General features: G+C 45.4%; 2 protein-coding genes, 1 long non-coding RNA gene and 1 pseudogene across 5 annotated transcripts; 2 read left to right on the plus strand and 2 right to left on the minus strand.

Moving 5' to 3' along the window:
* On the minus strand, nt 6,967-7,871 carry Olr1648-ps (olfactory receptor pseudogene 1648; annotated as a pseudogene).
* Cyp4f18 (cytochrome P450, family 4, subfamily f, polypeptide 18) lies at nt 48,137-75,887 on the plus strand (the record flags this gene model as incomplete). 2 transcript variants are annotated; one of them, NM_001393771.2, is given in 13 exon segments in its annotated part: nt 48,137-48,184; nt 48,478-48,676; nt 53,306-53,450; nt 54,393-54,446; nt 54,533-54,660; nt 57,391-57,512; nt 59,479-59,749; nt 61,902-61,968; nt 62,143-62,272; nt 73,184-73,317; nt 73,399-73,463; nt 74,156-74,238; nt 74,557-75,887. In NM_001393771.2, coding segments are annotated over 12 exon segments (1,575 nt in total). In that variant the 3' UTR covers nt 74,735-75,887.
* Nucleotides 75,888-87,427: 11,540 nt separating this feature from the next.
* On the minus strand, nt 87,428-107,272 carry Zfp617 (zinc finger protein 617). Its single transcript, NM_001408734.1, is given in 4 exon segments — nt 87,428-89,832; nt 91,494-91,554; nt 91,738-91,864; nt 107,181-107,272. Coding segments are annotated over 4 exon segments (1,272 nt in total). The 5' UTR covers nt 107,184-107,272; the 3' UTR covers nt 87,428-88,751.
* Nucleotides 107,273-107,424: 152 nt separating this feature from the next.
* LOC102548752 (uncharacterized) lies at nt 107,425-120,954 on the plus strand. 2 transcript variants are annotated; one of them, XR_015640257.1, is made up of 4 exons: nt 107,425-107,478; nt 107,818-108,903; nt 109,444-109,534; nt 119,538-120,954. It is a non-coding gene; the product is annotated as an uncharacterized LOC102548752 (long non-coding RNA). The 2 variants fall into 2 exon arrangements; XR_015640256.1 differs by lacking the exon at nt 107,818-108,903.
* Nucleotides 120,955-124,812: the final 3,858 nt, after the last annotated feature.

A 124,812-nucleotide genomic window follows, 5' to 3' on the forward strand; every position in this document is an offset into this window, starting at 1 on the left:
CCTGAAATTCCACCTCATACCAGTCAGATTGGCTAGGCTCAAAAACTCAGTTGACAGCAGATGCTGGTGAGGATGTGGAGAAAGAGGAACACTCCTCCATTGTTGGTGGGATTGCAAACTGGTACAACCATTCTGGAAATCAGTCTGGAGGTTCCTCAGAAAATTGGACATTGAACTGCCTGAGGATCCAGCTATACCTCTCTTGGGCATATACCCAAAAGATGTCCCAACATATAACAAAGACACGTGCTCCACTATGTTCATAGCAGCCTTATTTATAATAGCCAGAAGCTGGAAAGAACCCAGATGCCCTTCAACAGAGGAATGGATACAGAAAATGTGGTACATCTACACAATGGAATATTACTCGGCTATCAAAAACAATGACTACATGAAATTCATAGGCAAATGGATGGAACCAGAAAATATCACCCTGAGTGAGGTAATGCAGTCACAAAAGAACACATGATGGTATGCACTCACTGATAAGTGGATATTAGCCTAAAAGCTCAGAATTCCCAAGATACAATTTACAGATCGTATGAAGCTCAAGAAGAAAAAATTCTCAAATGTGGATGTTTCAGTCCTTTTTAGAAGGCAGAACAAAATACTCATGGGAGGAAGTACGGGGACAAAGAGTGGAGTAGGGGTTGGGGATTTAGCTCAGTGGTAGAGTGCTTGCCTAGGAAGCGCAAGGCCCTGGGTTCGGTCCCCAGCTCCAAAAAAAAGAACCAAAAAAAAAAAAAAAAAAAAAAAAAAAAAAAGACTTCCGGACCCCTTGAGGCAAAGGGTCAAAAGGTAGGAGAACAGTTTCCCCAGGCTTTGGGGAGAGTAGAACCTGGCAACCATGTGAGATCTCAAAATGGAGTGGTCATAGAGGCCGCTCTTACAGGTGGGTGGTCAGGGGAATTTAGCAATTGTGTCAAGAAGGCAAGTTGAAAAGGAAAAAAAAAAAAAAAAAAGAGTGGAGTAGACACTGAAGGAAATGCCATCCAGAGACTGCCCCCCTGTGGATCCATTCCATATGCAGCTACCAAACCCAGTCACTTTTGCAGATGCCAAGAAGTGCTTGCTGACAGGAGCCTGATATGGGTGTCTCCTGAGAGGCTCTGCCAGAGCCTTAGTGACACAGATGAGGATGCTTGGAGCTAAGCATCCGACTGAGCACAGGGACCCCAGTGGAAGAGTTAGAGAGAGAATGGAGGAGCTGGGGGGGTTAACAATTTCATAGGAGGAACAACAATTACCAACCAAGCAGACCCCCGAGCTCCCAGGGGCTAAACCACCAACAAAAGAGGACACACAGAGGGACCCATGGCTCCAGTCCTATATGTAGCAGAGGATGGCATTGTCTGGCATCAATAGTAGGAGAAGTCAGGGTTGGGGATTTAGCTCAGTGGTAGAGCGCTTGCCTAGCAAGTGCAAGGCCCTGGGTTCAGTTCCCAGCTCCGGAAAAAAGAAAAAAAATAGGAGAAGTCTTCCGTCCTTTGAGGGCTCGTTTCTCCAGTGTAGGGGAATGCCATGGTGGTTCTCAGCTCTTCTGTGGCACCCCAGTGAGGACCTGAGAACCAGACAGCCCCTGCCTCCTTGCAGGCCCAGGGACCCCTAGCCAGCTCTGGTCTGCGTCTTGCTTCCAGACTGCACTTCCCCACCCTGGATCGGTGTCCCGCCCCCCACTTAACTTACAAATGAGGTTTCTGATAGAGCAGTGAGTGTTCTTAATTGCTCAGACACCACTCTAACCTCACTTATCCAATTCCTTTAAAACACTTATTTCTACTAAAAAAAATTACATGTATGGGTTGGGGATTTAGCTCAGCGGTAGAGCGCTTGCCTAGCGAGCGCAAGGCCCTGGGTTCGGTCCCCAGCTCCGAAAAAAAGAAAAGAAAAAAAATTACATGTATGTGGGGTACCCATCAGGTAAGACCACTCAGACACCAGTTCAAGCCTGTAGAAAGTTTTTTTTTTTTTTTTTTTTTTTTTTTTGGTTCTTTTTTTCGGAGCTGGGGACCGAACCCAGGGCCTTGCGCTTCCTAGGTAAGCGCTCTACCACTGAGCTAAATCCCCAGCCCCATGTAGAAAGTTTTTATTCGCTGCCCGGCAACTACACTATATGCTCAGAATCCCGGGGCAACCCTGAGCCTTTCTTAGAGTGAGCTTCTAAGCACTGAAACCATATCCTGGGTTAACTTGCTTCAGTTAACCAGAAGCAGAACAACAGAAGCCAGAAAGCCAGGTTAGCACATTTAGAGACTGTCCCAGAACTGTGGACTTTGATGGATTAGTCCTTCGTTTTCATTCTGGAAGGTGGTGCTGTCTGTGCACTGAGTTTTACAGCCTCCATCACAGAGTAAGCTGGGCTAAGGTCTGGAGACCTGCGGTTCACGTCTGGATGGACATATGTACAGGCGCGGGTGTTTGAGGAGACCGAAAGGGATGTTGGGTCCCCTGGAGCTGGAGTTACAGGTGGTTGTGAGCCATGCAAGTCGGTGCTGGGAACTGAACCTGGCCACTCTGCAAGAACAGCCAGTGCTCGCACCCGCTGATCTGTCGCTCCGGGTTACTTGTCCAGTTCTTGACCTTCATTACTTTCATCCGTCTTTTGTTGCTATAACAAATTACCTGAGACCGGGCAAGTACTAAGAGAAGGTGGCTTACTCCAGTCAGGAAGTTCAAGATTATGCTAGTCAGCTCTCTATAACAAAACACTCAGGTAATGACTTTAGAAGGAAAATATTTTGATTCACACATTTTTTTTTTGGTGGGGGCACCGTGAACAGTAGCGCTTATGTATCACCCTGATTTGTCTGTTTCATGTGGAGCCAAGCCAAGGACATTTCTATGCTGGAAGTTGTTTGTTTGCCTGAGAACCGTGTGTGGGCTGAAGGGATATGAGCAAGGACCATCATCAATGTGTGCTAGAGTCTTAACTGTGGCTGAAGAAACTCATGTATTTGAACTTTTTCTTTGAATGTGTTAATTACTTTCCCATTACTCTTTAATGAGGAGCTTCCCCCACTTGGCTTACCGTTTGAGAGATACAGTCCACACATCATGGAAGGCATGTCTTGGTCTGGGGCGGTCTGAGCTTGTTATTACCTGTAGGCAGGTTAGGAAGTAGAGAGCTTAGGTCAGTCGTGGGCATTGACTGTTAAGGCCAATGCTAGTGACCACTTCCTCATAACCCATATTGCCCTATCCCAGGGTTCAGCATTACCTCTGAGAGCACACGTACACACACACACACACACACACACACACACACACACACACACACACACACGTAATAAAGATAAATCTTAATTAATTCATCTTATTTCTTTAGGGGTATTGTACACCACAGCACTCACATGAAGGTCACGGACAACTTTGTGAATAGCTTCACTTCTCCCGCATGATTCTGAGGATCCAGCTCAGCTAGTCAGGCTTGGTCCTGGTGCCTTTTCCGCTGAGTCGTGTTGCCAGCCATGTTGGTCTTGTGGAGACTTGGGAGGACAATGCAATGGTCAACTCAGGCTCAGGGCTGCAGAGCCAAGCCCACTTGGCTCTACCTGTGTGGGCAGAATGTCTTGGTGCAAGCCGGGCGGTGGTGGCACACACCTTTAATCCCAGCACTGGAGAGGCAGAGACAGGTGAGTTCCAGGCCAGCTTGGTCTACAGAGTGAGTTCCAGGACAGCTAGGGCTACACAGAGAGACCCTGTCTTGACAAAACCAACACCAACACCAACACCAAACCCAAAGGACAATATGGTGCATTTCTTGTTTAGATGACAGGGTCTTGGCATCAAGAGAGCAGCTTCCAGGTCGTATCTGGAAGTATTCTGCAGATCCTCTCTCTCTCCCCCGAGTCTTTTTTTTTTTTTAATTTATTTTATATAAGCACACTGTAGCTCTCTTCAGACACAGCAGAAGAGGGCATCAGATCTCATTACAGATGGTTGTGAGCCACCATGTGGTTGCTGGGATTTGAACTCAGGACCTCTGGGAGAGCAGTCAGTGCTTTTAACCACTGAGCCATCTCTCTAGTCCTCTCCTGAGTCTTAGGGTCAGGCTGTGTAATGAATTCACATTTGGGATCGTGTGCCCCATGACCACTTGTCCACATTTGACCAGTTGAGCCGGGTAACAGGCTCTATCTGCTGCAGAAAGAAGCCCTTGTCGTGACAAGGGAGGCCTGTATTTACCAAGAGCTTGCAAATACCCCTTAGCCATCTCCTAGTCCAATCAATCTGACAGTTAACCAGGACACATCTGTGGTAAAATTAATTAATGGGAGAGGAGAGAGGCTCGGTGGTTACTCAGTGGTTAAGAGTGACTACTGCTCTAACAGAGGTTCAGAGTTCAGATCCCAGAACGCACATCTGGCATTCATAACCACCTATAACCCCAGCTCCAAAGGACCTGTGACATCTGTGGATATAATACACACACACACACACACACACACACACACACACACACAGAGAGAGAGAGAGAGACAGAGACAGAGACAGAGACAGAGAGACAGAGAGAATAATTGATCTGGTAAGATGGCTCAGTGGGTAGAGAGGCTTGCTGCCAAGCTTGATGACCTGACTTTGGAGGAGAGGTTCAATACCCACAAGTTATCCTCTGATCTCTACACAGGTGTCATGACACAGGTGCACTTCCATACATCCACACATATGCTAAATACATACATATAAGAAATGTTAGAGTTTAATTTATAAATTAGGCACAACAGTACCCTAATAATACAATAACTACTAACAAAGTTATGGGAACATAGTCTTCTCCCCCCTCCCCCGCCCCTCTCCCAACCTTTCTCCTTCTACCCAGTCTCTCCAAGGTCTCACTCTGTAGCCCAGGCTAGCCTTAAACTCCACATAAGTGCACAAGAACGTCAGCTTGAAACTGAGATGATTAAGTCTCATGACCACACTGCATAGACTGATGCTCCCATCCTGGGAGGGTGGAGGTGCACAGCCTAAGATATCATCATATGGGTAGAATGCTGCACGGTTGGGAACTTGGGTGCTGGAGAGACGGCTCCATGCTTAAGAACACTGGCTGCTCTTGCAGAAGACCCAGGTTCAGTTCCCAGAACCTACGTGGAAGCTCACAACCATATGTAACTCCAGAGACGGGGATACACTGCCCTCTTCTGGCCACCATGGGTACTACACCCACGTGGTAGCCAGGCACAGATGTAGGCAAATGCTCATATACACAAAAAATAAAATAAAAATAAAAAACACAGGGTTTCTTTGTTTCTCAAACTTTCTCTTATCTCTTAATGAGTTTATCTTGTGTGCAAGATTTCGGTGACAGGCCTGTGGAGTCAGAGTCCAGTCTGTGAGAGTCAGTTTGCTTCTTCACCATGCAGGTCCCAGGGATCAAAGTAAGGTCGTCAAGCATGCTGGGCAAAGTGTCTGGAATTTTCCACTTGACATTGTTTTGGGCCATGGCTGCTTGTGAATGTCGGAGACTTCAAGCTGCAAGATTGTAGAGGGAGGGCCACAGACCAGAGGGTAGTACCTTTGCAGTTTGTAATATGAACTGAGCAAGGCCTAGCACACAGACAGGGAGAAGACAGGATTGGTGGAAATACAAGACAGGAGGAAGTTGGAACCCCCAATGCACCCCCAAAGAGCTGTGGCCAATGAGTGGTGGTCAGGTCATAAGACTAGAATGGGGAATTGAGTCTGCCCTGGAGGCGGAGAGGTGGCTCAGTGGTTAGGGAGAGAGTGTTTACTGCTCCTACGGAAGACCCGAGATAGGATTCCCGCATCGGTACCAAACAGTTCACAACTGCCTGTAACTCCAGCTCCAGGGCATCTGATGTCCCCTTCTGGCCCTCTAGGGCACGGCACTCACATGTACACCCCAAAATACTCAGGCAGAAAATAAATCTTAAGACTCAGCAGTAAAGAGCGCTGGCTGAGTTCAGTTCCTAAATCCACATGGTGGCTCACAGCCATCTACGGTGGTGTCTGTGGTCCCTTTCTGGTATTAAGACATGCATTCGGATACAGCACTCATATACATTAAATAAATACATTTTTTTAAAAAAATTAATTCTCCCATGTAAGTATTAACTTTGTTCATCCCGCTTAGATTCCAAGACCACACAAGATGGGGGTGTGTCCAGGATGGTACGACCAAGGAGAAATGATGAACCCTACCTAGACTTAAAGGAGTGACCCCATCCCTGTGAAAGGGCGGTCGGTATAAGGGAGCTAGCCTGTGGAGCTGTCTCTTCCTCCTTCTGGCCTCTGCCTCTCCTCCCTTTGCTCTTCCCTTCCACCATGGAGTGAGGGTGTTCGCCGAGAGCGCTTACTGCTCTTCCAGAGGCCTCCAACGCTGTTTCCAGCACCATTTCAGGTGACTCACAGTCACCTATAACTCCCATCCTAAGGAGCTAATGCCTTGTTCTGGCCTCCATGTGCACACATGTGCACACACACACACACATACTCACACACACAAAACATACACTCATGTACACATACAAGCACACACACTCACACACACAAAACATACACTCATGTACACATACAAACACACACACACACTCACACACATGAAACATACACTCACGTACACATACAAACACACATACATATATGCACACAATCAAACACACACACTCACACACAAACATGCATACTCTTTCCTACAATACATACACTCAAGTACATACATACACACGTGCAAACACACACACACGCACACTCTCACACCCACAAACAACACACATATACACACTCACACAGAGACATACACAGAAATGCACACATACAAGCACACACACTAACACACAAACACGATCTCTCTCACACACACACACTCACACTCACACTCACACCAAATCTAAAGCAAACAACTCTTCTATAGACAACTTTGGAAGAATAAAGTAATTGATGAATTGAAGCCATGTGAATGTCTGACCATAACTTCTGCCCTTCTGCACTCCCAGTCCTGTGGCTACCTAACAAGGACTGCCGCCCTTGGGTAAGGGTCCCTGGGGCACCTTTTATGTCCCTGTTCCTCAGGGTATAGATGAAGGGGTCTGGCATGGGGGTGATCACAGCATACATCGCCGCAGCTGCTGTGTCCTTCTGGGCTGTATGGAAGGATATGGGGCTGAAGTACACCCCAATCAGTGTCCCATAGAACAGGGCACTGCTGAGGGATGGGAGCTATAGGTGGAGAGGGCTTTCCATCCACTCCTGTAGATGGGATCCTCAGCACTGCTGTGAAGATGCCCACAAAGGGGTGATGTTGGGCAATGTGCCCACAGTGCCCACCATGGCGTCATTGAGAGGTATCTGAACAGGCCAGCTCCAGAAGTGGGCTGAGGTCACAGAAGAAGTCGGGAACACAGAAGGAGAGGCAAGTCAGAGAACTGTGTGTGAGAGGGCATTTGTGAGACCCAGGCAGGGTGCAGTGACCAAGAACTCAACAGAGCAGAGTTGTCATTGACGTTGTATAATGTAGAGGGTGACAGACAGCCACCAAGTGGTCGGTCATAGGCCATGGCAGTCAGCAGGAAGCTGTCGATGCTGGCAAACCAGATGAAGAATATCTGTGGGAGGCAACCAGAGTAAGAGTTGCCTTTGTGTCCTGACACATGGTTGGCCAGAATCTTGGGACTGGTGGCGGAGGTGAAGCAGACATACACCAAGGCCAGGTTGGCCAGGAAGAAGTGCATGGGGGTGGGGGTGCAGCCTGGGATCAGCAGCAATGGCCAGGATGATGGGCAGGCTCCCAGGCCTGTGAGTAAGTACACGCTCAGGAAGGCAGACAGGAGCAGCCACTGCTGTCTGGGGTCCTGTGACAAGCCTAGCAACAGGGCATCCCACTGAGGTCGGCTCCTCCCATAGTTGTCCTAGAATAACAGGAATAACAGAAGAACTTGTGTTTGATGATAACTGAGTTCTGTCCTTCAGTCGGGGTGTGTGTGTGTGTGTGTGTGTGTGTGTGTGTGTGTGTGTGTATGCATTTGTGTGTGTGTGCATATGTCTGTCTAAGGGTTCCATCGCTGTAAAGAGACACCGTGACCAAGGCCACTCTTATAAAGGACAATGCTTAATTAGCTGGCTTACAGACTCGGAGGTTCAGTTCATGGCAGGAAGCATGGCAACATCCAGGCAAGGATGGCGCTGGAGTTGCTGAGAGTTCTACATCTTGTTGGGAAGGCAAAGAGAAGACTGGCTCCCACATGGCTAGGAGGAGGGACTCAAAGCCCATCCCTACAGTGACACACTTCCGCCAACAAGGCCACACCTACTCCAACAAGGCAATAAGACCTCCTAATAGTGCCACTTCCTGGGCCAAGCATATTCAAACCACCACAGTGTGTGTGTGTGCGTGTGCGTGTGCGTGCGTGCGTGCGTGCGTGCGTGCGTGCGTGCGTGCGTGCGTGTGTGTGTGTGTGTGTGTGTGTGTGTGTGTGTGTGTGTATTGTATTCCCTTCCTTTGGTATCCGGCAGGTCTTGTTTCTTTCTCTTGAAGTAGGACTCTCCTCCCTGAGCCCATCACTGGGGGATTCTAGGCAAGGGGTCAAGATCCCTGAGCCTCACCCCAACCCCTCCTTGGAGAATTCTAGGCAGGGTCTTCACCCCTGCATTAGATCCTCTGCTTAGAATCCCATAGTAATAGTCGGGGCCTGACTCAGTGGCAGACCCACTTAGCATGCATAAGGCTCCTGAAAGAGGGAAAGGTAAGCCTCACGCTGTGTGGGAGCGGGAATATTTGTCTAGGAGAGCATGTTATCAGATTTCCAATACTGTCACGCAACACTTGAGCCTCGAATGTATGCACGGTAGGAAAGGCTTATCTTAGCTCACAGTTTCAGAGGCATCAGTGCCCTGGCCTGCGGGGGTTCAGCAGGAACCTGAGAAGGGGGTAAAAGAATGGGAGACAGGAGACACAGAGAAGGAGAGCAAGTCGTAGTCTGATCAAGCTCTCAAACTTTATTTCAGGGCAGTGGCTTATAAAGACAAACAAGTGGGAAGGCCACACAGGGCTTAAGGCCAACTCATTATCGTCACCGCCCTCCTGAAGTTCTTTTGGTTCCTGGAACCTGATACTGCAAATGGCGGGTGTATTTCTTTTATTGTGACTGGCTAGGTTTCCCAGAAACAGGGGGTGTATAAGTGGGCTTGGCTCCCGGCACATCAATCCCTGCCTTGTGCCTGGGGCAGAGGAAGAGATAGAAGGAGGAGCCAACATCCACTGCAATGATTCTTCCCACTAGATACTGTCTCCTACACATGCTACTATTTCCCAATAGCAACACAGACTGATGACCCTGTCTTTTATCTTTTTGAGACACATGGTCTCACTATGCGGTCCAGATTGGCCTTGAACTCATAGTGTTTGGGATTATAGGCCCGCATCACCATGCCCTTCTCCAGTTTCTTCATTAATAACTGTGTGTGTGTGCATGTGAGTGCAGAGCTTAAGGAGGCCAGAAGAGGGCATGGGCACCCTGCATCTGGAGCTGCATACAGGTGACTATGAGTCACCTAACCTGGGTGCTGGGGACCAAACAGGCCTTATGTAGGAGCAACATAAATGCCTATCTGCTGAGCCATTCTCTAGCCCAAGGACCAGCCTCTAACACATGGGCCTTTGCAGGGAGTTCTAGATCCAGGGTATAATGGACAATGATGTCATATCATTTTTTTGCTGTCTTTTTTCTCCCTTCTTTCCTTCCTTCCTTTCTTCCTTCCTTCCTTCCTTCCTTCCTTTCTTTCCTTTCTTTCTTTCTCTCTCTTTCTTTCCTCCTCCTCCTCCTCCTCCTCCTCCTCCTCCTCCTCTCCTCCTCCTCCTCCTCCTCCTCCTCCTCCTCCTCTTCTTCTTCTTCTTCTTCTTCTTCTTCTTCTTCTTCTTCTTCTTCTTCTTCTTCTTCTTCTTCTTCTTCTTCTTCTTCTTCTTCTTCTTCTTCTTCTTCTTCTTCTTCTCCTGTCTTTTTGAGACTCCTGTAGCCCAGATGAGACTTGCACTTGATATGTAGTGATGCTGACCTTGAACTCCTGATTCTCCTGCCTCCACCTCCCAGTGCTTGGATGGTAGGTGTTCATTTATATGCCCTGCTCACCATTCCCTGGATATGTGACCAGAAGTAGGTCTACTTAAGAAGGAAATCCAGGCTGGCAAGATGATGTGAGGTCCGAATTGAATTTCTTCCAGGACGTTTTGAATGAGACTCATGGAGACAGTGATAGATGCAAAAGTAAGAGGAGTTTAATCATTCCATATGTCGGGGTCGTCCCACTTCAAGGGGAGACGACCCTGAGCAGACTCTGACAGAGAGTTTATACCTTGCAAACAATTGGGGCAGAATTTGCACAATGGTAACTAGGCAGGGTACTATGAGCATTTGGTGGAGCGAAACAACTTTCAGATGGACTCAGTGTACCGTTCAGGACTTTCTCAAGGGGAGAGGCTTAGTTGGAAGCCACAGGTAGCTTCCTGTGACAGTTTGGCTTGTAGCTGTTTCAGGAACTAAACCAACCTTTTTCTTCCTGGAAGGGAGGGGTCCTTGTGCTCAGAGGTTTGTGGTGGGAATCTTTCCACTGGCCCCAGATTTGCCCCAGCTCTGGTTCTTTCAACAGCTCAGTGGGTAAGAAAGCCTGCTGCCAAGTCTGACAACCTGAGTTCAACCCCCAGGTCCCACATGGTGGAGGGAGAGAACAGAATCCTACAAGTTTTCCTCTGACCTCCATACAGTCACACAGATACACACAGATACACAGACATGCACACAGATGCACACACAGACACACACACACAAACACACACACACACACACAGAGACAGAAAGAGACACAGATGATCACACAGACACATTGACACACAGAGACACTGAGAAGGACAGATACAAAGTGTGGGGGAAGGGACACTCTGTGGATGGATGTGGGCAGGAGCACAGCACACAAAACCAGCTTTCCCTTGACTCTCTTGTCCTTAGTTTAGATAATGCATACAATTTGTCATCCAGCCACTTCTGTTTTGTTTATTATTTTAAGACAAGGTCTCTATGTAACTCTGACATTCCTGGAACTTGCTATGTAGACCAGGCCAGCCTTGAACTCACAGAGACGTGCTTTCCCTTGCCTCCGGGGAGCTGGGATTAAAGTTGTGTGTCACTACTAACCCTGGCCAAGCTCGAGCTATCCATGCTTTTTGGATGGCTGAAACTCAAACTCTCTCTCTCTCTCTCTCTCTCTCTCTCTCTCTCTCTCTCTCTCTCACACACACACACACACACATACACACACACACACACACACACGTTCTCTCTCACACACAATTCTTTCATTAACATTCTCCCCTCTCCCACACACACAAACAATTCCCACTCTTAAGCTCTGCCCGAGTTGGTTAGTAAATTTCAGACCCTAACACCATTTTCTGCTCAAGGCCACTGCTCCTGTAACCCGAGGGCCCTTAACTCCTCTTAGGTGTCCTGACTCTTGCTGGGCTTGCTCAGGTCCCTACAGATGTCATGAAGCCTATGTCTATGTGGCCTGATTCTGGCTCAGCCTCCACCTCACTGAAGTGACATCTGCCCAGGCAGGGTGCTGGGTAGACAGTGGCAGACCATAGCTGCCTACGTGTTCTGACCATCCTGTCTGTCGCTTGTCGCTTATCTTGTTCTTCTCACTCTTTCTTCCTCTTCTTCCTCTTTCTTCCCTTCTTCCTCCTTCTTCACTTTAAAAATAACATCATCATCATTATTATTATCATCATCATCATCATCATCATCATCATCATCATTATTATTATCATCATCATCGTCATCATTAGTGCTGGATACAAGACTCTTGCTTGTGCTTTTCTACTCTGCCACACCCTTTGCTTCTGGGGACAGAGTCTCACTCTGTAGCCCAGTCTGGTCTGAAATTCAGCATCCTGTATATTGGGATGGGTCTCCTCCTGTTGCCTCTCCGTTTGTCCCCACTGGCTCTCAGCTTGTCCCCACTGACTCTCAGTTTGTCCCCACTGGCTCTCAGCTTGTCCCCACTGGCTCTCAGCTTGTCCCCACTGGCTCTCAGCTTGTCCCCACTGGCTCTCAGCTTGTCCCCACTGGCTCTCAGCTTGTCCCCACTGGCTCTTTTCCCTCCCTGAGGGGTGCACTCCAACTTCATGTGGGGTCAGGTTCCCACTGACCTCACTAGTTCTGTCTATACTCACTCCCCGTCTCCCTTTCCCTTCTAAACCAGGCTTTCTGAGGCCCCAGTCTTCTGACTGGAGTCCCTCCATTTCTCCCGCAAGCTTACCGAGCTCTCTGTGTTCATCCCAAGTCCCTTCTCCAGGACCCATTCCCTGCACCACTTTCCACCCTGGGGTCTTGGCCCTGGGCTCTCTGTAAACCTGACCTGTGGGTGTTTGCTGCGGCTCCTTGTTCTCACTCCTGCAGTTTCTCAAGCACAGTCTTGAGGCTGAGCTTTCTCTGCTGTCCCAGCACTACGCATCAGGGACTGGGGGGTTTAGAGCTGGCAGGAGAGGGGCTGTTGCTGGAGGGGACAGGCCAGCTTTTGGAACTGCTCTCATGTCCTCCTAGTGGACCACAGGAGCTTTTGTGCACATTGTGTGTCCTGCTCAAAATCACAGTAGAACTTCACCCCATATGAACTGGTAGGAGAGCAGCAAGAACGCCTAGTAAATGCCAAGGCCTGGCTTCCAGCTCCAGAGTCAGAGAGGAGAGGGGGAGAGGCTGGGAGAGGGAGGAGGGAGGGAGAGATTGGAGAGATAGCTCAGTGAGTAAGAATTTTCTGCTCTTGGGGTTGGGGATTTAGCTCAGTGGTAGAGCGCTTGCCTAGGAAGCGCAAGGCCCTGGGTTCGGTCCCCAGCTCCGAAAAAAAGAACAAAAAAAAAAAAAAAAAGAATTTTCTGCTCTTGCAGAGGATCTGAATTCAGTTCCCAGCTCTCACGTCTGGTGGTTCACAACCGCTTGTAAACCCTTGTTCCTGCTCTGGCCTTGGAGAGCATTGCATACACATGCACACCCCCCTCCCCCAGACAAACACACAGGCACATATGTGAAAATAAAACAACTCTGTGTTTTGTTTTTTGAGGCAGAATTTTCTGTGTAGTTGTGAATCTGCCTGCCTCTGCCTCCTGATTGCAGCATAACAACTCTTTTTTTAGAAAGAAAGAAAGAAAGGAAGGAAGGAAGGAAGGAAGGAAGGAAGGAAGGAAGGAAGGAAGGAAGGAAGACATTAGAGCTGCTAGACGTGGTGGCTCACATGAGATCTGGAGGCCTGCTTGCCCCCACTGCGTGGAGACACCAACAGTTGAACAGCCTTTAAAGAGGGCCTGACCTTTCAGCACTCTCATGAATTTTAATTTTGTTGCATGCTTTGATGTTGTGAAACACCAAATTGCTTGGTTTTAAACTTTCCTTCTGGGTATCCAGAGCTTTGGACCTTCAGGCCGTGGTGTTTAGCTGCGCGCGGCTTGGAGGAGGCGCAGCGCTCCCTAGCGGCCTCAATGAGAAGCACAGCACCGAGCATTGCTGCTTCAACCTCGCAAGGTTCCCTCCTACGGGCTCCCTCTTCTTTCTCGGCTTCCCTCCTCTCTCCTCCATCCATTTTCCCTTCTTCCCTCTTACGTCTCCTTATCTCTCTCTTCTCTTTCTTTTCCCTCCCTCCCCTTTTCCTGTGCAGTGGATGAACACCAAGACGCCTAACATGCCAGGCAGACACTCTTCCACAGAACACACACACACACGCCTAGCTACAATCGTTTCAAAATTAGTCAAGATTTTATGGAGTCATGGTTCAAGGCAGATGTCAGTGCGTTCATGTCATATTATAGACGTGCCCTCTACCTGCTACTCTGTGAGACAGGATATCACTATGCAGCTTGGGCTGGTCTGGCCTGACTACTATCCTGCCTCAACCTCTTCGGTTGTGGAATGGCAGCCGCGCCATCTTGGCAGGGTTGCTTGGTTATGTTTTGCTGTAGTCAGGTTCTGGGTATGTAGCTCGGGTTGTCTTCTTAGAACACATCCCTGCCTCAAGCCACTTCCGGGCTTGGAAGACTGGTGTGGGCATTCACCTCTGGCTTCAATGGCCACAGTCAACGTTTCTTTTTCTGCTTGGTCCATCTATTTGTTAGTTTGCTCTCTAATGCTGTGATTAGAACACCAGACCTAAAGGAACTTGGGGAGAAAAGGAATCATTCATTTTTCATATTCTGAATCACACTTAAAAGGAAAAACTGGGAGGCAGGAGGTCATGGAGAGGCCATGCAGGGAGGTTGCTTACTAGCTCCCCGTGATTTTCTCAGCCTGCTTTCTTTTTACAGCACCCAGGATCACCAGTCCAGGATTGGTACAGTCCTTCCTCATTAATCATCAATTAAGACCCCCCTCCCCACACGCTTGTTCATCATGTAGCTGTGTTTCCTCAACTGTGGTTCCCTCCTCTCAGATGACCCTAGCTTGTGTCAAGTTGACAGAAACTAGCCAGGACCATGTGCCTTGTGTCTTTGCACCCAAGGAACTCCACCTTCCTCGAGCTTTCATGACACTGAGTATTCGAGAACACTAGACAAAGGTGTTTGCCATGAAGGCAGACTTGATTTTGATCCCTGGGATCAACATGGTGGGAAGAAAGAACTGACTACTTCAAGTCGTCCTCTGGCCACAGACTCAATAACTAACAAGTAATTTTTTTTTTTTTGGTTCTTTTTTTTTTTCGGAGCTGGGAACCGAACCCAGGGCCTTGTGCTTCCTAGGCAAGCGCTCTACCACTGAGCTAAATCCCCAACCCCAACAAGTAATTTTAAAACAAATCTATTTAGATTCTTGCCAAGGACCAGCCTCCGCTTGGAAAGGGGTTCTGAGGGAGAGTTTCTGAAAGTGGCAAAACAAGTGACTCAAAGTCAAATTGTGGGTCCACGATGGAGGGCTATCAAGACAGCTCTCCAGCCTGCTTTCTCTGGAGTCTCCAGACAGCTCTCTTTCTCTCCCATGCAGGGAGAGGCAACCCTGAACCCAAAAAGCACACAACTTTTATTCGTTACAGAGGGCAGACTTCAGCAACAGGATTAGCTGGCCTTTTCTCATTGGTGGTACACACAGGACAAAGGACCTGGTCCGGTATTGGCAGGCCTGCTCAAGGGGCTGTTCTTGGCTCAGTTGGTCACTTTCCTCATCCAGTCCTACACCTGACCCGGGAAGGGGCTAAGTTGGCACATCCCTTGGGGGAGGGGTGAACTGAGTGGTGGGGCAGGGTCAGGATGGCATCTTGTGGTTGTTCTCGGAATTTACTACAGGGAAGGGTAGGGGGTCTTTCCAAGAACAGTTGTTATTGTTTTGTCTTAATTAGCTTAGTCAGAATCTTGATCACCAAAACTTTATTATATCACTGGGCATCTGAGGTCAGATGTATCTCTCACAAGTTGGTCATAGGCATCCTGACCACCAGATGTATTTCTCAAAATCTTGTTTTTATAACTTTGTTTCTCATATCTATGAAACTTTATTTCTTCATTACTCCAGGTTTCCTTTTGATTATCCTACGAATCAGCATCCCAAGACCCCAATCCCTTAATTCTTAGGAGACAGCAAGCACACATTTTCTTTTAACATTGTAAAAGAATTCAGAGATCTGCCTGCCTCTGTTAAGCACAGACAATAAGCTAGCTGAGTGGGACCCTGGCCTGAAGTTGCCATTTCTACCACACCTGGGCCTAATCTTGCTTTGTCCCAGACCCACCTTGGACTCAGGAATCTGTCTGCCTTTGTAAGCACAAACAAAAAACCTAGCTGGGTGTGATGTTCTGTGATCACCGCTCCCTAAATCTCTTTATTTCCTTCCTTAGCATCTTTCTGACAAGTTGGCTCATAGTGCAGCTGCCTCTGTTCCTTTAGATCTGTGATGCCCCTTATATAATTCATATTACATCCATATATTTTTGCATAGTTGAGAAACTATGTATTTTTGAACTCATGCTTTTATAGCTATTTTCCAAAGCCTTAACAGCTGTTCTGAAGGTCCCAGCATTTACCATTTTGCTGAGACATTAGCCACACCTTTGCCTCCCGGACTCCTATTGTCTCTGATCATCATGGAGACAAACAAATAAAGGTTTGTTTACTCCTGACGGGCACTGTCCACAGAACAAAGAAATTACTCCACTAAGTTTGGCTTAGTTCATTGGGGTGACTCAAAGGGAGCCTCAAAAGCTCATCCTAGGATGGGTGACAACTCACAAAAGCAGCACAACTTGCAGACAGCTCCACTTCAGAGCCTCCACCCAGGAGTTTCTTACTGGTTTATGCCCTTGAGAGAGGGACCTTGTAAACCCTGTAAATTTAAGGAGTTTTCTGAGACTTGTATGTTTTATTTATTTTCTGAGCGATAGGGGCCTTCCATACTTCCTTTAGAAAGGGATGTTCCAGTTTGGAGGAAATCACCAGATAATAGTCCCTTCCACGCTGTGCAAAATGTTCAGTCATGGAGCAAAAGCAGGTTGGTCGTAGGTAGCTGCTTCTGTTTACTTTCTGTTCCTATAATAATGCTATAGACCTATAAGTTAGAAGGAAAAGAGGTTTATTTTGGTACGTGGTTATGTGACTACAAGACTAAAGAGCTTCATCTGTTGATGGTTTTTTTTTTTTTTAAAGAAATAATCTCATGTAGTCTAGGTCGGCTTCAACTCAATAAGTCCCTGAGAATGACCTTGAATTACCTTTTTTGGTTTGGTTTTGTTCTTTTGAGATAGGGTTTCTTTGTGTAACCCTGGTTGTCCTGGTACTCCCTCTGGAAACCAGGGTGGCCTAGAACTCACAGAACCTGACTCTGTCTCTCAAGTGCTGGGATTCACCTTGTAGGCCTCCTTGAATTGTTTTTAAATTTATTTTTATCATTTTTTTCTATTTTTCATGTGCGTATGCATTTTTTTGCATGTGTGGGTACATGGCGTAAAACTCATGTCCCCCCACCTTTGTTTCTCGTGTTGCTAACTCACATTCATGGCAGGAACCCAGAATCTTAGCCCTGTCTATAACTTCTCTCCATGTCCTCCAAACAGGAAATCCCCATGCTTGATTCATTATCTGAATATTCTAGAATCTCCTCTTAGAATTTCTATACTCGTCTGATGCTAGCTGTCTCTAATATGTAAGTATGTGTGTGTGTCTGTGTGTGTTTATGTGTATGTGCCCCCCTCTGTGAGTGTGTGTGATGTATTGTGTGTGTGTGAGTGTGTGTGTGCATATGTGTGTGTGCATATGTGTGTGCATATGTGTGTGTGCATATGTGTGTGTGCATATGTGTGTGCATATGTGTGTGCATGTGTGTGCATATGTGTGTGTGTGTCTGTGTGTGTTTATGTGCCCCCCTCTGTTTGTGAGTGTGTGTGTGGTGTGTGTGTGATGTATTGTGTGTGTGTGTGTGGTGTGTGTGTGGTGTGTGTGTGTGGTGTGTGTGTGATGTATTGTGTGTGTGTGGTGTGTGTGTGTGGTGTGTGTGTGTGTGGTATGTGTGATGTATTGTGTGTGTGTGTGGTATGTGAGTGTGTGTGTGGTGTGTGTGGTGTGTGTGTGATGTGTGTGTGGTGTGTGAGTGTGTGTGTGGTGTGTGTGTGATGTGTATGTGGTGTGTGTGTGGTGTGTGTGTGTGTGTGTGTGTGTGTGTGTGTGTGTGTGTGTGTGTAGGCCAGATATCAATCTTCGGTGTTGTTTCTCAGGTGCACTACTGTCCATCTTAGATTTTGAGAGATGTCCCTCCCTGGCTTGGAGAGCATGCAAGGAAGGCTAGGCTGGGTGCTAAGCAAGCCAAGGGTCTGGCCAGCCCCAGCCTCTGCAGAGCTGGGATTACAAGTGTCTGTCAGTATGGGTGTTTTCTCTTCCTCTCTCTGCTGTGTGCCCATGCACATGACAACATGAAAGAGTCTTTCTCTGTTCCACAAGGATTGAAGACAGGTCCTCATGTGTGCATGTCAAACACTTTTGACAGAGCCATCTCCCAGCCTGCAGCTAGCCCAGAGCAGGCAGTGTTATGTTGAATGTGTATGGATGTATAGCCATCTGTCCCTCAGCCTCCCCTCCCCTTGAGCTCAGAGCATCTTGCAGTAGTGTTCATGATTCTCACTTCTAGTGCTGAGCACATCTGTGTGGAAGATGCAGATACTGTAGTTGCCTGGGACACACCTAGACGCAGAGACAGGCTGGCGTTTGGAGCACAGGACAGACACGTGCTCTGGCATACGTCCATACGATTTGGGAAACTTTGGACATCAGGGTCTGTGCCTGGACGTCATCGGGCACTTAGGTCCCCATGCCTGTTACTATGGATACTGTCCAGACTCTCTGACTTGCTTTTCTCTAACACAGGGTTGCTGGGCTTCATCAGAAACACTTGGTTCAGGGCTGGAGGGAAGGCTCAGTAAGGATATGTACTTTGGACCTGAGTTTGGTTCCCAGAACCCACTCAAGTGGGTCACAATTACCCTTATCTTTAGCTTCAGGGAATCAGACACCTCTGGCCTTTGCAAGTTTGGCCTCTGAAAGCATTTACACTCACACACACACACACACTCACTCACACACACACACACACTCACACACACACACACTCACACACATGACTTAAAATAAATATATCATCATCATCATCACCATCATCATCACCACCATCATCACCATCACCATCATCATCACCATCATCATCACCACCACCACCACCATCATCATCACCACCATCACCATCACCACCACCATCACCATCACCACCACCATCATCATCACCGCCACCATCATCATCACCACCACCACCATCATCACCACCATCATCACCATCATCATCATCACCACCATCATCATCATCACCATCATCCCAGAGCAATTCCGGGCATTGGTCTGCCATCTCCATCTTACTCATGTCCTGAGCCCTACATTCTTTCAGTTGCAGTAAAATCACCTGGCCTGTGTGAGCCCCACAAAGGTTGAGATAAGACTGCTGCCTTATAAATAGCCTTGAGACTGTACCACCACACTACTATCTGCTGTACTCTGGGCTTGAGAACTAACCCTCAACTTACTATCCCCTGCATCTCCCCTGAATATCTCCTTTTATGCTTTAAAAGGAGACTGGTTGAGCCCTTCCAAGGTCATTGGGTCGGCTCTAACTGGTTAGAAGCATTTTCCTGTGGTGAATACAATTGCTTTTGTTTTATTTCTGGCTTTGGTGGTTCCTCACTACTAGTGCTCTATGACCCCCAACAACTTGAGATCAAGCCCTGAGAACAACATAGCGGCAGGAGAGAACCAGGTCCTGCAAGTTGTCTTCTGACCTGTGCACACTTGTCCCAACATGTCTACCAGCCCCCACAAAGGGTGAGCCCTCTACTCAGCTGCCTTCCTCTCTCTACTTCTGTCTTATTTGTCTTGTTTCTTTTGAAGCTCATCTTTGTAACTTCTAACCATTGAAGGTGAAGGGGCCTATTCATTCCATTTTGTCTCTCCTCGGAAACTAGGTCATAAGCCATCTGCTCCAGCAGCAGACCGCAAAGTCCAGGAACAAGACAATAAAATCCCCTGCCTGAGGAATAGCCTGAAGATAGCCACATGAATGGGAGATATCTGATCTCAGGTTGGGCCATCTGTGCTGGGCAGCCCTGTGGTTAGTCATTCACGATGCAGGAACACAGCCCATCTGGGGCATCCCAACACCCACTAATGAGGTTTTAGATTACCCGACCCTAATAATGTCATACTAAAAGGTTTACCTATTTTAAGTCTAAGTCACTTTGCTTCAGTAGCTGACCTGCCTGTCAGTTGTTCTGAGGCCAGAGGCTGCAGCCTTTGGCACAGGAAAAAGGGGGAGGGAAGCCTGTCTCCAGTCTTTGTCCTCAGCACTTGTATGACTTTCAGAGTGCATGATCGATCACAGGGTAAAAATTGCACCACAAGTTTGCACATAAATTCAGGTCATAAATTAAATAGGAAGTTTACAACAGAGAATGTTTACATGTGTACCCATTAACAGTAATTATCTGGCTAACCATTCATCTCCTGTCACTAGTTCTACAGGCTCATGGAGAGTTAAAGACCAGAACTAAGTTATCCTTGAAGTTTTGTATAGATAAACCCAGTCAAGATTTTATCTTCTGTCTTTGCACCTATAGTAAATCCTTAGTTTCCTTTTTATGATCTTTGATTAATGGTTTTATGACCTCTTGGAATGTGCTCTAATAAGTCATGGATGTCTGGTTGCTGTCTCAGAGGCAATTAACTCATGATACTTGAAGACTGGCAGAGTTCTCATTGCAGTTTTAACATCAGAAGGGCCTTAATAGCAGTCCTATTATAAAAGAGGCCTGAGTGCCTTTGTCTGGGCTGCCATTTTGAAGTGGGGGTGACCCCTGCATGCTGGTTGTTTCTGCAGAATAAACACTCTGTTCTTGCATACTGTGTGAGTCTAGGGTCTCCTTCAGCTCCCTCCTGAGCCCTAACAAAGGCATTGGCTCCTTATCACCTCCTCCCAATCATCCTTTCCCAATCCATTTTTGTCATGCAGCATTTCTTCCTGTTGAAACTTCCAAGGCCCAGGAAATGCAACCAAGATGGACAAGACTCCTCTGCTAGGTCACAGAATCAGTGGAGTGTTTCAGGGGACACAATTCTAGAGATGCAGCTTTGTTAAATTGTTACCCACTTTGTCGAGGCTGTCTGGAAGTGCTTGAGTCCCCTGTGTTTATGTAAATCACCCCAAGAAATGTTAGGTTTTAACAAGACCCGGGCAAAGGCTAACCGAGGTGTCTGCCTCCCCCTTCTCTCATTGCCCTGTTCAGTTTGAACTTTTTCAGGTGCCTCTGGCTAGGCTTACTCTCATATGTACAACAAACCCTCACCTCAAGCATACCGTGGGGCTGTCATGCCCTCATTTTTGTTTTCATTCATCTGGTACCTAAAACATGGGCAAGGCAGGTATGAATTGACTTCCATGGGACTTGGCCTCTCTGAACCAAGCTGCTGGTGGCCTTTCCTAAGGGAGGCATGGATCATTTGTTTCTGCTATCCACCAAAACCAACTTCAAATTCTAGAGTTGGCCTCTGCAGCAGCTTTTTTTCCCCAACCTTTTTTTTTTTTTTTTTTCCCAGAGCTGGGGACCGAACCCAGGGCCTTGCGCTTGCTAGGCAAGTGCTCTACCACTGAGCTAAATCCCCAAACCCTTTCCCCAACCTTCTCTAACCACAGGCTTCTCCTCATCTACTTGGTAAATGTCCTTTCTGTCTCCTGGAGCTTTCTATGCCTTCTGGGGCAGCCATCATGTGGGCAAGACTTACATCTTTACTTGTTTCATTGGTTCTTAACCTGTGGGTTCCAACCCCTTTGGCAAACCTCTATCTTCAAACACATTTACATTACGATTCATAACAGTAGCAAAAGTTACAGTTACAAAGTAACCACAAAAATAATTTTGTGATTGGAGGTTACCACAACATCAGGAACAGTGTTAAAGAGTGGCAGTGTATGGGAGGTTGAGAACCATTGCTCTGTTGCAACCCTACCATTTCCCCAAAGGTCCCCAATCCAGCTCTTCAGTTGTTTTTGCCCCTTTTCATGGCTCTCAGCTCTTTCCTGGAGCTTCCTTGCCTCTCCGGAGGAACTCCAGTCCTTCAGTTTCTCAATACAGTTGCGGCCTCTACAACAGTATTGGAATCCTTTCTATTTGTAACCCTTGTCCCTCATGGCTACATTGTTCTCCGTCTCTCAGCTCCCTCCTGGAGCTTAGCGGAGCTCTGAGGAGTTCACTTGTGACCTTTTCTCCTGAAATTCATGGATTTCATTAAAACCTCACTGTCTTTCTGCAAACAGCTCTGCCTCAGTACAGTTCAGTCAATGGCCAAAAAGTAGTACACTCCATTTTCAAATTCTCCCGAATCGTACTACCACACAAACAAATGATGCCCAAATTTGTGGTATCTAAATACTTTCTTCTCTATAATCCCAAAAGTCTCTACTTTTTACTTCTGAGAATCCTTTGTCTTTATGATTTCTCTGTACTCTGCTCTCAAGAAATCTTCTAAGACTATTTTGTGTAAATGCTCTCACCTCAGGTATTCTGAGTTTATTGGGGTGGTTAAAAATCTGTAACAAAAATTTAGCTTAAAACTGATATAAAAAGGTTGAATCTTAATTCGCTGTATGTGGTTCAACTCTTGTTTAGGAAACGAGATGTTTTTAATCAGCAGCCACCTAAGACTTGCCTTCACCTTGGCTGATGATCTCATCAGGATGGAAGCAACCATGTGTCTGGCAGCCATCTTACTGAGGTTAAAAAACAGGTACACGCTATATGACTTCACCAGCATCTTGAATAAGATGACCACGTGGTATAAAGCAACTAAGGCAGTACCTATAAAACCTGTCTCCTTTTTAGACCAAGGAGTTGTCAGCAGGCCTCCAAAAATATTTTTTTAAAGATTTATTTATTTATTATATATAAGTACACTGTAGCTGTCTTCAGACACACCAGAAGAGGGCATCGGATCTCTTTATAGATGGTTGTGAGCCACCATGTGGTTGCTGGGAATTGAACTCAGGACCTCTGGAAGAGCAGTCAGTGCTCTTAACCACTGAGCCATCTCTCCAGCCCTCCAAAAATATTTTTGATTAGAATGGATTTCTTTTTTAAATTTTATTTTTCTTGGATATTTTATGTATTTATATTTCAAATGTTACTACTCCCTCTTTCCCTTGCTTCTATGAGGATGCTCCCACTATCACCCACCCACTCCAACCTCAACACCCTGGCATTACCCTACATTGGGGAAATGAGCCTTCACAGGACCAAGGGCTTTTCCTCCTATTGATGCTGGACAATACCATCCTCTGCTACATATGTGGCTGGAGTCATGGATCCCTCCATGTTTAGTCATTGGTTGGTGGTTTAGTCCCTGGGAGCTCTTGTAGGGTCTGGTTGGCTCTTCCCATGGGATTGCAAACCCCTTCAGCTCCTTCAGTCTTTTATCTAACTTCTCCATTGGGGTCCCCTTGTTCAGTCCAACAGTTAGCTGTAAGCATCCTCATCTGTATCAGTAGGGCTTATGCAGAGTGTCTCAGTAGACACCCATATCTGGCTCCTGTCAGCAAGCACTTCTTGGCATCAGCAATAGTGACTGGGTTTGGTGGCTGCATATGGGATGGATCCCCAGGTGGGGCAGTCTCTGGATGACCTTTTCTTCAGTCCCTGCTCCACTCTTTATCCCTGTATTTCCTCCCATGAGTATTTTGTTCTCTCTTCTAAGAAGGAATGAGTCATCCACATTTTGGTCTTCCTTTTTCTTGAGCTTCATATGATCTGTGAATTTTTTCTTAGGTATTCCAAGCTTTTGGGCTAATATCCACTTATCAGTGAGTGCATACCATGTGTGTTCTTTTGTGACTTGGTTACCTCACTCAGGATGATATTTTCTAGTTCCATCCATTTGCCTAAGAATTTCATGCAGGCATTGTTTTTTTAATAGTTGATTTAATAGCTCCATTGTTTAAATGTACCACGTTTTCTGTATCCATTCCTCTGTTGAAGGACATCTGGGTTCTTTCCAGTTCTGGCTGTAGGCTGATGTCATTATGCAGGTGAAGGTGCACAAGATAAAATGAGGCCTGTCTTTGGACAAGAAAGAAGGGAGGTGGGAACAGAGGTTTTAGAAGGAGATGGAGAAGCAAGAGAGAGGGAGCTAGGAGAGTCAAGATGGAAATGGAGAAGGATGACCCAGATCTGGGGTCTTAAATTGCCAAGGTAGTTGGGATGGATTTCTGTAGGTAAATTTATCTTATCTAGATGGGCAGTATATATCCTTATCAATTGGTTGTGAGTTTATTGTGTGGATGTTTTGTGGACTGAGAATTTTCCATATCAATCTGACTGCTGGGTTGCAGTTTGTGGAGTCTTGATTTCACTGGGTTATTGGGTGTGTGAGCAGAGTCCATACAAATTCAGACTTTCTTTGATATGTATTTCTTATCATTTTAAAATTAATTAAAATTGTTACTCTCATATAGGCATTGTGCCTATACAACACATTTAAGTGTACGAGGCTTCTATCCAGCTCTTTCCTGCTATTAGAAAACTAATCTGAGATGAGCCACTTTTTAAAACCACAACAGGTGGTGAACCAATGTGCTAGGCAAGAATTCACTAAAAATTGAAGTTTTTCAGCCTTAGATAGTTTTATTTTCTAAATGAGAAGGGGGCAACGCCATGTTGAATCACATGATGTCGCCAGCACTGGAACCTTAAACAAAAGAAACAGAGGCCATCTGTTAGCAGGCTCAGGTCCCCTGCTATAAAAAGTGCAGGCTGCTCCTAGTCACAGAGAGTTGGAAATTAGAAACTGCCTGCTTCTTTAGCAAAGGCTGTTTGGAAAATGATTTAATTTAGGTTAGGTTTATGTGTTTTAAAGGTGGTATAAAGATATAAGGCTTTATTAAGTCTTCCAGGATACCCATATGCTCTTAACATGGGCTCCACGGGAATTTTGAGTTAAAATCCTGGTTAGACAAGCTACTTGCTTCCTCCTCCTCCTCCTCTTCCTCCTCTTCCTCTTCTTCTTCCTCCTCCTCCTCCTCCTTCCCCCTCCTCATCCTTCCCCCTCCTCCTCCCCCTCTTCTTCTTCCTCCTCTTCTTCTTAATTTTTTTATTGTATATTTTTAAATTTACATTTCAAATGTTATTCCCTTTCCTGGTTTTCTGTCCCCATAAGCCCCATCCCATCCCCCTCCCCCTATGCTGCCTGCTTCTTAATGACAGTATTAATGGAAATGTGATTAAGTCACTTTTTATAGTGCGAAGGAGAGAGTACAGCGTTTATTTGAATCACATGGGGATTTTCATTTGCAGTTTGGAACTAGGATAGGGAAGATTAGTCACTGACTCCAACTAGAGAGTGGTGATATTTGCCTGTTATCAAGTCATTAAAAAATAGAAGTCACCAGGCAGAGTGAATACGGACACATATTGTACAAGTTATTAGTAAGTAAAAGTCTGGCACTCCAGGTGGAGAGCTTAACAGATGTATTTTGGGCTAAAAATCTTAGTTTGGCAATTTGCTTACTTCTTAATGGTATTGGTATTAATAAAAATGTGGTTAAATTGTTTTATGAATTACTCTACTAATGCCATATCGCCTGATGATGTCAGCTAGCGTGGGTTTGCAGTTATTCTTAAAATTACCACAGAGGAGGCTCATATTCTCTTAACATGGGCTCCAGGGGAATTTGGGGTTAATTTCCTGGCATGGCAGATTAGAGAAGCCTAAACAGGCTCATACACCGTTGTTTAACATAATTAACATTTTAAAACATTTTAAAAAATTGTTTTAATTTTTCACAATGGGTGTGATTTTGGGTCTCATGGTTATATTATTTCTCTGGGAGAGAGTGAAAGATACAAGCTTTCCTGGTTACAGACTAAAGAACATGCTATTTTGGGAGACAGGTTTTTCTCTGCGTTTTTAAAAAGGGTGATTAGGCTTTGGACACCTTCCAGAGTTATATTGATTAGACTTGATAAAGGTAGGCCTCCCGAAAAACTAATTTAAGAGAATCAAACAAAAAGATACCTGGATACTAAAATTTTGTTTTGAGGTTTATTTATTACAGAACATACAGCTCAAAGCACTATACACCATAATGGTGGGAGACCTCAACACCCCACTCTCATCAATGGACAGATCATAGAAAAAGAAACTAAACAGAGACACAGTGAAGCTAACAGACGTTATACCAAACGGATTTAACAGACATCTATAAAACATCCTAAAATAAAAGAATATACCTTCTTCTCAGCACCTCATGCTATCTTCTCAAAAATTGACCGTATAATAGGTCACAAAAGAGGCCTCAATAGATATAAAGAGATTTAAATAACCCCATGCATCCTATCAAGTCACCATGGGCTAAGGCTAGTCTTCGATAACACCAAAAACAACAGAAAGCCTACATACACATGGACACTGAAAAAAAACGCTCCACTCAATGACAACTTAGTCAAGCGAGTGTGGAATGTGGGAACCAAGCAGACAAAAGCTATCTTAGAAAACGTCAGGTGTCTAGGACTTCCCACTGGGAACAAGAATCAAGCAGAAAAAATCTATCAAAAAAAAAAAAAAATCAGGTGTCTGGAACTTCCTGCCAGGGAGCTCCACAAGAATTTGCTGAGTAAACACCCCATTCTAGGAAGGTCCTGGGGCTTCCTGATGTAACTAAACTGTCCACCTATATGTGGCAGAAAATAAGGCCATAGCCAAAGGGGTTCTGATTCAAAAACTGGGACCATAGAAGAGGCCAGTGGCGTACCTCTCAAAGAAATTAGACCCTGTGGCCTCTGGGTGGCCTGCCTGTCTGAGGATCGTGGCCAAAGTCGCAGTATTGGTTAAGGATGCTGATACGCTGACTTTGGGACAAGACCTGGTAATATCAGCCTCACACGCCCTGGAGAGTGTAGTCTGCCAGCCTCCTGATCAATGGCTCACAAATGCCCGAATGACCCATTATCAGACTTTACTGCTCAACTCTGACGGGATCATGTTCGCACCAACCCCCCTTTACCCCCCAGGTCTAAATCCAGCCACCCTTCTCCTGGACCCCAACCTTGAGCCTCCCATCCACAAATGTCAGCAAGTGCTCGCTGAGGCACATGGTTGGCGCAAGGACCTGTCTGACCAGCCCTTGGCTGACGCGGAAGAAACTTGGTTCACAGATGGGCGCAGTTACCTAGAAGAAGGGCAGGGGAGAGCAGGTGCGGCTGTGGTGGATGGGCAGCAGGTTGTATGGGCACAAACTTTGCCAGAGGGAACCTCTGCTCAGAAAGCTGAGCTCATTGCTCTCACAAAAGCTCTTGAGCTAGGAGAAGGCAGAAAGATCTACACAGATAGGACGCATGCCTTCGCCACAGTCCATGGCCATGGCGCCATCTACCGGCAGCGGAGGCTACTGACTTCAGGAGGAAAAGAAATCAAGAACAAGTCTGAGATTCTGGCGTTACTAGAGGCCTTGTACAAACCAACAAAAGTGAGTATTATCCACTGTCCGGGCCACTAAAAAGGCGATTCCTTTATAGCTCGAGGAAATAATTTGGCAGATCAAGAAGCTAAGGCAGCAGCCTCCAGAGCAACTCCAGTGATGCTGATCAAAGAACCCAAATGGCCTGAACCTAGATTTCTGTACTCCACTGAGGATCTGGCAGTCATCTCAAGGGACCCTGAAAATCGTTTCGATCAGAAGAAGAGGGTCTGGGTGGCCCATCAGGTAAGAGAATGCTGCCACAAGAGCAGATAAGGCAGATGTGTCAGTGGACTCATCTAGGGGTAAGCAAGTAAGCAAGTAAGCAAACAGCCTTGAGGTCTAAGTATCATATTCTAGGGCTGAAACATCTGGTAGAACAAATGGTTCACAATTGCGTACCCTGTCAGAAGGTCAACGCTTGCAGAAACAGAACTGACCCCGGTAAAAGATACCAAGGGGACTGGCCAGGAGTCCACTGGGAGGTAGACTTCACAGATATCAAACCAGGAGAGTACGGCTACAAATCGCTTCTAGTTTTCATAGACACCTTCTCAGGATGGGTAGAAACTTTCTCTACCAAGCAAGAGATTGCAACAGTGGCGGTCAAGAAGATACTAGAAGAAAATTTCCCCCCGATTTGGAATGCCCAAGGTAATCGGGTCCCGTAATGGCCTTGCCTTCGTTGCCAAGGTAAGTCAGGGAGTGGCCAAGTATTTGGAGGTCGATTGGAAACTTCATTGCATTTATAGACCTCAGAGTTCAGGACAGGTAGAGAGGATGAATAGAACTCTAAAAGAGACCTTAACTAAATTGACCATAGAGACTGGCGCAGACTGGGTGGTGCTCCTTCCCCTGGTCTTGCTCAGGGTCAGAAATACCCCTTCCCGCTTCAGTTTGACTCCTTTTGAGATCCTGTACGGGACCCCAGGACCCCTGATCCTGCTAGGGGATGTTATTGAGCCAACCTGTCACAGTAGTAATGATCTATATGCCAGGTTAAAAGGGCTGCAGGGGGTACAGAAGGAGGTGCAGCCGCCTACGAGCCAGGGACCCCTGAGACATCCCATCGGTTCCAAGTCAGAGACTCAGGCTACGTGCAGTGACACCGAGCGCAGACACTTGAACCTCGCTGGAAAGGACCATACCTAGTGTTGCTGACCACCCCAACAGCGGTCAAGGTAGACGGGATAGCTGCCTGCATCCACGCATCCCACGTGAAGCCTGCTACTTTGGCAGCAGAGGAAAGGAAAGCTCGACTCAGCTGGAGGGTCCAGATCACTGAAGACCCTTTAAAATTAAAAGTCACCAGGAGAATGGAGGATGAGGCATCTCCTCCCGACAATGGTACTGAGTCTTAGCCCCTTTCCCTTGGGCCCAACTAATGCCAGCCCTCACCAACCACGTAACTTAACCTGAATGGTGATAAATGACTCGGGAGACATAGTATGCAGCACGTCTGAGGTCACCACGCCCAACCAGTTCCCTGACATCTGCAAACTGGCTGTCGGGGCCACTGGCTGGGACCTAGAGGGACAGTCAGATCTTCAGAAGGTCCCCCTTACCTGTCCTTCAGAATGGCAGGACAGAGGTTTACTTTGAACCCGAGACTTTTATGTTTGCCCCAGGTTCCATTGGGATAGATCCCTTAATCCTAAGTGTGGGGGTAAACTCGATTTTTATTGTAAAAGTTGGGGGTGTGAGACAACGGGACAGGCATATTGGAATCCTACCTCAAGTTGGGACTACACCAGAGTAGCCACTAACTATTCCCTCGGGAATTATGGGGGAGGGAATTCCTATATAGAAGAGTGTAAACAGAATTGGTGTCATCCTCTCTGGGTCACTTTCACTGAAAAGGGAAAAAAGGCTACAGATTGCTTAAAAGGATATACATGGGGCCTCATCTGTTATGGAGGACCTGATGGAGGGTTAATATTCACCATTAAATTATGGGCTCTTTATGCCTCCCTTGGTCCCAACTCAGTTATAAGACCTCAGAAATCCCCCACTCCTTCAAGGCCATCAGGAAAGATCACACCCACCATGGACGTGTCGCCCACGGCTCCCACCATTGAACCCCTGGGAGAAGGCTGCCATCTCCTTAACTTAGTTAAAGAGGCTTTAAAAACTCTTAATGCTACCAATCCCAAAGCTACAGAATCATGCTGGCTATGTTATGATGTGCCCCCCCCCATTATGAAGGCATAGCATTTATAGGGACTGTCTATCAAACAAAGGAGGTCAACCAGTGTAGGTGGCAACAGCGAAAAAATGTCAAACTTACTCTACCTGCAGTCACTGGGTCGGGATTATGTGTGGGAAAAATTCCCCCCTCACAGAAATTCCTCTGTAACCAATCTTTGTCTATCTCCCTCGGTGGGGGATTTCTCCTCCCACCTACGAAAGGATGGTGGGCCTTTTCCTCCAGACTCAGCCCTTTTGTCCACCTGCAAATCTTGAGAGATACCCAAGACTTCTGTGTCCTGGTACAGCTAATCCCCAGACTTATTTACCACCCTTATGGAGATGGCAGCCTGCCAAGGGCCAAGAGAGAACCCCTAGGCATTACGCTCTCTGTCTTATTGGGTCTGGGGCTAGGGGCAGCAGGCGCTGCCACGGGAGCCTCCACCTTGGTCATACAAGATCAAAACTTTAAAGGCTTGCAGGCTGCCATAGATGCAGATATACAAGAATTGGAAAATTCCATCTCAAAACTTCAAGAATCCTTAACCTCCTTGTCAGAGGTAGTACTCCAGAATAGGAGGGGCCTTGATCTCCTGTTTCTCCAACAAGGGAGTCTTTGTGCTGCGCTTAGGGAAGAATGCTGGTTTTTTTATAGACCCTTCAGAAGTGATAAAAGATTCTATGGCAAGGGATGGAGAAGGATTGGCAAAAAGAAAGAGAGAAAGAGAGCAGAACCAGGGGTGGTTTGAATCATGGTTCAACTCCTCCCCCTGGCTCACTACTTTGATTTCCGCCATTACGGGGCCTTTAGTGGTTTTAGTACTTATGCTGACTTTTGGACCTTGCATTTTAAATCTCTTGCTCACGTTCATTAGGGAACGTATTAGTATAGTACAGATTATGATGCTGAGACAGCCATATCTAGAGTTAAATCGAGATGAGGTATAGCAGGATAACAAATGATCTCAGGATTGAGATATTCCCAAGGAAAAGGGAGGAATGTGGAATGAGGGGACCAAGCAGACAAAAGCTATCTTAGAAAACGTCAGTGCATAGGACTCCCCCTGTCCCTGGAACCAAGAATCAAGCAGACAAAATCTATCTTAAAAAACATCAAGTGTTGGGAACTTCCCACAGGGGAACTCCACAAGAATTTTCTGAGTAGACACCCCATTCTAGAAGTGTCACAACTGCAATAGGGGCGGGATCCCCCACTACCCCCTCTACAGATATCTCCCTGCTGGAGCTTGAATGTATGTCATACTTACTAGCCAATAGATTTAAAGGTCAATATGCTTAGCCAATAAGTTTAAACAGTAACCTTGCTGATGTAATTTGTACCCCTAAATGGTATAAAAAATATGTGCCTTTGTTCCCCGGGGGTCGCCTCTGCCTCGATTGCAGAATGACCCCAGTGCACTGGACTAGTAAACCTCTTGTTTATTACATCGATCTCCGTCTCTGTGTCTCTGTGAGAGGGACAACCCGGACGCAGGACTTGGTGGGCTTCTCTCGAGTCTTACACAAGAAATAAAGAAAGTAATCAAAGACTTTTTAGAATGTAATGAAAATGAAGATATAACATACCCAAACTTATGGAACACAATGAAAGCAGTGTTAAGAGGAAAACTCATAGCTCTGAGTGCCTCCAAAAAGAAACTAGAAAAAGCATACACTATCAGCTTGATGGCACACCTGAAAGCTCTAGAAAAAAAAAGAAGCAAATTCACCCAAGAGGAGTAGAAGGCAGGAAATAGTCAAACTCAGAGTAGAAATCAACCAAGTAGAAACAAAAAGAACTATATAAAGAATCAACAAAACTAAAGACTGGTTCTTTGAGAAAATCAACAAGATAGATAATGCCAGACTAACCAAAAGGCACAAACACAGTATCTAAATTAACAAAATCAGAAATGAGCAGGGCGACATAACAACAGAAACTGAAATAGTAGTAGAAATAAATAGTCATTGGTCATTAATACTTCTCAACATCAATTCACTCAATTCTCCAATAAAAAATGTGGGCTAACAGAATGGATACAAAAACATGATCTATCATTCTGTTGGATATAAGAAACACACCTCAATAAAGATAGATATTATATCAGAGTAAAGAGCTGGAAAAGATTTTCAAAGCAAGCTGGTGTAACTATTCTAGTATTTAATAAAAGAGACCTTCGTATTAGTCAGGGTTTTCTAGAGTCACAGAATTTATAGAATGAATCTCTCTCCTGCTCCTCTCTCTATATATGTTGTAAAGAAATTCCATATATCATAGTATACATACACACACATATAAATTCCACATACATGTGTATATACATATACACACTGTGGTGGTTTGAATAGGCTTGGCCCCCATAAACTTATGTGTCTGAATGCTTGGCCATCAGGGAGTGACACTTTTAGGAGGTGTGTCCTTGTTGGAATAGGTATGACTTTGGTGGAGGAAGTGTGTCTCTGTAGGGGTGGATTTTGTTCTACACAGTGAAGAAGAGACCTGCCTGCTGGTTGTTTGTGGAATAGTCTCTCCTTGTTGCCTTCAGATCAAGACTCTTGGCTCTTTCTCCAGCACCATGGCTACCTGGATGTTATTATGCTTCCTGCCCTGATGACAATGAACTGAAACTGTAAGCCAGCCCCAATTAAATGTTGTTCTTTGTAAGTGTTGCCTTGGTCATGGTATCTCTTCACAGCAATGGAAACACACGCGTGCGCGCAAACACACACACACACACACGTACAAGTACATGTATGTACATATACATATTGAGAATTTATTGAAATGACTTACAGGCCTCAGTTCAACAAATCCAACAATAGCTAATCGTGAATGGAAAGTCCAAGAATCTAAATAGTTGCTCAGTGGTCTTCTGTGTAAGCTAGAATCTCAAAGAAGTAAATGTTAATGCATGTGGTGGCAAGCAAGTGGAGAGCAAACAAACCCCCCTTTCTTCCATTGTCCTTATATAGGAAACCAGCATGAGGAAGGCATGGCCCGGATTAAAGGTGTGCCTCAAGATCTGGATCAAAAGCCTGTGTTTTCCTGCCTTAAGATCAGACCACAGGTGTACCCTCCATTTCTCGATTGTTGTTCATTCCAGATATAGTCAAGTTGACAACTGAGAATATTCGTCACAACCTTCAACCAAAATTAATCAAAAGAGATGGGAAAGGACACTTCATACTCATCAAAGAAAATCCAACAAGATGACCTCTCAATTTTGAACATCTATGCCCCAAATGCAAGGGGACCCTCACTTGTAAAAGAACCATTATTAAAGCTTAAATCACACACTAAAACACATCCATTAATAGTGAGACTTCAACACCCCATTCTTACCAATGGGCAGGTTAGCCAGACAGAACCAAACAGATGAAATACTGGAATTAACAGATGCAATGACTCAAATGGACCTAACAGATATCTACAGAACATTCCATCCAAACACAAAAGAATGTTCCTTCTTCTCAGCACCCCATGGAATCATCTCCAAAATTGTTCACGTACTCTGTCACCAAGAAACTTCAACAGATACAAGAAGATTGTACCTTATCAGGCCACCATTAACTAAGGGTGGATTTCAATAACAATGGAAACAACAGAAAGCTTACACGCTCATGGAAACTGAACAACTTTCTACTCAATGATCTCTGGGTCAGAGAAGAAATAGAGAAAGACATGAAAGACTTTCTAGAATTCAATGAAAACGAAGACACAGCGTACCCCAACTTACGGGACACAATGAAAGCAGTGCTAAGAGGAAACTCCATAGCATTAAGCACCTTCATAAAGAAATTACTGAGATCACATACTAGTGACAGAGCAGCACATTTGAAAGCTCTGGAACAAAAAGAAGCAAACGCATCCAAGAGGAGAAGATGGCAGGAAATAAACTCAGGGCTGAAGTCACTGAAGAAATCCAAGAATCATTAAGTCTTACTTCAAAAACTTATACTCCACAAATTTGGAAATTCTTTAAAAAGTATTTTTATTTTTATTTATTTATTTACTTTTTCCGGAGCTGGGGACCGAACCCAGGGCCTTGTGCTTGCTAGGCAAGCGCTCTACCACTGAGCTAAATCCCCAACCCCAAAAAGTATTTTTAAAAATATTTATTTAATGTATATGAGTACACTGTAGCTGTCTTCAGACACACCAGAAGAGGGCATCCGATCCTGTTACAGATGGTTGTGAGCCGCCATGTGGTTGCTGGGAGTTGAACTCAGGACCTCTGGAGGAGCTCTTGGTTGGTGACTTTCTTTTTTTCTCTCTTTTTTTTTTCGGAGCTGGGGACCGAACCCAGGGCCTTGCACTTGCTAGGCAAGCGCTCTACCACTGAGCTAAATCCCCAACCCCGGTTGGTGACTTTCTTGACAGATCCCACTTACCAAAGTTAAATCAAGATCAGGTAAACAACGTAAAGAGTTCCATAACCAATAAAGAAATAGAAGCAGTCATTGAAAGTCTCCCAACCAAAAAAAGCCCAAGACGATGGTTTTAGCTCAGAATTCTACCAGACTTTCAAAGAAGAGCTAATACCAACACTTCTCAAACTATTCCACAAAACAGAAACTGAAGGAACATTGCCAAATTAATTTTATAAGACCATAGTCACCCTGGAAAAATCGACCGTATACTCAGACACAAAATAAACTTCAACAGATACACGAACATTGAATTAATCACATGTATTCTATTGGACCACTATGGACTAAGGCTGGTCTTCAATAACAACAAAAGCAACAGAAAGTCCATATGCACATGGAAGCCGAACAGTGCTCTACTCACTGACAGCTTGGCCAGAGAAGAAGTAAAGAAATCAAAGAAGTTTTAGAATTTAATGAAAAGGAAGGCACAACATATTCAAACCTTTGGGACACAATGAAAGCAGTGCTAACAGGCCCTGTGTGCCTCCATAAAGAAACTGGAGGGTTGGGGATTTAGCTCAGTGGTGGAGCGCTTGCCTAGCAAGTGCAAGGCCCTGGGTTCGGTCCCCAGCTCTGGAAAAAAAAGAAAAGAAAAGAAAAGAAAAAAAAAGAAATTGGAGAGACCATACACTAGCAGCTTTATAGCACATCTGAAAGTTCTAGAACAAAAAGAAGTAAATTCACCCAAGAGGAGTAGATGGCAGGAAATAATCAAACTCAGTGCTGAAATGAATGAAGTAGGAACAAAGAGAACTATTCAAAGAATCAATAAAACTAGGAGCTGGTTCTTTGAGAAAATCAACAAGATAGATAGACCCTTAGCCAAACTAACTAGAGGGCACAGAGACAGTATCCAAATTAACAAAATCAGAAAAGAAAAGGGAAACATAACAACCAAAACTGAGGAAATTAAAAAAACAATCAGATCATACTACAAACGTCTATATTCAACACAACTGGAAAATCTAGATGAAATGGATGACTTTCTAGACAGATACCAGGTACCAAAGTTAAATCAGTATTAGATAAACCATCTAAACAGTCCCATAACCCCCAAAGAAATAGAAGCAATCATTAGAAGTCTCACAACCAAAAATAGCCCAGGACAAGATAGTGCAGAATTCTATCTGACCTTCAATGAAGACCTAATATCAATACTTCCCAAACTGTTCCACAAAATAGAAACAGAAAGAACACTACCGGATTCTTTTTATGAAGTCACAGCTACAATGATACCTAAACCACAAAAAGACCCAACAAAGAAACAGAACTTCAGACCAATTTCCCTTATGAATATCAATGCAAAATTACCCAATAAAATTCTTGCAAACTGAATCTAAAGAACTCATCAAAATAATCATTCTTCATGATCAAGTAGGCTGCATCCCAGGAATTCAGGGATGGTTCAATATATGGAAATCCATCAAAGTAATCCACTGTATAAACACACTCAAAGAACAAAACATACACAATCATCTCATTAGATCTTGAAAAAGCCTTTGAAAAAAATACAACACCCCTTCATGTTAAAAGTATTGGGAAGAATAGGAATTCAAGGTCCAGACCTAAATATAATAAAAGCAATATACAGAAAACCAATAGCTAACATCAAACATCAAAAAAATGTTCAACATCCTTAGGCATCAGGGAAATGCAAATCAAAACAACCCTGAGATTCCACCTCACACCAGTCAGAGTGGCTAAGATAAAAAACTCAGGTGACAGCAGATGCTGGCAAGGATGTGGAGAAAGAGGAACATTCCTGCCTTTTTGGTGGGATTGCAGACTGGTACAACCGTTCTGGAAATCAGTCTGGAGGTTCCTCAGAAAATTGGACATAGTACTACCTGAGGACCCAGCTATACCACTCCTGGGCAGATACCCAAAAAATGCTCCAACATATAACAGGACACATGCTTCACTACATGTAATTAATATAAACTGGTAAAATACATTTTCAAAAACTAAATCAAGGAGCTGGAGAGATGAACTAGTGGTTAAGAGCACTTGCTAATCTTGCAAAGGATCTGGGTTTTGTTTCTAGCACCCACATGGCAGTTCACAACCATCTGTAACTGCAATTCCAGGGGATCCAGTGCCTATTCTGAACACACACACACACACACACACACACACACACACACACACACACACACACACACACACACGAAAACTAAAGATTATTTTAAGTATTACTCCTTTCCCCAATAAGTTAATTCAACAATGAGTCCATCTGATCCCAGAATTCCCATTTTATAGGGATGTTTTTAGTAGCAGGCTCAATATAGTTCCTAGATCTGTGATCATTCTTCTTTTTCATTAGATATTTTCATTATCTACACTTCAAATACTATCCCCCTTCCCGGTTTCCTACACTAGGGAAATGAACCTTCACAGGACCAAGGTCCTCTCCTTCCACTGATGCCCGACAAGGCCATCCTCTGCTACACATGCAGCTTAAGACATGGGTCCCTCCATGTGTACTCTTTGGTTGGTGGTTTAGTCCCTGGGAGCTATGGGGAATCTGGTTGGTTGATATTGTTGTTCTTCCTATAAGGTTGCAAACCCCCTCAGCTACCTCAGTCTTTTTTCTATCTCCTCCATTGGGGACCCTGTTCTCAGTCCAATGGTTGGGTGTGAGCATCTCCTCTGTCTTTGTCAGGCTCTGGCAGAGCCTCTCAGGAGACAGCTATATCAGGCTCCTATCAGCATGCACTTCTTGGCATCCCCAATAGTGACTGGGTTTGGTGACTGCATGTGGGATGGATCCCCAGATGGGGCAGTCTCTGGATGGCCTTTCCTTCAGTCTTTGCTCCACACTTTGTCTCCATATTTTCTCCTGTGAGCATTTTCACCCCTTCTAAGAAGGACTGAAACATTCACACTTTGGTCTTCTTTCTTCTTGGGCTTCATATGATCTGTGAATTATATTGTGGGTGCTAGGAGCTTTTGGGCTAATATCCACTTATCAGTGAGTGCATACCATGTGTGTTCTTTTGTGACTGGGTTACCTCACTCAGGATGATATTTTCTAGTTCCATCCATTTGCCTAAGAATTTCATGAAGTCATTGTTTTTAATGGCTGAGTAGTACTCCATTATGTAAATGTACCACACTTTTCTGTATCCATTCCTCAGGCTGTGAAGTGTGGTACCATTATCAGCAGAATCATCTCACTGACCCTGTCACTCTCCTTTGGCTCCTCCCACTTCCAATGGTCTCTTTCCTTCCTCTTTCCAGCTAGCTCTACTTTCTACTGTCATCTCACTTTTTGACTTTTGTTTTCTTTTTGAGACAGGATTTCTCTGTGCAGCCCTGGCTGTCCTGGAACTCACTCTGTAGAACAGGCTGGCCTTGAATTCAGAGATCTGCCTGCCTCTGCCTCCTATCTGCTGAGATTAAAGGTGTCTGTCACCAGCACTGCCTGGCCCTTTTTGACCTTTGAAAAGCCAGTGAGTTGTATCTGGGTTGGTTTTGAAAAGAAAATTATACAAATTCTAGGTTTAGAAATATAAAAATTAAAAGAATAAACCCCAAAAGGCCACAGACCCAGGGCTAAGCCCTGCAGCCAGGACTAGCAGGCCATAAAGATAAAGGAGCACAAGAAACACTGTCCAGGCAGGACTGACAAGCCATAAAGAAAAGGAATGCAGGAACCAGCCTGAGTTAATGGGACTGATTCATGGGACGTCTGGCAGAAAGACATCTCCCCCCAGCTCACTCAGAGCCATCCTCCAGACCCTGATAAGCCCCTGACTTCTAACACGTACTCTTTCTGCTTTGTTCTCACTGCTATGTTTGAATGAGCCAATTGTATGTAACCCAAAGAAGGCCAAAACCTCCTAGCCTTCTCTATATAACCCTCTGACTTTTGAGTTTCGGGGCCGACACCTCTGTCTCCTGCTCAGGATACGTGTCGGCCCGGAGATCTCTGTAATAGGTCTCCGTAATAAACCTCGCCTTTGCTTATTACATCCAAAATGGTCTCTCTGTGTCTGGGGTCCGCGATTTCCCAAGACTTGAGTAAGGGTCTCTCTGTGTGGGATTTTTCAGTTTCAGAAGAAAGGGCACGCACAAAACTGCTGAAGAAAATATCCATCCCTTTCCTCCTCCCCTGTTAACTGCCGAGAGCTCCTCATGTAGAGAATGAGGGACACATTAAAACTCTTTCAGAGGGGTTGGGAATTTAGCTCAGTGGTAGAGCACTTGTCTAGCAAGCGCAAGGCCCTGGGTTCAGCCCCCAGCTCTGAAAAAAAGAAAAAAAAAACTCTTTCAGAATGGAGAAAAAGGTGGAAGGCTTCCTCATTCATTCCAGGGGGTCTGCAACAGCTTTGGCACCAAGATGAATGTCACGATAAATTACAGAATCTTCATTACGGTCAGAACAGAGACTGCCAGGTGTAGCCATGAACTGTCATGCTGGAAGTTGTGAGGCTGAGATTCAGGAGTTCAAGGCTGTGTGGGTGTCACGAGACCCTATATCAAGAACAGTAACCCGAACAGACATTTTTATCAATTGGAAAGCTACCAATCTGGACTGGTGGGATAGCTCAGCAGTGAAAGGTGCTTGCCCTTGAGCCCGACAACCTGAGTTCGATCCCTGGGATCCACGGTGAGGGGAGATTTGTGCTCTCTCGCTTATCTTGTGCAAGTGCCACATGATAAGCCATAAGGAAGTACAATAAAAATTAAAAAAAGAAACCCACAAATGTAATTTATAATGTTAACAGAGCAAAGGAGGAAATAAAAATATAACCCATCAGGTAAAAACAAATGAAGGGGACCATAGATTATTTCCAGTGCCAGCCTTGGCCAGAGAAGTCACTGTCTTCTGCGGTCAGCACGTAACCCAGAGACTCATCACTGGCAAAGCGCTGCCAGTGACTGACTGCCCAGCCGTAGCCGGGGTATCTACACAACCCCGCCAAGGCCCAGGGAACTCGGGGGCAGGAAGGGTGTAAGATCTTGAGGTTGCCGAGGAGAGCTGTGAAATCCTCTTCTGAACATGGCATGGCATTCTAACTCATGTCCTCACAGCCTACGTGGCCACCTGTGCAGGATCAAGCCAATGAGGCAAGCTGGCAGTCCAGCTCGCCACACCCACTTGTCTACACACAAAATAAATAAATAATGCATTCATTTAAAAAACTGAAAAAAATATGTGTGCTTAAAGAAGCTTATGGGCTCTAAAAGAAAGCTTTTTAGAGAAATGACTGGAAGCACACGTTAATGGAGGCCATGCTCATTGCACATGGGGTGTACGCATCACATGTGGAGGTCAGAGAACAACGTGTGGGAGACAGGTCTCTCCTCATCGCATGGGTATCAGGGACTGAACACGGGCTGCTAGGTTTGGTGGCAATCACCCTTATCCACTGAGCAATCTTGTCAGCCCCAAACAATGACTATGCGATTTATGGGGGAAAAGGAACAAAGAGACTGATGAGGCCGTTCATATTCCCCTGGCATCCCTGCCATGTGTGCTGTGGGTGCTTCCCGAAGCAGGTCTAGCCCTGATTGGCCTCTGGGCTGGCAGATCGTTCTCAGCTTCACTGCAGGGTTGGAGGGAATGCAGGAGGCACTCTGGCCTTACCTCAGGATGCTGCAGTGTGGTTTGCTGCTTGGTTGCTTCTCCTTCCCTGACCCCTTCCCCTACCCTGGGAAGGCACATTACTTATGCTTATTACTTAAGTAATGGTTGCACATTACTTATCTCAGCTCTTCAGGGGAAGTGTGCAGAAGGCACATAGATATGATAAACCTGCTTTGCCTGCTTATGCAACACCAAGTCGGCTGCAGCCTTACACAGTGTGTACCTCTGTGTCACTCCGGTTCCGCTCTGAGGTCACTGCTTGTGCCTCACCCCATCCCTGTGTCCTGCATTGCCCTTCATTCTAGCAGGTCTTTGCTAACTCCTTCCAGAGCCTCCACCATCTGACTGTGCTATTACCAGTTGGCTTCCCCCATCAGACATAAGCACCATGATGACAGGGACCTTGTATGTCAGATTCTGTGTTCTGAGTCCAAAGCTGCAGGCCAGAGACATTGTAGGAGCTCAAGTGGCTCAGTGAAGCAGGTATGACCCCACCTCTCCATTTTAAGGAGAGTCTCATAGAGAGTAGCTACTTGCTTGCATTTGCATAGCCAGCTTGGACTCAGTTCCAGTGAATTTGAAAGTCATCTCTTTCTGATCTCAGAGAAGAGAGAGGTAAAGTTCTAGAGGCAGATAGCATGAATGCTAGTCTAAAGAGACCCCAGGAGCCAGGCGTGATGGCACACATGACTGAAATTGCAATACTCAGGAGACCAAGGTAGGAGGATTGCCACAGACACCACTGTGATAAGTTTGTGTGCACATGTATGCCGCGCCCAACCTCGACCAGCAAGGAAGACACGACCCCAGGAGATCTTCTTCAAGCAGTTTTACTCAGGAACCTTGATACAACCTTCTGACTCTCTCTTCTGGCTCTCTCTCCTCTGACTCTCTCTCTTCTGACTCTCTCTCTCCGGGGAACGCCCTGAACCACACTTAAATAGCTAGCACTGGCCAGTCCTAGCAAGCCACTAGGCTGTCACTATGCGGAAGCTAGCAGGCCAAGCAGACATAGCCAAATAAGGACTTGTTTACTGCAAGGAGTGCTCACCGTTGGGAGGGTGGAAGGCGGAAACCAGCGCCATCTTTGAGGTGCGGCACGTCGCAGCTCTCTACACATGTATATGAATATGTATGTGTGTACAGGTGCATGTGCATGCGTGTGCATATGTGTGGATGTCAATCATTAGGAGCTGATTGTCTTGTGCTTTGAATCAGGATCTTTCACTGAGCTGGAGTTCTTCAGATAGTGTAAGCTGGCTGGCCAGAGAGCCTCAAGGATCCGTCTGCCTTTATGTCCCAATGCTGGGTTATGGGCTCAGGCGGCCATGCCAGTTTTTGTTTTTAAATTAAAAATTAGTGTGTGTGTTATGAACATGTGAAGATCATGTTCTCATCCTCCAGCTTCAGGCTTGAGGGCAAGTGGCTTTACCTACTCAACCATCTTCATGGCTCATGCCCAGTCTTTTCCAGGGGTGCCAGGGGTTCAGGGGTTCAGGTAGAAGGTTCAGGAGTCCCAGGGGTTCATGCATGCTGAGCAAGCGCTCTCACCACTGAACCATTTGTTTCTGTTGCTTTAAAAATATTTGATTGTTTTAAACGTTGTATGAATTGAACTCAGCTCTTCCTGCTTGCAAGGCAAACACTTAACCTATTGAGCTGGGCCCCAATCCTGTGCCTCGATTTGTCTGGCAGAATTCTTGAAAAGCCCTGGGGAATCTTTCTGAGACCTGTGTTTCAGCTATGAAGACAGGTTTAGGGCCAATGGGCCAGAGGCTGGTCTCTTGGGACAGACTGCAGCTGTTGATGTCTGTCCGCTGGGTGAGAGGAGCGGCAAGAAGCTCCAACGCTCTCTGCTCCACCTCCTGGTTTTCTCTGGGATGTTTCATAAGCTTGGCTTGTGCCATTTGCCTGTGGGTGAGGAGCCACACGGCCCTTAAGGCAGAAACTCCCATAAGGACAAGCCCAGCTTCCGACTTCCTTGTTCCCTTCTGCCACTGGGCCCTGGAATTTGCAGCCACAGTTGATGAATGCTACCTAATGGGGGTCCTCGGTCACAGCCACAGCCTCTCAAGGCTTCAGTGTGGAACCAGGCCTAGCTTTCCATCCCGGTCTTCCTGATCCTGCACATTGGTGAGCTTAGCATGTGCCAGAGACACAGGATGAAGTGGCTTTCGTGCTGCTTGGTGCCACGCCACAGACCTGGAGTCAGAGGCTTCCTCTGTTGAAAAGTCTCTTCCTAGGATGGCCTTGTTGGGCATCGATGGGAAAGGAAGCCCTTGGTTCTGCCAAGGCTCGATGTCCCAGTGTAGGGGAATGTCAGGGTGGGGAGGCAGGAATGGGTGGGTAAGTAGGTGGAGGAACACCCTCATAGAAGTAGGGGGAGGGGGATGTGATGATGGGTTTATGGACGGGAAACCGAGAAAGGAGATAACATTTGAAATTTAAATTAAAAAAATCCAAATAAAAAAATAAAGAAGAAAAAGAAAGAAAGAAAAGTCTCTTCCTGGCCTGGAGAGATGGCTCCATGGTTAAGTGCTAACAGCTTTTGCAGAGGACCAGAGTTCAGTTCCCAGCACCTACTCCAGGTGTCTCACAATTGCCTGAAACTGATTTCCTCTAGGAAGTTTGCTCTGACTCCTGGCCTAAGCCAGAACCTCTCCTGCAGACCAGGTCTCCCCCCACAACCCCTCACACCCTCCCGTGTGTGTGTGTGTGTGTGTGTGTGTGTGTGTGTGTGTGTGTGTGTGTGTGTGCATTGCCCTCCACCTTTTGTTTCAGACACAGTCTCTGGAATTTCCACATGTAGGTCATATGGAAGCTTCCATCCGTAGCTGCCTGGCCACGGCTGGGATTCCACAGGCCTGCTGCCATGCATGGCTTTTTGTGTTTGTTCTGGGGTTCTAAACTCAACTCTTATGATTGCCAGACAGCTACTGACTGATCTATCTCCCCAGCCAGACTTATAAATTTATTTTGTTGTTTTTTTTCCTGGTTGTTGTTGCTTTTAAAATATTTATTTACTTATTTATTGTGTTTGAGACAGAGTCTCACTTTATAGCCTTGGCTGACCTGAAACTCACTATGTAGATCAAGCTAGATTTGAACTCACAAAAATCTGCCTGCTTCTGCCTCCAGAGTGTTGGGATTAAAGTCCTGGGCTGTGGTGGTTTGAATGAGAATGGCCCTCTATTTAGGGACCTCTAGAGTCACAGAACTTATGGAAAGTCTCTCTATATTAAGGGAATTTACTAGAATGACTTACAGTCTGCAGTCCAATTGAAAGACCAAGTCTTTTGGGTTCAGACGCCATCTTAGAGAACCTGACCTAAGGCTGAACTCAAGTTAACTAACACACTAGTACCTGGCACCAGTTTCCAGGTTACCCCCCAACAAACCTCCACCTCCACTCACAGCCTGCCCTTCACACTGCATATTCTCACAACCACCAGTCAGGAGGAAAACAAACGTTAAGTTTATGGTTTGGCTCCCAAAGCCAGCCAATTGTGTTACAAGTCATAATGGCCCCCAATCAGATGTGTACTGGGTTAGATGCCCCCTTTTTGCTTCTATAAATGCTTGCCTGAAAGGCTCTCCTCTCCTCCTGCATCTGAGACAGTGTTGTGGCCCAAGCTTGAGCTTAAGTAAAGAGACCCTAAAGTGATTGCATCCTTGGTGGTCTTTTTGGGGTTCATGAACGTTTCTTGGCACGACATTTTGGTGCATTGACTAGGAACTCCAAGGCCTCCAGGACCTGACCTGGAGGGTCTCAATATCGGCCATTTCTGTCTGAGTCTGTGATTCTGTCCGTGTATTTATGTACAGTAATTCTTGTTTGTGTCTTTGTCTGTTCGTAAACTCTGAGTGGTGCCAGTCTGCAATTCTGTTCTGAATAAATTCTTAAATCTGAATCTGTGGCTAAAGGTGGTCAAAGGAAACATCCTGGGGGACATTCTGAGTCCTGGTCTGGGGTGGGTGTGGACTCAAAGAGCCAAGGGCACCCACATATCTGGTTATTTTTGTTCCTTCCCGACAGAGAGGAAAGGACACATTTGTTTTCTTTGTACGTGAGTGCTACCTTCTGGTTGTTTCTCATTCCTGCCTGATAGAGAACAGGACAAATTTTTCTTGTGTCTTGTCTTTGTTGTCTATGTTATGGGGCGACTTTCTGACAGATGTTTAACATGGGACAGATGCCTTCAGCTCCACTATGTTAAAGCTAGGGGACAAGATCTTTCTGTCACCATTAGGGAAACTTTTTCTTCCCAGACAATAGGTAGCCCCACCTTATTCAATCCCTCAAGCAGAATGGGAGCTTGGTCACAGGCAGCCCCACCACAGGCAAGGGTCGGGGGAGGGTGAGAGGAGACCTGCTGCAGGGAGACAAGCCACCAGGGGCTGCCTCCTGAGCCTGAGTCTGTTTCCTGCCCTGTGTGCAGCAGGGCTGGTCAATGATCCAGGAAACCAACCCCATCACTACTGGCCCTTTGCCACTAGTGACCTGTATAACCAGAGAAGTCAGAATTCCCTCTTTTCAGTAATTACTCTCTTAGAGACCATCTTAACCCAGCAGCACACTTGGGACGACTGTCTTCATTAGAGAGAGAGAGAGAGAGAGAGAGAGAGAGAGAGAGAGAGAGAGAGAGAGAATCCAGACAGAGGCCAGGAACCAGTTTCCTGGTCCCATGGGGGAACCTACTGGGGACTTCAACATCACTAAAGGATAACTTTTCAAGCCCCAGCTGCCCCAAGCCTGAAGACCTCGACAGGCCACTGCATGATTTCTCAGTCATTTTGGTCCACAGCCAAGTAACCAGACGAGGTCTTCAGGATGGATGCAGAGATAACATGGTTGACCAATGGCAACAGCTTCATTCAGGACAGACAGAGGTTTGCTAGGTCATTGTGGTCTCACACCAAGATCATACGAGTGGAGCCACTCCTGACAGGAATAATGGTCTGAGCTGAGCTGGTATCTCTAACCAGGGCATTAGAACTGAGAAAAGATAAAATCCCTTTACTACCACTCACGTTCATGGGCCTATTTATAGGGAGAGAGGCCTTCTGATGGGAGAAGGAAAAACTATCAAAAATAAAGAGAAAATCCTCTCCCTACTAAAGGCTCTAGGGGGCCTAAAAAGCTGGCCATCATTCACTGCTCAGGACATCAGAGTGGGAAGGCCTGGGTTTCAGAGGGCAATAATCTCTCTTGCCCTTGACTTTCCTACATCCGGGGATCCTATGCTCCCTGACCATGCCAAGTATTCAAAAGATGACATAACCTGGACTAGAAATCTTCCCATGTCCAAATATTATGATGGATGGTAGAGGACAGCAGATTGCTAACTCACTGTACCAGAAGAAATGGGACTGCACATACTTTCTCCTCCCACATGGGCATCCGGAGAACACAGGATCTGATATGACGTGCTAATATCAGGATTAGAGATGCCAACTGAAAGACAGCTAAGATTGTCATAAACTATAAAGCCTGCCAGCTAAAAAGAACCCTGTAAATAGGTTCAGAGACACTGCTGAGAGGCAGACTTCACAGAGCTAAACCAGAAAATTCAGATATGAATATTTACTGATGTTTATAGACACCCTTTTAGGTTGGACTTGCGCTCTCCCCACCAAGTGTAAAACTACATCCATGGTGACAAAGAAGCTCTTAGAGGACATACCGCCAAGGTGTGGGCTTCCTCAGGTGACAGAGTCAGACAATGGATCTGCTTTTGTGTCCCAGGTAAATCAGGACTAGCCAATATTCTGGGGATTAATTGGAAACTTTATGGTACCTCAGAGTTCAGGACAGGCAGAGAGAATGAACAGAACCCTGAAAGAGACCTTAGCTAAGTTGACCTAAGAGACTGACAATGACTGAGTTACTCCTGGGTATAGAACTCCCCTTCCGAGATGGGCTTCACCCCTTTTAAAATCGTGTTTGGGATACTCTGCTCCTCCCCCATTATTCTTAACATACGGCGGGAGTCATTACTGAGTTTGAGGACCACCAACTGCTAGACGATCCCAAGGATGTCTGATGGGCTCATAGACATGTTTGGCCTAAACTTCGTGTTCTCTATAAAACAGGTCCCCCACCCACCCTGCCCCTTCCCCCATCACCCATAGGTTGTGGGATTGCAGTCTGAAATCACAGACCCATTTGCAGGTGAAGATGACCCTGACTAGCAGGAGGAAATTCAGCCTCAGGGGGTCTCCTGCCTCCCACTGATGGGGCCCCTACCCAAGCCCCAGAGATCCCAGGAGGGCTGAGTGGTGACAACTCTGACCCCCTCTATAATATAATAATAACTTCAGGAAGCCCCATGATTGGGCCTTCTAGTTCCTAGAGAAAGGAGGTAATGAGAGACCAAGTCTTCTGGGTTTAGACTCCATCTTAAAGAACCTGACCTAAGGCTGAACTCAAGTTAACTAACACCAGTTGGCACCAGTTTCTAGGTTGTCTCCAACAAATCTACACTTTCGGATTATAGCTGGAGGCTCATTTCACTTCCCAACAACCACTAATCAGGAGGAAAACAAAAGTTAAGTTCATGGTTTGGCTCCCAACACCAGCCAATTATGTCAAAGGCTATAATGGTCCCCCAATCCCTCTTGTCCCTATAAATGCTTGCCTGAAGCTGGGCTCGAGGCCTCCCTCCCATTCTCCTGCATTAGAGAGGGTAGTGTGGCCCAAGCTGGAGCTTAAATAAAGAGGCCCTAATGCAATTGCATCGGCTCCTTGGTGGCCTTTTTGGGGTTCATGAGCATTTCCTGGCACAACACAACAATCCCACAATGGCGACTGTGAATGGGAATCCAGGAGTCTGGTTGCTCAGACCCACAAGGATAGGTGTTGTAGCTGCTCTTCTGTCTAAGCTGGAATCCTGAATAAGTAGGTCCCAACAGAAGTGCTGCAAGCAAGTGCAGGCAGGCAAAGAAAATGGAACTCTGACTTTTTCATTGTCCTCATGTAGGCCTCCAGCGGAGGTATGGACCAGATTAAAGGTGTGTACCACATGCCTAGACCTAAGCTGTTCTTTCCTTGGAACTTGCTCTGTCCCAGGCTGGCCTTGAACTCAGAGATCTGCTTGATTCTGTCTCCTGGGTGTAAAGGCATATGCCACCTTGCCTGGGCTTTTTCATGGCCACTGTGTCTCAAGATTTGGATCCTAGATGTGTCCTCCATTTCTGGATTGTAGTTCATTCCAGATATGGTCAAGTTGACAACTGGGAATTCCGTTACAGACCCCCCAGGAGCTCATAGATCTGAATGCTCAGTCATCAGGGACTGGAACTGTTTGAAAGTATTGTAATCATTAGGGAGTGTGTCCTTGTTGGAGGAAGTGTGTCACTAAGGCTTTGAGGTTCCCAAAGCCCATGCTAGGTCCAGTCTCTCTCTGCTTGCCTGTCTGTGGGCCAGGATGTAAAGCCCTCAGCCACTGTTCCCCTGCCGTGGGCGTTGCCGTGTTCCTCACCATGATGATGATGGTCTAAATCTCTGACATTGTAAGCCAGCCCCAATTAAATGCTTTCGTTTCTAAGAATTGTCTTGGCCATGGCGTCTCTTCACAGCAATGGAACAGTGACTAAGATATAAACCACCATGATTTCATTTTAAATTGTGTATATGTGTGTTTGTGTCTTTGTGTGGCTATGTGCATGTGAGTCCCCAAGGAGGCCACGCAAGAGTTGGAATGATGGTGTAGGCTTTCACAGAGTTGGAATGATGGTGTAGGCTTTCACAGAGTTGGAATGATGGTGGAGGCTTTCACAGAGTTGGAATGATGGTGGAGGCTTTCACAGAGTTGGAATGATGGTGGAGGCTTTCATAGAGTTGGAATGATGGTGGAGGCTTCCACAGAGTTGGAATGATGGTGGAGGCTTTCACAGAGTTGGAATGATGATGGAGGCTTTCACTGGAGCCAAAGTGGGTCTTGAACTACATTCCTTTCTCAGCCTCTCAAGTGTTTGGCTGATAAGCACAGGGCACTGTGACTCTTTTGAGGGCTCTAGCCACCTGACATCATGGCTGACTGGGCTGCAGGAGGTACTGAGGATATAGAGCGAGTTATCTCCCATTTACCTTCTTTCTCAGCAGCTGCGTTTGGAGCCAACTCTTCAAGCCCTGCAGGGCAATCTTAGGAAGCCAGGAAGGGAACAGGCAGTCTGCTGGGCAGAGCATAATGGGTATGGGAGGAGCAACAGGAGGCCATTAAAAAGGTTTCAGGGTGCTTCTGGTATGGAACCATCTCGTGCCTTGAGATTCTAGCACTATCAATGCCTCTGTGTCGACAGGGCACTGTTCTCAGTAAGGAAGCAACATTTCGGAGAAAAAAAGCTCTGGGTTTTAGGCTCTGACAAACCCAAGATTGTTTTGAGCTGTGCAACTTGGGTTAGGTGCTTGCCTTCTCTGAGATTCAGTTTGTTCTTGTGTTGACACCCAGGATTCCGGTCCAGACTGCTTACAGTGTGGAGGGAAACACCAGGTTGTGAGAGGATCCTGGGCACCTGAAGAAAGCAGACAGCTTATGTAGACGAGCCGGGGCTCAAGAGGCATGACTTAGGGAGAGGATACTTTCCTCATACTCTTCTCAAGAGCAGACTTAGTCCACAAGCCGCACAGTGGTGACTAGCCGGTTTCCTCACACCCTCTTTTGGGGACTTTATCTTCACAGAACCATCCACCGCTTCCTTCAGAGTCCTTACACAAGAGGTGTGAAGTCCTGAGGACGTGGCACGCGTGCTTTGTGACCCTGACTGTGCAGTCTTGAATTGGTTCCCCTCTGCTTCAGCTTGGCCCCGCCCCCAAATGTTGGCCACTTAGGCAGGAAGAGGCAGCCGGGCTTGCAAGGGATTGGCTAGTCCAGCCCAATTTTTTCTAGGTGCTCCTGGTCAGGAGCCAGAGAAGGGGAGAGACAGACCTGAGAAACACAGTGTTCCTGAGAGAAGGTACCAGTGGGGTTGAGAGGTCCCAGGCTGGGGCAGTACAAGAAGTCAGCAGCAGACGTTAATTTCTGGCTAATAGTCCATGGCTCAGACTCTAATCAATATCTTTCCTCCTTCTCCTTCTCTTCCTCTTCTCCCCTTTTTGCCTGCCCCCATATATTGCCCTGGGTCTCCCTACTTCCTCAGGCCTTATCTCCAACTCTTTGGTTCCCTGCTCCTGTGCACTGTCCAGACCCCCCCACCCCCCGCCCTCTTCCATGCCCCAGGATCTCATCCTGTGTGCATTTACTCTGCAGGATGCCACTGCTGAGCCTGTCCTGGCTGGGCCTGGGGCACACAGCAGCCTCTCCATGGCTGTTGCTGCTGCTGGTTGGGGCCTCCTGTCTTCTGGCTTACATCCTGCCTCAGGTTTATGCTGTCTTTGAGAACTCTCGTCGCCTCCGCCGTTTTCCGCAGCCCCCCACACGAAACTGGCTCTTTGGACACCTAGGCCTGGTGAGTGTGGCAGTGAGGTGGGCCTGGGGTGTCAGGGTGGAAAGAATTGTGAGAGGCCTGGAACAAGGCCCAGGGAGCTGGACACAGGGCCGTGCTGGGGCCTAGGAGAGCAGAATGCCATCATTCACAGATGCTCTGTCCTGAGCCTTTCCCACACTGTGTCTTCTGTGAGTCCTTCTCCAGCCTGTCTTCCCTGCAGATGTGGGCATGTCACCAGCGAGGTTCCACAGAGTAAAGACCCTGGTGTCCCCAGGTTCTAGTGTGCTGGATGTGAGGCCTCCTGAGGGAGACCAGGCCAGTCTCCACTACACCATTTTTTTTTTCAGCTCATCTCTGGCTTCCCACTGGTCACAGAAATGAGTTGCAGTCCCTACCCAGGCACACCCAGGGTTGTAACTGGTCCAGGGGAGCTCTGAGAGCTGATTTCCTAACCCCCCATTCTTCAGCGTCTTCCTCTTATGGCTAGCTTCTCCACTGAGATGTACCAACGAGCCCTGTTGCTCAATCTTGATATGAACCAGCCACTTGCTTCCCCTTTTGGAAGCCTTCTCAGAACCCACCCTCCACAGCACAACTTGGGCATCGACTTCCACCTGGTTTTCCCTCTGTGTGATTTGGAGACATTTGCTTTCCTTGTAAGTGGCACAGTGCCAGGTGTACAGAGATTCAGCAGGGCCACACACAGGCTGCCAGAGCCTGGTGTCTACAGAGGACAGGTGAGAGTGGCCATCCTGATGGAGACTTAGAGGTCACCTCTGCTCCCTTGGGGTCTACCAAGACTACAGTTCCCCAGATGCGTCTTGCTAACTTTCTCGGGGAGACGTGAACAAGTCTGTCTGTATTTGTCCCAGGTGGGCACCAACATAACACGTCCGTCCGTGTCCAGCTTGGTGAGAACTATGGGCTTCTTAGGAGTTTTTTACAGAGAACAGATGACATTATGGGATCATGGGTGACCCAAAATGGCTGTATCTTTTTTTTTTTTTTTCGGAGCTGGGGACCGAACCCAGGGCCTTGTGCTTGCTAGGCAAGCACTCTACCACTGAGCTAAATCCCCAACCCCTGGCTGTATCTTTTTAAGGTCCCACCCATCATGGGTGACAACCTTATGGAAGCTGCACCACAGAGTCCTGATTTAAAATCCCTTTTTCTTATATGCTGTAGTATATCCCAAGATCACCTTCTGCTGGGGGAAGAGAGTCCCACTGACCTTCCCTCAGGAGTTCTGACAGCTCTTTCACCATCCCCTCTGACCTGGCTACTACTCTAGTGTGCTGCTATAGTTGCCATGACTACCAGAAGTTGAAAATGACAGCCCTTTAGGCCTGGAGGGACAAGTGCCATATCAAAATAGGCCATGTAGAGAAATATGAGATATCTTGGGCATCCTGATACAACACTACTACCCACTATCCCCCCAATATTACTTTCCTCTTGTGGTGGCCCCTGATGCTGAGACTGCTCCCCAGGATGAGAAAATCCACGTTCCAAAGCCAAGCTACACATCCAGTGTTGAGGGACCTTTCTTGGGGAGACATGAACTCTCTTCTATTCCTCTGGGACAAAGAACCCAGGAAAGGGTCAGGAAACAACTTCACTCGATCTTTCTTGATTGGCTATGGAGTTTGTTGGGTTTCCATATAAGAGGTGACTCAGGCAGCTGCACCACTAAAAGTCAATCCCAGCATGGGTGATGACTCATGAAACTGTATATCCCTATAGCTCCCTGCTCAACATGCCGGCAGCTCCACCAAAGAGTGTTCCCCTCCCCCAACCCTGCAATCGTTTAGTATTATACCCCTTAGGGCATGTGCTACTTAGTCTTCTTAATTTAGTAGGCTTTCTGAGTTTTAAGTTTCACCAGCTTACTGAGTCTTTGTGACCTTCCCTTCTGCAAGAGAGAGTGTTCCAAGCTGAAGGAAACATGTCCACAGCGTATGGCCTGAGTATCATTGTACAAGACTTTTCCCAGGGAGACACCACACAGGTCTGCTAAGCCCAGATGAGGAGACTAGGTGAGACCTAAGTGATCATTTTTACTAATGTTCGCCTTGGGGAATTGGAGACTTTATTGGAGTTACTGAAAGAGAGGTGGATGAGGGTTATGGAAGCAGGGAGGACCCAAAAGCAGGATGGTGACTCAGGAGCTCCATGAATGACTTGTGAGCAGCTCACAGGTTGGAGAACGTCCTCCAGGTCCCAGGCTGGCCAGTATCCACCACAGCAGTTGTTTCCTACTTCTGTAACCTGGAGAGGACTTTAGAAGTCTTGTCCTTCTTCACCTTCTCAGACTCCTCTACCTCAGCTTCCCAGAGGGAATGTTTCAATTTAGAGAAAATTATTGCTCGTCAATTCAACAACAAGTTCATATACCAAACCTGCCTGTGGAGAGTGCCCTGCTGGTGACACTATTTTGGAGGTTCTGGAAACTTCAGGAGGTGGGGTGTAGTTGGGAGGCATAGGCCATTAGGGACAGATCATTGGGGGTATCTTGTCCTCTGTTCTTTTTTATCTCTTTTTGCTTCTGTCCATGTGAGGTAAAGAACCCTCTACCATAGGCTCTTGTCACCATGATGTAAAATATCAGGTGGATATGAATGAGCCTTCGTGGACTAAATGCTCTGAATCTGTGAGCAAAATAAGTCTTTCTTCCTTTCAGTTTCTCTCTCAGGTACTCTGCTCATAAGTTCATAAAAATAACCAACAAAGAACTTAATGGGTAATTATGGAGGAAGTCAAAGGTCAAGAATCTGATGAGATAGTGACTATCTATCACTAGTGAGGTAATGTCTGTGCCCATGAGGTAATTAATGTCTGTGCTCATGAGGTAATGACTATACCATGAGGTAATGACTGTGTCCATGAGGTAATGTCTATATTCATGAGGTAATGACTGTGCCCATGGGGTAATAACTGTGTCTATGAGTTTATGAGGTAATGGTTGTGTTCATGGCATAATGCCTGTGCTCATGTAGTAATGTCTGTGCCCATGAGGTAGTGACTGTGTTTATGACATAATGGCTGTACTCATGTGGCAATGTCTGTGTCTATGAGGTAATCACTGTATCTATGACACAATGACTTTGCTTATGAGGTAATGATTGTGCTCATGAGGTAATGACTATATCCATGAGGTAATGTCTGTGCTCATGAGTCGTAGATGGAAAAAAAAAAACAACACTGTGCTGTTAATTGGAGTACAGGACACTTGCTTTGTGGCATTTTCCTCCAAATTGCAACATTCCTTCCAAATTGAAAAATGTTTGCTCCAGAAAGGGGGGCTCAAAAGTCTTAGGAGGTAAACAAAAGGTCACACAATCAGAAAGAATAGAAACTTGGAAGATTCTTGAGGGCCTAAACAGAACTGTACAAAGGGGGTAAACATGTGTTGGGTGGAAATTCTGACCAGCCAAACTGTGCAAAGAAAGGTATTTGGAATGTGGACTTGTCTGCAAGCTTCAGAGAGATTTTAGGGTGGCACTTGTTCAGGAACGTCAGAGTGGGGGCATCATCTGTGGTGGGGTGGGCTTTCTGGAGATGCAGCTCCTTTTGAGTCACACCTGTTTCTTGTAAGTAAGCACTATCCCATAGCCCTGTTAGTGACCCCAGGAAAACTCATTGGTTGGCTAAATCGGACATTGGTGCAGTGGTTACTCTTGGTCTGTGGTGGGCTCCCTTTCTCTGGTGAGTAGGGGTGTGTGATCCCAGGAAAACTCTCATAGTCACCTCCTGAGTAGCACCCTGCACAGAGCTTATGGACATTTTGTTCCTGATTGAAACTTTGTGGGAGGCTGAGTTTAAGGATTTATTTTATTTGTTATCTGTGCATGTGTGCCTGAGGAGAGGCCAGAAGAGGGTGCTGCATCTTCTGGAACTGGAATTGCAGGCAGTTGTGATTTGCCTCATGTGAGTGGGGTGCTGGGATTCAAACTAGGATCTTCTGCAAGAGCAGCAAATGTTCTTAACTACTGAGCAATCTCTCCAGCCTCAAGACTGTGTTTAAAAAATGGCAAACTTGTTTATTTGATAGAAGAAATGTCAAGGTGGTAGGTTTTTCAGGCTGTTGCATGGTATTGATGTCTGCCTTTTGATATGAGAACTAGGAACAAAAAAAGCAGGGCAGAATAATACAGAAAGTGTTGTAGTTCCAAAGAAATGGCATGACTGTTCTTGCAGAGGACCTGATTCCTTTCCTAGCATCTACATGGGCGGCTCACAACCGCCTATAACTTCAGCTCCAGGATCCAACACCCTTTGCTTGGCTTTCACACACAGACACACACAGACACACACACAGACACACACAGACACACACACACACAGAGAGAGAGAGAGAGAGAGAGAGAGAGAGAGAGAGAGAGAGAGAGAGAGAGAGAGAGAAATAAGATAATTAGATGAAATGAAATAAAATATAGTGTTTAGGAGCCGAAGTGAGGATGTGTCTTCTGTCTTAGTACTGAGATGTGTGTGGGTGGGGGTGAAGGTGGAGGGCTGGGAGAGTTAGGGGGGAGCATGGCTCAGCATTGCGGATGAAGTCCTGAATGGAATGCCTGGGACTCCCTGTGGTGGTCTACCCTACTTGTTCTCTCTGGCAGCTCAGAGAGGCAAACACCGGGTCCTCTTCTACAGATCCAGAGCTCAGAGGAAGGGCTCCTGTACATCCAGAGCCTGTCGAGAACCTTCAGGGATGTTTGCTGCTGGTGGGTGGGGCCGTGGCACCCCGTTATCCGCATATTCCACCCTGCCTTCATCAAGCCCGTGATCTTGGCTCCAGGTAGATACCATGCTGGTTCCAGCTTGCATGCCCTTGACCCTCAAGTGCAGTCTACCACAGGAAATGTGCCTGCTGTGCTGCATCTAGACTCATCTGACTCCTCTGTGGCCATGAGTCTCCTGTCTGGAGCATGCCCTGTGATGTCTTTAATCTTTCTGTTGTGTGCTGTTATCTGGATGGACCTGGTTCTCACTTGGGCTCTTACAACAATGGTTCTCTGTGGGGCCATAAACAATTGGGATATGTTGGGTTCTGACTGGCTTTAATCTGAGGTGTTAGAAATAGTCTTTTCCTCCTGGTTGTGTTTGGAGTGTCCGAAGGGTGGGACAACATTTTCTCCTCTAAAACTATATTTTCCCAAACACTATGTTTTATCTTCACTGTGTAGTTCTGCCTAGCCTGGAATATTATGCAGACCAGGCTGGCCTAAAGCTCACAGAAATCCACCTGCCTCTCTTTTCAGAGTACTGAGATTCAAGGCGTGTTCCACGCCTGGCCCAGAAATCACATCTGAGACCTGTCCATGGGGTGTGTTTAGCCATCCGTGTCAGTTGGGTCAGGTCACGGGTGTTTTGGTCATGTCAGTCTATGTGTGTCGTGTCATATGACTGGGTCAGGAGATGTCAGCACATGCTGGGGTAGACAGGAACACTGAGTCTCTGGAAAGGTCTGCAGAGTGTGATACTGCGCTTGGCAGGGTGAACAGGTTAGACCATGTGGTAGCCACGTGAAGGTGTGCTGCAGTGTGTACGCCGTGTCAGGCTGAGCCTTCTCTTTCTAGTGCTGATGTCTGTCTGTCCCTCTTGTCTCCCTCTGTCCCTGCCCCCAAACCTACCATGTGGACTTGGAGGGAGGGGAGTGTGAAGATACTAGGCTGAGGGCCCTTAGCTCTCCCGTGCCCTCCCTGCTGCCATGGCTCCTGATGGTCCTTGTTCAAACCAGCTTCAGTTGCCCCCAAGGACAGAGTCTTCTACCGTTTCCTGAGGCCGTGGCTGGGTGAGTACCTACAGGTGAGGGGCTGGGAACACCCTCTGGGTGCGGGGAAGATGCTGTCCTTGCCTACTGCCTTGCTGCTCCATCAGGGGATGGCCTCCTATTGAGTACTGGTGACAAGTGGAGCCGCCACCGTCGCATGCTGACACCTGCCTTCCATTTCAACATCCTGAAGCCCTATGTGAAGATTTTTAACGACAGCACCAACATCATGCACGTGAGTCCCTGGGACCCAAGTCCCCAGCTGGAGACTGGGGGTTGAAGGGGCTGTAACAGATCTGGTCTCCAGCCCTCGCTCAGATGGAGGCTGTGATAAAATACCTTGAGAGAGGCAACTTCAGGGAGGAGGGGTTTAGTTCCTCACAGTTTAAGGCCACAATCCATCCATTTGGGGAGTCACAGTGGCTGAAGCAAAGAGGGATGAATGCAGTTGCTCTGCTTACTTTCTCCTTTTCCTTCAACCCAGGAGCTCAGCCCAGGGATGAGGCATCCTTTGCAATTAGTTAACCCAACTAAGTTTAGTCCTGGTTTCATGTTTGTTGCCGTGATAAAAGCAGCTTAGGGGAGGATGGGTTTGTTTGGCTCAAGTCTGTCATTTCAAGGAAGTCAAAGTGGGAACTGAATGTGTCAAGAGCAGAGTGAACAAACACATGGATCCATGCCCACTCTGCCTAGGGGATGGTGTCACCCACAGTGGGCTGGGCTTTCTTGCATCAATTAACAGTTAAGACAACTCCCCATCTGCATGCCCACAGGCCAACCTGATCTAGAAAACTCATGGAAAGACTCTCTTTCCAGGTGACTCTAACTTGGGGCTAGTTCACAGTCAAAACTAGCCATTACATACATTTATTTATTTATTTATTTATTTATTTATTTATTTATTTATTTATTTATTGGTTCTTTTTTTTTTCGGAGCTGGGGACTGAACCCAGGGCCTTGCGCTTCCTAGGCAAGCGCTCTACCACTGAGCTAAATCCCCAACCCCTAGCCATTACATTTAGATAACCCTTCACAGGCATGACCAGAGGGTAGCCTAATACAGAGTTGCATGGAAATATGTCTCACAGTTATGCCTGGAAGCTTGTCTCCTAGGTAATTCCGTGTTCTGTGAGGTTGGTAATCAGCATTAATCATCACGGATCATTTGTGTGGGTCATCGCCAATTCTCTCTGACCCTCAGTTTCCACAACTGCAAAATGGGGTTAAAATCTCTTCATTGTGCCTGTCATAATATCATGGACTCAGGTCCCCATACACAGTAGGCACTCAGAAGGAGTTAGTTTCCCACACGGTCACCCTTAAAGCTGAACATGGTGAAGACTTCATAGAAAATACAGATGAGGAACAAATCATTCTGAACTCCTTGGTTGGAAGCAACAAGGGCTGAGGATGCTGACAGAGATATAGGCCAGTGGGTTGGTTTTCTTGTTAATCATGGCATGTGGTCATCAGAGGGGCAGGAGGAATGCCCCTTGATTCTGGCTCAGAATGTTCACGTTGAGGACTTGGTCAACTCCAGGCTGATTTAGATAGAGCAGCCTCAGGACCCGAGTTGGCTTCTTATCATATTGGGTGACTTACAACCAACCTCCTGTAACCTCAGCTCTAAGAGATCTGATGCCCTCTTCTGGCCCCCATAAGCACTGCATCCATGTGCACATACACAGACACAGATGTTGACACATAAATAAAAAAAAATCTTTAAAAGTTTTTGGTTCCAGAAGGGACTTTTGTCCCTGTGGCTCTTTCCCTCCAGAAGGCATTTGGGAGTGTTCCCATGACACAAGATTCCACTAGAATGAGAGAAGACAGAAGTCACTAAAGGCTTCTATCTTTCCCTTCTCTTCACATGTATGTGTGGCATATGTGCATGTGTGTATATATATTCACAAGTATGTGTGTGGAGACCCAAGTTTGTTGGGAATCTTTCTCTCTCTCTTTCTCCCTCTCAGCCTTATTCATTGAGGCAGGGTTTCTCAATCAAACCCTGAGCTCACTGATATAGTTAATCTCCCTAGCCACCTTGTGTTGGGGGTCCTGTCTCTTCCTCTTGCACACTGGGATTAAAGGCATGAGTGGTCATGCCAGGCTGGGATCTTCTGTGATAGGAAACTCAAGGAAGCCTGGGATTTTTCCAAGGAAGTAACTGTTGTTCTGAGAAATGACCTAAGTAAGGAACCATAGGATAGTAAAGTATTGGTATCCTAGAAAGGCTTCTCATGACCAGAAGCAGTCACCTCTCACACACCACAAGTTTTTGTGTCTGTGCGTGTGTATGTGTGTGAGTGCATGGGTGTCCTTCCTCAGTCACCATCCACTGTGCTTTTTTTGATACAGGTTCTCTCATTGCCTGAAGCTTACCAATTAAACCAAGACAGCTAGCTGTTGAGCCCTAGGGACCTTCCTCTTGTCCCAGTTCTCTGTGGCTAGGATTACAGATCCCGGTCATCATACTACTTAAAAACAAAACAAACAAACAACAACAAAAACCCCTGTGAGTTCTAGGAATAGAACTCAGATCTTCATGACTGGATGGTCAGTACTTTCCTGACTGAGCTGTCTCACAAGTAAACCAGGGATATTTTTGAAATAAATGTATAACAGGGAAGATAACACTGACTGAACAACTTGTGTGTCAAGCATGGTCCCACAGGCTAATTCTGTAATAGCCACTGTCTGCTTTAACTTTGACAAGCTTGTTCAGTAGAGGGTGTTTCTGCCCAGCAAGAGTGAATCTAAAGGTTTGACATATCAGGGAGCTTGTTCAAGTCCACCCAGCTAAAGAAGCAATCTAGGGATGGTGGAGCTCTGGTTCTGCGTTGGTTTGGCACACAGCAAATCAGATCAAAGCAGAGGCAGTTTAAGGGGCTCCTTTCTGGAGACTGGGGTAGGAAAGAAGCTCTGAGCATCGAGACCAAGCTTTGTTCCTGTCTTCTCTGGCCAGGCCAAGTGGCAGCGCCTGGCCTCCCAGGGCAGTGCCCGTTTGGACATGTTTGAGCACATCAGCCTCATGACCCTGGACAGTCTGCAGAAGTGCGTCTTCAGCTTTGACAGCAATTGCCAGGAGTGAGTACCTGTGCTAGCCTGGGAACCTGGCCCATTAAAAACAAGGGAGGGAGGCCTGGACAGACAGAGGAGAAGGGCTGTCCTGGGGGAGGTGGCTCAGAAATAGCATTAAAGGAGCCTGGAGGAGAGAGAGGGAGTGGTCCTTCCAGGAGGTGCAATTGTTGGACAGTATGGAGACGCTGTCTGCACTCAACAGTGAAGTGGTACTTTGCAGACGAGGCTATGGGGGAGGTGGGAGATAGTGGCTCAATATTAAGTACTCTGGAAAACTTCATTACGAGATTTCAAGGAAAACACTGAAGGTGTTTGTTTGGGTTTGTAATAGGTTTCTCTTACTATAGCAACCTGTCTGAGACAGTCAACATCAAGAGAAGAAAGGTTTGTTAGAACCCAGGGTCTCATAGGCTTCAGTCAATCATCTGTCTCCTGTGATGAAGTAGTACCTCAAAGTTGGAGCATGGAGAACAGGGGGCTTGAAAGTAGAGATATGGGGGAGGAGCTCATTAGTCCCCACCTGAGAGCATTTGCTGGTCTTGTGAAGGACCCAGGTTCAGTTCTTAGCACCACCATGGTAGTTCACAACCACCCATAGCTCCAGTTCCAGTGGATTGATGCCTGCCCTCTCCTGACCATTGTGAGCTTCAGGCAGGCACATCATGCACATGCACACATACTCATACTCATATTCATTGCATACATATACATATGCATACTCATATTCATTGTGATGGTTTGTATTCGCTTGGTCCAGGGAGTGGCACTATTAGGAGGTGTGGTCCTGCTGGAGTAGGTGTGTCACTGTAGGTGTGGGTTATAAGGCACCTTATCCTAGCTGCCTGGAAGTCAGTATTCTGCTAGCAGCCTTCAGATGAAGAGGTAGAGCTCTCAGCTCTTCCTGCACCATGCCTGCCTGGATGCTGCCATGCTCCTGCCTTGATGATAATGGGCTGAACCTCTGAACCTGTAAGCCAGCCCCAATCAAATATTGTCCTTATGAGAGTGGCCTTAGTCACGATGTCTGTTCACTGTAGTAAAACCTTTAGTTAAACCTTAAGGAAGACACACATTGAATAAAATAAATAAATCTAAAAAAAAATTAAAAACCCAACAAATCAGTCATAAACCAAGACACCTTTAGAATCTATTGATGGAGACATCAGGTATGTGGGTTAATGTAAGTGGAGGAGTCTTTATTGTGGTTGTTTTCTGATGACACACTTAGCTGTTTACGGCTGGTGGAAACTATGGTTTTGTTAAGTTCCTACATTCCAAAAGCCACAGGATGTTAGGCTAGACACAGAGATGGGCAAGGAACGATGACTTTTATGGGGGCTAACGACATCCCAAGATAAATTGTAATTAGACTCTGGACCTAACACGTCCCAACTCCACAGTTACTGAAATTCTAGTCCTTGAATCAGCCTTGCAGAAGGGTCACAAGGTCAACTGCCATTCCTCCCAGGAACTTCCTTTGCAGGTTCACTGGACTTACACATAAGCACAGGAGAGCAGTTACAGAAGGATGACAATGTGACATGACATGCTCCTGCGGGGAACCCCCAAACAGCTACACTATCACCAAGTCCCACCCCATTGTGAATGTTGACATCATGGATGTACTTGGAGTCCCACTTTCTAGACACTCTGGCATCTAGCAAGGTCACTTGCAGCAGGTGGTAGGGGACAGAGAAATATCTGAAGTCTCAGGTGGGGACCTCCTGCCCTCCTTTCCTCCATCTACTAGGAGGTACAGATTGGTTTGTTACTATCACCATAGACCTGAGTACCACTGTATTGCTCTGCTCTGGTTGCCATGGTTACTGGGCAAAGTCCAAGATGGTGTCAAGAGTGAACAAATGCTTTTGGTTTCTCCATTCCCCGTGGGCAGCAGCTCCTGGCTGCTGAGGTGTTTTCTCAGTGTTCATATATGTTAAAGTGTCACTTCTGCTCTGCTCGCACCCTCCAGGAAGCCTAGTGAATATATCACTGCCATCTTAGAACTTAGTGCCTTAGTGGCCAGACGGCACCAGAGTCTGCTTCTGTATGTGGACCTGTTTTATCACCTCACCCGTGATGGGATGCGCTTCCGGAAGGCCTGCCGCCTAGTGCATGACTTCACGGATGCTGTCATCCGGGAGCGGCGCCGTACCCTCCCTGATCAGGGTGGTGATGATGCCCTTAAAGCCAAGGCCAAGGCCAAGACTTTGGACTTCATTGACGTGCTACTGCTGAGCAAGGTGGGCTCCTGAAGGGGGCAGACCAGGGGCGGGGGGTACTGAGGCTGGAGTGACACTGTGATGTGACAAAACCAAGCACACTCTGCCCTTACTATGTCCTAGACCCTATGTAGGCTCCACTCATGGAACCTGGCCCCAAGCCCTTCACCACTTGGCAAGCTAAGGTGTCTGGAACTCTGCATTGGTATCTAGATCCTTTGAGCCAACTCAGACCAGGGAGGGACTCTAAGCCCTGTTTTAACATTTGAACTACAAGTCTAAACCTTTGCACATACCCAGCAAAAAGAGCAGGATGGAGACCCTGAATACCAACCATGCCAATTCTCCTCATGCCCATTTGTCAGGCCCAGACCCTAGCAATCACCCCAGGTACCTGGACTCACCTAGGCCTGGCTGAGAAGGAAATAAAGTCCAGAGGTCACCTGCCTTTGCTGTTGTTAAGGTTAAAAAGTAGAAAGGTTCATGCATCTGCTGGAGAGACCCAGTCATGGTGGGTGAGTGGCATTTCCCACCACAGTCAGGGACAGAGTCTTGCCCGTACGAGGGGACAATGAGAGCTGATTCTCCACTCCTCTGGGGCTGAGGATAGGACTCAGATGGTATAGTGCTCACTTAGCCTCACAAGGCCCTGGGTTCCATCCCAGCACGTTGTAAACAGGGCCTGGTGACTCCTGTTGTCATCCCAGCATTCATGGGTTGGTGACAGAGGGTCAGAAGTTCATGGCCATCCTTGGCTACAGAATGAGGTTGATATCAGTATGGGTTACATGAGACTCTTTCTTTAAAAAAAAAGGGGGCTGGGGATTTAGCTCAGTGGTAGAGCGCTTACCTAGGAAGCGCAAGGCCCTGGGTTCGGTCCCCAGCTCCGAAAAAAAAGAACCAAAAAAAAAAAAAAAAAGAGTTGAGGGAAAGAAAAGAGGTGGATCTTGGGCAGTGGGCATCCATGGAAGGTGTTTGAGGATAGGAGTGCAGGGGACAGCATGCATCCCTGGCTTTAGCAATGATAATACAGGAACTTCCATAGCTCATGCTCTGGAGAACCTAGGGTTTTACGAGTTAGAATCATTGTGCAGTACATACATCTTCCTCTGGCACTGTGGACAGTAGCCTCGGTGCCCAGGGGCAGAATAGCTCTCTCTGCAGTAACAGTATCCGGGATGACGGCAAAGCTTCGGTTAGTGGGCAGCGCAACCCTTTCATCTGTGTAGGTAGTGGTTTTTAAACATGTGCATGCATCACATGTATGTGTAGGAGGGTCTGTGTTCATGTGTGCATGTTCATACAGAGAACAGAGGTCGGCCCTGGGTGTGTCTTCCTTCATTGTTCTCCATCTTGCTTTTTTAGAAAACGGTTTTAGATTTATTCATTCTATGTTATGAGTGTCTTGTCTGCATGTATGTAAGTCAGAAGATGGCTTCAGATCTCTTGTTCCTGGAGTTCGAGCCAGTAACTGGGTGCTGGGAATTGAACCCTGGTCTCCTGCAAGAATAGCACATGAACCACTGGGTCATCTTTCCGGCCCCTCCACCTTGCCTTTTGATTAAATTTTATTTGATTGAGTGGTTGGTTGGTAGAGTGTGCACATGCGCCACACATGTGTGCTCACAGGTCAGAGAACACTTGAAGGAGTTGTTTTTCTCCTTTCACTATTGAGTCCCTGGTATCTAACTAATGGCTTGATGGTGACTGACTTTATCTGCTGAGCTATTCCACCAGCTTTTCGTTTGTTTGTTTGTCTTGAGGCAGTGCCTGTCACTGAACCAGCTCACAGATCATCTACACCAGCTGGCTAATGAGCTCCAAGAATCCACTTATGTCTGCCTGTTCACTGCCAGGTTCACAGGCAGCGGCTACCATGTCTGGCTTTTATGTGGGTGCAGGGGTCTGAACTCAGGTCCTCTGGCTTGAGTGGCAAGTGCATTTTCTTGGCCCTGGCTAACACCATCTATTTTTAAGCATCAAGGCTCAGATGCTAAGAGGCTGGCACCCAGGGTGATGTCACTAGTGTGGGGACTCTGGTGATGAACACAGGTGCAGGGGTGTAGTGGGCACGGGTATCCAGAAGAGTCAGGGGTCTTTAGAGACTGTCCTGGGTTAGGTGCCTCAGGAGCCCTTACAACGGGCGCCATTTTGCATCTTGCCTTGTCTTCAGGATGAACATGGCGAGGCTCTGTCCGATGAGGACATCCGAGCAGAGGCTGACACCTTCATGTTTGGAGGTGAGTGAGTGTTTCTGTGAACTGTTACAGAGAGAGTGGAAGTCTAGGCATCCTGGCCACAAGGTTGTGGACCCTGGATTTCTTCCCCTTCTGTGTGTTTCCCGGCGGGTTGGGGCGAGCCACCTTAGTGCTGTCCACTTGGTGGTGCTGAAGCAGCCCAGAGACCCCTTTCAGGCCACGACACCACGGCCAGTGGGCTCTCCTGGATCCTGTACAACCTGGCGAAGCACCCGGAATACCAGGAGCGCTGCCGGCAGGAGGTGCGGGAGCTCCTGAGGGACCGTGAGCCTGAGGAGATTGAATGGTAAGTCAGGTGCCGGAGTACTTCTGAGCCCCCTTCCTGGCTCTTTTCCCAAGAGAAGAGAAAAGATGGCCGAGGAAAGGAGAGAGGATCAGGCCTGCATCTGCACGGGGTACAAAGGCTTTGAGAGATGGAGGGAGGAGAGGAAATGAGGGAGAGGGAGACAGAAAGAAGGTATGTGTGTGCGCATGCGTGTGTGTGCATGTACGTGTATCACGTGCACTTGAGTTCCTGTGGTGGGCCTGTGAGGAATCAAGATGGCAGCAACTGAGGTCAGTGGCAATAGACTGGAAAAGCGATGTTAGTGACTTTAATTTTAACCCAAGGGTAATCAGGAACCAGGGGAAGTGTTTGAGCAAAGGAGAGGCAGGTCAGCTGTGTGTATCATAAAGGTCCTTGTAGGATTCTTCAAAGTTTTCCTTAATCTTTCATTTTCAGATTGACTTAACTGTACAAGTCTTTGGTCTTCCGGAAAAAAAAATCTTTAACTTAGTTTATTGGAGTTTCTTAGAAACATCAGGTGAACTGTGTGTCTTAGGGAGCACCTTTAGTCCTTTTACTCAAGAAGTTGAGGCAAAAGGATCCTTTAAAGCAGGTAAGTTTGGGTAGCATAGCAAGACCCTGTCCATGGCTACCGGCCTCCTTGGGCACCTGCATAAAAATGTGGGTACACATGTACACACTTACACACATAAGCACACGTACACAATTTAAAACTTGTAAAAAATCAAAACAAACAAAAAGGCATCCTTAGTGGGTTTTGCTGCTGTGAGCAGACACCATGTCCAAGGAAATTCATAAGGACAACATTGAATTGGGGCTGGCTTACAGGTTCAGAGGTTCAGTCCATTATCATCAAGGCAGGAACATGGCAGCATCCAGGTAGACATGGTGCAGGAGGAGCTGAGAGCTCTACATCTTCATTTGAAAGCTGCTAGCAGAAGACTGACTTCCAGGCAGCTAGGATGAGGGTCTCATAGCCCACACCCATGGTGACACACCTCCAACAGGGCCACACCTTCTAATACTGCCACTCCTTGGGCCAAGCATAAACAAATCATCACATTCCACTCCCTGGCCCCCATAGGCTTTTTCAAACATATGAGTCTATAGGGGCCATACCTAAACATAGCATAATGCAAAATTTATTTAGTCCAACTTCAAAGGTCCCCATTGTTTATAGCAGTCTCAACACTGTCCAAAGTTCAAAGTCTTTTCTGAGATTTATCCAATCACTTAACTGTGACCCCCAAAGCAAGATGAGAAACCAGCTGGGCAAACCCCAAACTCTACATCTTCATGTCTGATTTCAAGGCGGTCTTCAGATCTCCAACTCCTTTTTTCATCTTTGTTGGCTGCAACACACTTCTTTCTCCTGGGCTGTTTCCACTACCTGTTAGCAGCTTTCCTCAGCAGATAGACCATGACTCTGGCATCTTGAACATCTTGGGGTCTCCCAGGCAACTTCAGTGGTACAGCTGTTTGTTTCAGTGTCTGGGATCCACACATGATCTTCTGGGCTCTTCCAAAGGCCTGGCATCAGTTCTCCAATTCTGTCCTCTGTAGCATGCTAAGCTCAGGTTGATCACTGCCGCTGCTATACTTGGTGGTCATCCCATGGACTGGCATCTCCAATACACTGGGGTCTTTCTGCTGCAACTAGGCTTCACCAATAGCTTCTCGCAGGCTCTCTTCATGGTGCCAAGCCTCAAATCCTTTGCATGACTCCTTCAGCCTTGGGCCATCAAGTGCAACTTAGGCTTCAATTTCACCAATGGCCTTCCTTGGTCTCTCACAGTGCCAAGCCTCAGCTGCTCTTCATGACCCCTTCATGCTTTCTAAACTAATACCACCTGGGTAACTCTTATACATTACCAAGTCCAGCTATAGCAAAAGGTATCACTTTGGCTCTCTCTGGGACACAGCATCATTGTGCTCTCAGAAAACACTACCCAGAAGATTTCACCTCAGTGAAATCTCCTTCCCACCCATCCTCACCCATCTCAACACCCTGGCATTCACCTATACTAGGGAAAAGAGCCTTCATAGGACCAAGAGCTTCTCCTCCTATTGATGCCAGACAATGCCATCCTCTGCTACATATATGGCCAGAGCTATGGGTCCCACAATCTGTATTCTTTGGTTGGGGGTTTAATCCCTGGGAGCTCTGGGGGGTTTGGTTGGTTGATATTTTTGTTCTTCCTATAGGGTTGCAAACCCCTTCAGCTCCTTCAGGCCTTTCTATAAACCATCCATTGGGATCCCCATGCATCCACATTATTATCTTCCTTCTTCTTGAGCTTCATATGATCTGTGCATTGTGTCTAGGGTATTACAAGATTTTGGGCTAATATTCACTTATCAGTGAGTACATGCCATGTGTGTTCTTTTCTGATTGGTTTACCTCACTCAGGATGATATTTTCTAGTTTCATCCATTTGCCTAAGAATTTCATGAAGTCGTTGCTTTTAATAGCTGAGTAGTACTCCATTTTGTAGATGCACCACGTTTTCTGTATCCATTCCTCTGTTGAAGGGCATCCAGGTTGTTTCCAAATTCTGGCTATTATAAATAAAGCTTCTGTGAACACGTGTCCTTGTTTTATGTTGGTGCAGCTTTTGGGAATATGCCCAGGAGTGGTATAGCTGGGTCCTCAGATAGTACTATGTCCAATCTTCTGAGAAACTTCCAGACTGATTTCCAGAGCGGTCATACCAGCTTGCAATCCCATCAATAATGGAGAAGTCTTCCTCTTTATCTACATTCTTGCCAGAATCTGCTGTCACCTGAGTTTTTGATCTTAGCCATTCTGACTGGTGTGAGGTGGAATCTCAGGGTAGTTTTGATTTGCATTTCCCTAATTACTAAGGATGTTGAACATTTCTTAAGGTGCTCCTCAGCCATTCGATATTCCTCAGCTGAGGTCTTTGTTTAGCTCTGTACCCCATTTTAAAATAGGGTTATTTGGTTCTCTGGAGTCTAACTTCTTTGTATATATTAGATATTAGCCCTCTATTGAATGTAGGATTAGTAAAAGTCTTTTCCCAGTCTGTGGGTTGCTGTTTTGTCCGATAGACAATGTTCTTTGCCTTACAGAAGCTTTGCAATCTTATGAGGTCCTATTTGTTGATTCTTGATTTTAGAGCATAAGCCATTGGTGTTCTGTTCAGGAAAATTTCCCCTGTGCCCATGTGTTCGAGGCTCTTCTCCTCTTTCTCTTCTATTAGTTTCAGTGTATTTGGTTTTATGTGGAGGTCCTTGATCCACTTGGACTTGAGCGTTGTACAAGGAGATCAGAATGGATCAATTTGCATTCTTCTACATGCTGACCTGCAGTTGAACCAGCACCATTTGTTGAAAATGCTATCTTTTTTCCATTGGATGGTTTTAGCTCTTTTTTCAAAGATCAAGTTACCATAAGTGTATGCCTTCATTTCTGGGTCTTCAATTGTATTTCATTGATCTACCTGCCAGTCTCTGTACCAATACCATGCAGTTTTTATCATGAGTCCTCTGGATTACAGCTTGAGGTCAGGGATGCCCCCAAAAGTTCTTTCATTGTTGAAAATAGTTTTCACCATCCTGGGTTTTTTTTGTTATTCCAAATGAATTTGCAAATTGCTCTTTCTAACTCTATGAGTTGGAATTTTGATGGGGATTGCATTGAATCTACAGTTTGCTTTTGGCAAGTTGGCCATTTTTATTATACTAATCGTGCCAATCCAAAAGCATGGGAGATCTTTGCATTTTCTGAGATTTTCAATTTCTTCCTTCAGAGACTTGTCATACAGATCTTTCACTTGCTTCATTAGAGTCAAACTAAGGTACTTTGTTATTTGTGACTATTGTGAAGGGTGTCATTTCCCTAATTTCTTTCTCAGCCTGTTTATGCTTTGAATAGAGGAAGGCTACTGATTTTTTTCAGTTAATTTTATATCCAGCCACTTTACTGAAGTTGTTTACCAGGTTTAGGAGTTCTCTGGTGTAATTTTTGGGGTCACTTAAGTATACTATCATATCATCTGCAAATAGTGATATTTTGACTTCTTCCTTTCCAATTTGTATCCTTTTGGCCTCTTTTTGGTGTCTGATTGCTCTGGATAAGACTTCCAGTAGGGAGAGAGTGGGCAGTCTTGTCTAGTCCCTGATTTTAGTGGGATTGCTTCAAGTTTCTCTCCATTCAGTTTGATGTTGGATACTGGTTTGCTGTATATTGCTTTTACTATTGTTTAGATATGGGCTTGAATTTCTAATCTTTCCAAGACTTTTCCTATGAAGGGGTGGTGAATTTTGTCAAATGCTTTGTCAGCATCTAATGAGATGACCATCTATTTTTTTCCTTTGAGTTTGTTAATATAGTAGATTACATTGATGGATTTCTGTGTATTGAACCATCCCTTCATCCCTGCAATGAACCCTACTTGATAATGATGAATAATCACTTTGATGTGTTCTTAAATTCAGTTTGCAAGAATTTTATTGAGTATTTTTGAATCAATATTGATAAAGGAGGGGCTGGGGATTTAGCTCAGTGGTAGAGCGCTTACCTAGGAAGCGCAAGGCCCTGGGTTCGGTCCCCAGCTCCGAAAAAAAAGAACCAAAAAAAAAAATATTGATAAAGGAAATTGGTCTGAAGTTCTGTTTCTTAGTAGGGTCTTTGTGTGGTTTAGGTATAAGCGTAGTTTTGGCTTCAATGAATGAAGTGGGTAGTGTTCCTTCCATTTCTATCTTGTGGAATAGTTTGAAGAGTATTGGTATTAGGTCTTCTTAGAATTCTGCACTAAATCCATCTGGTCCTGGGCATTTTTTGGTTGGGAGACTTTTAATGACTGCTTCTATTTCTTTAGGGATATGGGACTATTTAGATGGTTTATCTGATCCTGATTTAACTTTGGTAGCTGGATCAGTCTAGAAAATTGTCCATTTCATCCAGATTTTCCAGTTTTGTTGAGTAAAGGCTTTTGTAGTAGGATCTGATAATTTTTTAATTTCCTCAGTGTCTATTGTTATGTCTCCCTTTTCACTTTTGATGTTGTTAATTTGGATACTGTCTCTGTGCCCTCTGGTTAGTCTGGCTAAGTATTTATCTATCTATTGTTGATTTTCTCAAAGAACCAACTCCTGGTTTTGTTGATCCTCTGTATAGTTCTTTTTGTTTCTACTTGGTTGATTTCAGCTCTGAGTTTGATTATTTCCTGCCTTCTACTCCTCCTGCATGAATTTGCTTCTTTTGTTCTAGAGCTTTCAGGTGTGCTGTCAAGGTGTTACTGTATGCTCTCTCCAGTTTCTTTCTGCAGGCACTCAGAGCAATGAGTTTTCCTCTTAGCACTTCTTTCATTGTGTCCCATAAGTTTGGGTATTTGTGTCTTCATTTTCATTAAATTCTAAAAACTCTTTAATTTCTTTCTTTATTTCTTCCTTGACTAAGTTGTCATTGAGTAGAGCATTGTTCAGTTTACATGTGTATGTTGGCTTTCTGTTGTTTTTGTTGTTATTGAAGACCAGCCTTAGTCCATGGTGATCTGATAGGACTTGTTGGATTATTTCAATCTTCTTGTGTCTGTTGAGACCTGTCTTTTGACCACTTATATGTTCAATTTTTTGAGAAGGTACCATGAGGTGCTGAGAAGAAGGTATATCCTTTTGTTTTAGGATGAAATGTTCTATAGATATCTGTTAAATCCATTTGGTCCATAACTTCTGTTAATTTCACTGCATCTCTGTTTAGTTTCTCTTTTCATGATCTGTCCATTGATGAAAATGGGGTGTTGAAGTCTCCCACTATTATTGTGTGTGGTGCAATGTGGTGCTTTGAGCTTTAGTAAGGTTTCTTTCAAGGATGTGGATGCCCTTGCATTTGGAGCATAGATATTCAGAATTGAGAGTTCATCTTGGAGATTTTTCCTTTAATGAGCATGAAGTGTCCTCCCTTTTTTTTTTTTTTAAAAGATTTATTTATTTAATGTATGTGAGTACACTGTTGATCCCTTCAGACACACCAGAAGAGGGCATCGGATCCCATTACAGATGGTTGTGAGCCACCATGTGGTTGCTGGGATTTGAACTCAGGACCTCTGGAAGAGCAGTCAGTGCTCTTAACCGCTGAGCCATCTCTCCAGCCCTGAAGTGTCCTTCCTTATCTCTTTGGATAACTTTTGGTTGAAAGTCGATTTTATTTGATGTTAGAATGGCTACTCCAGCTTGTTTTTGGGACCATTTGCTTAGAAAATTTTTTTCAGCCTCTTAGTCTGAGATACTGTGTGTCTTTGTCACTGAGGTGTGTTTCCTGTATTGAGAAAAATGCTGGGTCCTATTTAAGTATCCAGTCTGTTAGTCTATGTTTTTTTATTGGGGGAATTGAGTCCATTGATGTTAAGAGATGTTAAGGAATAATGATTATTGTTTCCTGTTATTTTTGTTGTTAGCAGTGGAATTATGTTTGCGTGGCAAGCGCTCTATCACTGAGCTAAATCCCCAACCCCATGAGATGTGATTTTAAATACAAATCTTGCTTTCCTGGTGTGTTGTGGTATCTAGGACTTGCTGTAGTGGGAGAACTGGGTTCTGACGATGCCAAGTAATCTTGGTTCCTGTTACTCAGGTTCCTGTGCTTGCCTCTAGTCATCTGGCTCTCTCTGATGTTAGTTGGTCTTGCTGTCTCTGACTGAATCTTGGCCCTCCTGTGGGCCTGTGATCTTAGGAGTGAGAGTGCTCTTGGGAGACAAGCTCTCTCTGCGCAGGCTTTGGGTTTGGAGGGCTGTGAACAGCCTTAGCTCTGGGTGCAGATGGAAACTGGAAGGATCCTGTCGCAGGCTGCTCTGTGGTTCCTGTGTCCTGTGTGCTCCTGGTGGGTCCCTCTTTGGACAGATAGAGGAGTTAAAGTGGGGTCTCACCTCTGGGCTTAAGACTGAGAGCACTCCTGGGAGACAAGTTCTCTCTGGGCAGGCTTTGGGTCTGGAGGGCTGTGAACAGCCTTAGCTCTGTGCGCAGATAACACAGATGGAGACTATAGCAGTGAAATCTTTTTTTTTTTTTTTTTTTTTTTCGGAGCTGGGGACCGAACCCAGGGCCTTGCGCTTCCTAGGTAAGCGCTCTACCACTGAGCTAAATCCCCAGCCCCAGCAGTGAAATCTTCTTAATCACCACTAATTCTTAGCTCTAGATAACCAGCATCAATTGTCCCAGTAGTCCCTTCTATTCTGGACTCTAAAGCCACAGTCATGCTGAAGCTGCCAAGTTCTGCTGTTTGCAAGAGCTGGAATTCCTCCCTCCCACTCCCTTCTTCTATTACATTACCACTAGCTTTCTGTTTTCCAACTCCTTATTGCCTAAGCTTGGTTGTCCTGGATCTTGCTCTGTAGACTGACCTTGAACTCAGAGATCTGTATGCCTAGCTCTTGTAATAAAAGCTGTGTACCACCAGACCTAGATTTAAGTTTTTCTTCACCTAGAACTTGCTTTGTGCAAGGCTGACCTTGAACCCAGAGATCTGTTTGGCTTTATCTCCTGGGATTACAGGTGTGTACCACCATGCCTGGTGATCCCACTCCTTTTATCTACTATCTCCTAGAATATAGGATTCAGCTCCATCTTACTTCCTGGTTTCCTTTTAATACTTTAATTTTTTTAAAAAGGATTTATTTATTTATTTATTTATTTATTTATTTATTTATTTATTTATTGTGAGTACACTGTCATTCTCTTCAGACAGACCAGAAGAAGACATTGGATCCCATTATAGATGGTTGTGAGCCACCATGTGGTTGCTGGGAATTGAACTCAGGACCTTTGGAAGAGCAGTCAGTGTTCTTAACTGCTGAGCCATCTCTCCAGCCCACTTTAATTTTTAATATAAAAAATATAACCATATATGTTTTCCTTTCTCAGCTTGCTATGCTTCTTTAAAATACTCTTCATGAGACTTAAGCAGAGAACAAAGTCTATGATGGGCGGTTCTGAGACTTCCTTTGTAATTAATCTGAGTCTCTTCACCTTAGCCTCAGGCAGATTCTTCAGACAAGGGCAAAAAGTAGCCACATTCGTCATCAAAATACCACAAAACAGCCTCTAGGTCACATATTGAAATTCTCCACTGAAACCTCTTGGGCCAGGTCTGCATAGTTCATATTACTCACAGCAACAAAATCTTCCATATTCCTACTAGGATGGCCATTATACCCCCCTTATAAAGCATTCTACTGCTTTCCAAATCCAAAGTCCCCAAATCCACATTCTTTCAAACAAAAGCATGGTCAGGCCTATCACAGTAGTACTCCAGTCCCTGGTACCAACTTCTGTTTTAGGGTTTTACTGCTGTGAACAGAGACTGAAAGATCCCATGCAGAGAGAGACCCTTACTCAAGTCTCGGGAAATTGCGGACCCCAGACACAGAGAGACCATTTTGGATGTAATAAGCAAAGGCAAGGTTTATTACGGAGACCTATTATAGAGATCTCCGGGCCGACACGACACGTATCCCACGCAGGAGACAGAGGAGTCGACCCCAAGAGGCTGGAAGAAAGAGTATTTAAAGGCAGAGGCTGTGAGCCCCAGGGGATGGGGGGATGTCAAAGGGGAGTGTACCCCAAGTTACAGGATTGTTTTATGGCTCTAGGAGATAAGGGGACGCCAGGTTTTATGGCCCCCTGGTTCCTGGAACAGTACTACTAAATCAGGAGAAGGGTCGGGTCTTCAGGTCCTCATTATTTTTAAAAGTTTGTCAGAATTGATGAAGCATCTGCATTTGAAACACCTCTGCTTAGGCTTGGGTTTCCAGGAATGCTCTCTGCAGAATGCAATGGCTGGAAGGCACAAGTAGGGGCTTAAATAAACATCGATGGGGCAGAACAAAGAACTGTTACTCACACCGGGTGATAAGCAAAGTAGTTCTCTTGCATTTTTAACAATCTGTCTTCCTGAGTCAGGTCCTGTTGCTGAGTTTTGGGCTAATTTAAAACTCTATCTCTCGGGGCTGGGGATTTAGCTTAGTGGTAGAGCGCTTACCTAGGAAGCGCAAGGCCCTGGGTTCGGTCCCCAGCTCCGGAAAAAAAAAAAAGCCCTCTATCTCTCAAGACCATGACCAAGGCAACTCCTATAAAAAACATTTAATTGGGGCCGGCTTACAGGTTCAGAGGTTTAGTCCCTTATCATCAAGGTGGGGACATGGTAACGTCCAGGCAGGCATGGTGCAGGGGGAGTTGAGAGTTCTACAGCAGCTAGGATGATTGTCTAAAGGCCCGCACCCACAATGACACACCTACTCCAACAGGGCCACACCCTCTAATAGTGTCATTCCCTGGGTCGAGCATATACAAACTATCACAGAGGGATACATAAATGAAGAAACAAAACAAAACAAAACAAAAAACTAGCAACCAGGCAGCCTTTTGGAAGAAGATGTGGTGATGTGCCACAGGGGTGAGTGGTGCGCTCTGTAGTTCAGATTTTCAGCTGCAGGTCCTGAAATTTTAAATAATCACAACATACCAAAAGAAGACAGATTAAAGATTTCAGCTACATCATTGGCTCTTGATTAGTTGTTAATGTTTTCCCGTGGATTCTGCCTGGGGCTGTGGATGTGGCTTGGTGTTAGACCACTTACCTAGAATGTGCCTAGCTATTCTAGGTGGCTAATCAAACTGGTAGTTTGAATATGCTTGCCCCTGGCAGTGGCACTCTTAGGAGGTGTGGCCTCGTTGGAGGGAGTGTGTCACTGCGACCCTTGTCCCAGCTTCCTGGAAGCCGATCTCCTATTAGCTGCCTTCAGAACAAGATGTAGAACTCTCAGCTCCTCCAGTGCCATGGTACCTGGATGCTGCCATGCTTCCTGCCATAATGATAACAGACTGAACCACTGAAGCTGTGAGCCAGCCCCAGTGAAATGGTGTCCTTCTAAGAGATGCCTTGGTCATGGTATCTGCTCACAGCAGTAAAGCCCTAAGTCAGGCAAAACAATCACCCACAATGCCTCTCTCTGCTGAAAGGGCACATTCACCCTTGTACCACCAGCCATATCTCTTCCTTCCTTATCCCCCACCTTGGCTAATTGCATTCCTAGTGCAACGATGACAAAAGCAAAGCTTTAAATCTAGTTATCTTCTTTCTACTGTTTTGCATTTAGGTTTCTCTCTTTTTTCCAGAATGAATAATTTTTATGCAACTTGTTAAATTAAACATTATTTTTATTTTAAAATTATATATGTGTGTGTGTGTTGGGGGGGGGTGGTCTTTGCGTGCGAGTGCAGTGTCTACAGAGGCTGGAAAAGTGCGTCAGAACTTCTAGAGTTGGGGTGTATGGGGCAGTCCTGAGCTGCCTGCAGTGCTGAGAACTGAACTGTGATCCTCTCGAACAGTAAGCCAGCCCTGAGTTGTTATACTTTTGTTCTCTCAGAAAAAGATTTTAAAGCCACCTGCCTAAGATTTCTCTGGTACTCTTATTAAGTATCTGATTTAAAAAGCTTTCGATTAATTAATAAGTTTACCAGTAAGAATGACACAATTAAGCTAATTAGTCGTAAGCTAATCAACAGTTAATTAATAATGAATGTTTTTTGAGACACAGTGTCATTGTGTGCCCAAGGCTGGACTGGAACTCATAATCCTCCTGTCTCAGTCTTTCCATTGTTGGGACTCCGTTTTCGCTTTTTTAAAAAATTGCATATATTAACTCATTAATTAATTAATGTCTCTCTTGGAGTTCAAACGTGTCTCCAGACTTCCTAAGCAGCTGCTTTTCCTCTCCGAGCCATCTAGTTAGCCTGTGTTTTTCCAATTCTCGAGCACTTCTTTCATCAAGCACTGCATCCATCTTGGCATTTACTACAGGGAGGAAGGTTTCACTGGGTCACGGAGGTGTTGAAGTTCTCTCAGTTTTGGTACGATTAACTATTTCTTTTTTTTTTTTTTTTCCTCAGGGACGACCTGGCCCAGCTGCCATTCCTCACCATGTGCATTAAGGAGAGCCTGCGACTGCATCCTCCGGCCACGGCAATCTCCCGCTGCTGCACTCAAGACATTATGCTCCCAGATGGCCGGGTCATCCCTAAAGGTGCGCGCAGCGTCAGGGAGGAGGGTTCTGGGCAGACCGTGAATCCAGCAGTTTGTCTTCATTGGTTCATTTTCCCCACAGGCGTCATCTGCCGAATAAGTATTTTCGGGACCCATCACAATCCAGCTGTGTGGCCAGACCCGGAGGTGCTGCCCCTCTTAAGGCTTCTATGTTGTGGGCTGGGGTTCTCAAGGGGACCGACTTTTTGGTTGTTTGTTGGATAAGGTCTCGTGTAGCTCAGGCTGGCTTCAACTTAACCTGTAGCCAAGGATAACCATGAACTTCGGAGCCTCCTGCTTCTACGTCCTCCATGTTGGGATGACAGGGGTCCAGAAGCACGCCTGGTTGTTTTTTTTTTTTTTTTTTTTTTCTTTTTCTTTTTCTTTTTTTCGGAGCTGGGGACCGAACCCAGGACCTTGCACTTGCTAGGCAAGCGCTCTACCACTGAGCTAAATCCCCAACCCCGCACGCCTGGTTTTTATATGGTGCTGGGGATGGGGTTCAGGGCCAATGAGGTCATTGCTCTTTCAACTCAGCTACCTCCCCAGCCCCAGTCATGGGTTTTATGAAGCAGGATGTCAGGTATCCCAGGCTAACCTGGAAGTCCTTATACAGGATTTAACCCTGAGTCCTTGATCCTCCTGTTGGGATGACAGGTTTGTAGCCATCAGTTTTATGCTGGTGCTGGGATGGAATCCAGGGTTTCTAACTACTCCTCGCTGCATCCCAGGAGGTAGATAAATCAACTCTGACCTTCCGTTGCACACGGAGGGCTCTGCTGCTGGCTACGCTGGCAATTGGTCCTCACCAGTCAGTCATGACTCCATGTCTCCTGCAGGTGTATAACCCCTTCCGCTTTGATGCAGACAACGGCGAGGGCAGGTCACCCCTGGCTTTTATTCCTTTTTCGGCTGGGCCCAGGTGAGGCCAGGACTGAGGGGGAGGGGTCTAGGGTTGACATGAGGACAGGGGGAGTTGGGGTATTTGGAGGTTAGTGGCTCCTCCCTGCCTCCCTGCACAGGAATTGTGCAAAGGTTTGGGGAATTGGGAAGGTGAAAAATCCTTCTCTGTGTTAAGGCCAGCCCTGGCCTGTTCGGTTATTAAACTGGGGTATTATCTGAGGATATCGATGCCCGTTCGTGATCCCAGATACCTCAGCCTCGGGCCAGGTTCTAGTGCAGTGTTGGTCCTGGGTAGGATGTAGGGCACAGTCAGAGTCTCCACCCCGCCCTCCTGCAGGAACTGCATAGGACAGACTTTCGCCATGAGTGAGATGAAAGTGGCTTTGGCGCTGACTCTGCTACGCTTCCGTGTCCTGCCTGATGACAAGGAACCACGCAGGAAGCCAGAGCTGATCCTGCGTGCAGAGGGTGGGCTGTGGCTGCGGGTGGAGCCTCTCAGCGCAGGAGCGCATTGACCCCACAGCTGGCCTGGAAACTGCCCCATTCACCCACCCGGCCTGCGCTTTTCCAGGAATAAAAATCTCTTGTGTGAGCTTCACCAAACATCCAGGTTACACGCCTCATGTGAGCCACAGGGAGCTGTGGAAGGTGTTTGAGCGGTAGAAGGATTTAAGGAACATGAAAATTAATATTGTCACCCAGGAGGCAAGGCACACCCGTGAGGGATTATCTGAATAAATTAACTGAAGTGGAATGATCCGTCCTAATCCTAACTGTAGGTGGAATTCTGGGTTGAATTTCAAAAAAGTGTGGCCTAGATTAGAGATGGCTCTTCTCAGCTCAGATGATCTAATCAAGAAAATTTTCTTAGCGGTATGTCAAACAGCTTGGGTTTTAGTTAATTACAGATGTAGTCAAATTGAAAACCAAGAATGGCCACCACAGCCAGACTACCTAACCCTTCCCAAACGTTTCCAACACATGAGCCTATGTGGTCATCCTCACCCAAATCACCACAGGCTTACTTTTGAGGATGTGCCATTACAGCAACTGGGCATGCGTGTTAGTCAGGGCTCTCTAGACTTACAGAACCTACGGAATGTCTCTATATATTAAGGGGATTTATTGGAATGACTTACAGTCTGTAGTCCTAAGGCCAAGTCTTTTAAGTTCAGACTCCATTTTAGAGAACCTGACCTAAGTCTGAACTCAGGTAAACTAACAGGCCGGTACCCAGCATTAGTTTCCAAGTCGCCCCCCCCCCCCCAACAAAAACAAAACCTAGCTCCAGCCTCTAGGCTAATCCCCACTAAGACCAGCATTTTCAGGTTACACCCTCAACAAGACCAGCGTCTCCAAGTTCTTCCCCCAACAAACTTACACCCACAGGTTACAAGCCCACCCCCTGGGTAATGACCACCGGTGCAGAAGGCAGCAGAAATTAGGTTTTTCCCAATACCAGACAATTATGTCAAAGGCCGCAGTAGCTTTCCAATTAGATGTTTGCACACTCACCACTCCCCTCGCTTACTACAAGTTACTACAAAGCCTTGCCCTATAGATATTCAGCCCCTCCACCCCCATCGAAACTGTCCTGCGTGACAGCGGTGCATTGGAGGGGCCCGAGCTAGCTCCAATGAAATAAAGACCCTGCTGTGTGTTGCATCAGATCGGCTCCTGTCTGTGTTTTGGGGGTTCAACCCTTCCCTGGCACTACATCCCAACCAACCCAACAATGGGGAGCTGTGAATGGGAGTTCAAGAGTCGAGTAGTCGCTCAGTCCCACGAGGGTAGTTGTTTCAGCTAGTCTTCTGTAGAAGCTGGAGTGTGAAGAAGTACACTCCAACAGATGTGCTGGCGAGTAAGTGCAGGCGGGCAGACACCAGGCACGAACCAGCAGCTACAGTCCAGTCCTTTCAGCAGGCAGACACCAGACAGCTCTAGTTCAAGCCTGAAGGAACTGCCAGGCTTGACAACTGGCCTGAGGTGAGGCCACAGAAGAAGCAAGCTGCCACAGAGTAGTTTGCTTCCCTAGTGAGAAGCCCTTGGAGAAAATTGTTTCCATTTGCAAATGACTATCAATTGGAGAATAGCTTCTGGGTTAGGGACCGGGCATGTGTCTACTTCTCCTCTCAGCTCTAGGACCCCATCTAGTGCAGAGCCTTGCAAGCATTGCATGCCGCCCCAGTCTCTGTGAGTCCATATGTCTGTCAGCCCTGCTGTGCTTAGAGGGCCTGATTTCCTTGCTGCCCTCCATCCCCTCTGGTAACACTCTTCCTGTCTCCTCTTCTGCAGGGTCCCCTGAGCTGTGAGGGGACGGATTTGTTGGAAACATCCTATTTAGAGTTGAGTACTTCAAGGTGTAGGAGCCCAAGTGTTACAAGGAGCACTCCATAATGTCTGGTTGTGGGTCTTTACACTTTTCCCCCATCTGTTGCAGAAGGAAGCTTCTCTGATGATGAAGAAGGCATTGATCTATGAACCCAGCATCGTGCCATTAGGAGGCATATTATTGCCACAGTCCTTTTGCAGAATGGTAGTGTTTGTTTTTACCCTACGTGCCTGGGCTGTCTGGCTCGTTGGTCATCCAAGCAACGTTGAGTACGGACTCAATCTTATGGGGCGGGCCTTAAATCAAATCAGATATTGGTTGGTTATTCCCACAAACTTTTTGCCACCATTTCTCTAAATACCTTGCAGGCAGGACACCACTGTAGATCGAAGGGTTTGCAGCTGACTTGGTGTTTATGTTTCTCCCTTGGTAGCCTGCAGAGTACCGTCTGGTACCAAGAACATTTAGCCCGTAGTGGTGAAGACTTTAGGCATCAGGGTCCCCTGAGCTGTGAGAGTGACTTCGTTTTCAGTGAGTCACCTAAGTGTTAACTTCAGCAATAGGGCCTTTCTGTCAAGTTGCTGTTTATTATTACTATTGTTGTTGTTGTTGTTTTATCATTATTATAAATGTATGGTGTGTGCGTGTGTGTGTGTGTGCGTGCGTGTGTGTGTGTGTGCGTGCGTGTGTGTGTGTGTGTGTGTACAGTGTCCATGTGCCACATACTGAATATGATATTTAGAAGATAACCTTCAGGAGTTAATTCTTTCCTTCCACTGCATCTGGGGAAATCGAATGCAGGTCCTCAGACCTGAGCAGCACGCTGCGCTCACTTCTGACCATTGAGCCCTCTCACTGGTCCCAGTCAGTCTTTTTTTTCTTCTGAGAGTGGTAGGTGTATTTGTAAGAGCAAGATGGCAAGAGAGTGACAGAAGCCTCTGCTGTGTTGTTGACTTCTTCTCCTTCAGAGTGTCCCACTCTGGACTGCTTACCCCTGACTGACTTTGTCACCTCGATTTAGCCTGTCCCCTTCCCTTTTTCCACTTGGGTGCCCTAGTTTTGCTGCTGCTTCTGCTGCTGCTGCTGGTGGTTATCTCCTCCTCCTTCTCTCTCCTTCCTCTCCCCTCCATCTTCCTGTGTGTGTGTGTGTGTGTGTGTGTGTGTGTGTGTGTGTGTGTGTGTGTGTCCACGGATGAGCAGGTGTCTGAAGAGGCCAGAAGAAGGTACCAGATTCCCTTGGGCTGAAGTTACAGATGGCTGTGAACTGCAGTGGGTGCTGGGAACCAAACTCAGGTGGTTTGGAAGAGTAGTAAGTGCTCTTAACCATTCAGCCACTCCTCCAGCACTCTTTCAACTTTGTTTTTCTCACTGACCCTGGACTTTAGCAGTATGACAGGCTTCCTGGTCAGTGTGTAACCAGCTTGGCAGAAATGAAAATATTCTAGAGACTCCTATGACTATTAAAATGGACCCCAAGAAATTGCAATTTTCTCATGCGGTAGGAACCGCCGGAGGGGGTGATCTTCTCTCCTCCCAGAAAGATTTTAACCCTCCAAAGCCCATGGTAGGACAATGATACATGGGACCTCACCCTGCCCAGGACTGCTTAGGTGCACACTTCTCTGTCCCCTCTCTACTCCACTCCAGAAGATGGACTTGGGGAAGCTGCTGGTTCTCTTTGCTCCTCTTCCCAGTGCAGCCACATCGACCAAATCTTCCTTTCTGCTTTTTACCGATAAGTTGACCTTTTTCATTGTCTTATTGAGGGCATGCGGCTGAGCTTGGCTTCATGGGACATAACTTGTGTCCCCAAGTCCCATGATAAGCGAACCTCGGGGACCTGTTAGTCTTTCCTGTTCAGGGATGGATGTAGCTGGGATGACTTGTGCATCTCAGCAAACCCAGCTTGTTTCCTGTGAGTCCCGGGTGCATCTAGATTCTCTCTCCCCACACCTGCCTCTTTCTTGCCTTCCTACACACTCATTCTCATCTTGCCTCAGGACCTTTCCATTCACCATTTCCAGTTCATGGAATTTTGTATTCCCAGCCTTATGAAGGCAGTTTCATATATCCTAGGCTAGCCCAGTCTTATAGCCTAGGATGACCTTGAAGCCCCAATATCCCTGTCTCTACCTCCCAGTGGCTGGGGTGACAAGTATGATTCACCATGCAGTGCTGGAGGTTGAGCCCAGGACTTTCTGCATTGCTAGATGAGCACTTTACCAAGTAAGCCCACGCCCCAGTCACTAAAATCCATTTTGCTCATTGCATGTTGTGCTTAGCAGATGTTTATTTCCTAGTTGGCCTCCTCTAATCAAGACGCAAACACTGTGAGACGGGGCCTGCCTGCTTCCTTCGTTTTTGTTCTGTTCCTAGCTGTAGCCAGATCTTCAGCGATGCCCACGTCCGTGTAAGCATGGATACTCAATCCCTGCACCCACCCCTCCAACCGCGACGGCTTGCTGTATGGCTTGCTGCTTAGCCCTCGTGCTGTCTGGGCTGCTCTCAACCTTGGACCTAGAAGTCACTTTTTGCAGCAAGCAGTCAGTCAATAAAGAGATGAGGAACTGGTCCAAGTGCTGAGCCTAAGATTGAGTGCTCTCCCGAAACAGGACACCCGGAGTAAGCCTCCCTGCTCCAGGGCTCAGGGCACATTTCAGAGGACACAGAAAGAATAAAAGAACCAGAGGGTGGGGGCTGGGGATTTAGCTCAGTGGTAGAGCACTTGCCTAGGAAGCGCAAGGCCCTGGGTTCGGTCCCCAGCTCCGAAAAAAAAGAAAAAAAAAAAAAAAAAAAAAAGAACCAGAGGGTAGAGAGGAGGGCTATGGAATGCTGTCTTTAGACAGGTCACGGCCATTGTGACTATGATTGCACAGAAGCTGTTCTCATGATCACGTGGATGTCAGCATATCAGTACAGAAAGCACTAACTGAACTTGGTGGTTATTAATAAAAGGGAAAAAGTTAACGTTGGGAAGGGGAGGTGTGACAGGAATATGGCGAGGGTAGAAGGGAGGAAACGGGAGACAGGGCTCGATATCATTCCATTGCGTACATGTATGGAATTATCAGAAATAAAGGAAACATTTAAAAAGTGTATGCCACCCTGCCGTCAGGGAAACAGAGACATGCTGGAAGAATGACATCTTTCTGGTTCTACTAACCAATGATGATGTCGATGACAGGAGTCAATCTCTCTACAGCATCAGGGAATCCAGTCAGTGCGATTCCAACACTGACCGCCAGAGTGTTACCCTAAATGTGTCAGGATAGTCAATACTCCTTTGTGAATGAACATGTTTTTTCTTTTGTTTTAATTTTTCTTAAATTAATGTGGTGTGTGTGTGTGTGTGTGTGTGCGCGCGCGCGCGTGCACGCGCACGCGTGCATGCAAACCCTTCAGTTCCTTCCGTCCTTCCTCTAACTCCTCCACTGGGGACCCTGTTCCCAGTCCAGTGGTTGGCTGTGGACATCCACCTCTGTATTTGTCAGGCTGTGGCACAGTCTCTCAGGAGACAGCTATATTTGACTCCTATCAGCATGCACTTCTTCTCACCAGAAATAGCAACTGGGTTGGCGGTTGTATATGGATGGGATGGATCCCCAGGTGGGACAGTCTCTGGGTGGCCTTTCCTTCAGTCTCTGCTCCACTCATTGTCCCTGTATTTCTTCCCATGAGTATTATGTTCCCCCTTCTAAGAAGGAGTGATGCATTTACATTTCGGTCTTCTTTTTTTTTTAAGATTTATTCATTTATTATATATAAGTACACTGTAGCTGTCTTCAGACACACCAGAAGAGGGCATCAGATCTCTTTACAGATGGTTGTGAGCCACCATATGGTTGCTGGGAATTGAACTCAGGACCTCTGGAAGAGCAGTCGGGTGCTCTTAACCACTGAGCCATCTCTCCAGCCCCGGTCTTCCTTCTTCTTGAGCTTCATATGGTCTGTGAATTGTATTTTGGGTATTCCAAACTTTTGGGCTAATATCCACTTATCAGTGAGTGCATACCAGATGTGTTGTTTTGTGATTGGGTTGCCTCACTCAGGATGATATTTTCTTTCTTTCTTTCTTTCTTTCTTTCTTTCTTTCTTTCTTTCTTTCTTTCTTTCTTTCTCTCTTTCTGTCTTTCCACTGGGTGGTTTTAGATCCTTTGTCAAAGATCAAGTGACCATAGGTGTGTGGGTTCATTTCTGGCTCTTCAACTCTATTCCACGGATCTTCCTCCCTGTCTCTGTACCAATACCATTCAGTTTTTATCACGATTGCTCTGTAATACTGCTTGAGGTCAGGGATGGTGATTTCCCCAGTTCTTTTGCTGTTGAGAATAGTTTTCGCCATCCTGGTTTTGGTTGTATGAAATGAATTTGCAAATTGTTCTTTCTAACTCTATGAGTTGGAATTTTGATGTGTATTGCATTGAATCTGTAGATCACTTTTGGTAAGATGGCCATTTTTACTATATTAATCCTGCCAACCCATGAGCATAGGAGACCTTTGCATCTTCTGAGATCTTCCTCAATTTCTTTCTTCAGAGACTTGAAGTTCTTGTCATACAGATCTTTCACTTGCTTGGTTAGAGTCACACCAAGGTATTTTATATTATTTGTGACTATTGTGAAGGATGTCATTTCCCTATTTTCTTTCTCAGCCTGTTTGTTTTTTTCGTAGAGGAAGGCTACTGATTTTTTGAGTTATTTTTATATCTAGCTACTTTGCTGAAATTGTTTATCAGCTTTAAGAGTTCTCTGGTCTAATTTTTGGAGTTACTTAAGTATACTATCATACCATCTGTAATTAGTGATATTTTGACTTCTTCCTTTCCAATTTGTATTCCTTTGATGACCTTTTGTTGTCTGGTTGCACTGGCTAGCACTTCGAGTACTATATTGAATAGGTAGGGAGAGAATGGGTAGCCTTGTCTTTTTCCTGATTTTAGTGGGATTGATTCAAGTTTATCTCCATTTTGTTTTATATTGGCTACTAGTTTATTGTATATTGCTTTTACTATATTTAGGCATGGGCCTTGAATTCCTGATCTTTTCAAGACACTTAACATGAAGGAGTGTTAAATTTTGTCAAATGCTTTCTCAGCATCGAATGAAATGATCATGTGGTTTGTTTCCTTTGAGTTTGTTTATATAATGGATTATGTTGATGGGTTTCTGTATATTGAACCATCCTTGCATCCCTGGGTTGAAGCCCACTTGATCATGATGCATGGTCATTTTCATATGTTCTTGGATTTGGTTTGGGAGAATTTTATTGAGTATTTTTGCATCGATATTCATAAGAAAAATTGATCTGAAGTTCTCTTTCTTTGTTGGGTCTTTGTGGTATAGGTATAAGCAAAGTTGTGGCTTCATAGAAGGAATGGGGAATGTTCCTTCTGTTTCTATTTTGTGAATAGTGAAGAGTATTGGTATTAGGTCTTCTTTGAAGGTCTGATATAATTCTGCACTAAACCCATCTGGTCCTGGGCTCATTTTGGTTGGGAGACTTTTAATGACTGCTTCTATTTCTTTAGGGGTTATAAGACTGTTTAGATGGTTTATCTGATCCTGATGTAACTTTGGTTCCTGGTATCTGTCTAGAAAATTGTTCATTTCATCCAGATCTTTTAGTTTTGTTGAATATAGTCTTTTGTAGTAGGATCTGATGATATTTTTTTAATTTCCTCAGATTCTGTTGTTATGTCTCCCTTTCCACTTCTGATTTTGTTAATTTGGATACTATCTCTGTGTCTTATGGTGAATCTGTCTAAGAGCTTATCTTGTTGATTTTTCTCAAAGAACCAGCTCCTAGTTTTGTTGATTCTTTGTATAGTTCTTTTTGTTTCTACTTGGTTGATTTTAGCCCTGAGTTTGATAATTTCTAGCCATCTACTCCTCTTGGGTGTTATTTCTTTTTCTTGTAGAGCTTTCAGGTGTGCTGTTAAGGTGCTAGTGTATGCTCTCTCCAGTTTCTTTTTAGAGGCACTCAGAGCTATGAGTTTTCCTCTTAGCACTGCCTTCATTGTGTCGCATAAGTTTAGATAGGTTGTGCCTTCACGTTCATTAAATTCTAAAAAGCCTTTCTTTCTTTATTTCTTCCTTGACCAAGTTGTCATTGAGTAGAGCATTTTCAGGTTCTGTTGTGGGCCTTCTGTTGTGTTTGCTTTTACTGGAAACCAGTCTTAGTCCATGGTGGTCTGACAGGATGCAAGGGATTATTTCAATTTTCTTGTATCTGTTGAGACCTGTTTTATGACCATTTATATGGTCAATTTTGGAGAACTACCATGAAGTTCTGAGAAGAAGGTATATTCTTTTGTTTTAGGATGAAATGTGATATATATATATATATATATATATATATATATATATATATATATATATATATGTGTGTGTGTGTGTGTGTGTGTGTGTGTGTGTGTGTGTGTATATATATATATATATATATATATATATATATGTTAAATTCATTAGTTCTGTTAGTTTCACTGTGTGTGTTTAGTTTCTTTTTCCGTGATCTGTCCATTGATAAGAGTATGTTATTCAAGTCTCCCACTATTATTATTGTGTGTGGTGCAATGTGTGCTTTGAGCTTTAGTAAGGTTTCTTTTATGAATGTGGATGCCCTTGCATTTGGAGCATAGATCTTCAGAATTGAGAGTTTACCTTGGTAGATTTTTCCTTTGATGACTATGAATTGCCCTTCCTTATCTTTTTTTGACTTTTGGTTGAAAGTTGACTTTATTTGATATTAGAATGGCTACTCCATCTTGTTTCTTTTTTTTTTTTTTTGTATTTGATCTTTGTTCTTCTTTTTTTTTTTTTTTATTAACTTGAGTATTTCTTATATACATTTCGAGTGTTATTCCCTTTCCCGGTTTCCGGGCAAACATCCCCCTCCCCCCTCCCCTTTCTTATGGGTGTTCCCCTCCCAACCCTCCCCCCATTGCCGCCCTCCCCCCATAGACTAGTTCACTGGGGGTTCAGTCTTAGCAGGACCCAGGGCTTCCCCTTCCACTGGTGCTCTTACTAGGATATTCATTGCTACCTATGAGGTCAGAGTCCAGGGTCAGTCCATGTATAGTCTTTAGGTAGTGGCTTAGTCCCTGGAAGCTCTGGTTGCTTGGCATTGTTGTACATATGGGGTCTCGAGCCCCTTCAAGCTCTTCCAGTTCTTTCTCTGATTCCTTCCATCTTGTTTCTTAGGACCTTTTGCTTGGAAAAAATTTTTTCAGCCTTTTACTCTGAGGTATTGTCTGTCTTTGTCACTGAGGTGTGTTTCCTGTATTCAGAAAAATGCTGGGTCCTGTTTAAGTATTCAGTCTGTTAGTTTATGTCTTTTTATTGGGGAAATGAGTCCGTTCAAGTTAAGAGATGTTAAGGAATAGTGATTTTTTTCCTGTTATTTTTGTTGTTAGAGGTGGAATTATGTTTATGTAGCTATCTTCTTTTGGGTTTGTTGCAAGAAGATATACTTTCTTGCTTTTTCTAGGATGTAGTTTCCTTCCTTGCGTTGGGGTTTTTCATCTATTATCCTTTGTAGGGCTGTATTTGTGGAACAATATTGTGTCAATTTGGTTTTGTCACAGAACATCTTGGTTTCTCCATCTATGGTAATTGAGAATTTTGCTGGATATAATAGCCTGGGCTCACATTGTGTTCTCTTAGGGTTTGTATGACAGCTTCCCAGGATCTTTTGGCTTTCATAGTTTCTCTTGAGAAGTTGGTGTAATTCTGATAGGTCTGCCTTTATGTTACTTGACCTTTTCCCCTTATTGCTTTAATGTTCTTTGTTTTGTGCATTTCCTATTTTGATTATTATGTGACAGAAGGAGTTTCTTTTCTGTTCTAGTCTGTGTGGAGTTCTGTAGGCTTCTTGTATGTTCGCAGGTATCTCTTTAGGTTAGGGAAGTTTTCTTCTATAATTATGTTGAAGATATGTACTGGCCCTTTAAGTTGGGAATGTTTGCTCTCTTCTATATCTATTATCCATGTTTCACCTTCTCGTTGTGTTGTTGAGTTCCTGAATGTTTTGGGTTAGGAGCTTTTTGCATTTTCTTTAACTGTTGTGTCAGTGTTTTCTTTTTCTTTTTTTTTTTCTTCTTTTTTTCAGAGCTGGGGACTGAACCCAGGGCCTTGCGCTTGCTAGGCAAGCACTCTACCACTGAGCTAAATCCCCAACCCCGTGTCAGTGTTTTCTATTGTATCTTCTGCACCTGAGATTCCCATTTCTATTTCCTATATTCTATTGGTGATGCTTGCATCTCTAGTTCCTGACCTCTTTCCAAGGTTTTCTATCTCCAGAGTTGTCTCCCTTCATCATTTCTTTATTGTTTCTATTTTCATTTTTAGATCCTGGATGGTTTTGTTCAATTCCTTCACTTGTTTGGTTGTATTTTCCCATATTTTTTTTAGGGATTTTTATTTTTCCTCTTTAGGGTTTCCACTTGTTTACCTGTGTTCTCCTGTATTTCTTTAAGGGAGTTATCGATGTCCTTCTTAAAGTCCCCTATCATCCTCATGAGATGTGATTTTAAACCGAAACTTGCTTTTCAGATGTGATAGGGTATCCAGAACTTGTTGTGGTGGGAGAACTGGGTTCTGATGATGCCAAGAAGCTTTGGTTTCTGTTGCCTATGTTCTTGTTCTTGCCTCTCGCCATCTGGTTATCTCTAGGGCCACCTGCCTTTGCTGTCTCTTAGTAGAGCCTCTCCCTCCTGTGATCCTGGTTTTTGCCAGAACTCCTGAGTCCAGCTGTCTCTGTGATCCTATGATTCTGTGAGCCTGAGATCCTGGGTGTGTAGAGCTCCTGGGAGTCAAGCTTTGTCTGGGTGTTGGAGGAGTGGTTGGGGGAACCAAAGCTTTGGGTTTGCTCTGGGTACAGGTGCAAGCCTGGAGGGAACCCCGCCTCTCGTTCGGTGGGGGTTTGTGTTTCTCTGGTTCCTGTTGGGGTCCCTGTTATGCTGGGTGTTGGGAAAGATGTTGTGGCCTCAACTGTGATCTTGAGTGTGTCAGAGCTCCAGTGCTCCTGGGTGTGTCCAATCTCCTGGGGTTGGAGCCTCCTCTGTGATCCTGTGTTTCAGAGCACCTGGGAATCAGGCTCTTTCTGGGTCTTTTAAGAGTGGATGCAGAGCCAGGTCCGCTCCAGGTCCAGACCGAAAGTGACCTGTGTCCCTGGATCTTTGGTGACCCAGTTATTCTGGGTTTGGGGCAGATGTTGTGGCCTCACCTGTGATCCTGGGCATGTTAGAGCACCTGGGAGTAGAGCTTCCTCTGAGTGTTGTGGGACTGGGTGCAGAGCAGACACCCAAGGCCTGCTCAGACTGATTCAGACTGGAAGCTGTCTTACCCTTTTTTTTTTTTTTTTTTTTTGGTTCTTTTTTTTCGGAGCTGGGGACCGAACCCAGGACCTTGCGCTTCCTAGGTAAGCGCTCTACCACTGAGCTAAATCCCCAGCCCCTGTCTTACCCTTTTTAAAGATGGTGCTAGTCCCTATGGGCTAAGTATTCTAACACATGAAATCTATGGAGGCCATACCTATTCAAACCACCCCAGAAGAGTAGGATGACTCCCAGCACATCCTCTCTGCACTCACCTTTTTCTCTGGGTGTCCCAGCGATTCAGGGACCAGCAAATGTCCAACATGATCAGGACTTTATTCCCATACTCCCTGCAAAACTCACACCATGAAACAGACTTTGGGATTTATTGGGGAGTGTTGGGGGAGAGAGAAGCGGAAAAGGCTGCTTCCAAGTGAGGATGGGAGGGAAGGAGTGCTGGGGAAATGAGCCCAGGGCCACTAAACTATTGAATGACTGACTCCCCAGGGAAAGTCAAATTTCAAAGCAACACCCATGAGCAGAACTCCACGCAGTGACAGTGTTGGAGCCAGGGATACACATCTGAGGCACCATTATAGCTAAGTGAAAGCACTCCCTAGACAAGGGTGCCAATGGGGCTGAAGAGGGGGCCCAGCACTCACTCTTACCTAGCGCCCACTTTTGGTTCCCAGCACCCATTGTCAGGTGGCATATAGCCATCTGTAAGATCAGCTCAAGGGCAATCTAATGCTCTCTTCTGGCACTTGAATATACATACAAAACAATACTATTTTAGAATGAATGAGTAAACTTTGTGCTGAAAAGTACAATTTATATTAGAAAACAAACATGGAATATATGTATTTTTTAAAAGATTTATTGGGGTTGGGGATTTAGCTCAGTGGTAGAGCGCTTGCCTAGGAAGCGCAAGGCCCTGGGTTCGGTCCCCAGCTCTGAAAAAAAGAACCAAAAAAAAAAAAAAAAAAAAAAAAAAAAAAAAAAAAAAGATTTATTACACTGTAGCTGTCTTCAGACACACCAGAAGAGGGCATCAGATCCCACTACAGATGGTTGTGAGCCACCATGTGGTTGCTGGGAATTGAACTCAGGACCTCTAGAAGAGCAGTCAATGCTCTTAACTACTGGGCCATCTCTCCAGCCCGTGAAATATATTAAAGTGATAAAGTATAGCCATAAGTAGCTAGTTAAAAAACCTGGTGCAACTGCAGGCTTTCCCACCCATGCCCAAGTTCCCAAAATAATGACTTTGATGAGTGATTACCTAGGTTATAAGCTTGGACTTCTTCCCCGACTAGCTTAGAGCTTAGTTAACCTGTTTATTGTATCCTAAGTCCTGCCACACGGCTAGTTCTCGCTCCTCAGTTCATGTGACAGTCTCCATCATTATTTTCCCCTGTGCCTGACTCTATCCCAGAATCCACTCTCCCTGAACCCCACCTGTTATTTGCCTAAGCTAAGAGGCCAAGAGCTTTTATTTTATTTTATTTATTTATTTTTTTTGGACAGGTGATGTTTCCATACAATAGTCTCTACAAACTGGACAATTTTCAAAGTCAGTTTTTATTGGTCCATTAACCACAAAAGTACTTAAAATTATGATTAAAATGTATATTTGAACTGTATTTTTATTTTGTACTTGTGGTATGTGTGGAGGTCAGAAGGCAGCTTACAGGAGTTGGTTTATTTTACGTTTTCTAGGACTTGAACTCAAGTCATCAGGGTAGGCAGAAAGCACCTTAATCCACTGAGCCACCTTGCCAGCCCTTCAAATACATTTCAACTTACTTGTAGGATCTAACTTTGTTAAAATGCAACAAATGAAATTTTGTGGACAAGGAAAAACCACTCTCATTGAATACACATACAGCCTGGGAAGTTTGGCAGACAACTATGGTCCCACTTACATTGGAGAGCGAAACTAGAACCAGGTAGGTTCAGATGAACACGGGTGTTTCAGCATGACTCATTCCGCCCCCAATAAATAGATATTAAAACCACCCAGAAACGATTGCTTAAAACCCACAGAAGGGGTTGAAAGATGTAGGAGCGGAGGACAGGGTGCAGCTGTTTCATTGTTCAACACACTGAAGCTTTGGCTAGGTGCATAAGATAATGGGTTATGAAAAAGAAAACGGGAGCGGGTGGGGAGTGGACATGAAGGTGGGAGGGGGACATGTTGAGGAGTGTCTGGGGTAACTTTGGGTAGACATAATCAAGACAGTATGCACATTTGAAACTCCAAATACCAACCAAATTATGACTAAGAATCAGAAGTCCACAGTACACTGACACATTTAGCAGTGAGCTACTGAGAGAAACCACAGGCCACTGTCGCCACTGTCCCATCGTGGCTTCTAGGCAGCATTGGATCAGCAGGTTTTATACTTCTTTAGGAACTCACTTCGTGGGTTTGAAAACATTTGTTAACTTGGCAAGAATCCAACAATTGTCTCCATTTACGGATTTCGTGTCTGTGGTGGGTCATGGACGTAACACGGCACCTGACTTAAGATTTTGTTACAAGGTAGGGTGGGAGAGGCTAACAGACACAGATCTCTTTCTCTTCACCATGTCTTCCCATGTGTGCTAGCAAGAATGGCCAGAAAGCTTTCCCAAGTTCTCTCTGTGGAAGTCCTCGTCAGTACATCCTGAGAGATGAACCTCTTTCTGGTGTTCTTTCAACTCAGAGGCCTTGTCACACAAACCGTGGAGTTTGTCACACAAACCGTGGCAAACACTGGGCCTTTGGCACACACACTGCATTCAGAGGCTCGCTTTCCACTGCCATTTTTTTTTTCTTTTTTTAACGAGGAGCTGGAATGTGCAGAGCTCTTTGACGTAAGTATTTAAACGATCCTCCTCCAATTAACTGTGTATAGCCATGTGCCTCCGAAGACTTTTGGAGTATGAGAACACCTTGCCACACTCCTTACACTCATAGGCCTGCCTTTTGTGTGTTCTCATGTGATTCTGAATGTAACTGGGACAACTGAAGGCCTTCCCACACTCCTTACATTCATATGGCTTCTCTCCAGTGTGAGTGGTCTCATGGTTGCGTAAGGAAGAAATACATTTAAAGGCTTTCCCACATTGTTTACATTCGTAAAGCTTTTCTTCATTGTGGCACTTCTTGTGGTTTCGAAGGGAATAGACATAGGGGTAAGCTTTCCCGCATACCTCACATTTGTAAGGCCAGGCTCCACTGTGCGTCCCTAGATGTCTTCTTGCACAGTGGCCAGAAGTGAATGTCTTCCCACACTGCATACATTCATAAGGCTTCTCTCCAGTGTGAATTCGCTTATGTGCTTGAACATGGCTGGAGTGTCTGAAGGTTTTCCCACACTGCTTGCATTCATAAGGTTTCTCCCCAGTGTGAGTCCTCTTATGCAGTTGAAAAGAACAGTAACCAGTGAAGGCTTTCCCGCAGTGTTTACATTCATACAGTTTTTCTGTAGTATGAAGCCTTTTATGCAAGTCTAGGGAACTGGAAGTCCAGAACATTCTTCCACATTCCTTACATTCAGGTATCTCTCCGGAGTGAATCGCTTTATGTTCCCTAAGGGCAATGGCGTTAGAGAATGTCTTTCTGCATACCCTGCACTTATACCTGTCTGCGTTGTGAGTGAGCATGTGCCTGTCAACACAGTAGCGGTAACTGAAGGCCTTCTCGCAGTATTTACATTTATACGGCTTCTCTCCGCTATGGGTCTTTTTATGTTTCTTAAGGGAGCCAAGGCACATAAAGACTTTACCACACATTTTACATTCATAGTATTTCTTTACGTATTTCTGATAGTCACATGGTCTGTACTTAGAGTTGGATGTAGTGGGCCTCTTCAGGGATGACTGAATGGCGGTGTGACATTCAGGAAGCTTTGACTGGACAACTGTTTCTGCACACGGGCCACTGTTTGTAAGTTCACACTTTCTCTTTACCACTTGGACTCTGTAAAAGTTGAGAAATACAACCTTAAGAGTTTGCTTACTAATGATTTTGTATTTTTGAGTAGATATTAGATCTACATTGATACCATTCACAAAGCAATGTAGGCTTTTATGCTCTGAAGGGTGGGCAGATGGGGAAGTCCGGAGTGAGTATGTAAGGAGGGGATAACATCCTGACTGAATGTATGTGCTGACATGGGCAAAGCCTTGCTGTCTGAATACGAATGTTGACTGTCTGTACGAGTGAGTCCAAGTGTTTACAGATGGCTGACCTGTGTGTGTAAAGACTAGCAGCTTGAGCCTGGACTGTTACCTCCAGAGATTAGCTCTGTGGTGTACATAACAGAAGGGCTCTGGGTCCGGTTGTTGCATAGATCGTGTCCCTCCGTCAGAGTGCACTCGGCCACCCACCTCCAGCTTTCCTTTACATTTATCCTTCTCTCACTTCCCAGCAGCCCAGCCAGGGTTCCTGGGCCGAGCCACGTAGGGCATGCAGCTGAGGAGAAGTTTTAAGATAAGCGGATTTAAGGGTCTGAAAGATGGCTAGACCGCACTACGATTATTACGTTTTAAGATTTGGTTTGTTTTTTAATGATGCACATGTGGTAGTTGGAGTGAGAATGGGCTCCACAGGCTCACATATTTGAATGACTGGTCGCTGACTGGTACACTGTTTAGGAAGGATTAGGTATGGCTTTGTTGGAGGTATGGTATGTTGGAGGTATGTGTGGTGGGGGCTTTGAAGTTTCAAAGCCTGTGCCAGACCCAGTCTTTCGCTCTCTATCATGTACCTGTGGGTCAGACGGAAACTTTCAGCTCTGTGCCATGCCCGTCTGGCCGACCCTGTAAAACTGAAGTAAGCCCCCAGGTAGATTGTTTTTAATCAGTTGCTTTGATCATGTTTGTCTTCACAGCCATAAAATGTAACTAAGGCAGCAGCTGGTACCAGGGACCGGGCGCTGCTGTGACAAGCTTGTGTTGCTTTTTTGGGACTCTGGATTAGGAAAGTGGTTGAATGCTGTAAGTAGGGCTTATGGCCATCCCAGTAGGAGGTTAGAAGACAGCTGAAAGTGGACTATGGAGGCCCAGCTCAAGAGGTTTCAGACAAAACAGAGACTAAGCTAGAGACCATTTTGGTGATATTTTGGAATAGAATGTCTCTCTTATAGTAATTAAATCAGTGTATGTGTGTCTGTGCATGTGAGTGCACATGCAACGAAGGCCATAAGAGGGCGCTGTGAGCCCTGAAACTGGAGGCAATTGTGAGCTGCCTGGTATGGGTGCTAGGGACCAAATTTGGGTACTCTTTAAAAGCAGTAAGTACCAATGAGCTCTCTCTAGCTACCATGGCTAGTACTGAGCAGTATTTATCTGATTTATCTTTTAAAAAAATCCTTGTTTTACACTTAAAGGATTCAGGGATCAAAATTAGGTTGCCAGGTTTGTATGGCTGGCCCCAGCTGGAATGTCTTAATATTGTTCCTACATAAAGTATTCTGCAGACCTCAAACATCCACAGCGCATATAAACATTCATTTTCAGAGCTTAGAGAGAGTAAAAAACAGAATAAATAGTCTGAATTTGTGCTGTTTTTAATATTTTTGATACCCAATTTCCTGACATCTTGGGGGACATGGCTACTTCTTTGTGGGTATTCATTACCTCAGATTTCTCCCTAGACTTCTGAAACAAGCTTCCAAATCCCAGCATTCCCAGTTTATACCTAAAATACAGATACAGAACAATTAAAAACATCAATTAGCAAATAAAAAAATGTAACAAGATCATTAGATGTTCGGTGCAATCGTTAGATGTTTAGAGGTCAACTCTGACTGACCATGGTGCACCCATCTTCATTCCAAATCAGCACTTGGCAACAGTGAGTGAAGCCAGGCATCAGGCTCACCTACAGAAGTCAGATTCCTATAGGTTTCCCGCATCACATCTCTGTAGAGAATCTTCTGGGAAGGATCCAGCAAAGCCCACTCTTCTTGGGTGAAGCGCACAGCCACGTCCTCAAAGGTCACCAAGGCCTGAAACATCCCATACATTACTACAGACAAGGGGACTGGCATCAAGAGGTGTACCTTCTCCACTGACATCCACGGAGAAGAAAATGACGACTTTCATCAGTTCCAGGGCCTGGTGCTCAGACACTCTCTGCACTTTCTCCCACAGTGCAACTGTGGTTTTAGCAACAAGCAGTGTTCTAGTTTGATTTCTGTTGCTGTGATAACAACTGTGACCAAAAGCAACTTAGGTGAGGAAAGAATATACAGTGGTTTGAATGAAGATGTAGGTGTGTGACTAGGAAAGCATTCACCTGGGGACGTGCTTACAGTTTCAGAGGAGTTGTCCATGGCCATCACTTGGAAAGTCTATGCCAGCCCCAGTGTGCTCTGTTTCATGCTGTGGATAAATGTAAGCTCTCAGCTACTTCTCCAGTACCATGTTTGCCTGCCTGCCTGCCACCATGCTCCCCAAAACCATGGCCATAGACTACTCTCTGAAACCATAAACATGTTCCCAATTAAGTTGTCTTGGTCACGGTATCTCTTCACGGCAACAGAAAAGTAACTAAGACAGTTTATTTGGCTTACACTTCCAGGGAAACCTGCACACGGACTGAAGCAGGGATTTGGAGCAGAAACCACGGAGGAACAGTGCTGGCTCACTTGAAGGTTCATCTCAGCTAGCTTTTTCATATAGCTCAGGATTGTTTCTCTAGGGAATGTTATTGCCCACAGTGGGTTGGGGCTTCCTATATCAATTACCAACCAAGACAATTGCTCACAGACATGACCACATGCCAGTCTGATCTCGGCAATCTCTCAATTGAGACTCCCTCTCAGATGACTACAGGCTGTATCAAGTTGCCAGTCAAAGCTGAGTAGGACAGGTACACAGAAGGCAATGATGTGTGCAGTGCGTGCTGGTGACCCAAAAGTGGAGGTCAGAGGATACAGGGACCCATGGAGTTGGCCTGATCTATTTGCATTAAAAGGCATGTGTCATAAGTTTTTGCCTTCCAGTTACAGAGAGAGAGAGAGAGAGAGAGAGAGAGAGAGAGAGAGAGAGAGAGAGAGAGAGAGAGATACTCCCCCAGGCAGTGAAACATTCAGGCCAGTTTATGTTTCTCTGTATGTTCCCTAGGAAGTCGAGGTATAAAAAGTCTGAGGGCTCTCAATAAAGTTGTCACAGCCTCAATATTCCTGTGACCTCTCCAACCAGCCTGGCTTAATTCCTCAAGACCATACCATGTGACGTTGGCCCTGTAAGTAAGCACAAGTGACTACAAGAGTGCAATTGACAGGAAGCAGTTCCATCCTTCTACCATGTGGCTCAGGGATCAAACTGAGATGCTAAGGCTGGGCAACAGCACCTTCGTCTGCCTGGATATCCACCTGGGTCTTAACATCTACACGGGGGCTGCAGCATGCGACCTAATACAATTGTGTAGGGTGCTGAAGGACTTAATACAAATTCCCGAGACTGCCCCGTTCACAGGGTTCAACCTCTGATGGCGTCTGAGATGGCTCAGTGGGGACAGGTAATTGCTGCCAAGCCTGGTGACCTAAGCTCAATCCCTGGAAGCCCCGTGGTAGAAGGAGAGAAACAACTCCGTAAATTGTTCTCTGACCTCCACACAAACAGCATGGCATAACTCCTCCGTGTTAAGAATGCACATATCAATAAATAACAACATATGAGATGCTACACAACCAATATGAATTAAATTTTAAGTATTGCTGGAAAATTATACATGTGAATTAATACAGGTTAATTATTCTACAGTATATACATATTCCCAAGTATGCTTTAACTTAAAAGTATATTCAAGTGTCAGTTCAATGCCATACAAATAGCCTCCATCTCTGGGCCTACCACTTGATCTCAAAATTAGATAAATACTTTAAAACACAACTACAAAACAAGGTGGCTCTTGAGAAAGAACACTTTCTGCTCTTGCAGAGCACCCAAGTTCAGTCTCCAGGATCCAGTTCAGGTAGTTTATAGCCACCCACAACTCCATTCCAGGGGGGCCAATGCCCTCTTCTGCCCTCTAAGGGCACCTGTACACACATGTCACACAGAGACCCAGTGATTTCAAAGGTGACCAGCTCCTTCATGATCCTGCAGCTGTGACTTTTAAAGTAGTAAGGAGATGTATGAGATTTATGTACTCCTAGCACTAACTGAAAAGAGGATGGACTACCTCTGCTGACTAAGTATGCAGAAGCTTGAGGAAAACTACAAGAGATGAAACAATGTTAAGGCAGTTAGCTGTCCATGAAATTGCAACAAACCCGTACAGGTATGTTTCTAAACAGGCTCGACAGCACAGGTGTGGGTGGGTAACAGTGGGCAGGGGTGCTCTGCTCCTGGGAGAACTTGCTGTTTTTATAGTGGATGCAAGCCAATTTGTAGTGTTTAGACTGGGTGGGCTACAACCCCTTAGAATTCCACCTCCAAGGTACCCAGCACCCCTTTCTGGCCTTCCTAGGCTAGGCAATGCAATGCACTTATGTATAAAACACACACATACACACACACACACACACACACACACACACACACACACACACACACACACACACATACACGCTCTAAGTTAAAATAAAACGAATCTTTTAAAAAGACTCTCAGACTCTACAAACTATAGAGAGACCAGGCAGATGCAAAACCAGGAGAACAGGAGTAATAAAATTCAAGAAAACAACAAAAGGAAAGTCCTTTTCTTTGAAAAGATGAATGAGTGCTGGAGAGATGGCTCAGTGGTTAAGAGCTCTGACTACTCTTCCAGAGGTCCTGAGTTCAATTCCCAGCAACCACATGGTGGCTCACAACCATCTGTAAAGAGATCTGATGCCCTCTTCTGGTGTGTCTGAAGACAACTACAGTGTACTTATAGAAAATAAACGAATAAATCTTAAAAAAAAAAAAAAGAAAAGATGGATGAATTTAATAAAATTCAACTAGTGAGACTAAAACAGGAGAGAAGGTAGATGAAAAGGCTCGGCAAGTAAAGGAGCTTGCAGCCAAGCCTGATGACCCGAGTTCAATCCCTGGGACCCACAGTGGAAAATAAGAACATTTCTAAGTGTTCTCTGACCTCCTTATGCATTCCATGGCATATGTACACACACACACACACACACACACACACACACACACACACGCACGCACACACACAGATGCACACACACAAATAAGACCATCTAGAAATAACCAGTATCCATGATGAAAGATGACCCGTGAACATGAGGTCATGGAAACTGAAGGGAGCACAGAGGAGTATTATGAACACTTCCAGGCCCATGTGTTTAATAACTTGACTGTAATTAGCCACTCCTCAGGAAGAAACAATATACTAAACTTGAGATTGGTAGAGGTGATGTTAACAGGATGAATGAAGGCAGGAGGCCAGCCCAAGCTGTAAGAGGCCCCTGTCGGCTCCAGTCCTTACTATTCTTCCCTCCAAAGAGCCAACCACGAAAGCCAAAATCTTACCTCATACCATGACATAGAATTGTCTTAATTTTAGAGGGAAGGTTTCATTGTGTAATCCAAGCAGTTCTAGAAGTTACTATGTAGCCCAGGCTGGCTTAAATCCCCCATCTCACCCTTCTGAATGCTGTGATTACAGGCATGTTCTGTAAGGCCTAACAAGGATAATAAATTCTCCCCTGCTTGACTAAAACAGAATTTCTACAGAGGAAATGCACCCAGGAAAGCAGCCGGTGTCACTACCAGTTCACAGGGGAGCCCACATTCTGAAGGTTAGATGCATTTCTTGTCTGGCCCCAGTGGTACCTTGAATCCCACTGAAAGAGTCATGAGAGTAGGCCCGGGGACTGGTGCTATTACAGTTGAATCTGAGGCTGGTAAGATGGCTCAGTAGGTAAAGCTGACACTGTTCCTACCGCTCCCCCACCACTGCCATCCTCCCCCCACCCCCATAGACAACAAATTTAGGGTGTGTGTGGGTGAAGAGATAGCTCTGCAGTTAAGAACACTTGCTCTTTAGGTAACCTGGGTTTGGTTCCCAGGACCCATGTGGTGGCTCACAACCACCTGCGACTCCAGCTCCAGGGGATCTTCTGACCTCTGTGGGAATCAGGCACGCACCTAGTGTACATGTATGCATACAGACCAAACACATAAAACAGAGATAAATCTAGAGAGGAAAGGAAAGAAGGGGGAGGGGGAGGAAGGAGGGAGGAGAGGGACACACACACACACACACACACACACACACACACACACACACACACACACAGAGGCTGGAGAGACGCTCAGCAGTAAGCATTCAGGCCGCTCTTGCAAAGGGCCTAGGTTTGGTCTCTGGCACCTACACGGCAGTTCAGAACTATCTGTAAGTCCTATTCCAGGGGATCTGATGTGCTATTCCGGCCTTGGGAGACACCAGGCATGTACATGATGCTCACACACATGCAAGCGAGCATTCATACACATAAGAAGAAAAGGGCCAGAGAGATGGCTCAGCAGCTAAGCGCACTCTTGTAGAGGACCCACATCAGCTCCCCGCACTCACACCAGGTGCTTCACAACTGCCTGCAATTTTAACTCTAAGGACTCCACCACCCTCTTAGAGACTCCGTGGGCACTGAGCATAATCCTGCCATTAAAACTTTTCAGGGGGCTGGAGAGATGGCTTGGCGGATAGAAGCCCTTGCTGCTCTTGCCCAGGTTCGCAGCTACATGTCGGCTCACAACCGCCTAGGCCTGCTCTTTAACACAACTTTGTCCATTTTGTATTCAGCCTCCATTCTGCTCATAAGAGAAACTAAATTCAGGTTCTTAGACTGCACTTCCCAGAAGTCATTATCCATAGTGTACACTGGAAAGTTCTAGAAGGCCGTAACTCTATGGTTGTCCACCTGCCCACCCCCTCACCGAGGACCAATCAGCTCACAGGTCAGCTGACGACACTGTGTCTGGTTAGCCAAATGTCGCACTGCCTCCACCCCTGCCTTCTGAACCTTTGAGCTTGGTTTTTCCTATAAAAAGCCTTCCCTAAGAACAGACTTGATACCACAATGAGGCTCTGGTGTCCCTTTCTGTGGTCCTGATTGTTCAGGGTGTGTGTTCAATAAACTATTCTTGCTTAAGTGAGATCAGTGTTGCGTATGGTTTTCGTGCCGATTCCTGAACAACCACCATCAATAACTCCAACTCCAGGGGACCCATTGCCCTCTTCTGGCCTATTGGTGTTAGCGGGCATGCACAGAAGCGTGTGCGGGTGTGTGTGTGTGTGTGTGTGTGTGTGTGTGTGTGTGTTGACTTCCTTCAGTGCGGGTTTTCCTTCCTAAGTGTGTGTGTGTGTGTGTGTGTGTGTGTGTGTGTGTGTGTGTGTGTGCGGGTGTGTGTGTTGACTTCCTTCAGTGCGGGTTTTCCTTCCTAAGTGTGTGTGTGTGTGTGTGTGTGCGGGTGTGTGTGTGTGTGGGTGTGTGCGTGTGTGTTGACTTCCTTCAGTGCGGGTTTTCCTTCCTAAGCTCCTTCCCAGAACTTCACACTGTTTTCTTACTTATTGTTGTTCTGAGACAGGGTTTCTCCGTGTAGCCCTGGCTGTCCTCAAACTTGGAGATTCACCTGCCTCTGCCCCTGCTACCCTCTCCCCTCCCAGTCCCTGGATTAAAGGCTCCGGCCACTACTGCCCAGCTTGTTTATTTATGTACTTTATAGTTATTGAGACCATTTTCATGTAAGACCATATGAGACCATCAGGCTGGTCTCATAATCCCTAAGCGGCCAAAGGTGGCCTTGGACTCCTGACGCTCTCCCTTCTATTTCCTAGTAGTGAGATCCCACTCACAGGCCACGCCTTTCCCCTGTACTTTGGGGTCAAAGGTCTCATATAACCCAGGGTGCCTTGAACTTCATCTGCTGGCCTCTGCCTCCCAAAGGCTGGGGACTCAGGGGTACACACCATTCCGGGCTCACTAGGAATGATTTAGCTTTCTCCGATATGCTCGTCCCTTTTACTTTCACAGAGTTTAAGTGTATGGGTGTTTTGCCCGCACATATGTCTATGTGTCCTGTACATGCTTGGTACCTGCAGAGGCCAGAAAAACGTTAGCCAGTTGTGAGCCACCGTGTATCAATGTGTATTTTAAAGTTGGGACCTAATGAAGCTAATGTTGAGTCTGGCCTTGAACTTTTGATCTATCTGCCTTTACTTCCCAAAGTGCTGGGATCATTAGGCCTAAGCTACCATGCCTGGCACTCGCATACAAAGGAAGACAAGGAGGGGCTGGAGAGGAGAGCTGGCTCATCAGCTAAGAGCCTTGACAGCTCTTACAGATGCCAGTTCTCACATGGAGTACTCAAAACTGTCTCTAATGCCAGATCCAGGGGAATCTGACACTTGTGGTGTCCGCAGGCACCTGCACACATCACCTGCACACATGTGCACACACAGACATACAAACTCACACGCATACACACAGTTATAATGACAGCGTGGAAGTGGGAGGGGATTTCCTGGGGAGAAGAGGGAGGGGATGCGAGGAGGGCGACAATAATTATGAAGTGGATGCGATGCCTCAGAAGCTAGGAGCACGTTTGCTGCTTAATTATGGGAACAGGAGTTTTAGACCTACAAAAAACTGGATCCTAAAGACTGAACAAGAAAATGTTTCTTGAATTCCAGTGTGTACCTCATCAGAACCTGTGGTATATAGGTGAGCCTGCCACCGCTTCTCCTGGTCTCTACAGGCTACCTGTCTCCCGGGAGGTCTGCCAAAACCAGAACACAAGGACACAGGGAGGCAGGAAGCCTGCCCTAACCAAAGACAGCACTGCCTACCTCTCAGGAGGCCTTCTCCAGTTCAAAACACCCAGGCCAATTAACACCGGAGATAACCAGAGGGCAAAAGGCAAGTGCAAGAGATGAGAGTGTAATTTGGCACCATCAGAACCCAGTTCTCCTACCACAGCAAGCCCTGGATGTCCTAACACACTTGAAGAGCATGATTCTTATCTAAAACTTCATCTCATGAAGATGCTGGACGCCTTTAAGGAAGATATGAATAACTCTCTTAAAGAAATACAGGAAAACACAGGCAAACAGAAGAAGCCCTTAAAGAGGAAATAAATAAATCTCTTAAAGAAATACAGGAAAATATAATCAAACAGGTGAAGGAATTGAACAAAACTGTCCACTACCTAAAACAAAACAAAAAACAAAAACAAAACCGGAAATAGAAACAATAAGGAAATCACAAATGGAGGCAACCCTGGAGATGAAAAATCTTCTAGATCAGGAGTCACAGATGTAAGCTGCACAACAGAATACAAGGGAAGAGAGAATCTCAGGCATAGAATACACTGACACAATTGTTAAAGAAAATACAAAGTCCAAAAGGCGTGTAACCCAAAATATCCAGGAAATTCAGGACATGATGAAAAGATCAAACCTAAGAATAGTAGGAACAGAAGAGGGTGAAGATTCCCAGCTCAAAGGGTCAGAAAACATCTTTAATAAAATCCTAAAAGAAAATTTCCCTAACCTAAAGAGATGCCTGTGAACATACAAGAAGCCTACAGAACATCAAACAGATTGGACCAGAAAAGAAAATCTTCCTGCCATATAATAATAAAACCACTAAACGTAAGAACAAAGAAAGAATATTAAAATCTGTAAGGGAAAAGGGACAAATACCATATAAAGGCAGACCTATCAGAATTACATCAGACTTCTAAAGAGAGATGCTAAAAGCCAGAACATCTGGGACAGATGTTATGCAGACCCTAAGAGATGACATATGCCAGCCCAGCAAAACTCTCAATCACCATAGATGGAGAAACTAAGATATTCCATGACAAAACCAAATTTAAACAATATCTTTCTACTAATCCAGCCATAGAGAGGATATTAGAAGGAAAACTCCAACATAAGGAGGGTAATTACACCCTGGAAAACACAAGAAATTTATCATCTCACAACAAATGAAAAGGAAGAGAAACACACACACACGCACTGTACTGGCTAGTTTTGTGTGTCAACCTGACACAAGCTGGAGTTATCACAGAGAAAGAAGCTTCAGTTGAGGAAATGTCTCCATGAGACCCAGCTGTAAGGCATTTTCTCAATTAGTGATCAAGGTGGGAGGACCCAGCCCATTGTAGGTGGTGCAGTCCCTGGGCTGGTAGTCTTGGGTTCTATAAGAGAGCAAAATGGCAAGCCAGGGGAAGCAAGCCAGCAAGTAACATCCCTTCATGGCCTCTGCATCAGCTCCTGCTTCCTGACCTGCTTGAGTTCCAGCCCTGACTTCCTTTGGTGATGAACAACAATGTGGAAATGTAAGCTGAATAAACCCTTTCCTCCCCAGCTTGCTTCTTGGTTATGATGTTTGTGCAGAAATAGAAGCCCTGACCACTAACACATACACACACACACACACACGCACACACACCCCATCACCTCCAACAACAAAAATAACAGGAACTAACAATCATTGGTCTTTAATATCTCTCAACATTAATGGACTCAATTCCCCAATAAAGAGACACAGGATAACAGACTGGATATGCAAACAGGAGTCATCATTTTGCTGCATCAAGAAATACATTTCAGCCACAAAGACAGACACTACCTCAGAGTAAAAGGCTAGAAAAAAGTTTTCCAAGCAAATGTTACCAAAACAAGCTGGAGTTGCCATTCTAATATCTAATAAAATGGTCCTTGAACCAACAGAGATAGGGAAGGACACTTCATATTCAAAGGGAAAATCCACCAAAAGGAGGTCTCAATTCTGAACATCTATGCCCCAAATGCAAGGCATCCACTTTCATAAAAGAAACTTTATGAAAGCTCAGAACACACATTGAACCTCACACAATAATAGTGGGGGATTTCTTCTTCTTCTTTTTTCTTTTTCTTTTTTTGGGAGCTGGGGACCGAACCCAGGGCCTTGTGCTCGCTAGGCAAGCGCTCTACCGCTGGGCTAAATCCCCAACCCCATAGTGGGTGATTTCAACACCCCATTCTCCACAATGAACAGGTTTTTGAAACAGAAACTAAACAGAGACACAGTGAAACTAAAAGTTATAAACCAAATGGATTTAACAGATATCTACAGAACAATTCACCACAAAACAAAAGAATATACCTTCTTCTCTGCACTTCATGGGACCTTTTCCAAAACTGACCATATAATTGGACACAACAGATACAAGAAGATTGAACATGCATAGAATCCCATGCATTCTATCATATCACCACGGATTAAGGTTAGACTTCAATAGCAAAAAAAAAAACAAAAAAACAAAAAACAAAAAAAAAACAAAAAACAACAACAAAAACAAAAAAAACCCAAAAAACAAAAAACAATCCCCCCCCAAAAAAACAAAAAACAAAGTCCACATAATCATGGAAACTGAATAACTTTCTACTCAATGGTCTCTGGGTCAGGGAAGAAATAAAGAAATGAAAAACTTTCTAGAATTTAATGAAAATGAAGGCACAGCATACCCAAACTTATGGGACACAATGAAAGCAGTGCTAAGAGGAAAAGTCATAGCACTAAGCACCTGCATAAAGAGATTGGAAAGATCCTATACTAGCAACTTAACAGCACACCTGAAAGTCCTAGAAAAAAAAGAAGCAAACACATTCAAGATGAATAGAAGGCAGGAAATAGCCAAACTCAGGGCTGAAATTAACCAATTGGAAACAAAGAAAACAATACAAAGAATCAACAAAACTGGTTCTTTGAAATGGATGATTTTCTAGACAGATACCACAGCACCAAGGTTAAATCAAGATCAGACAAACTATCTAAACAATCCCACAATCCCTAAGGAAATAGAGGAAGTCATTAAAAACCTCCCAACCAAAGAAGGCCCAGGACCAGATGGTTTTAGTACAGAATTCTACCAGACCTTCAAAGAAGAGCTAACACCAATACTCCTCAAACTATTCCACAAACCAGAAACAGAAGGAGCACTGCCTAAATCATTCTAAGAAGCTACAGCTGGTGTGAAATCTAAACAACACAAAGACCCAGCAAAGAAAGAGAACTTCAGACTAATTTCGCTTATGAATATTGATGCCAAAAATACTCAATAAAATTCTAGCAAACTGAACCCAAGAACACATCATAAAAACATTATTCACCACGATCAACTAGGCTTCATCCCAGAGATGCAGGGATAGTTCAGTATAAAAAAAAAAATCCATCTATGTAATCCACTATATAAAAAAAATCAAAGGAAAAAAAATCACATGATCATCTCATCAGATGCTGAAAAAGTCTTTGACAAAATATAACACCCCTTCATATTAGAGTCTTGGAGCGATCGGGAATTCAAGGCCCATACCTAAACTCAGTAAAAACAATGTACCACAAACCAGTAGCCAACATCAAACTAAATGGAGAGAAACTTGAAGCAATCCCACTAAAATCAGAGTCAAGACAAGAATGCCCACTCTCTCCTTAACTATTCAATATAGTTCTTGAAGTTCTAGCTAGAGCAATCAGACTACAAAAGGAGGTCAAGGGGATACAAATTGGAAAAGAAGAAATGAAGGTATCACTATTTGTGGATGATATTATAGTATACATAAGTGACCACCAAAATTCTATCAGAAAATTTCTATACTGAAAACCAGCTTCAGCAAAGTGGCTGGATATAAATTTAACTCTAATAAATCAGTAGCCTTCCTTTATACAAATAATAAACTGGCTGAGAAAGAAATTAGGGAAACAACACCTTTCACAATAGCCACAAATAATATATCTTGTAATTCTATCCAAGCCAAATGTAATGCCCGTAGGACAAGAATTTCAAGTCCCTAAAGAAAGAAATCAAAGACCTCAGAAGATGGAACGGCCTCCCATGCTAATGGGTTGTTAGGATTAACATAGTGAAAATGGCCATTTTACCAAAAGCAATCTACAGATTCAATGCAATCCCCATCAAACTCCAATACAATTCTTCAGACATGGAAAGAGCAAGTCTCTACTTCATATGGAAAAACAAAAAAGAACCCAGGATACCCAAAACAATTCTCGACAATTCAAGATCTTCTGGGGTAATCACCATCCCTGATCTTAAGCTGTACTACAGAGCAATAGTGCTAAAAACCACATTGTATTGGTACAGAGACAGACATCAATGGAATAGAATTGAAGACCCAGAAATAAACCCACACATCTATGGTCACTTAACCTTTGACAGAAAAGCCAAAACCAAAAAGTGGAAAAAAGAAAGCATTTTCAACAAATGGTGCTGGTCTAACTGGTGGTGTGCGTGTAGAAGAATGCAAATAGATCCGTATTTATCACCTTGCCCAAAAGCCCAAGTCCAAGTGGATCAAGCACCTCAACTCCAGCCAGGTAAGGTGAATCTAATAGAAAAGAAAGTGGAAAATAGCCTTGGACGCTTTAGCACAGGAGAAAACTTCCTGAACAGAACACCAATGAATCAGACTCCAAGAACAACAATTGACAAATGGGATCTCATGAGTCTAAAAAACTTCTGTAAGGCTAAGGACACTGTCAATAGGACAAACCAGCAACCTACAGATTGGGAAAAAAATCTGCACTAATCTTACATCTGATAGAGGGGCTAATATCCAAAATATATAAAGGACTCAAGAAGTTGGACCACAAAAAAAAAAAAAAAAAAAAAACCAAAAAAAAAAAACCAAAAAAACAAAAAAACAAAAAAACAAAAACCAACCAGACAAACAAACAAAAAAACCAAGTTAAAAAAAATGGGGTACAGAGCTAAACAGAATTCTCGACAGAGGAATCTGAAATGGCCAAGAAGCACGTGTTCAACGTTCTTAGTGATCAGGGAAATGTAAATCAAAGTGACCCTGAGATTCCACCTTAAACGAGTCAGAATGGCTAAGATCAAAAGCTCAGGTGACAGCACTTGTTGGAGGGAATTTGGAGAAAGAGGAACACTCTTCCATTGCTGTCGGGATTGCAAGCTGTTACAACCACTCTGAAAATCAATCTGGTGGTTCCTCAGAAAACTTGAAATAGTTTTATCTGAAGACACAGTTATACCACTCCTGGGCATATGGGCATATGTTAATCTTGTAGTGATTACACCCAGGTGAGTGAGCGAGTGTGTGTGTGTGTGTGTGTGTGTGTGGCACTCAGGGTCAAAGGGGAGGGGGGAGGGGTGAAGAACTCCAGGAAGGGGGGCAACATTTGGAATGTAAATACAATAATTTAATAAAAATTTTTTTGAAAATTCTTTAAAAAAGAAGAAAATGTTTCTTACTGAAGGTTCTGAGGACCTTAACCTACCCTCTGGCTAAGGGCCACATGTAGCCCCTCCTTTACAGGTACCCTAAGATCAGGGAATGAGGTGACTGGGGCTCACCAGCTTTCAGTCTAGCAGAGAAAGTGTGAGCCCCAGGTACTGCCTGTTGGCAAGTGCTACAGTAGAGGTTCCCATGCTGGGCACCTGGGGTGGGGTCTAACGAGGCCTGGAATTCTCTAGGGTTCAGCTATCAGCTTCCTTGTAACTCCTGAGAATTAAAGTTCCCAAGAGGAAGAGAAGAATGAGGGAAGGAAGGAGAGAGGGAAAAGAGATAGAGAAAGAGAACGAGAAGAGGAACCTGAAGTTACGGATTCTGAGGCCACAGTGACTGCTTATCTTGAAGATCATGGAGAGAGGTGACCACACCTTTCCTGGCACCTGGGAGTCAGAAGGAGGATCTCTGAGGCCTCAGGCCAGTGTGTTCTACAGAGCTCCAGGGCCACACATTAAGTAAGGCTGGAGAGATGGCTCACACGTTACTTTTCTAGAGGACCTAGGTTCAGTTCTGTGCACCCACATGGGTCCACTCAGAAGATTACGGAGAGTTTAAATTACTGACGGCTAATTTTTTGGCTCCTTGAAATTATTAAAAAAAAATCTCACAATTCTTAGTCAACCACGAGCTTCCATCAAACCCAGAATATCCGAGAATGTTATACACAGCATCGGGGTTGAGATCAGCATCTGTGGAAGACAGAGAAGCAGCTCCCAGGCAGGGTCAAGTAAGGACTGGTGACAGATGCCAAGCAGGGGCTGGAATGCTGCCCTTGAGAAGAAAATGTTTTTCTCACTTGGCCTTAAACTGTGATCTGCTGTGTCCTGTTTCTGTGGAAGCGGCTCTCCCGCTTTCTTGGTAATGACGAGTATACTTTGATAATAATAAGAGGGGTGATTTGTTATGTGAATATTTTCAGAAGAAGCCTTTGCTTAGTCTTATTTCTTTGTTTAGTCTTGTCTCAGTTGTTCCTGGTATTGTGGGAATAGCGATCTTATGGTATCTGGCCAAAATGGAAATTCAGGTAATGCATATTCATATCTAAATAAGGATTAAGAAAACTTACAACTGCATGCAGTTGCTTCTGCCTTTGCTCTGTATCCCCTGTGTTCTGGTGGTGTGCGACCATACCCAGGGCCCCCAACACACTAGACGTTGACAAGCATTGAGTTCCCATTTGCTGCAAACCTGTGGCCCCCACTGACACCTTTGATAAACACTTCCTCTTTGTCCCCCACCCCCTTTTTAAAGTATTTTCAAGGTGGGGTTTCCCTGTGTAGCCCTGGCTGTCCTGGAACTCACTCTGTAGACCAGGCTGGCCTCAAAATCTGCCCGCTTCTGTCTCCTGAGTTTTGGGATTAAAGGCCTCCACCACCACTCATGTAACTATTACCACAGTGGGACACAGAGGGGTGTTTGGGGGACCCACTCACGGCCACTCAATAACTATGCCTGTATTCCTTTCTGAGGTGTGAGAAGGTTGTGTTTTTTTCTGCCAAGCTGCCCTGTATTATTTATTCTTCAATTGCTCTCAAGCTGTCACTTCTGTTGTAGGACTGGGTCTCCGTTTCTGTCCATAGGTAGGACAGCTGCTACAGGGCCCAGACACAATTTATGAAGTAGTACTGGTCAGTTGGGTGTAGGGAGCCATTCTGAGCTATACAGTCACAGGGCGCTCAGCCCTAAGATGGCTGCTGTAAGATTATGAGATTGTTGGACAAAAGCCTCTCCCAGGAAGATTCCGGGAACAATCACAGGATGTTTCAGCCTGAGCAAACACCAGAAGTTCCTGAGGAGATTCCTGAGAAGGGCTTGACCTTTTCAAAGAAAGAATATGTCCCTGGAAGACTGTAGCCTCATTGTCTAAGGAGAATATCTTGCAGTTTAATGATTTACCTTATGTCCTTGGGCATTTCCCAGTACTCCCCCGCCCTAAGCTTCAGTTCCTGCTTCAATTCCTGCTTCAGAGCTTTAAATGCTGTACATTCCTCTCAATAAACAAGACCATGACAACAGAACCTTGCTAGGTCTCCTCCTTTTTTCCCCCGCCTTGACCCTCAGGTAGGGCCTCTTCGGGACCCTGAATAACTGGACCTGCTGGACGGGTCAGTTGGGGGTTACAGTGGGCCTCTCACCCCAACCCCTTTTGTTTGTGGCACACCAGGAAAAGGAGAAACCTACAGTAGCTGAAGGGAAAATCTTCCAAGATGATGTGATTTTTCTGTTGGGGACAAAAGTTCATACATATGTTCCTTTTCTCTCATCCTAGGGACACATGGTCCCACCAGGTGTGAATATGGACATAGGAAATGCATCTTTAGAAAAAGTAATAAGGGGTTGGGGATGTAGCTCATTGGTAGAGCGCTTGCCTAGCAAGCGCAAGGCCCTGGGTTTGGTCCCCAGCTCTGAAAAAAAGAAAAGAAAAAAAAAAAGAAAAAGAAAAAGTAATGAAGGAAAAAGAAAGAAGGGGCTGAAGCGATGGTTCAGCTAAAAAGGCACTTGCTACCAAGGCTTACGACTTGGTGTTCAATCTCCCGGTTCCACAAAGCGGAAGGAGAGACCGGACTCATTACTTCCCCATGGGCCCCACCCGGACAAATAAGTGTAACTTTAAAACATCAAAAAGAGGGCTGGAGAGATGGCTCAGTGGTTAAGCAGTGATTGTTATTCCAAAGGTCGTGAGTTCAAATCCCAGCAACCACATGGTGGCTCATAACCATCTGTAACGGGATCTGATGCCCTCTTCAGGAGTGTCTGAAGACAGCTACAAGTGTACTTATATATAAATAAATCCTTAAAAGAAAACATCAAGAAGAACACAAAACCATCCCAAAGAGCAAATTAACTCAGTGAGGATCCTTTCCATTTTACCCCTGAAAACACGCATACATACTGATCCCCTTTTCACATTGCGGTTGAGCTGCGGGCTCCGGAAAGGGGCACCAGAGTTGGTTTACAAACTCTCCGCAAGTTCCGAGCTTCCGACTGCGCAGAACCCGCGACTCCTCGGCCCTCCCCTCCCACCCGCATCTCGGCACTGCACTCACCATAGTGCGCTCCTGTCCTGCCTGCGCTGCTCAGTGCGGGGTGTCAACGCGGTCCGTGCGCATTGCGAAGCCGCCAGGGAGAGCGCCGAAAATGGAGGCACCAGGCGGACGAGCGGCTGCCCGCTGCTGATTGGAAGGCTCTGCTATGCGCGATCCTGATTGGTTCCAGGGCCACTGATGGACAGGACCAGAGACCCATCGTCTTCAGCATAGTCCGGAAACTGCTGCTCTGGCCTGGGTTCTCAGAGGTACTTCACAGCTGGCTCAGATCTGACTGGGCTTGTGCGCCTTGCCGAAGGTAAAGGGATGATTTGGAGTTGCGGGCTAATCCTAGGCTGTGTAGTGAGAGGTTATCCTGGGCTGCAGGAGACCCTGTCTCCAAAAAGGACACAAGAAAAAAACGGATTTATTCGCGGAAAATTGGGTGTGATGGAACACACAGCCTGTCATCTTACACTGGGGAAATGGAAGCAGGAGGACTAGAAGTTCAAGGCTAGTTACTATGAAACCTGTTGTGCGGCCAGCCAATCTAACGCTTGTTCTCTCTCTCTCTCTCTCTCTCTCTCTCCCTCCCTCCCTCCCTTCCCCCCCCCCGGATTTTTTTTACTTACATTTCAAATGTTACCCCCTTTCCTAGTTTCCCGTCCTTATCCCATTCCCTCCTCCCCCTCCTCCCCCTCCTCCTCCTTCTATGAGGGTGTTCTCCACCCAACCACCTTCTCACTTCCCCGCCCTTACAGGTGGGGGTGGGGGTCCAGCCTTGGCAGGCCCTTAAGGCCATCCTCTGCTACATATGCAGCTGAAACCATGGGTCTGTCCGTGTGTACTCTTTGGGTAGTGGTTTAGTCCCTGGGAGCTCTGGTTGGTTGGTACTGTTGTACTTACGGAGAGCCAAGCCCTTCAGCTCCTTCAATCCTTCCCCTAACTCCTCCAATGGGACCCCACTCAGTTCAATGGTTGGCTGCTAGCATTCACCTCTGTATTTGCCATGCTCTGACAGAGCCTCTCAGGAGGCAGCTGTATCACACTCCTGTCAGCATGCACTTCTTGGCATCAGCAGTATTGTCTGTGTTTGCTGGCTATATGTGTATGGGCTGGATCCCCAGGTGGGCCAGGCTCTGAATGGCCATTCCTCAGTCTCTGCTCCAAACTTTGTTTCCATATCTCCTCCTATGAATATTTTTGTTCCCCCTCTTAAGAAGGACCCCCCCTTTTTTTTGGACCCCCTTTTAAGAAGGACTGAAGCATCCACACTTTGGTCGTTCTTCTTGAGCTTCACGTGGTCTATGGATTAGCTTTGGGCTAATATCAAGTTTTACATGGTATGAGTGAGAGTGCACACCATGTGTTTTTTGTGATTGGGCTACTGTAGGGCTCTTCGGATTGCTCTTCACAGTGATCTCTTGCCCGGCTAGGTGCTCAGGTTCTGGCGAAGGTAGAGAGTTCAGGCAGGGAGGGAGAACAGCTTTCGCTGCCCCCGCTGCCCGCCTCCCGCTCCCCCACCCAGCTGCCCGCCCTTCTCCTTTGAGCGGCTTGGGCTGCTCAGGCCCGGCTGAGCCAGCAGGAGACTGACTAGCCAGTGAGGAGCTTCTGGAGGTGATTTCGGCGGTGTTACAGCTCTTATGACAGAAGCTCTCAGACGATGGAATAATTCCTGCACGCCTTTAATTCTGAACACGACCCTTAAATACAGTTTTTTGGATGGGTCGGTGTCTGACGGCAGGTACTTCCTATTGGTTTGGCCTAAGAGCTTGGGAAGACTTCATCTACATATTTGGGGGCGTGGTCTTGTCTCTACTACTGCTCTGTTTTGAGCCTACTTGACCTGTGGTCATGTCCTCACCTATGGAGGAGGGGTTAGGGGTTTGCGTGACTGGTCTGTCTCAAATCTCTGTACAGGGGTTTTGGGCGGGGCGGGGGGGGCGGTGCTGCAGCTAGTGAGGCCCCGATCTAGGAGGCTGGGAATGCGCCTGCTGTCCCTTTTAGGGGATTCGACCTGTTTTGACCAGGATTCAGGGTACCTTTCACAGCTTGCCATCCTGCAATTCCTCCTTTTACTTTTTTTAAACGAGAGGTGTCATTTGTAGTGAAAATTTTGGGTGGGATTTAAGTATCAAAGAAAACACTAAATAAGTGCCCCGACCCTCAGGGCAGTCCACCAGGGTCTGGGGTCCACCTAGGAGAGAATGGGGGACAAGAGACGCAAAGAACGGACAGCAAGTCAAGAGGTCTGATCAAGCTGACAGTTTTTAATTTTTCTCAGGCAGAAGATATACTGGTAGAAGCAAAGTGTGGGGAGAGGTTAGCTAACCACAAAAGAATGGGCCTGACTCGATAACCAGGATATTGGCTGGGTAAGTCTGTCAGTAGAGGGGAACAGTGGGGTGGGTTGCTTAGTGACCTGACCACCAGTGCCAAGCGACCTGACGACCAGATTTATTCTATCTATTGAATTCAAGCAGACCTGCAGGTGCAGGCCCAGGTATGGCTGCTTTGATCTAACCCAAGGCTAAAATACAATTGCTTTTTAACATGAAGGCTGCTTCCAAACTCTTGAGGCTGCTCCCAAAATCTCCCCCTTTTTCTTTATTTATAAAACCGTGGTGGTAAAAACTCTTTGCTAGGGCGAGGATAGAGGCCTGACCTCTGGTATTCTTGGCTGGTGCTAACCCCCACATATGTTGCTTGGATACAAGGGCCCATGAAGCGGAAAACGCCTAGCTCAGCCAAGGAAAGGCATAGGCAGGACTTCAAGCCATGAGAGAGCCCCTTGAGAACTGTGTCTGTCTTAGGTTGGAGCAAGACATTCTTATTTCTCCAGGCCTGTCATTGGATAAGGCAGCAGCTTATGGTGGCCCTCCTGACTTAGGCCTCAAATGGTCAAAGAATGTTGCTCTCTTACCCGACATTGACTGTCTAGTTCAGCTCACAGGGGAGGCGGTTGGTAGCAAAGGACCCACCTAGATCAGTCATCTCAAGGCGATGACAGTGGACCTGCATAGGCCTAGCCTGCATGGTCTCGAGTTGTTGTTTAATAAAAACCATGAGCTTGTTGAAAATCACAGGTCCCAGTGTAACCAAAAGCAAAATATTAATCAGGGATCCCACGAAGGGCATCAGAAGAGAAAACATAGATGATCTCCATCAATCATTCATGCAGTCAGGCTTGTCCCTCAGGGGTCAGGAGCTTTGTACAAAAGCATCCCCTTGCAGTGTCTCCTCTCATCCCTTAGCAAAGGTAGAAGGAGCTTTGCCACCAAGAAGGCGGAGGGCGTGGGACGCCTCCCCTTATCTGGTCCAGGGGCGGAAATGCCCTTTCTTAGGTTGGATAGAGATGGGATGGGGGAGTGCTTAAGGTGGATTAGTGCCTTCATCATGTGCTTCTGACCCTCCATTGCCAATCTATGATAATGAATCCATGTGGGTTTAGCTGATAAAGCATCTATTTGTCACTTTATGAAGCCTGTAAGTCTATTTTGGCCCAAGGGCCAAAAGAGATAAGCAAAACCAGTCTTACTAGTGGTCCTAAAATGGAGGGCAATAAAACGGTAAGCCATGGGGAGGTTGAAAACCAATTCTGATACCAGCTCTCATCTTTTTCTCTCTCTTTCTTTCTCTTTTCTAAGCCTTCTCTAACCTTCATACTCTCACCATGCCTGCCTTGTCTACACACAAGCGGCACTCTTCTTTGAGTGCTGCACAGAGCCCTCCTTGTTGTAAAAAGAGCAGATCAAGTCCTCTGCGATTCCAAAGGACCACTTCTGCGAGGGAAGAGGGGGAGTTGGACAGGTCGTCAGCACCGATGGTAGCGCTGAATTCTTGATACCTAGATTTAGAGAGAACGAGTGAAGAGATACCTGTCCCTGCTTCCACAGCACCAAGGCCAAGGAGCACTGATATGGTGATGGCAGAAATGGGTTCTCGTCGTTGATGGACCAAAGTGGAGGGTAGGTCAGAAGACTGACCCCAGAGATGAAAATATTCCTCTGAACGGTAGTAGATTAGGCGAGGGACTAATTGTACAAGAATGCAAAAGTCAGAATTTTGGGGGGGGTGGAAATCCACAGAAAGACAGGGAGTAAAGCCATCAAGGCAAACCCACCAGGCGTCATTAGAGGGCAGCAGGTATTGGCTATTTTTATCAGGGGCAAGGGTGAGATAAAAAGGTGGGCGTATTGTGAGGGGGAAGCTATAAGGGTGACACAGAGGCCCAATCCAGAGACCTGGGAGAGGGACAAACCATTCCACTCTCCAGGTTGCCAGTGGCAATGTCGAGAGTCATTGGTGGGAAAAAAACATACCAGAAATAGCAATTCCCTCGAGGAAGGGTAGCTGAGAGTGATAACATAGCCAGCAATTGTCCACAAGGTCAGGGGAGGTAGCATTAAGTATAAGAAAGGTCTGATTTATTAGGGTAAGGACAAGGTTCTGGGGAGAAGAAACTGACAGTGTGGGAACATGGTTAGCAGGGTTAGGGGACTGAGTTTTGAAGGAGGTTGGAATGGGGGGGTACTAAGATGGGATTAGGCCCAATTGGTATTGGCTCAGAAGCATGGACGGGTTCCTTGAGAAGTTTTATGGTAAAAGTGAGACCTGTGTCCATCCCAGACTGATATAGACAGAGGCCCCAAGAGAAGCCCTGCATCTAGTCTTTGCCCTTTGCATGGTCTGTGAATTTAATATCTAGGAGAAGACACCAGTCCAAGGAGGAAGGCTCACTGCCCCTACAGAGGGGATTGCAGTTGATATAGTTAGAGGGGGGAGAGAAATTGCTAGGCACTGTGATGCAATCCCAAGAAGAGGATGGTTCCCATGGTCTCGCATCTCCAGGTAGCACAGTAGTAATCTGACTCGAAGCCACATTTGTTGTCCCTGTTCAGTCACCAGTTGCCCTGACCCACAGGGCAGTCGACCAGGGTCTGGGTCCACCTAGGAGAGAATGGGGGACAAGAGACACAAAGAACAGACAGCAAGTCAAGAGGACTGATCAAGCTGACAATTTTTAATTTTTCTCAGGCAGAAGATATATTGGTAGAAGCAAAGTGTGGGGAGGGGTTAGCTAACCACAAAAGAATGGGCCTGGCTCGATGGCCAGGATATTGGCTGAGTAATCTGTCAGGGGACACACACACACAGACAGTAGGGTGGGTTGCTTAGTGACCTGACCACCAGTGCCAAGCGACCTGACGACCAGATTTATTCTATCTATTGAATTCAAGCAGACCTGCAGGTGCAGGCCCAGGTATGGCTGCTTTGATCTAACCCAAGGCTAAAATACAATTGCTTTTTAACTTGAAAGCTGCTTCCAAAGTCTTGAGGCTGCTCCCAACAAATGGGCTGGAGGGGTAGTGCAAGTAAGCTAGAGTGGTAATGAGGGCTGAGGGTGGGGGTTGGGAGGACAAAGGGTCATTGAACCAAGTAATTGTCCCGTGGGTTGTACAGTTTGGCTTTGGCAAGAGAGTTCATCTGTAGCTGAAAGGTACCAATCTGTGGATCTCAGCTGTCATCTGTGGACCTCAGCATGTGTGTCAGGAGTAATTAGTCAGGTGAGGTGTCTGGAAGAAGGCAGCTTTGTTGTCCCAGGCAGGTCTGAGGAGATGGTGCTCAGACGTGCTTACCCCTGTGAGGTTACCTATCAGTCAGGGTCATCAGTCAGGATGATATTTTCTAGTTCCATCCATTTGCCTATGAATTTCATGTAGTCGTTGTTTTTGATAGCTGAGTAGTACTCCATTGTGTAGATGTACCACATTTTTTTGTCTCCATATCTCTGTTGAAGGGCATCTGGGTTCTTTCCAGCTTCTGGATATTATAAATAAGGCTGCTATGAGCATAGTGGAGCATGTGTCCTTGTTATATGTTAGGGCATCTTTTGGGTATATGCCCAGGGGTGGTATAACTGGGTCCTCAGGTAGTACAATGTCCAATTTTCTGAGGAACCTCCAGACTGATTTCCAGAATGGTTGTACCAGTTTGCAATCCCACCAACAATGGAGGAGTGTTCCTCTTTCTCCACATCCTTGCCAGCATCTGTTGTCACCTGAGTTTTTGATCTTAGCCATTCTGACTGGTGTGAGATAGAATCCCAGGATTCTTTTGATTTGCATTTCCCTGACAACTAAGGATGTTGAACATTTCTTTAGGTACTTCTCAGCCATTCGATATTCCTCAGCTGAGAATTCTTTGTTTAGCTCTGTACCCCATTTTTAATAGCGTTCTTTAGCTTTCTGAAGTCTAACTTCTTGAGTTCTTTGTATATTTTGGATATAAACCCTCTATTGGATGTGGGATTGGTTAAGATCTTTTCCCAATCTGTTGGTAGCCATTTGTCCTAATGACATTGTCCTTTGCCTTACAGAAGCTTTGCAGTTTTATGAGGTCCTATTTGTTGATTCTTAATCTTAGAGCATAAGCCATTGGTGTTCTGTTCAGGAAATTTTCCCTAGTGCCCATGTGTTCAAGGCTCTTCCCCACTTTCTCTTTCTTAGTTTGAGTGTATCTGGTTTGATGTGGAGGTCCTTGATCCACTTGGACTTAAGCTTTGTACAGGGTGATAAGCATGGATCGATCTGCATTCTTCTACATGCTAACCTCCAGCTGATCCAGCACCATTTGTTGAAAATGCTATCTTTTTTTCATTGGATGATTTTACTCCCTTGTTAAGGATAAAGTGACTATAGGTGTGTGGGTTCATTTTTTTTTTTTTTCGGAGCTGGGGACCGAACCCAGGGCCTTGCGCTTGCTAGGCAAGTGCTCTACCACTGAGCTAAATCCCCAACCCCGTGGGTTCATTTCTAGGTCTTCAATTCTATTCCACTGATCTATCTGCCTGTCTCTGTACCAATAACATGCAGTTTTTATCACTACTGCTCTGTAATACTACTTGAGGTTAGGGATGGTGATTCCCCCCCCCCATAAGTTAGTTCTTTATTGTTAAAAATAGTTTTTGCTATCCTGGGTTTTTTGTTTTTCCAAATGAATTTGCAGATTACTCTTTCTAACTCTATGAAGAATTGAGTTGGAATTTTGATGCGGATTGCATTGAATCTGTAGATTGCTTTTGACAAGATGGCCACTTTTACTATATTAATCCTGCCAATCCATGAGCATGGGAGATCTTTGCATCTTCTGAGATCTTCTTCATTTTCTTTCTTCAGAGACTTGAAGTTCTTGTCATACAGATCTTTCACTTGCTTGGTTAGAATCACACCAAGGTATTTTATATTGTTTGTGACTATTGTGAAGGGTGTCATTTCCCTAATTTCTTTCCTGGTCTTTTTATACTTTGAGTAGAGGAAGGCTACTGATTTTTTTGAGCTAATTTTATATCCAGTCACTTTGCTGAAGTGGTTTAACAGGTTTAGGAGTTCTCTGGTGGAACTTTTGGGGTCACTTAAGTATACTATCATATCATCTGCAAATAGTGATATTTTGACTTCTTCCTTTCCAATTTGTATCGCTTTGACTGCTTTTGTTGTCTAATTGCTCTGGCTAGGACTTCAAGTGCTATATTGAATAAGTAGGGAGAAAGTGGTCAGGCTTGTCTAATCCCTGACTTTAGTGGGGTTGCTTTAAGTTTCTCTCTATTCAGTTTGAAGTTGGTTATTGGTTTGCTGTATATTGCTCTTACAATGTCTAGGTATGGGCCTTGAATTCCTGATCTTTCCAACACTTTAACCATGAAGGTGTGTTGAATTTTTCAAATACTCTGTCAACATCTAATGAGATGATCATGTAGTTTTTATTTTTGAGTAGATTACATTGATGGGTTTCCGTATATTGAACCATCCCTGCATTTCTGGGATGAAGCTTACTAGATCATGGTAAATGATTGTTTTGATGTGTTTTTGGATTAAGTTTGCCAGAATTTTATTCAGTATTTTTGCATAGATATTCATGAGGGAAATTGGTCTGAAGTTCTCTTTCTTTTTAGGGTCTTTGTGTGGTTTAGGTATAAGCATAATTGTAGCTTTAAAGAATGAAGTAGGTAGTGTTCCTTCTGTTTCTATTTTGTGGAATAGTTTGAAGAGTATTAGTATTATGTCTTCTTTGAAGATCTGATAGAATGGTGCACTAAACCTATCTGGTTCTGGTTTTTTTGTTTGTTTGTTTGGTTGGTTGGTTTGGTTTTGGTTTTGGTTGGGAGACTTAATGACTGCTTCTATTTCTTTAGGGATTATGGGACTGTTTAGATGGTTTATCTGATCCTGATTTAACTGTGGTTAAATATCCACTGTGCTGAAGTGGTTTATCAGGTTTAGGAGTTCTCTGGTAGATTTTTGGGGTCACATAAGTACACTATCATATCATCCGCAAATAGTGATATTTTGACTCCTTCCTTTCCAATTTGTATCCCTTTGACCGCTTTTGTTGTCTGATTGCTCTGCCAGATTTTCTAGTTTTGTTGAGTCTAGGTTTTTGTAGTACATTCTCATAGTTTTTTTTAATTTCCTCAATTTCCCTTTTCATTTCTGATTTTGTTCATTTAGACACACTCTCTGTGCCCTCTGGTTAGTCTGGCTAAGGGTGTATCTACCTTGTTGATTTTCTCAAAGAACCAGCTCCTGGTTGGTTTTTTTTTTTTCTTTCCTTTTTTGTATAGTTATTTTTGTTCGTACTTGTTTGATTTCAGGTTCAAGTTTGATTATTTCCTGCTGTCTACTCTTGGGTGTATTTGCTTCTTTTTTTGTTCTAGAGCTTTCAGGTGTGCTGTCAAGCTGTCAGTGTATGCTCTCTCCAACTTTTTTTGGAGGCACTCAGAGGCATGAGTTTTCCTATTAATATGGCTTTCATTGTATCCCATATGTTTTGGTATGCTGTGCCTTAATTTTCTTTAAATTCTTTTTTTTTTTTTTTGGTTCTTTTTTTCGGAGCTGGGGACCGAACCCAGGGCCTTGCGCTTCCTAGGTAAGCGCTCTACCACTGAGCTAAATCCCCAGCCCCTTTTCTTTAAATTCTTAAAAGTCTTTAATTTCTTTCTTTATTTCTCCCTTGACCAAGTTGTCATTGAGTAGAGCATTGTTCAGCTTCCATGTGTATGTGGGCTTTCTGTTGTCTTTGTTGTTATTGAAAACCAGCCTTAGTCCGTGGGGATCTGATAGGATGCATGAGATTATTTCAGTCTTCTTGTATCTATTGAGGACTGTTTTGTGACCAGTTCTATAGTCAATTTTGGAGACTATACCATGAGATTCTAAGAAGAAGGTGTATTCTTTTGTTTTAGGATGAAATGTTCTATAGATATCTGTTAAATCCATTTGGTTCATAACTTCTGTTAGTTTCACTGTCTCTCTTTAGTTTCTGTTTCCATGATCTGTCCATTGATGAGAGTGGGGTGTTGAAGTCTCCTACTATTATTGTGTGTGGTACAATGTATGCTTTGAGCTTTAGTATAATTTATTTTATGAATGTGGGTGCCCTTGCATTTGAAGCATAGATGTTCAGAATTGAGAGTTCATCTTGGTACATTTTTCCTTTGATGTGTATGAAATGTCCTTTTTTTTTTTTAAGATTTATTTATTTATTTTATGTATGTGAGCACACTGTAGCTATCTTCAGACACACCAGAAGAGGGCATCGGACCCCATTTCAGATGGTTATGAGCCACCATGTGGTTGCTGGGAATTGAACTCAGGACCTCTGGAAGAGCAGTCAGTGCTCTTAACTGCTGAGCCATCTCTCCAGCCCCCTGAAATGTCCTTTCTTATCTTTTTTGATAAATTTTGGTTGAAGGTCGATTTTATTCGAAATTACAGTGGCTTCTCCATCTTGTTTCTTGGGACCGTTTGCTTGGAAATTTTTTTCCCAACCTTTAACTCTTAGGTAGTGTCTGTCCTTGTCACTGAGGTATTTTTCCTGAATGCAGCAAAATGCTGGGTCCTGTTTATGTATCCAGTCTTTTTGTCTATGTCTTTTTACTGGGGAATTGAACCCATTGATGTTAAGAGATATTAAGGAATAGTGACTTGTTTCCTGTTATTTTTGTGGTTAGCAGTGGAATTATGTTTGTGTGGCTCTCTTCTTCTGAGTTTGTTGCAAGGAGATTACTTTCTTGCTTTTTCTTGTTTCCCTCCTTGTGTTGGAGTTTTCCATCTATTATTCTTTGTAGAGCTGGATTTGTGGAAAGATATTGTGTAAATTTGATTTTGTCACGGAATATCTTGGCTTTTCCATCTATGTTAATTGAGAGTTTTGCTGGATACAGTAGCCTGGGCTAGCATTTGTGTTCTCTTACATCTGTCCAGGATCTTCTGGCTTTCATAGTCTCTTTTAGAAGTCTGGTGTGATTCTGATAGGTCTGCCTTTATATGTTACTTGACCTTTTTCTCTTACTCCTTTTAATATTCTTTCCTTGTTTTGTGCACTTGGTGTTTTGACTATTATGTGATGGGAGGAATTTCTTTTCTGGTCCAATCTATTTGAAATTCTGTAGGCTTCTTGTACATTCATGGGCATCTCTTTCTTCTGGTTAGGGAAGTTTTCTTCTATAATTTTGTTGATGATATTTGCTGGTCCTTTAATTTGGGAATCTCCGCTCTCTTCTATACCTATTACCTTTCATTTTGGTCTTCTCAATGTGTCCTGGATTCCCTGGATATTTTGGGATAGGAGCTTTTTGTTTTTCGCATTCTCTTTGACTGTTGTGTCAATGTTTTCTATGGTATCTTCTGCCCCTGAGATTCTCTCTTCAATCTCTTGAATTCTGTTAGTGATGCTTGCGTCTATGACTCCTCATCTCTTTCCTAGGTTTTCTATCTCCAGAGTTGTCTTCCTTTGTGACTTCTTTATTGGTTCTATTTCCATTTTTAGATCCTGGATGGTTTTGTCCAATTCCTTCACCTGTTTGGTGGTGGTTTCCTGTGACTCTTTAAGGGATTTTTGTGTTTCCTCTTTAAGGGCTTCTACTTGTTTACCTGTGTTCTCCTGTATTTCTTTAATTGAATTATTTATGTTCTTCTTAAAGTCCTCTGTCATCATCATGAGATGTGATTTTATATGCAAATCTTGCTTTTCAGAACTGGGTTCTGATGATGCCACGTAGTCTTGGTTTGTGTTGCTTAGGTTCCTGTGCTTGCCTCTTGCCATGTGGTTATCTCTGATGTTATTTGGTCTTGCTGTCTCTGACAGGAGCTTTTCCCTCCTGTGCGCCTGTGGGCCTGTGGGCCACACTGTGGGCCTGTGGGCCTGTGGGCCTGTGAGCCTGTGTGTGGGCCACACTGTGGGCCTGTGAGTCACACTGTGAGCCTGTAGGCCTGTGAGCCTGTAGGCCTGTGAGACTGTGGGCCTGTGTGTGGGCCTGTGATCTTAGGTGTGAGAATGCTCTTGGGAGACCAGCTTTCTCAGGGCAGGTTTTGGGTCTGAAGCACTGTGGGAAAGCCTTAGCTCTGGTTGCAGATGAAGACCTGAAGGGTCCTGTTCTAGGCCTCTCTGAGGTTCCTGCACCCCATGAACTCTAGGTGGGTCTCTCCTTGGACAGTCAATGGAGAGAAAGTGGGGTCCCATCTGTGGGCCGTGGGCTTAGGAGGAAGAGCGCTGCTGGCAAACCAGCTCTCTGAGGGCAGGTTTTTGTGTTCAAGGGCTGTGGGACAGCCTTAGCTCTAGGCGCAGATGGAGACTGGAAGGAACTTAAAGTTCTTCTGTTCCTGCACTTTGATAGTAGGATGATAGCTCTGAGCAAGTCTCTGCGTTTCTCGTTCCAGGAGCTTTTGCCGCCTGACTGCCCTGGCTGCTTTATGCTGGGCAGTGTGGAAAGCTTCTTCTTCTAGTCTTAACTTCTCCTCTTGTAAGGCTAACTCCCTCTGGGTTTTCCTATCCACAGCTTTCTGCTTTTCAGCAATAGAATCATACTGCCTTTCTTGCAAGCCAACGATTTGTTCCTCAGTAAGTGGCCTATGGCTGCTTCCTGGGCGCTCCTCCTCCTCCTCACCCTCCACAGGATTCTCGAACTCTGGTCAAGTGCTCTCTCTTCTTAGGCATGTTCTAAAATACTTTGATCCTTCACCGGCTCCTTGCAGCCGACCCACTTCCTGTCGGTGGAGCAGCCCGAAGCATCCCCATCGCAGCTGCTCCTCCTCCAGCCCTGAACCTGAGCCCGGGCGCAGCAACTGCGGACATCCGCACACACGGGCCAGAGCTCCGCAGATGGTGATGCAGGGAACAAAGACCGCCGCTAAGCCCTTGGGTGAGGGACAAGCGCAGGACCGTCGGGTGCCGGTCTTCAGCATAGCCTGCTTGCCATCTGCCTGAGCCTTCACCATCCCTACAGCCTCGGGAGGCTCGCGCTGCCACGCCCCCTGCCCGAGTCTTTTCTTGTTCCTCATTTTAGTCTTCATGGTCTCTTTGATCTTGATCTTTCAGAGGAGAGAGTGAAACTATGTCTTCTGGACAAGATATAGCTGCACGAGATCAAGCCAATTCAAACTCCAGCATAGATGGGAGAAGAGTATCCTAAGGCCTACCCCAGCTGGTGGAAGTATGCAGACGATGGCTGCTGAGGAACAAAGAGTCACTTTTTGTTAGCGATGTGGCTGCTGGCAGGTTGCCCATTAACCTGCCCCCCAGTGAATGTTCCCACACCCACACGCATTGGTTAGTCTTGGCATTATTAATAATCACTATAAAAGTAAAAACAATAGCCCCCTTTTCTGGCCTCTGCAGGCTGTGCGTTCCATGTCCAAATACCCCCTCCTGTATATATAAATTAAATGTATTAAAGATAAAATCTTGGGCCGCAGAGATGACACACTGACTGCAGTTCAGTTCCCAGCACCACATCAAAAGGTTTACAGCTCTACAACTCCAAGGGATTTGACAGCCTCTGACTCTGTGAGCACCTTCATTCATACACTTCCCTATACACACAATTCATAATTATAAATACTCAGTCTTTAAAGCTAAAAGTGTTTTTAAAAAAGACTAGATTTGCTTACAGAGTAGTGTCAGCATTTCATCGGTGGTCGCGTGTCAGCACACAGAGCAAACCATGAACAGGGGTGCTCTAAAACCAATTAAAGCCACTACCACACCCCATTATTTATAGAAAAGGACAAGCAGGAGTGACTTGTACTAAGACGTAAAGTTAAAAATGAATGAAATTAAGGAGGTTGACAGGGAATGGTAAGAAAAAGGGAAAACACTGCAAAGATAAAAGGGCATCTGGTGTTGTCGTAGTGTGAACATATCTTTTATTTGCCTGAATTGTCATCTCCGAGGATCAGTGCCTCTGTCTGCTACCCTAGACCTAGTCATGAAAGCTTCTAGTCCCCATACAACCTTATCTAGGCCTAGAATGTTTTCAGACTCAGATTTCCTGCTGAATAAGTTCACCCTTCCTAGCTCTTTCTGAGTCCTGGCTGGCTGATTTATCTCAGCTGTTCTGGTCCAACTCCTCTCCAAGCTGACTGGTTCAATCTGTCCTCTCTGTGCTTTTCCTGCATTGCTTTGTTTAGCCTCAAACTGAGAAAACTGAGTTAGCCAGAGTCAGGCTGACTCCATGACAGGCTGCAAGTTGGCACTTTGGGAGACTAGGCCTAAGTTTGTTTCCCAGGAACCACTGGTCAGCCACCCCAGCGGCAGGCACTGATCTTAGGATTCGTGCCACCCAGAGCCCTAACCAGTAACAAAGACACCCTGAAGATACAGCCAACCAATCAAGAGAAAGTAAGTCACCCATCCTACCCTAACAGGCTTTAAATGACCCTACAAAGCAGATACTCTGTCTCCATTCTCCGGCAAGCAGAAGATGCTGTTGAATAAACACTTTGCCTTCTACATACTATTTGAATCCAGGGTCTCATTCTTCAGTGATTCTCAGACCCTCACAAAGCCAACTCTGGCAATATGTTCTAATCTCCTGGCTCATTCTCTCTTCAACCTGTCTCTGTAAAACTCTCCTGGTAAAACCGCCTCCCCTCTCTCTGCACTGCACCTCAAGTCGCTTCCCTTCCTGTCTGTTCTCAGGAGAGTTGGGCATTTCCGATCATCAAATCTGTCTCTGCGTTGTCACTTCGTCTGCCACTTAATTAGACATCACAAGGGTGCTTCCTTCTACAAACTCACTTTACCTTCATTGTTTGGAATTAAAGGTGTGTCCTAAGGGTTAGTCTAAATTCCAGCCTGAGGGATTAAAGGTGTGAGCCAGGGACTCTTCTTAAGTAAATAGCACAATATCCAGGGTCACAGCCTGATCAAATATCCTGCGACCCTGAGGACTGGCAAGACAGCTGAGCTGCTTCCTTTCAGCTCTGAGCTAGAGCTCACCATAGTCAGGACATCCCTCCAGGTGTCCGTGGGATAGGATCTGTTCCGTTAATGAATGGGCTCAGCCTGACCTGGAAGTCAAGGGATGGTAGACAATTGACCCACATCTTCATTGAATATATTAGTGAGAATATGAAGCCTGTGTTGGAGGAGACGGCCTAAATAGAACACCAGACGATCTGCTGGCAATGCAGAGTCAAACGAGTGACATCACTGCACTGCCAGCAAGAGGTAGTCTGGAGAAATCCCAAGAGCGGCCCCGCCAGAGTAGGCAAGGATCCTCAGTTAAAGATAAATAGTTCCTCTAAGAATGATTCAGGGGCTGGAGAGATGGCTCGGTGGTTAAGAGTACTGGTTACTATCCAATGGAAAAAAGATAGCATTTTCAGCAAATGGTGCTGGTTCAACTGGAGGTCAACATGTAGAAGAATTCAGATCGATCCAGGCTCATCACCTTATACAAAGCTTAAGTCCAAGTGGATCAAGGACCTCCACATCAAACCAGATACACTCAAACTAATAGAAGAAAAACTAGGGAAGCATCTGGAACACATGGGCACTGGAAAAAATTTCCTGAACAAAACACCAATGGCTTATGCTCTAAGATCAAGAATCGATAAATGGGATCTCATAAAACTGCAAAGCTTCTGTAAGGCAAAGGACACTGTGGTTAGGACAAAACGGCAACCAACAGATTGGGAAAAGATCTTTACCAATCCTACAACAGATAGAGGCCTTATATCCAAAATATACAAAGAACTCAAGAAGTTAGACCGCAGGGAGACAAATAACCCTATTAAAAAATGGGGTTCAGAAACAAAGAATTCACAGCTGAGGAATGCCGAATGGCTGAGAAACACCTAAAGAAATGTTCAACATCTTTAGTCATAAGGGAAATGCAAATCAAAACAACCCTGAGATTTCACCTCACACCAGTGAGAATGGCTAAGATCAAAAACTCAGGTGACAGCAGATGCTGGAGAGGATGTGGAGAAAGAGGAATCCCTCCATTGTTGGTGGGGTTGCAGACTGGTACAACCATTCTGGAAATCAGTCTGGAGGTTCCTCAGAAAATTGGACATTGAACTGCCTGAGGATCCAGCTATACCTCTCTTGGGCATATACCCAAAAGATGCCCCAACATATAAAAAAGACACGTGCTCCACTATGTTCATCGCAGCCTTATTTATAATAGCCAGAAGCTGGAAAGAACCCAGATGCCCTTCAACAGAGGAATGGATACAGAAAATGTGGTACATCTACACAATGTAATATTACTCAGCTATCAAAAAACAATGACTTTATGAAATTCGTAGGCAAATGGTTGGAACTGGAAAATATCATCCTGAGTGAGGTAACCCAATCACAGAAAAACACACATGGTATGCACTCATTGATAAGTGGCTATTGGGGTTGGGGATTTAGCTCAGTGGTAGAGCGCTTGCCTAGCAAGCGCAAGGTCCTGGGTTCGGTCCCCAGCTCCGAAAAAAAAAAAAAAAAAAGGATAAGTGGCTATTAGCCCAAATGCTTGAATTACCCTAGATGCCTAGAACAAATGAAACTCAAGACGGATGATCAAAATGTGAATGCTTCACTCCTTTAAAAGGGGAACAAGAATACCCTTGGCAGGGAAGAGAGAGGCAAAGATTAAAACAGAGACTGAAGGAACACCCATTCAGAGCCTGCCCCACATGTGGCCCATACATATACAGCCACCCAATTAGACAAGATGGATGAAGCAAAGAAGTGCAGGCCGACAGGAGCCGGATGTAGATCGCTCCTGAGAGACACAACCAGAATACAGCAAACACAGAGGCAAATGCCAGCAGCAAACCACTGAACTGAGAATAGGACCCCTGTTGAAGGAATCAGAGAAAGAACTGGAAGAGCTTGAAGGGGCTCGAGACCCCATATGTACAACAATGCCAAGCAACCAGAGCTTCCAGGGACTAAGCCACTACCTAAAGACTATACATGGACTGACCCTGGACTCTGACCTCATAGGTAGCAATGAATATCCTAGTAAGAGCACCAGTGGAAGGGGAAGCCCTGGGTCCTGCTAAGACTGAACCCCCAGTGAACTAGATTGTTGGGGGGAGGGCGGCAATGGGGGGAAGATGGGGAGGGGAACACCGATAAGAAAGGGGAGGGAGGAGGGGGATGTTTGCCCGGAAACCGGGAAAGGGAATAACACTCGAAATGTATATAAGAAATACTCAAGTTAATAATAATAATAATAATAAAAAAAGAGTACTGGTTACTTTTCTGGAAGACATAGCTCAGTTTCCAGTGTTAAGGTAGAAAAGACCAGTTATTAAATACTCATTTATTGATTTATTTAGTGATGTACTTAACACTTGACCTTAGCCAAAAGGCTGAGAAGCGACAGTGACTTACTTAAAATACTGCTCGCACCGCCCATTGCCAAGAATGACTTCACTCAGTACCTGGAACAGAATGACCTGGAGAAATAGAAGCCAGCAGGTTCCCTTAACAGCCTGCTGACTGCCCATACACTTCATCACATCCTGCTTGCTCTCCCACCCCGACCCAGGATCAAAGCCTTCAGGAGCTATCCTAGCTTCAGGCCACCAGTGACATCTCTCTTCTGTAATGCCAGGAAGTGTAATGACCCCCGCCAAACGGACAAACGCCCATCTGATGCAGTCACAGTAGGGCCTTTTATTGGAGCTAGCTTGGGCCCTCAGTCACCACCGTCACACAGGACAGTTTTGGTGATAAGGAGCCCCGAATGTCTGTCTGGTCAAGACTTTACAGTGAGCAGCAGGTAGTGGGCGGTGAGTGTGCAAGCATCTAATTGGGAAGTTACTATGGCCTTTAACATAATTGGCTGGTGCAGGGATTCATACCATAAAGTTAAATTTTGCTTCTCTCTGCATTGCTAGTCTTTAGGCAGGGGCCTTGCTTATAGCCTGGGGGTGCGGTTTGTTAGGGGACACAGGTCTTGTGGGTTAGCCTAAAGACTGGAGCTAGGCTCAGGTTCTGTTAGGGGTTGGTTTGCCTGAGTTTAAACTTCGGTCAGATTCCCTAAAATGGAGTCTGAGCGTAAAAGATTTGGCCTCTCACTTCCACTCTCATTGGTGTTGGAATGCATTCTAGAAAGGAATGCAATGGATACGTGTATTCTCCTTAATGGCCGGTGGTTATCAGTCCCAAGGCTGCTGTGTGCTTGGTGGTGCATTTGGGAGAGCTCACATCCCTCCTGTGCAACTTTGCATGATTAGCTTCCTGCTGACTCCAGCCTAGTTGGAGAAGGTTTCTTCTGCCTTCGTCCCAGTCCCCTCTGAAACAGTATAAGATGCTGTATTTCTTACTACACTTGCTTTGTCTGAGCCATCAGCTCGGCAAGACC

This window comes from Rattus norvegicus, chromosome 16 (assembly GCF_021556685.1).
Source record: "Rattus norvegicus strain SHRSP/BbbUtx chromosome 16, alternate assembly SHRSP_T2T, whole genome shotgun sequence".
NCBI lineage: Eukaryota > Metazoa > Chordata > Mammalia > Rodentia > Muridae > Rattus > Rattus norvegicus.